This window comes from Paroedura picta, chromosome 4 (assembly GCF_049243985.1).
Source record: "Paroedura picta isolate Pp20150507F chromosome 4, Ppicta_v3.0, whole genome shotgun sequence".
Taxonomy (NCBI): Eukaryota; Metazoa; Chordata; class Lepidosauria; order Squamata; family Gekkonidae; genus Paroedura; species Paroedura picta.
Genome location: NC_135372.1, coordinates 60,603,838 through 60,747,192, shown reverse-complemented (window position 1 = coordinate 60,747,192; position 143,355 = coordinate 60,603,838). Strand labels below are relative to the sequence as shown.

At 43.2% G+C, this 143,355-nt stretch overlaps 1 protein-coding gene across 6 annotated transcripts; it reads left to right on the top strand.

The window, feature by feature from the left end:
• The first annotated feature begins 52,379 nt into the window (after positions 1 to 52,379).
• On the top strand, positions 52,380 to 133,155 carry LRRC8D (leucine rich repeat containing 8 VRAC subunit D). 6 transcript variants are annotated; one of them, XM_077333065.1, is made up of 4 exons: positions 52,380 to 52,548; positions 89,627 to 89,767; positions 90,088 to 90,426; positions 130,242 to 133,155. In XM_077333065.1, the coding sequence occupies exon 4, from the start codon at positions 130,244 to 130,246 to the stop codon at positions 132,827 to 132,829; it is 2,586 nt and encodes an 861-aa protein (XP_077189180.1). In that variant the 5' UTR covers positions 52,380 to 52,548; positions 89,627 to 89,767; positions 90,088 to 90,426; positions 130,242 to 130,243; the 3' UTR covers positions 132,830 to 133,155. The 6 variants fall into 6 exon arrangements, with proteins under 6 accessions (XP_077189180.1, XP_077189184.1, XP_077189185.1 ...); XM_077333067.1 differs by lacking the exon at positions 52,380 to 52,548 and adding an exon at positions 62,675 to 62,804; XM_077333068.1 differs by lacking the exon at positions 52,380 to 52,548 and adding an exon at positions 89,366 to 89,504.
• The last annotated feature ends 10,200 nt before the right edge of the window (positions 133,156 to 143,355 follow it).

The following is a 143,355-nucleotide window of genomic DNA, read 5'->3' as shown; positions in this document are numbered from 1 at the left end:
TGTCTTATATGGCACATCCTTTTCTAAACAGAAATTGCAGATAAACTTTGCTATAGTTTTTAATGTTTTATAATTTTAACTTATAGTTTTTAAACAATTGCTTTGTTATATTATGAAACCATCTCAGGTAAATGATCTTCCTTTTTATTTATATTATACTGTCATTGATATATTTGCAAAATAGTATCACAATGTGTTTGAAAACCTTTTTTCTGAGAAAAGTCAATTTTCTTAATTCTGTCTTAAGGGCAGGAAATCATGTCAGTGATATGCACACAGTCATTTGCTTACTATAACACAAATATGCATATATCATCATTTCAGTAAATCATGGCCATCTAGTCCAAATAAATTTTTATTCATAGTCCAGGAGTCAGAGTAATGAATGTATTGTTTTTTAAAACTGCAGTAGTTTTGAAAACTGGTACCATATGCTGAAAATCAGGATATGCCTAATTTTAATGCCTAATTCCAAAATAGGTTAGAATATGGTGATGATCACACAATTACTGTTCCCAACAGTAATCTTCCATGGAGCGCTGTCTGTAATGAGTAGTTAAGAGAGCACATGACATCACCGCATGCATATCTCCATCCCTAAAGGGCCACCAATAATACTGGAGTGTATGTAGAGAATGCCATCTTGTGATAATATCAAATTCCGTGTTTTCTTATTACAAGGTGAAAAGTAACTTAGCGTGGACTTGTTGTTTTGGCAGCCAACCTATGAACAGGATTAAGGCTTGTATCCCGTCCCCCCTTTCAGACAATGGAAAGACCCTTCTATTGTGTAGAGGGAGGGGTGATTTTGGTTATTATTTCTACCACCGCAGCTCCCCTCCTTCACTGTCTGCATGGAGAGGAAGGGATGCCGCTTCCAGGCCTTGTTAAGGAGGGGGGGGGACTCTAAAAACATTATAAGTCAGACAGTGGGCCTACCTCCACAGAGAAAGTGAACATCCAGTGGTCCCCAGGGAGGGGTCTGGGGGCTGCAGTAGGAAGTGGAAAAGGATCCCCAGGAATTTCAGGTGACTTTCTGGAGTACAGGAGAGGGAAGAGGGGGATTTCTTGTTCACATGTTTGTGTTTTGTTTTTTTTACTGGATCATATTGGATATAAGCCAGTGTATTCCTGCCTCAATGTTCTATTTAGATTTTACATACATTACAGTTTATTTAGATCTGATGTTAAACATATATTTCCTATCTATGTCTATACTCAGGTTCTGTCAAACTCTAGTAATTCTGACAATGTTTTTGAAATGTGATGTAATATGAACAGATGCCTAAATTCTGTACCATGAAACTTTTGTGAATGACTGAAGGCCAGTCTTGTGTTCTGTCACAGAATGGAATACACAATAGGGAATGGAGACTAAATAAAGACTGTTCAGTCAAAGGCAAAGTGTCATAGAAAAATATTGCACTTGCTATTTCCCCCACTTTTCCCGCGCCTTAGCTACTTGCCAAGGGGGAAAGATGGCAATCACACCTTCATGTTTTAAACTGCATCAGCCTCAATTCTGTTAAGGTTAGTTGTGATCAAAGCCAAGATATGTTTATTCACGCATTCACCTTGTTCACTTATGAAGTGATGGTAGGAATCCTGGATCTTGGGAAAGACCTTGATACAGCAAATGGCTGAAGGTAACTGTGAGTCTGGTCAGGGTCTAAATGCATGATGTCATGTGGCTGCTCTGTATGTTATCTTGAGTTACTTGATGGGATAAAGTCAGTATACAAAAAATAACTTTGAAGGGGGTGAATGAGGATGGGGCATTGATCTCTGCTTTACCTGTTTCCATTACAGCACCCTAGGTATTATCCTCTCAGCCCAACTCATGCCATTAAAGGCAGAATGGGGAAAAGAGCCTTAGGCTAACACACTGCAGGGAGGTATGGCAGAGGGGAAAGGAGTTCAGCTCTCCTCATCCATGTGTTCATTTTTAGCTGGATTGAAGTGAATGTGATTTTTAATTTTTTTTAAAGACAAAACAACCCTAAAAGAACACCCACCTGTATCTTTCTTAAATTTTACAAGGAACATTTTTAGACTGGAAGGTGCTGCACATAACACATAAACAGCAGGCGAAAAAAACCCTTTGCTAAAATAAACTACCTGGGAAATAGAGAGGAGAGGAGAAAGGCAGTAGATACAAGGGAATGGGTGGACGGTGGAAACCTTCGACAATATTGAGTCAAGTTTGTCCAGTTCCTTGGTGTTCCTATATTCCAATGTATTTTCACTAAATCTTTTAATATCCATTTGAGATATTTAAGCCTCTTAAATGTATTCTCTTATTTTAAATCTTAGTCCTGCAAAATCTTTCAATTCTATACCAGAGTATGCTTTTTAAAAATATATATTCAAACTAGAGGCAAAGCCTGTTGTATCCAGGAATACATGGGTGCTAGAGCTTGGCAGTGGGAACAGGAAGGGGAGGAGTTGTCCATTCTGTAAGGGCATGGGGTTGAATGTGTGTGTTGTGTGGGAGGTTGTGGTGGCATGGTAACAAGTGAGGGCATGGGTGTGGAGATATGACTGTCAAGAACCTGTGGTTTGGAATATTCGTTGAGTGTGGGAGAGGACTGACCTTTGGGAATTGTGGCATAGTGGTTACAGATGAGCTTTCCAGAGCCATGTCTTTAGATATGTGAAGGGAAAATCAGACTGGACACTCTTCTTAGGGGGAGATTACATGGCAACCAATTCCTCCCAGTTTGGCGTCATTTCCCTTCTTGTGTGAATTAGGCCAAAAACACCGAAATGTCCCCCTGCACTAATACACATGGGGTACTCATAGTACATAGGTGACCACCCTGCTCCTTTTGTCTCCATTTTTTCATTGTTGATAAAATGTCATGTGCGCACATGCTTCTTTCATGGTTGCTCCTTAGAAGAAGAACTGGATTTTTGCACCCTGTTGTTTACTACCCAAAGGAGTCTCAAAGCAATTTGCAAACACCTTTTCCCTTCGTCTCCCCACAATAGATAACCTGTGAGGGATATGGGGCTGTGAGAAGTCTGAGAGAACTGGGAATGGGCCACAGTGACCCAGCAGGCCTCAGGTGTCTCAAAGCATTTTCCAGTCATCTTCCCTTCCTCTCCCCATAGCAGACTCCCTGTGTGGGAGGTGGGGTAGAGAGCCTCACGTGGAAGCTGGCAACCCTAAGAGGAAGTCTCTCTGTGTACAGCAATCTTGACCTTAGTAAGGTTTTTTATACTGGGTTTGAAAAAGTCACTTCAGTTACCATGTCTCACCAGCCATTTACTTGTTCACTATTTATAGTTTCAGGTTGTAAATATTCTTTATTTAGATCTTCCTGCACTTTCCAGACTCACAGAACTGATGCTGGTCTGTCTGCACCCTAGAATACAAACAGTTGCTGATAAGGGCTGGCCGTAGCCCATAGCCCAGGAGGAACACATCTGCCCCACTCCCTCCCAACTATAGCCTGCAAGCCTCTACCATAGTATAGCTGCTCATCTCTAGATTATAATGATCAGCTCTGCAGGCAAAAATGGCTCATTTGAAGGCCAGACTCTGAGGCATTGTATGATTTTGAAGTCCCACCTCCAAACCTCCAGGAATATTTCCAACCCAGGGGTAGCTAACCTCCAGGTGGGGCCTGGAGAGCTCTTAGAATTACAGCTCATCTGCAGAGTATAAAGATCAGCTCCCCAGGCAGAAAGGGCTACTTTGGACAGGGTTGTGGTGGAGAAGAAACATTTAAGGTCTCCTACACAGCTTGTTGTTATATTGAAAGACTTAAGGCCTACTGTACAGGGTTGTTGTGCAGATGAAAGAAGAGACAAAAGAACCTCTGCAACAGCATCCAGTTTCGTCTGCAGAATAATGCTGTGCAGTAGGCCTCAAATCTGCAGAGAGTTGCGAAGAAGAAATACACATGACTTGGCTGTGACTAATAACTAGCAGCTAGGCCAGCCAGAGCAGTATTTTAAGTGAGAAGGGGTTTTTCTGTGGCCTCCCTGTCAGCCAAGTGTTTCGCAGAAGGAGAAAATTCCCCGCCCTGCATTGCTTTCAGAAATGCCTTCCTCCCCTCAGGGGCTGTCAGAGGCTCCTTTGTAGCAGGCCTGAAGGAGGTGGGGGAGAGCACTCACCATCCTCCTGCCAGCTCTTTCTAAGGCAAAGTGAGGGAAGTTACAGTTGGACATGACAGCTAGGACAGCCTTGGGGCGAAAAGGGCTGGGGCAGCCTGTTCAAGCCTCTTACCCCCCTTGGTGGCCCTACCGACCTCCTCTCCCTGCGGTGTTCAGGGATAGACTGGCAGTGATGTCTCCAGATTGCCTCTGGCTGGGCTGGCTGGGCGGGCCCTGTCAGAACTTTGGCCCAATGATTGGGCCAAAGTCATGAGTAGGCGTGACCTGTCTGAGGCAGGGCCCAATCGGGATGCGCCCTGCCTCTGACAGGCAATGCCCACTCTCTGCCCACTTAGCCCTTAGCGAAATATTATATAAAAACTCCCGCTGTTACAGATGGTTCAGTATATTCAATATTTTTGGAAGGTTGGAATGCATTCTAATAATTATTGTAAGATGCAAAGTAATATGATTAAAAGAAACCATCTACAAATTCAGTTGGACGGTTCTCTAGAACTTTATCGATTAACCATAATAGCGAAGATCCCATGTAAGATTTTAGTGTGCACAAGAACCCTAGTGAAGTGCTAAAATTACTCCCCACTATCTACTTATTCCAAAATAAATGGCTTATATCCCCACTTTGTTTTCCAGGTGCGTAAGCCATAGCACAAGCTAGTCGTGCTGTTAGAATTTCAAAAGCAAACAAAATGAATTGAAATGATTTATCCATCATACATTCCATTGCTCCATATTTACATTGTTATTTCATTTTAAATGACATTTGTTGTTGTTATGTGCGAAGTCGTGTCCGACCCATCGCGACCCCATGGACAATGATCCTCCAGGCCTTCCTGTCCTCTACCATTCCCCGGAGTCCATTAAATGACATAGAACCCTACAATTTGGGTCTTGAGATGATGTACCATTGGCACAGCAGCAGCTTCTCTGAGGGAATGGCTCTTCTGTTTCTGGAGGAGAGGACAATTTTGATCAATTCTCATGTAGACTGAGACTCCCAGTCTGCCAAGCACATAACTTCTTCTGATTTGGGATGCCGGTCTCCAGGTGGGAACTGGGATCCCCTGGAATCACAGCTCATCTCCAGGCCACAGAGATCAATTCCCCTGGAGAAAATGTCTGCTTAGAGGGTAGACTGTATGGCACGATACCATACTGAAGCCCTTCCCCTCCCTATCCCTGCCCTCTTCAGGCTCCACCCCCAAAGTCTCCAGGTTTTTCCCAACCCAGAGCTAACAACCCTGCTTCAGAGAGATATGATTTTGGAAGACAAAGCAGGGGGGAGGTGGGGAAGCTGCCTTCTTCCAGTGTGACTCCACTCACACTGCTTAGGATCCATGCCTCTGTGTTGTGCAATCACTGCCCTTGTGCTTGCGAAAGCAGAATTGCACTGCGTACATTTTCCTTTCCTCTTGTGCATCACTGGATCCAGCCCAGTGCTATTTGATACTAAGATTTATCATCTGGTCCTTTGATCTTCTCCTAAGCAAGACTATAGCACTGGTACTTTGTTATTAAACAATGTCCAGACAGGAGTTGTTCCATGGTGACCTTTCCAAGTCCTCATTGCTATTGTTCTGCCAAGAATAGCCATAAGTGCTTGGACAGGCTTCCTGGATGGCTTGCATAGTTTTGTTCATTGTCCTCAGAAACATTTATAATGAAAAACTTCCTTCAGTTTTTCAGACATTCCCTCCTCTTAATTTTCCTGTTAAATAGGCTCCAGAAAGCAGTGTTGCACTTGTCTGTTTGTTTATTATTTGCATTTCTTTGACTGGCCATCCCAGCAAGCCGGCTCAAGGCGGCTAACAGCATGATAAATAGAACATAATCATTAAAACAATGTAAAAATAACAACATTAATTAGATTAGATGAAATACCCCTGTCATCCAGTTTGTGGCTCCCTTTCTTTATACTGATCACCGCGGTGTGCTCCTGAATATCATTTTGGCCCTGGATGGGTCAGGGGCCCTAAAGGCCCCCTACTCCAAATCTGCTCAGCTTGTAGGCCTCTTCTGCTAGTATCTTCTGGACTTAGAAGTCCATGAGTGCTTATTCCTTTTCTGCCCAAGAAAATGGAACAGTCTTCCATATAGGTTTCAGGGTGCTCTTCTTCTTTTGTTGTGAAGAGTATGCAAAACAAGTGCCCCTCCCCCCCGAAGTTGAGACACTGATTTCCTTTTTGGGATTTGAAGACTGGAGATTTAATTTGCTTCTGTTTTCTTCTTTATGCGTCTCTGTTCAAAACAAATAAGACTGCTTATCATAACAGCACGCACAAAACAGACTTACAAACACAGCGGACAGCATTAATTCAAAAGGCCTTCTGGAATAATATTTCAGCTAATTCCACAAGACATCTAGAAAAGGGACCAACTGGAATGTAAGGAAAATGAGTTCTGAAAGAAGAACTGGGCTTTTTGTACTCCACTTTTTTTTACTACCCAAAAGTCTCTCAAGGGGGTTAAAAATTGCCTTCCCTTCCTCTCCCCACAAGAGATGGACTCATTCTGTACACATTTTGCATAGGAAAATCCAACGGCAGAAGTATGTTGAAAGTACATTATCCAACATGAAAGTACAATATCCAATGAGTACCTGTGAGGTAGATGAGGCTGAAAGAGCACCGAGAGAATTGTCACTAGCCCAAGGTCACCCAGCAGGCTGCATGTGGAGGAGTGGGGAATCAAACCAGCTCTCCAGGTAGCCAGGGCAGCTGCTGCAGAACTGGAGTAACACAAGCTGACCATGCTGTGTTGGCAACCTGGCCGATTTGGCAACCTGGCAGCTGGATTCTGGATCAACTGCAGTTTCCAAAGTGTTTACAAAGGGTAGCTCTACAGAGAGGGAATTGCAGTAGTCCTATCTGGAGGTGACCAGAGCATGGATCAATGTGGTGAGGTCTGATCCAGACAAATAAAGAGCCAGCTGGTAGGCTTGACTTAGGTGGGAAAATGCTGAGTGTTCTAGCAGTTGGAATGTGCAAGTTCTGTAGTGTGCCTGATTCAAAGGGATATGAAGAGTATCCTGCAGGGGGCATTGGAGGAGATGTGTATTTATCACAGCTTGAAAAGGAACTTCAAATAATCTCCTCAGTGTCCTGATTGTCTCAGTAGGAGACTTCCTGCCCCTTCAGCACACTTCCTCCCTGCTTGCCTCCTGAACAGACAGAATGAGCAACAGAACAGGGTAATTAGACAGGAATCTCTCTCACTCTCTCTCTCTTATTCTACATAAAGTTTGTTTCCCTTAATAAAATTACTTTATTATTTTAAGCAGTTTGGTACTGCGCACTTTTGTATATTTGAACACTACCAACACTATCCAATGATAGCACAGGCTCCAACCACAACCCAAGGCTCTTTACAGAATCTACAAGATGTCAGCCTTTCCCAACATGATCTTTGATGTAAGTCATGACCAACTGTGCTACTGAACCAGGATATAAACTCTTAAGAAAACAAATTGGGTGCTTTGATGTTCAGAGAAAAGACAGGGCTGGAGCAGAATCTTGAGAATTGACTTCCTGAACTTGCATTGAAGTCCAGGCAGGCATTGGAAAGCGTATTTCAATACGATGCCTTGTTAAAAGGCAAATATATCTATGTACAGTTGCATTTTAAATAAAGTCTCACATTGAAATAAGCTTTCCAGTACTTGTAGAGGCTGCCTGGCCCTCAAACTATCTTCAGATCAACAGTAATACCTATATTTTAATTTTTGTAATGCCAATGTTCGATTCTTGCACATTCTTCATAGTTGGGCTTCTTATATATTCTGCTGAAATCTTCTTAAAGTGTATCTTTCAGTGCTTTTCTTCTGCATATGACTTTCATCAGATGCTGCTTATTCTACAACATCTGCTGGAATAACTCTGGCAATATGTAATGCTTGCCCTGCCCAGTTATTATGCTATTGGGTGTTGTTGAATTGTTAAAAGGACCCATTGGGATGATGCTTTACATTGCATGTTTGGCTTGTTAACTCTTAACATCTGCCAAGTATGTATTTATAGGGAATTTGGCATGCTACATGTTACCATATAAATCAAGTGTTATTAATGGTTGCAGCCCAGATCAGTTGCAGCCCAGATCAGGTTCAAGGATCTGGTTTAGACCTTCAAGGCCCTTTGTGGTCTGAAACCCACATATCTGAAGGACCACCTGTTGTCCTATGTTGCCTCAGGGCTTTACACTCTGCAGGTACCAACATATTGGTCGTTCCCAGCCCCTGGGAAGTTCGCCTGGCCTCGACCAGGGGCAGGGCCTTTTCAGTACTGGCCCCAGAGGAGCCGAGGGCCCTGTGGGAACTTTCCTCCAGGGAGAACTGATCTCTGTAATCCAGAGATCATTTATAATTCCCAAAAATTCTAGACTCCACTTTGATGTTGGTAACTCTGGCTGACGGGTATTGCTTGCTTTGCCTCAGTTGCCGGGTTCCCGCTGGCCACTGGCAGGGGTAGGGCTCCCAGATTCTGGTTGGGACTCTCCTCAAGATTTGGGGATGGAGCCTGGGGAGGATTGGGATCTCAATAGCATACAATTTTCTACAGGGGAACTGTTTACCAATGTTTAAAAGGTAAAGGTATCCCCTGTGCAAGCACCGGGTCATGTCTGACCCTTGGGGTTATGCCCTCTAGCGTTTTCATGGCAGACTCAATACGGGGTAGTTTGCCAGTGCCTTCCCTAGTCATTACCCAGCCTCATGGGCAGAGCTTTCAGACTGCATGTCTGCTGCCTTACCACTCTGAGCCACAAGAGGCTCTCATTGGGCAATACCAATGTTTACAGAGTTCTTTTTCCCAGGGAGAAACCCTTTTAAAATAAAGATGATAACTTATACTCAAGGAGATCTGTTTGTGGAAAATATTGGGGTACATTCAAAACTCACACACAAGAGCAAAACATGCAAAGATCCTAAGAAATAAAAATGGGGGAGTTCAGAGTATGTTTACCTGTCCAGAAGAATTGAGGATCGGAGGGGGGACTAGCAGCATGACAGCAGGGGGTAGCATCTGGAATCAGGGCTGATTACTAAATCCACCCAAATGGGTCTGAAAGCTGATTTTTATAGCTGTCGCAGTTCCACAGGGCCTGCAAAACTGAGTTCTTCCTCCAGGTTTTTGGGCCAGGCTAGAGCCAGAAGGTCCTGGGCTCTTCCCTTTCCATGGCAGATTCCATGGATATACAATAGATATTCCTCAATGCCATTTAGGTTGAGATCTACCAGGTTTTCAGGGAGGGGGAATTTTGGAGATTGTTTTACCTGCCACTGGGTGAAGGATTATAATTGTATGGGAATTGTGTTTTATATTATTGAATTATGGGGTTTTATATGCAGGTCAAGAAGCAACAGTGAGAACTTAACATGGAATCACGGATTGGTTCAAAATTGAGAAAGGAGTTCGGCAAGGCTGTATACTGTCGCCTTGCCTATTTAACTTGTATGCGGAGCACATCATGAGAAAGGCGGGATTAGAGGAGTCACAAATTGGGATCAAGATTGCAGGGAGAAATATCAACAACCTCAGATATGCAGATGATACCACTCTAATGGCAGAAAGTGAAGAGGAACTAAAGAGCCTGTTGATGCGGGTGAAGGAGGAGAGTGCAAAAGTTGGCTTGAAACTCAACATCAAGAAAACAAAGATCATGGCAGCCGGCCCTCTCAATTCCTGGCAAATAGATGGGGAAGAAATGGAGATAGTGACAGATTTTATTTTCCTCGGCTCCAAGATCACTGCAGATGGGGACTGCAGCAAAGAAATTAAAAGACGCTTGCTCCTAGGGAGGAAAGCTATGGCAAATCTAGACAGCATCCTAAAAAGCAGAGACATCACCCTACCAACAAAAGTGCGTTTAGTCAAGGCTATGGTATTCCCAGTTGCAATGTATGGCTGCGAAAGTTGGACCATAAGGAAGGCCGAGCATCAAAGAATTGAGGCTTTTGAACTCTGGTGCTGGAGAAGACTCTTGCGAGTCCCTTGGACTGCAAGGCGAACAAACCGGTCAGTCCTAGAGGAGATCAGCCCTGACTGCTCTTTAGAAGGCCAGATCCTGAAGATGAAACTCAAATACTTTGGCCACCTCATGAGAAGGAAGGACTCCCTGGAGAAGAGCCTAATGCTGGGAGTGATCGAGGGCAAAAGAAGAAGGGGACGACAGAGAATGAGGTGGCTGGATGGAGTCACTGAAGCAGTAGGTGCAAACTTAAAAGGACTCCAGGGAATGGTAGAGGACAGGAAGGCCTGGAGGATCATTGTCCATGGGGTCGCGATGGGTCGGACACGACTTCGCACATAACAATAACAAATATGTAACCTGCTGTGAGCCAGTTTACTGACGGTGGAATATAAGTTCAAAAATAAATAAAGTAATTAATAAATAAATAAAAATGTAGCTTCTAGCGATGTGCTACATGCAGGAGCCTAAACAATAGCTTGATGGTATTGACTGGGTAATACTAAAGAAATGTAAAAAGGTTGGAGATCTGTTCAGGTGTTAAAAAGTGCTAATGATCCAGTGCTCAATTGTAGATGAGTGTTTGACATTCCTGGGGTAGACTTGGAGAGGAATTTGGATTGGAAGGTGTCTGTTTTGGGCATAGCAAGAAGAAAAAGAAAATGGGATTAAAAAGACCTTTGGGGCCAAGCCACAGTCTTGCAGATGATATATTGTTGTTGTTAGTTCCTGAAACAGTCCTTGCAGGACAAGGACTGGCAGGCTGATAAAGAAATAGCATCTGTAGGAAGGTAAACCTTGTACCTTGTTTCTGGTTATCTGTGTTTGCTCCTGAAGCTTGACACCCAGAGCCCTGTATCTGCACCTGTTCTCAAGCATCAGAACTGGACCCTTGACCCACCTACCCTGACTGGGCATTTGGATCTCTAACTCTGGACTGGTTCGTAGACCTCGCTCTTGTGTATTTCTGTGCATGTAATTGTATTTGTGTATCCTGGCAACCCTGGGTAGAGCAATAGTGCCTGAATGTGACAGATGCAGCCATTTGAAATATTACAGTAGGATCTGAGAGACTAGACTTCAGATCCTTACTGAGGACCTATCTGGCTAACTTCCTTTTTCTCTCCCTTAATGATCGTGAAGGCAAGATGTCATCTGCTCAGTCTCCATCCTACTTCAATAGAAAAAGCCTTTATCCTACTTTTCCTATTATGTTTGTAGTTCCTTCACAATGAAGGACTTTATTTTCCATGCTAAAACAACAAGCCTTCTGTGGGCTTTGTTCCGTAAGCAGCATCTTCCTTCTACAGCGTCAGCCAAGCTCTAAGCTGACAATATTTACATGCATGTGAACTAGAGATGTGTGGCATTTGCACCCTGTTCAGGTTTAGCTTCTGGAGCCTGGAGGAGGGACTGAAAACTCAACTTAAAAGGTAGCATTAACAGAATGATAGCACCAGAGAGCCAGATGGGACCCATGTTCAAATCCTCATTCTGCCATGGAAGCTTGCTGGCCCAGACACACATTCTCAGCCTAAGCTACCTTGCATGGTGGTTCTGAGGATAAAATGAGAAAGAGGAGGATGATGTATGTAAGTAGGATTTTTTTTTAATTCAGTTCAATGCATTCCCAAAACTTGTGTGTGGGGTGGGGGGAGTGCTCATTTCCCAGGGTGGAGGGTCCAGAAATTAGAGTCTGCCCCTGCTAAATGTGAACAGTTGAACTGTATTTATTGTGATGTTCTTGGGACTGGCTCTGGGGCCTCTGGTGTGCATTCACTGAATGCCTGGATGAGCCTCCTCAATGACCTTCCTCTTGTCTTGCCTGCCTATCTTTGGAGCAGAGCCTCTGTCCCTGTGGTTCCCCACTGATGCACGGAAGGACTTTGGAGACAAGAATGATATTACTTCTGTGGAAGAGAAGAGATAAACAGGACACAATTTAGATAAACAAATGAGATAGGAGTCTGACTAAGAGTGAAATCACTACAGTAAAGGGAACGGATAGCAAAGGGCAAGATGGGGGCAGGAAAAAGGGAAAAGCAAGATTTGTATCCTGAGGCCAATGAGGAAATGATTTTGTCCTGACAAAGATCTCAGTTCTAAAATGATGTCTTTTTGACGGACTGCCAGAAAATCCTGGAATGGAGGCAAAGAAGGCAGTCTGCGGAAGCTAACCTACATACATACATTGTACATTGATCAATTTGGTGATAATCCACATGACTTCATTTTTATTACTGATCGGTCCAAAATGCCTGACAGATCCTGGTTCTGTTCTTACAATTATTACATTAATCCCTAGTATGGTACAAATTGATTAGTTTCTGGTGCCCTTTTCAGCTTCACTCTTGGGCTTAAAATGGAACAAAAATTTTGAGCAACCCCCTACCAGCTGGTAGATTGCAAATCACGGAGTTCATTACTATATCACAACCATGAGTACTCAGCTTGTCTGCAGATAGCAGGCCTTCATATGTCATCAGACGGGAGAGGCGCGTGGGAGGCGAGGTGAGCCCAGTCGGAGGGAGGGAGGCCGCCGCCACGCCACTGCTGCCACCGCTGCCGCCCTCACGCCACCGCCCCCCATGCTGCCGCCACTGCACCGCTGCTGCCACCACCTTACGGTTTCTAAATTCTGGTCACCTTACTCTAGCAGAGATTTTGTGGTGGTACTCTATCCTTTGCCGTCTTAAGGGCAGAGGAGGAGACAGGGAGGGAAGAAATGGGGCAACAGATACACACAGAAACCCAGTTGGAGTAAAATAGCTGCAGTCTTATTGTTTATAGCCACCAGAATATTGGCATGGCATAGGGCACAGATCCAGGCATCGAAGGACCTGCCTGTTGGCCAATGGAATCCATCCCCAACCCACTTGCTGGTGGTAGACTTGGGACTGCAAGTCCTCAGTTCTGTCACGGACTCGAGCCTCTTCATGGTTCCCTTGCCACCTGTGAGTAGAGCTGGACATGCCGCTGCAGGGCTCTACCCCAAGACCATTTGAGTTTAATTCCTTCCCGAGGGGAGGCAAACACACAGGCACAACCTCACCCCCCAAAACATTAATTTAGCCTGATAACTGCAACCACTCTTAAGCTATGACAAGAAAGAATTACATGTACAATAGTGCCACATATGTACAACCAAGGGCAGGATGGCTGCTGGGCCTGCACCCAGTTGACTTCAGCCATCCTGCCCTATAAGGGAGAGGAATTGGACGGAGGGAAAGAACTTCCCCTCAGGTTCTCCCCTACTCTGAATCCCCAGGCAACCACCAGTTAGTCAACTGGCTAGATACTGCTAAGACTACTCAGGAGGCCAGCAGTCACCACTTCATGATCATAAAGGTAAAGGTATCCCCTGTGCAAGCACCGGGTCATGTCTGACCCTTGGGGTGACGCCCTCTAGCATTTTCATGGCACTCAGTATGGGGTGGTTTGCCAGTGCCTTCCCCAGTCATTACCGTTTACTCCCCAGCAGCAAGCTGGGTACTCATTTTACCAAACTCGGAAGGATAGAAGGCTGAGTCAACCTTGAGCCGGCTGCTGGGATCGAACTCCCAGCCTCATAGACAGACAGCATTTCTGCCGCTTACCACTCTGCACCACAAGAGGCTCTCTGTTCCACATTAGGCAAAAGCAGAATGGACTCTGGTGAGCTAAACTTGATAGGGAGTCGCTCAAGTGCCATTACACCTCCCAGCGTGGCCAAATGGCTGCCTCTATCAGCGTAGGTTGGTGGAGTGTCCTGCCATCCTCCCAGGCCTCCATACTGCCCATAAAGTTACACTCTATGCATTTGAATTTGGAGCAGCACTAGTCAGGGATTTGCTTGTAATCTCAGCGAAATATCCACCAGGAGATGGATTGATACATTCGGTGGGACTCCATATGGGTGCTGGCCATAAGTTCCTCCACATGGCCAGAATTTAGGGTCTCCTCCGCCTCCACCTGCCAGAACTGGTAGTGATGGTGCTAGATGATAACTTAGTGAAATGTATGCTCAGTTCCCATATCGGCACCCTAAAACTAGTTCAAGAAATGGCAACTGACCACCCTATTCTGAAAAAAGAATTCAACGCTGGTGGGTGGCTATGCATATACGGGACGGGACTCTTTACACTATGGAATGTGTTTTGTCACCTTGGTCTCTAAACTTGCAGCCAGAAACATGTGAGATGAAATCTGACAAGTGCTTTGCTGCACAAGTACATTATTGTCCATATTAAACTCCCAGCCTCAAGGGCAGAGCTTTCAGACTGCATGTCTGCTGCACTTACCACTCTGCACTACAAGATGCTCTTGCCTCTTGACCATACTGGGGAGCAAAAATTTTCCTGGCCACAAAACAACCCCAGATAACTCCTGGCCTGAGTTTTCTCAAAATTCCAAAAGTGCTTGCAAACTCACCATGGTTGGAGATTCCTTCTTTAGGCACTTGGTTTGAGATGGGACTCCATTTTCCTAGGAGCAACTATGAATTGCTACTGTTATAGAGCCTCAGAGGAACTACAGCAGTCTTATTGCCTGAACCCTCTGTCACTGGGTGGAAGCCAGTCATACCATTACAATCTCTGTTCAGATACAAGGATGTATTTTCAAAGAGCCTTGCAGACCTGCTGATGAGGGCTTTAAATTAAATCTAATCAGGGAGTGAGACATAAATTCAAAGCCTAGTTTGATGATGATAAGCCTGAAGATTTACAGGGAATGGCACATATGCAGGGAACCATTAACTTACAGGTAAATTCAAAAACTAAAACCCTGGGACACTCGAATGAAGGATTGTGATATCTCTACACTAATGCACACAGTATGAGAAACAAGGAGGAAGAACTAGAAGTCCTAATAGAGGAAGGGGACTATGGTCTAATAGGCATTACAGAAACTTGGTGGGATAACACTCACAATTGGAATACAAGGATTGAGGGATACAACTGATTTAAAAGGGACAGAAAAATAAAGAAGGGAAGAGTAGCAGCATATGTTAAGAATGTGTATACTTAGTAGGAAGTACATGTATCTGAGCATGGAAGTTCAGTTGAGAGTATTTGGGTAAAAATAAAAGGAGTAGGAAATGATAGTGGTATTATTGTGGGGGTCTGCTATAGACTACCAGACCAGGCAGAGGACTGGGATGAGATGCTCCTAGACCAAATTACGAAGTTCTCAATGGTGATTTGAATTATCCAGATATCTATTGGCAGACCAGCTCTGCAAAAAATGAAAGGTCCAATAAATTCTTGACTTGTCTTTTTGGCAACTTCATTTTCCAGAAGATGAAATGGGCAATTGGGGGGTAATAGAGAGAAGTGCATGAATCTCCCTGGGTAGGGAGTTCCAAAGTTTGGTGTCACAACAGAGAAAGCCCTTTCTCAGGGCGCCACTTGTCTGTCTTGCCTAGGATGTTGGAGGCAATGCGAGGTAGGTGGGGCTGAGAGAGCTTTGATGGAAATGCTCAGACTAACAGAACTGTGACTGGCCCAAAGTCGCCCAGCTAGCTTCATGTGAAGGAGTGGGTAATCAAACCCACTTTCCCAGATTAGAGGCTCTTTGTGTGTCCAGTCCACTACTCACCAGCCTGATCTCTGTGTGTTGGACTGATGTTGCAAAGGGATCTGGGATAGCACACTGGCATAGCACTTTGGATCGGCACTGCAGTCCTAAGAAAAGTCTTCTTCAGCAAAAGCACAGTTTAATATTCATTGTATGGCACAGAAGCCTATGCAAAACAAACAAACAAAAATGGCTGGAGAAGGCAGGGGGAGGATTTTGCTGTGTCCAGTCCCAAAATTTTCTTCAGGAAACAATGCCCATTTGCTGCTGTCTCCATGCCTGTTGCCCCACATCATAGAATGGATCTGCTCTCTTTGACCTCCTGCAAAATGCCACATATGACTAGGGAATTAGAGCACGGACATTCACATTTCTTCTGCCCTGTCTTACTCCCTCAACAGAAATAACTTGCTTAAGGAAATGAAGTACAACCTAACAGGAAAGGCTGATATTTTTAGACTTCCTGAATGTTGACAAAGAGGTTTTTAACAGGCATGAATCAATGGGACAGAATATAATCAAACCATGGGTGTGAGGTCAATTGTCCTGTCACTGCAATGGACATCTTGATCTCATACTTCAATTTTACTGAACTGGGAACATTTTTGCACTGTGAGATTTTTTCCCCAGTGTCAAAGCAGATAAAATAGAGGCAAACCCATGTGCCAGGATTAGATGCACTGCCAAATTACTATAAAGCAGGAAGTAGAGGGAGTCCAGTGGAGGAAGCCCATGGGAGCTCAGCAGAAGGGGTCATTGAACTCTTCAAGTAGCCTCAACCTGCGTTTTAAAGCTAATTTTCTTGTTGTAGGAGGTTGCTTATTATAGGGTTGTTTTCAGTCCTGCCAGGGGTGGGGGAGCCTTAAAATGAGATTATGTAAGGACTTGCAGGCAGTGAAATTGTTCCTTCCCTAGGTTTCTGTGTGTGAAGTGTCGAAGTGTGGCAATCCAAAGGCTTTCCAAGGCAACAGACTAACATTGCCCCACTCTGCTTTGCAAATGCTAACCAGGGCCAGCTCTGCTTAACTTGCAACACCTGCTAATTTGGAGCAGTTGCAAACTTTAAGTTTACAGTATGGGTTTTGGCTTAAAAGTGGTGTTTTTAAGAGCAACTGCTTGTAATTGATACAATGTGTTATTGATAACCATTCTAATAGGTATTTTTATGTCTTAAGTAATGTTGTCTTTATTGTTGGTATAAGACAACTACCGCAGTGTTTGCCTGCGAGGGTAGATAGGTTTCTTCTCTGAGCACAGTCTCTGAAAAGATACTTTTGCTTTGTAGCATCCATGCAACATTTCTTCGCCCTTATCCCACAAACTTTTTTTCTGTTGTTCAAAAAAAATTCCCATCATAGTTAATATTTTCTTTCTCGTTCTGGAACTTGGAAAATCTCTGTAAATAAACTGTTTGCTTCCTTTCGTGTCCCAACGGGACCAAGGAATAGCTCAAGGGGAAAGGAGATTATTTTTTTTTACAAAATTCCTTTTTTTCTAAAATAGAAAACAAAGATTTTTTTTGCAGGCCACAGACTGTTGTATTAGTTGAGAATTTTCATTACTGTTGAAAGAAGTACTGGGAGGTAAATGTTTATGTTCACTGTCAAATCTGCAGATTTCATTATATTTTAATTAAATTGATGTTATAGTCTTATTTCAGGACTCCCCAAACCTAGTTAATAGATTTTAAAAACATTTATGTTTCCTTTAGATTTCTGGACACAAGCTAGTGTTATTGGTTCTTCCAATTCTGGAAAGTTAGCACTTGTGCCGGCCTTGGGGCCAGAGTCTTCAGTGGAGGCTGGTGAGCCCTGGGTGACAGGAATGACTCAGGTTTAGTATGGCTTAGCAGAAGCATGTGCTTACAAGTCCCCTGCAGCTAAGTACTGTCTCCCACAAAAGTAACTGTTAGGCCTTCAGTCATCATCTTCACTACACTATTCAGAATATGCTGCATGCAGATACCAAAAACAAATTCCAGTTTGTGACAAGAACAAGCCAGGGTTAGTGAGAGGAAATGTGCTCAAAGGAACATGAAGACTTCAAGACTGATTATGCACGGGCTGGGAAAGGCAGGCCAGTGCCTGCATGCCAGTGGGGGTAATCCCTACTTATGTGTGACGCTGGCGTTCTCCAGGGCCCCTCCCGGCCCTGGCCCGCATTAGGGCCTCTGATGGCTGCCATGGCAAGGGAACGCAGATTCTTCCACTGTTCCCTTCCTTGCCGTGGTGACCATCAGAGACCCAGCTGGGCCAGGCCCAGCTCCTCCACTCCACCTATCGTGTCCCTGCAGGGACACAAAGCACCCCATTCAGCTTTGCAGTGCTGCAGAGCCGAACAGGGTGTTTTCACCCCCACACACACACACGCACACCATAATGGTGGGAGAGTGGCATGCCGCTCTCTCACCATCATGCAGTGGGCCCAGCATGCCCCCTCCCCCCCATTGCCATCGCCGCAAGATGCAGCAGAACCCACCCACCCCAGAGTTGTGCGTGGACACACAGAGCTCCGGGGCAGACTGTGTGCACCTGGGAATTTCTTCCCCTGTGCATACACAGGAAGCAGTGGCACATGCTGCCCCAGCGCTAGGGATCAGCGGTGGCCTGGTACAGCCACCCCCATGCATAATCAATCCAACTGAGTCAATCAGCACATATGAGTTTATTTGAAATATATCATCTAATCTAGCTAACATCATATAATCTAACTATGCTAAATACACGTCAACTCTGATGCCCCCTGTAGAATAGAAGAAGAGTTGGTTCTTATATGCCGCTTTTCCCTACCCGAAGGAGGCTCAAAGCGGCTTACAGTCGCCTTCCCATTCCTCTCCCCACAACAGACACCCTGTGGGGTGGGTGAGGCTGAGAGAGCCCTGATATTACTGCCCGGTCAGAACAGTTTAATCAGTGCCGTGGCGAGCCCAAGGTCACCCAGCTGGTTGCATGTGAGGGAGCGCAGAATCGAACCTGGCATGCCAGATTAGAAGTCCGCACTCCTAACCATGACACCAAACTGGCTCTATGATTGTGAATCCAAACTGGATATATCCAAACTGGATATGATTGTAAATCATGCATACTACAAATCTGGCATATTCCAACATGTTTAAATTGTATTTTTATGTCTATGCATGTATTTTAGCTCTGGTTTTAAACTTCTGTGTCGGAAGAAGGGGTTAATGGTTTTAAAATGTGATTTTTTAAATGTATGTTTGAATGTGGTAGCTTCCTTGGTGGCCCTTGTGAGGGCACAAAGGTGGGATATACATTGTATAAAATGAAGCAATAACTCAGGGTATTCTGATGATGGCGCCAAGTGCCATTAAGTCACAGCTAACTTATGGCAACCCTATAGAGTTTTCAAGGCAAGAGATACTCAGAGGTGGTTTGCCATTGCCTGCCTCTGCATCGTGCTTCTGAAATCCCTTGGTGGTGTCCCAACTACTCGCCAGGGCTGACCCTGCTTAGCTTCTAAGATCTGATAAGATTGGGCTAGCCTGGACTATCCAGGTCACGGCCAGGGTGTTCTAGATGTCTCTAACTCAACTTCCTGTGTTCTCCTTCTTTATAAAGTCTTTAACAATAGGCTATATTTGCCCTTTCCCACTACCAGAAAGAAAAAGTCATCTGCTCTTTGTCAGCTCTCATCTGCCTCTTTCTAAATTCCACACTGCAGTACATGTGCTCTGTAATCCCATTTACATTTGAAAAGAAAAATATGAGAAATTAATTGGCGAGGGGAAAGGAGTCAGCAGGCTGATGGAGTCATTGGCAAGGCGAGAAAGGAGCCGGTCTTTCCATTACCTCAGCTTATCTGCATCCCCAGGGACAAGGATCGTGGCAAGAGGGACCGATCGGAAGGGGTTTCATGGCAGAGACGTGTGTCCCATTCTTTATGGATACATCTAGCAACATCTTTCAAAACATAAAGAAAGCAAGAGAGCATCCAGCATAGTCATTATCCTAAGTATGCTACAGAAATAGAGACACAACAGAAACTGTGTTGAAGTGGAAATTTCTTGGAAGTTGGTCAGTATAAAATGAGTGTTCATCTGGTTCCTTTTGTGAAGCCTGTAAAAATTCCCTGTAACAGAGTGCCTATTCTCTTGTTCCAAAAGAGGAGGACTCCTCAACTGTTGAAATATGTAGATCATTTGTTGCTCAAGAAGATTAAAATATTCTCTGAATAGCTGCAAATCTGCCAAGGAGTGACAAGAGGCATCTAGGAAAGGCTGTCCGTATGGTTGTAATTGTGTATTTGTATTTCACCGTGAATCCTGGCTGGTGGAAAAGTTCAGTTCACGGTCTGAGACATGGGAGACTCCCGAATATTAATTAATATAAGGTTTTTCCTTTAATAGAATCATAAATCTGATATGGGATTGACCATGACACTGAGGTACAAGGAGTCTAAACTTTTGCACAGAAGATAGCAGAGGCTCTCAAGTTGAACAAACTTTAGTTCTACCAGGCATAAAAGAACGTTATTGTCTAAATAAACAGAAAAATTAAGACAGTTGCTACCTAAAGTACTTGCCATCCATGTTACATTTGATCTTTGGCAGTTGCAGGTTACCCTTGTCCCTGGCTCACCTGCAACCCTCATTAGCCTCATTCTCCTCAGTCATCCTTCATGGTAAAACACATGCAACCTGTGAGTCCCCACAGTGGCTCTCTTCTCTCTCTAAACAAAGGAGCAGTTCTTCCTTTCAGACCCCATCCCACGTGTGCTATGGGGCTTCAGCCTACCTGGGTGCCAGGCCTTGGGGCTCCAGCCCACCAACTCTGGACCCTCCTATCAAGCGATGTTAACACATCAAGGGGCTGGTGTCAATTCCTCTCAGCTGAAAATGGATGCTCTTTCTGGCCAAGAGCACCTTTTCCTCAACCACAGCATTGCCTGGACTGCCTTTCATCACCCTGTCAAGATATCTCTTGACCTCATGCCCTCATCTCACTGCATCCTGTCCTAAGAGGTGATCAGGGGCAAGCAAGGATCTATTTGTGCAAAGCCTGCTTCTCCAGCAAGGCTCCCTCCACTCATTTATGAGGACAGCTCTTAAACAGGAAGACAGTGCAGAATACACAGAAATCGTGTCCTCTGAGACTATGCAGTGATGAATGGCCTTTTCTACACAGACAAAAGAGTCAAACTGTACTAAAGATTTCACAAAGTTACTTGGATAAATTGTTAAGGGCTGTGATTTACACTACTGGGAATTGCTTGCTAAAGATCCTACTATGTAATTTTTGCATCGTTTAATGTGTCATGTTAATTATGCTTTGCTTTGGGTCTGTTTTTAGACTTCCGGGTTGGTTCTGCAACCTGAATTCCTATTGCATTGTCCAATGAATGTCCCATCCTAATGATTCCATTGACTCACCGTGTTGTAATCTGCTGATTCCCAGTGAGAAAGACAGACTATAATATAAATAAACAAACTACTTTCCCACTACTGAGCTACAAACATGTGATAGGAAGTTATGAGATATCAGATTCGGGTAACAGGTGGTAGACACAATGTTGTGACTTCACCAGGAATATGATCAGATGACTAAGACAGTTAGGGGTATGAAACACAAATTGTATGATAGTGTAGTGCATGCCAAAAGACAGAATCGTGGAGGAATCTTCATGCTGCCCTGCTGATGCTCTGAGCATACATGCAAAGAGAGGCAGGAGATGGTCACACTTGCTGTCTACACATGTGCTCTATCAGTGCAATACTGCAGAACATGGACAGTGCAGGTAACAAGGGCAGTTTTTTACCACTGCAGGATCAACCGTCTTTCATAGTAGAACTGAAAAACACTTAGATGCGCACTGTTCTCTAGGCATGGAACTACTTCCTTGGTATTTTAATGCCCCCCTCCCCGCGGAAGAGTTATGCTACAATAGGAAGCCCCTCCCGTTTAACCTGACTAAACAGGACTTTGATTTCTCCATGGAAACCAAACCATTACAGAGCCTGCCACACAAAGTAGAATTGTTATTCTAAGTTAGAAGTGTCACCAGGATGTCCTCCACCCCACCCCAGTGACTGTTTAAGCATGGATTTGACATAAAGTGAAACAAATGATATTCTCAAGGTAATTAAGCATAATGCTGCTTCGGGCTGAAAGGAAGGCAAACAAACATGCCCTAATTGTCTCCCAGAGGAGGATAGAATCAAATCTGAAGGGATGTAAAAGATGCACTGAGGATGTTGCTAAGAAACTTCTGAATGCACTGATTTCAAAATGGGGATATCATGAGGACACCATATGTATTGAACTAGCAAAATGGGAGTGAGGGGTAGCAGTAACGGATGGGACAGCTTCAGAATGACAGACAAAAGTAAATAAGAACCCAAGTCTGGGAAAGCCATCATCAGGCTCTCTCCCTTTTCTAAATGCATTCTTCAGGCTTCAAGAAACCCCGGAAGGGATGTCAGCAGGCCACACCTCCCTGCCATATCCCAGGAAGTTATTTTTATGACCACGGCCCCTCTCCCTTCCACCCCCTCCAGGCCCATTATTGGCCATTTTGGGAGGAGTAGGTGGGTTGACATAGCCACATATAGTCAGATTACCTGATTTTTTTTTAAGTGTGTGTGTGTATGGGTGTGGTATGTATGGGTGTGTGTGTGTATTCACACACATAATTAACTCCCACTCAACTGGCAAAACCCTTCTGCGGCCATTAAGAAGCCCCAGGGTTTCACAGAACCCCTGTTGAGAAAGCCTGATCTCGCATTTTGTAATTGGTCCCAACCCTACAGCCGCCAGCTTGTTTGGCGCTAACTACCCATACTCATAATCTAAAAGTGTATACAAACATTACAAAATTGGGCACCTTTGGTCTATACTGTTCCTGAAAGTCTACTGTCTTCCAAGAACAAATTTCAGGAGTCTTGAGTAGGCTGCAGTAGGACGAGGGTGAGGTTGGTGGGAATGGGCAGATGTGACTGTCCTCTCTTTTAAGTGTCCATCGGTCATCAGAACGGAGTGCTTAGATATGAAGCTTGGTGCTGCAGGATTGAACTGCTTCCCCAGAGTTTTCCTGATCTGTATCTGTATGCTTTTTCTCCATGGGCAAAAGAGAAGCTGTGTGAAAGAAGGGAGTTTTATCAGGAAAATAGGTGAGGTGAAATAATTCTCCCCTCTTCTAGAACCATGGCCTCAGGGCCAGTTCACTGCACAAGTGAGTTAAATAGTTGCATAAAGTCCCAAGTTTGGGAAGAACAGGCACGTAAGAGAAGGTTTCTGCCTCTCATTGTCTCCCAGACCTGCTCTACTGCAGTTTGAAGTTGAGCTGCAGTCTTCCATGTCATCTCTACAACAAGCACAACCACTGTCCAAGGGGAACATGGGCTGTGCTGGCAGATGTCTTGCCATCATCTTCGTCTTCCTCCCAGCTGCCATGGGCATGGGTTGGGGAAGTGGCGGGTATAGGCTACATCCATCACCTTTCTCCCCAACCTGGGATGTGTTTGGAGCAGCAGATTCCTTAAGCCAACTCTGCATATTCTGAATCCTTCCTCCTTACTCTTTTGAAACACTGCAAGAAATCCCAAGTACGCAATTGCTGTTGATTTGGTTCCTTAAGCACTATGCCTCTGTTCCTATGGATTCTTACCACCCTTGTCAGTAGGACATATTGCACTCTGCAAATTGAATCAGATGCATGATGTATGAATACATACACAAAAACATAAACATCAGAAAGATACAGATGGCTACAGAAAATACTGTGGACTGTAGAAACAAATGAATAGGCCGTGCTGAAGCATGAGCAAATAAAACAAAACTCTAAATCACTTCTAACCCAGTAGAAAACAAGACTAGACAGAAGAGAGATGCACCATAAACTAATAGGCATTGTAAATACACTTGAATCAGAAGGTTGCAAACACTAGCACAAATTTAACGCATCTAGATATTAAAACGTTAATTGCCATCCTGCCACCTTTCTATACTTCTAGATTTAGTGCAGTTTCTTAATGTTACCGAAATGGAATTGTTTGCCTGGTGTTCTAACAACCAATGAAGGACACAACAGGGAGATTCCAGACATAAGCAGAACTTTATTGCAGTAATGGGAGCTCAGTAACAAATAGCAAAAACAAACTTCAACAGTTCTACTTATTCAACTATATTTTCAGTCATATGTTCCCATCGCTAAACATTTAGCTGTTTTTACCCACATCCTTCTGTAAATCAACAGTAGTCTTTCACACAATAGGTGACATCAGCTAAAATTAGCCTGTAGTCTCAACCCATGAATTTTTTGTCAAACTTACTAGTTTGCATACCACTAGCAAGCAAGCTGATGCAGTTTCATAGCTACCTTCCCCAGGATCCAGGAAGGTTGAAGAGACAGGTTCCTCACAGGTTTGTGTGTCTCTCATCTGTCAGACTCCTGAGAAATAGGAGGAAAGGAGAGCAAAATTCAGCAGTATGGGCCTAGAACTACAAAATAGACTCATCCAGACCCCAAGTTCTTTGGCCCTTGGAAGAAAAACCTTTAAAATGTATATTTCTTTCACAATTCTTACTGGTCATGAGGCTGGTATTCTGTGAGCCAGCATGACGTTGTGATTCAGAGCAGTAGCTTCGAATCTGATGAGCCAGGTTTGATTCCCCACTCCTCCACATGCAGCCAGCTTGATTGGTCACAGCCCTGATAGTGCTGTTCTCACAGAGCAGTAACAGCAGGGCTCTCTCAGCCCCACCTACCTCACAGGGTGTCTGTTGTGGGGAGAAGAAGGGAAGGTGATTGTAAGCTGCTTTGAGACTCCTTCAGGCAGTGAAAAGCAGGGTAGATTGGTGCAGATTGGTGCATTCTGGGGACTTCCGATGAAGAGTCAAGGAAAAATTCAGCATAGCAGAAAAGTTCAGCCCTGTGCAATCTGGTTCTTATGGCATCTAAGCAGCTGTTTAACTCGGTAGACAAAATTAATATCTTAGTTAACACACCAATTCTTGGGCTCCTTCAAATGAATCTACAGATTCTCCCAAAGTGTTGGAATGATCACACAAAGATGAAAACTCCAGTAATCCATGCTTATCTTCACCCCATAATATCATGCCAAACAGGTGAGTTACTCTGGTGGGAGAGGTCTTCGAATAAGTTACCCTCCTGAATGAAAATTTTCTCTCAGCATTATTCTTTGCCAACGTTTACAGTTACTTGCAGTCAGATGTTCCTCATGGAATGCACAACATTCACCGAATGATGTTTTGTTACAGTCTCAGCAATAGTCACAGTTTCTGATTGAAAATGATCCAGAGTTAGGGTCTGAAATCCATTTTCTTCAAAGATGAAGGCTTTAAGTGAGCCAGTTTAGGGGCCAAAAACGTACTGGATTAACAACTACTGGGCCAAGCCTAGTTTGGCAGCTTCATGGAACTGCTAATTTGATCACAGAAACCATGCTGAAATGTTTAATACTTCCCCTAGGTCATTTTGCTAATCGAAACCATCCCCCTGAAACTACTGTTAGCCTTGCAGTGGTAAAGGCAGAACAGGTGGTGCCCCTATCGTTTATCTTCTACAGAATTATCTTCTGATTTTGATTGGGAAAATATTGAGAAATGCAGAGTTAAATCCTGTGATGCTGCTTCTCAGATCAGATTTACAGCTCAGTGCAGTCACTATGAAATAAAAAACCAAAACACAGCAGTAGGAAAATCCAGTCACTGATTTCCCATGTCACATATACTTTAGCCACTGAGCTACCAAATATATACCAAATATCAAATTCCGGCTAATGATGAAGCATGCAAACTTTTTAAGGGGTTCAAAGGCCAGCCCTTTTTCTGAATCAGAAACGATCCTTTGTTTTGGTTCTTTTATTATGGGAAGCAGCCTGAATTGTCCAGTTTTGCTGATCTGAGTTTGGGACCTAAGCAAAGTTGGTTACAGTCATTGTTGCAACTCAACAGCTTTTTCTTTTTCTTTTTTTACGGGAAGACCGTGCTGAGATCATGAATCGTTTGACAAGCTGCTTCTCATTCCTTCATCTCTGATTGAGGCCTTTGTTTACAAAGCTCACACATGTTTCTGAGTAATCTCTTCTTATTTCAGTTTGTTCTCCTGTATTCCCTTTAGAATTTAGCTTCCGTGCCTTCTTTAATGATCAAATTTAATCAGGAATAAAAGGGCAGCCATCATAAGGCTATCTGCTAATGTGCTCATCATCTGTTTACAAACCAGACAGGATTCTAACAACAATTTGATTTCCCCTTAGACTACTGTTTTCTGTTGACAAGAAATGAGTTGAAAGGATCTGTGTCTGTTTCCTATTTTGTGACCTTTGGCTTGACCTGAACTTTTAGAGGCATCTGTCTAACATGTAATAGACAATTGCTTATCATTTTGAGGACATTGACAGGACATAACTTGGAACAGGGTCAGGATCAATGACTAACATGCTACATTTATACAGTTATAAACCTTTCGGATTAACACCTGTTTGTAAAAAGGGCTTGATCCCAGATGTGTTTTTCTGAGGTCATAGGTCAATGCTGAGGAAAGGCAGGGAAAGATTTTCTTCTGCCAGTGGAATGACAGCAGGAAACAACCTAATAAATAAGGATCTTCATAATCAATAATAAAACAATGAATAAATTCAATGCTCACACCACATCCAATTCTGTAGAGAGACTAATATCACATTTCATTGGTCAGTTATACAGCTTAAGAACCATGGTGTGAATTGTAGCCCAATCCATTGATTTTAGTGTCCAATGTTCTTATCAATTTGAACTGAAGTAGATGCAACATTGCCCTTCTTTTGGCAACTGTTTTTAACACAATCAGGATTAGGGATGGACATGAACCAGCTAACAAACTAAAGTTCATCATCAATTTTGGCCAGTTTGCGGTTCACAAAATGATATTCACAAACTGAAGAACTACCAAGAACTTTGACAAATTTTGATGTAGTTTGTGATGTTTGTGCAGTTCACAAAAAACAGATTTCTGCTCTTCATGAAAAACAGGTCCACTGCTCAGCTGTTTGGTTTAAATGATTCCAAGCCATTTAAGCCACTACTTTCTGTTTCCTGAGAAAAGCTGTGGGGATCAAAAAACAGGATTTTCAAAACAGCTTAGCTGTTTGGTTAATTGGCTTAGAGGCATTTAACCAAAGCAACTGAATGGTGTTTCCCACCACTCAGCTGTTTGAAAGTTCTGCTTTCTACTCCCCATGAAAAACCATGGAGAGCAGAAAGCAAGACTTTAAACTTTAAATGGCTTACTAATCAATTCAAACCAGTTCAGTTGGCAAACCCACATAACAATTCATGGTTTAATTTATGATTCAACCTTGAACCAAACTGCAAAAATGCAGTGCCTATCTCTAATCAGAATAGTTGGTAATTTTCAGTTAGCAGCTCTAAACAATTCAATTGCGAATGACAGCATTTGCTATTATATTGAAACAATGTTGATTGGAAATTCTCAAAACATACTACTGGCTGTTGGTTAGTTCATAGTATGCCTTACTGCAACGTTAACCCAATATTTCACCTATTTGTCGGATCTCATTCTTCTATTGTAATGCAACTGTATACCAACAGAGATGCAGGAAAGCCCTCTAGTGTCTGTTAGCCTGATGCACACACAATCTGAAGGATAAGCGCTTAAAAAGAACAGAGCAAGGCTCCCTGACAACAGTGCCCAGCCAATTAATTTGTTGTTGGTTTAAATATATTTGATTGAATTCCAATGTATTATTTAGTGTCTTAAAAAATTCCTTTCCCATACAATGTTCCACTTTTTAACATCTATATGCGCCCTCTAGCCCAGCTGGTCCGGGGCTATGGGCTGGGTTGCCACCAATATGCGGATGACACCCAGCTCTACTTCCTAATGGACGGCCAGCCGGACTCCACCCCGGATACATTTGCCAGCTGTTTGGAAGCGGTAGCTGGATGGCTCAGGCAGAGTCGCCTGAAACTCAACCCCTCCAAGACGGAGGTCCTGTGGCTGGGCAGAAGAGGGCAGGACCAGGAAGCGCGCCTCCCATGCCTGAACGGGGTGCAATTAACACCTGTACCAGTGACATTTGATGCCTCCCTCTCTATGGAGGCTCAGGTCACCAATGTAGCTCGGACGGCATTTTTCCATCTTCGCCAAGCCCGGCTACTAGCGCCCTACCTGTCCTCGGAACACCTGGCCACAGTGATCCATGCAACGGTCACTTCCAGATTAGACTTCTGTAACTCGCTCTACGCGGGCCTTCCCTTTGACTCGGAAGTTACAGCTGGTCCAAAATGCGGCTGCCAGGGTCCTCACTAGAACACCTTTGAGGGCCCACATTCAGCCGGTGCTTCGTCATCTGCACTGGTTACCAGTCTGTTTCCGAATCAGATTCAAGGTATTGGTATTGACCTTTAAGGCTATATGCGGCCTGGGTCCCGTCTACCTGCGGGACCGCTTGGTTGCTTATGCCCCCCGCAGGGCACTCCGCTCTGCGGGTATGAATTTACTGGTTGTCCTGGGCCCACGGGATGTTCGCCTAGCCTCGACCCGGGCCAGGGCCTTTTCAGTCCTGGCCCCAACCTGGTGGAATGAGCTCCCAGAAGAGCTAAGGGCCTTGCAGGATCTACCAGCTTTCCGCAGGGCCTGTAAGACGGAGCTCTTCCGCCAGGCATATGGTTGAGGCCAGGGCAGCTCTCCCACTAATCCATCAGAGGATCCCCTCCAATATTGAGATCTCTAACATTGAGATCATGGTTAGATCTATTGTATTGGTGCCACCCTCTTCTGAACATTATTCTCTCCACCAGGCTGAACTAAGATCAGAATTGTGACCACCGCCGCTATATGTTATATGTAACTTTTAATTGGGGTTTTTATGGGGATTTTATTGTGTTTTAACTATTTATGTTGTAAACCGCCCTGAGACCTATTGGGAGAAGGGCGGTCTAAAAATTAAATAATAATAATAATAATAATAATAATAATAATAATAATAATATAAGCAGCCTTACATTTCATAGAATCATAGAATAATAGAGTTGGAAGGGACCTCATAGGTCATCTAGTCCAACCCCCTGCACTATGCAGGACACTCACAACCCTATCGATCACTGTAACCTGCCACCCCTTGAACCTTCACAGAATCAGCCTCTCCATCAGATGGCTATCCAGCCTCTGTTTTAAAATTCCCAAAGATGGAGAACCTACCACCTCCCGAGGAAGCCTGTTCCACTGGGAAACTGCTCAAGGGGGTGGCAGGTTACAGTGGATGAGTGATGAGTGTCCTGCACAGTGCAGGGGGTTGGACTAGATGACCCAGGAGGTCCTTTCCAACTCTATAATTCTATTATTCTACTCTAATTGTTTTAAGGGTTATTTATGGAATATAGTTACAATAATATGATGTAAACCACACTGAGCCGGCATGCTGGGAAGGGTGGTCATATAAATCCAATTATAAATTTAAAAATAAACAAACTAACTAGGATTGGAGGGATATTTAGTTCCTCTGTTGTTCAAATGGCTTCTCAGAATTTTCAGTTTTCATTCCTTTTTTTGGAAGAATAAGTTAATCTTTATCCCTTTCACTTAGGGAAGAATATGATGGACCAATTTGCAGGCACTATTTGAATCGTTTGACCAGAAGTAAACTTCCAGCTCCTGGTATTTGGCCAATGGATGTAAAAGTCTGTGATGCTTGACAAGCATTTGATCCATAAATGTTTTTTATCAGATTGAAATGTTTAATATATTAGGTTTTTTTGAATGTCTTAGATTAGTGATCGGTACTGTGTTTGATATTTGTGTTTTGTTTGGGTTTTTCCCCCATGCTTTCCTTTCCTGGAACTGAAAGCAGCTTACTTAGGATGGATCTCTTCCAGACCTACTTCTCTCCAGTGAGGCTGTCATGTTGTCATGTGACATCAGTATGGTGTCATGTGACATCATAGTATGGTGTCAGTATGGTGTCATGTGACATCATACCATATCCTGCGACCAGTGACTTCACACAGTTGACTTAAAATGCCCCCATCCCAATGTTTCCTGAACTCCCTTCTCTCCTCGTGACATATCTGGCCACAGATCTTAACCCACACAAGACTCCCAGTGATCTTGTTGGTAGATTCTCCCTCTACTGACATGTTTAGTATCATTACTTTAGTACAACCTTTCTCAACTTTTTAACTATTGAGAACCCCCTGAAACATTCTTCAGGCTTTGAGAAACCCCAGAAGTGGTGCAGTCATGCAGAATATGGTTGGGAAGCATAGCTATGTAAATGCCTACCCAAGGCCCCTCCCCTTATCACCCCTTTCAGGGCTATCATTGGCCATTTTGGGAAGGGGCGGGGTGGTTTGACATGAGCATATATGGTCATATCACCCAGTAAATGTTTAATAATTGTTACAATTTATAAAAATTGTTTAACTCACTCATTTGGGAAAGCCTTCCAGAGCCATCAAGAAACCCCAGGGCTTCGTTAAATCCTGGTTGAGATAGCCTACCCTAGTAACTTCATTTCTGATGAACAGTAATATCCATGAAGAACAACCCATAATTCCGAAAAGGCTTTTAGTAAGCCAAATCTTACATCCAAGACAAACAGGACATTTTTTCTTCTCCTGTTATCATTATTGTATCTTACATTTAAGTTTTAAACAAAGCATTGTATGCATTATCTGATATATATTTTTTGAAATGTAATAACTTCTCGGTGGTGCTTAGGAAGCAGATCTCAGCGCAGGGGAGAGAGGTCATTTATAATCCCGCAACGTAATACTTTCTTTAGGGTACAGGCCAAGCCACAACAGGAGTTAATGTATTAAGGGATGTTCTGTAAAGCCAAAATTAAAATAGGAAAGCCATTATGCATACAGTGGGAAGTGAAAATGGCTTCGGAAGAAGCCAAACTAAGCTTTGTGGCACTACAGGCCAGGGCTGCAGGGACTATTCTGCCAACCATGACAGTATTCCTGTAGCCTAGGTGCATGTTTTGCCTGCTGACTTACATTTCATGGTCCTAAGAAAATGGCCCCAAATAAATTTAGAGGGGAAGGTGAACAAAGTATTTACCAGAAATATAGTGCCCTGATTCAGCAGAATAAAAACAGTAAAGGCAGAAAGGGGAAAGAAAGCTTTTCTCCTGAGCAAAAGAGACTGCAGGATAAAGTAGGCATATCTTTAAACTGCTCGGGAAGCTCTATAAATAATTGGTTAAGGGCTAAGTGGGCGGAGAGTGGGTGAAGCCGGTCTGGGTGAGGGCTCAATCGTGCCTTCTGATTAGGCCCACACCAGGACAGACGACTTCTAGCCAGTCTGGTGAGGGCCCAATCGGAAGGCACGAAGCACCTTCTGACTGGGCCCTCACCAGGACAGGACAGAGTTCCAGCCAGGCGCAACAGCATGAGTACAGAGGGAGGCCTTCCCCCCGGGCCCAGAAGGCTGCGCCGTGGCTGGAGGGGGAGGGGGGAAAGGAGGGGGAAAGCAAGCACCTGTGTGCTTCTAGGCCCGGCGGGAAGGCCACGCCACCTTCCCACCAGGCCCAGCAGCACACCCTGGGCCTCGAAGAGGCTCAGCTAACACTGTACAATTTACCCCCTTCCAACCCTCTTCACCATACGGAAATGCACTACCTTTTCTACACAACAAACAACTTAATCCCCCCTTCACAAACCACTAATTCACATTCCCCCCTACTATCTCTATACTTTCCTAAACCTCTCCCATCCTTTCTGCTAAAAAACCTACAATACCCCTGCCACAAACCCACTACCAGGCAAGACACTCTCCCATCCATCCGTTCTAGTGCCTGTTGTATTTACAAGTACAATGGACTTTAAATCTAATACTCTGATAATTGTGACCACCACATTGGCCTCATCCACATAAAGCCACACAGCAAAACTCCCCTTTACCACCATGGACACAAATGTGACTTATTTGGCATTCTCTCCTTTCTTATATGAATTGTGAAGACCTACTCTGATGGAAACCAAACTCAAGTTGCTTTTGGCATCTGACTACAGGTGCTTGGGACACTTTGTCCACTTCCACCTCAAGCCCCCACCCCAATTAGGGATGAATCCAGTTTTAAAATAGTTGTCTTCAATTTTTGCTCGAATTATACTTCAATTTTGCTATTTTAAAAATTTGACAGCAGAGGGAGCTATATGAGAAGGAGAAAAGATTAATGTCTGCTAAAGTCAGTTAAATATTTTTAAATGTTCATTTCAATCCCAGCAAAAATAATTGAAAGGTACAGTCTTTAAAGATCTAGCACATCGAAATAACAGGATAAATTACAGGCAGCTGCAATTTAATTAGATAAACTTTCCCCTGGTACTTTGACCAGTCACATCACTGCTCCACTTGGCTTCACAGGGGCCACAGTGATTCTATTTCTGTAAGATCTTATCAGCTCCCTAGGTCACTTTGGGATGGTGTGACTCAGATTCCTTGAACATGATCTCCTGAAGCAGTAGAAAAGAACAAATATTCAGAAGCACCTAAAAGACTAATAAAATTTGTTCCAGGTTTTGAACTTTTGTGAGTCACTGATCACTTCTTCAAGCCCTCCTGGGGTTTGAGCCCAACAGTGTGGACAGTCAGGTCCTCCAGTTTCCACTAATGAGTGATGGGGGGGGGGGGTAGCCATGCTGCTGGCTGCTCTAGAGGTCCACAGTGAATGGTCAGTCCAGCCTTGAGCTCTGGAGAGTACACCATTGACCAGGACCACTGCAGAGTGGGCACAGTGGGCCAAGCTAGCTGGCTTGTGGTCCTCCATGAGGGGACAGAGTATCAGGGAGCCAGTTGGTACAGCAACCAGCAAAAGGCTACATCCTCCACAGGGAAGAAGTGTTGGCCTCCCACTGCAATCATTTTACCAATGAGGTGAGTGAGTGCTTCTTGAGCCCTCCCGTGCCCTTTTGGATGGTACTGTTGTTGTCTATGGGAGTCTGACCTCTTGAAGGGTAGCCTGTCTTGAGATCCCAACCATGGTACCCAGAGTGCAGGAAGCCTTTCTTGGAGGGGCCCCCTGCTCCCCCTCCACATCCTTGCTGAGAGGACATGGGTCTCTTCCTCTTCCTGCTGCCTGCTACTTTTTCCTCCAACGGCAACAAAGTAGGGTGCACAGATCACAAGCAGAAAACAAAGCAGTGACTCTGCTCTCATCACTCCATGCCTCCCTCTCAGTTTACTAGTCAATGAAGAAGAGGGTGGGAGCAGCGCTTCTGAGCTTATAAAGCAGAAAGGGAACTCTGTGATTGGCAGCCAGCCATGTTTTTTAACCTTTGGAGGACTCCTGTTGGTGTTTTCAATGATGGAGAATTCTGCCCCCGTTGTTGCTTGGGATTTTAAAACAGTTTAGTTGATCAGCACCAGTCTGTCACTATTCACAGACCACCACAAAAAGCGCTAACACTGCATACAACAAACTTCAGTCTGCAAACCAGAACCAGCTAAAATTCATCATGAACTTTCATTTGTGAGTCAGTTTGTGCTCATTCCTACTTCTAAATATTTTAGCAAAGGCCCCTCACCATTCCCTAGGAACCTCTCTTATAAAGAAAGACCAAATAGGAAGTGTTCATTGAATATACAGTTAATTTTATCCTGGTAGTAGCATGTGCGAAAAGGATCTAGGAGTCTTAGTAGACCATACATTGAACACGAGTCAGCAGCAGTGTGACTCAGTGGCTAAAAAGGCAAATGGGATTTTGGGCTATATCAAACGGAGTATAGTGTCCAGATCACAGGTGATGATACCGCTTTACTCTGCTCTGGTTTGACCTCACTTGGAGTACTGTGTTCAGTTTTGGGCACCCCAGTTGAAGAGGGATGTAGACAAACTGGAACGTGGCAAGAGGAGGGCAACAAAGATGGTGGGGGGTTTGGAGACCAAGACATATGAAGAAAGGCTGGGGGAGCTTGGTCTGTTTAGCCTTGAGAGGAGACGACTAAGAGGGGATCTGATAACCATTTTCAAGTATTTAAAAGGGTGCCATATGGAGGATGGAGCAGAGTTGTTCTCTCTTGCCCCAGAGGGACAGACCAGAATGAATGGGATGAAATTAATTCAAAAGAAATTCCATCTAAACATCCGGAAGAAGTTCCTGCCAGTTAGAGCGGTTTCTCAGTGGAACAGGCTTCCTCGGGACATCGTGGGTTCTCCATCTTTGGAAATTTTTAAACAGACGTTGGATAGCCATCTGACGGAGAGGCTGATTCTGTGAAGGCTCAAGGGCATAGCGGTTACAGTGGATGAGCGATAGGGTGTGGGTGTCCGGCATAGTGCAGGAGGTTGGACTAGATGACCCAGGAGGTACCTTCCAACTCTATGATTCTATGACTCTAGGCCATTGACAGGGGGTTGGGGAATTCCTGAGATTTGTGGGTGAAGCCCAAGAAGGACAAAGACTGGGTGCAATGCCATAGAGTCCAATCTCCAAAGCATCCATTTTCTCCAGGAGAACTGATCTCTGTATTCTGGAGATGATGTGTAATTCTGACAGATCCCCAAGTCCCATCTGGAGGCTGGCATCCCCATATGCAGTTGCTATAACTTCAGCTATCCTTCTGCATAAACAGTGTGCTGGATTCGAGAATGATGAATATAAATCTGGTGTATAATTCTTTTTCTCACACATTTATAGGAGTTAAATTCCAGTGAACAAGTTGCTTGCTGAGGTATCAACAAATCAAAGCGTTTCCCTCATCTAGCAAAGGTCAGTGCAACCTCTCAGCTCAGTGCCGTTGGAAATGTGTTAATAAAACTGCCAGGGCATTCGTTTAGACCAGGGGTAGTCAAACTGCGGCCCTCCAGATGTCCATGGACTACAATTCCCAGAAGCCCCTGCCAGTGAATGCTGGCAGGGGCTTCTGGGAATTGTAGTCCATGGAGGGCCGCAGTTTGACTACCCCTGGTTTAGACCATCAAGTATTCTAGTCTATGCAGTTGTCAGGTCCCCCCTGGCCACTGGCATGGGGTTGGGGAACTCCTGAGAACTCCATTCCTCTTAATAGGTAACAATCACTAGGCAACACCATAAAATAGTTCAGTTTGGGCTGGTTCTCCGAGGCAGCTAAGGTTAAATGGCATGTCATGGACATTCCATTTTTATCAGATATTTTAATTTTAAGTGTCTGTTCTGCTTCTGTTTTGATGCAGTGTTATCTACTGAAGGAAAGGGTAGACTCCAAAGGTCAACAAATCCCATCTGCTACCTTTTTGTACTGCCCTTTTCACAAAGAGTTTGGGTCAATGTACAAAACTCTCCCCTTCCGTTATATTTTTGCAACAACCTTGTGAGGTGGTAGATTAAGCTGTGAGAGAATTACTGTCCCGATGTCCCCTAGTAGCACTGCCAGTGGTAGCTGGAGATTCCCTGGAATTACAGCTGTTCTCCAGGTTACAGAGAACGGTTTCCCTGGAGAAAATGGCTGCTTGGGAAGGTGGATTCTATAGTATTATATCCGACAGAGATCACTATCTACTCCATTTCCTGGCTCCTCCCCACAAATCTGAAATTATCACCTAGTGAGCTTCATGACTGAATGAGCATTTGAGCCTGGCTCTCATCAGTCCGACATTCTAATACCCCCCGTAAAAAGACCAAGCTGATGTAATTGCTGTGTTTGACAAGTATGTGTAGATAACATCCTCTGGCTTCTAATTGAGGACTTTCTCATTCAGGATGCTTATTTCCAGCATGGATAGGATGGATGCAATAAACTGATTTGCAAAGGCATGCATCTGTCATGTATGCTCACCCTGGAGCTGGGATTTACAGCCTCTCGTTGGGCAGGCTTTGGGGTTTTCCTCTGCATAATGTGTGAAACGGCCCCAGTAATGAAAGCACTTGAAAACAAAAATAGATTGCAGTGGGTAGCCGTGTTGGTCTGAAGCAGCACAACAAAACAAAATCAGAGTCCAGGTGCACCTGAAAGACCAGCAAAGATTTATTCAAGGCACAAGCTTTCGAGTGCAAGTGGGCAGCACTGGTTTCCTGTGTCTCTTGTAAGAAGCTTGGAATTGGCTGTCTGTGAGTTTCAGGGCTTTTAACACAGCCACTTTCTGTGTCTGTTGATTAGCGGTTTGAGAAGCAGTTGGCCTGGTTTTGTGTCCCTGCTTTGCTTTTCTCACCGTTCTAGGGTTTAGGCAAGAACTGAGAAATGGCAGGAGGCAACTCTGCAGCATGTGAACACATATCTATTTTGTTCCCTGAACGCTGGCAGGGGCTCATGGGAATTGTAGTCCATGGACCTCTGGAGGGCCGCAGTTTGACTACCCCTGGACTAGCCTATGAGATATCTCTCTGCAGCAGTGGTCCCCAACCCGCGGGCTGCGGCCCGATGCCGGGCCGCTGCTCCCTCTCCCTGCCCCCCCCCGCAGTAAAAAACTTCCCAGGCCGCAAGCTTGCGGCCCGGGAAGCTTATTACTGCGGGAGAGGGGGAGAGGGAATCATGGCCGTGCCCGCGCATTGCGCATGAGTGGCCGGGCCGCGCATACACACATGCGCCAGGCGCGGCCGAAATCGCTCACATGCGGCACTTCTGCCCATGCGCGGGTGGGCAGTTGCCCTGCCGGTCCCCAGCCTCAAAAAGGTTGGGGACCACTGCTCTGCAGTACAAACTTAGAAAGTTTTTAAAAATAATCAAAGCTGTCTGTGGCAAGAGAGGTAATTTTGAATAATTGTAGATCATTGATGTAAAGTGTTTGTGTTAGGTTTCTTGACAGAGAATGTCAAACAGGACTGGATGCCTGAGACAGGATTTCCAGCACCTGGCTGGAAAATTCCTGGAGATTTTTTTTGGGGGAGGGGGTGGAACCTGAGGAGATTGCACTATGGTGAGGTGAAGTACCTCAGCAGGACAACACTACAGAATCTATACTGCAAAGGGGAACAGAGCTCTGTCATCCGTTGTGATCCCAGAAAGTCTTCAGGCCTCAGGTTAACAATCAAGGAAGCTGACAAATGGGCTACACAAGAGAAGTCCTCTTTTATTCCAAAAACAAAGTATGCCAGAATGCAGATTGGTAATTAAGCATTTTCAAACTTATTTTCTTTGGTGGCAGAGCAGCTAGAAATATTACAAAGAATTTTTTTCAGTTTTCATACAGGAACAGTATTAGTAACACTCTTGACACCATATTCTTCAGATATCTATCTATCTGTCTGTCTGTCTGTCTGTCTGTCTGTCTGTCTGTCTGTCTGTCTGTCTGTCTGTCTACACACACACATATACATACATACATTTATATATACATACATACATGCATACACACATAATTTTTTTTTATTCCAAGTAGATCGGAGTAAGATTCTATTATATGTTTTTGAAGCATTTTCTCTTTAATGGGAAGGAATGGGAAGGCAACTGTAAGCCGCTTTGAGCCTCCTTTGGGTAGGGAAAAGCGGCATATAAGAGCCAACTCTTCTTCTTGTTCTTCTTAATTGCGGTGTTAAGATTGTTCTAATTCCTATTTCTTTTTGTTTACTGAAAGGTGTTCAGGGCCACAAAGTATGCTTTAATTTTATGACATTTAGCATCAAAGAACATTCACAATGCACAAAATGCAACTGTAAGGAAAACAAAATGTGCACCTTTTCCTGAGAATGCATGTTCTAGAGATTTTTAAAAAACCCACAGTTATCATATAACCAGAAAAGCAGGGATTCGTACAGCATGCTATCACTTTGCAAAGAAAATATGTGTGACAAACCATTGGTTGCTGAATTAATTGAAAACCAAGTTCCCAAAATAACCTGTGATTTCCTATCAAGAACACCATAGCACATAATGAGGTACCCCACCATGTTGGTAATCCACTGCCTCTAGCTAATCCACTGCCTTTAACTATGTGTTATCAGGCATCATTCATTCATTATACTTTAATGCGGGTCAACATAGTCATGTCCCCTGACAAATGTTTAACAAATTTAAAAAATGTATGAAAAATTAATTAACTCTACCCATTGGGGAAACCCTTCCAGGGTTGTCAAGAAACTCTAGGGTTTCATGAAACCCTGGTTGAGAAAGCCTGGTGTAAAGGATGCTCAGATGTTTGAACCAGGAAACACAGAGAATGTACAACAAGGTAAGTAACACTAAACAGAGCACCAAAGCATGACACAGCACAGAAGACATCCAAGGGTAGATTCAGGGATGGGGTACGTTAACAAGAAAACAGTCACCGTGCAATAATGAGTGATTTTGGTGGAACTAGGAAGCAACTCATGCTTGTCTTCCTGCTTGTAGGAGAGCTTGCTGAAGAGGGCGAGCTATTGCCACTAGTAGAACTGTCTATGGACAGAAGACTGGCCAGTATGTGAAGAAGACAGCACAGGGTCATCATGCTTAACGATATGGCTGAGAATAAAATGTAGCAGCCAAGGATGCATAGCAAGCGATCCAATGCTAAGGGAGACACCTGGATGGAAAGGGAAGAACAGAGACTGAAAGCAATGCTTGAGAATGGAGAAAGATGGAACAATCTTTAAGGAAGTAATGCAGCAAATTACTTCTCTGCTTCCTTTGATGTTCCTGGAAGCAATCATTAGGGGCATGTTATAGTGTTAACTGTTTTACTTTTCCATAATTTGAATAAGGTGCCATTCCTGTCTTTCCCCAAAGCACTATGCTAACCTGGGCTAGGTACAGGAGAGGATGGTGTGGGTTCTATGTCCTCTTGCTCCTGAGGTTCCTCAGTTTCCCCCAGGCCTGAATCTTGGCCTCCTGCTTCGTCTCTTCCCATGGTGGCTACACTGTCCCTGCAGCCTCAAGTTGCCAAGCTTGCTCTAGGCCTTGTTGCTTAGTTTGGAACAAGAGAAACTTGAATAAGCAGTGTAAGGAGGACATTACCTCTCATAAGAAGAACAGTATGCATTGGCATTGCACAGTTCACCCATTGTCTTCTGGGTGTTTTGGTGTTAGGTTGTTTACGGGCTGACATGTTTCCCCAACGTATCAGTTCTCCTCTCTTAGTTACTACCTGAATCAGGAAGTTGATCTGTTCCACATTAAAGGTAAAGATATCCCCTGTGCAAGCACCGGGTCATGTCTGACCCTTGGGCTGACGCCCTCTAGTGTTTTTTTGGCAGACTCAATACGGGGTGGTTTGCCATTCCCTTCCCCAGTCATTACCATTTACCCCCCAGCAAGCAGGGTATTCATTTTACCGACCTCGGAAGGCTGGAAAGCTGCGTCAACCTTGAGCTGGCTGCTGGGATTGAACTCCCAGCCTCATGGACAGACAGCTTCAGACAGCATTTCTGCCGCTTACCACTCTTCACCACAAGAGGCTCTCTGTTCCATATTAGGCAAAAGCAGAATGGACTCTGGTGAGCTAAACTTGATAGGGACTCGCTCAAGTGCCATTACACCTCCCAGCGTGGCCAAATGGCTGCCTCTATCAGCGTAGGTTGGTGGAGTGTCCTGCCATCCTCCCAGGCCTCCATACTGCCCATAAAGTTACACTCTATGCATTTGAATTTGGAGCAGCACTGGTCAGGGATTTGCTTGTAATCTCAGCGAAATATCCACCAGGAGATGGATTGATACATTCGGTGGGACTCCATATGGGTGCTGGCCATAAGTTCCTCCACATGGCCAGAATTTAGGGTCTCCTCCGCCTCCACCTGCCAGAACTGGTAGTGATGGTGCTAGATGATAACTTAGTTAAATGTATGTTCAGTTCCCATATCGGCACCCTAAAACCAGTTCAAGAAATGGCAACTGACCACCCTATTCTGAAAAAAGAATTCAACGCTGGTGGGTGGCTATGCATATACAGGACAGGACTATTTACACTATGGAATGTGTTTTGTCACCTTGGTCTCTGAACCTGCAGCCAGAAACATGTGAGATGAAATCTGACAAGTGCTTTGCTGCATAAGTACATTATTGTCCATATTAAAAGAAAATTCTAAAAAAAGAGTGCAATGGGAGGTGGGACTCTCCCAAAGAAAATGTGAAACGCATGATGCAAATTCAATCCTGATTAGTGCCGTAAAGAGACCACATATGCAGAATGCAAGGCTCAAATTCTAAGTCAACAAAGAGAGTCCAATATGGAGGGAAAAATGGTGACTAATCACAACGACGGAATTAGCCATAGTCTCTGACCCTATCCTACATTGCAGGTTTGTTGTGAGAATAAAATGGAGGAGAGGAGAATGATGCAAGCCACTTTTGGTCCTCATTGGGTAGAAAGGTAAGATACGAAAGAAGTAAATAGAATAGAAGTTGATTTCTAAGAATTGTTATCACTTCAGCCACCTTTGGAGCAGAACAGTAATTAAATTCTCTCATACTTGGGCCACTTTTCTAGCTTTCTGTGCTTATAGCTAAAGTCCCTTCCCCCCCTTGCAGCTCTTAAAAGGGACGCTCTTTAATTGCTTTTATTGCTCATTTGTAAACAAGCAATGTTTTAACTTCCTTCTTTCAAGAAACGTTAATTTGTGGGCTTTTGATTACTATAATTTACAAGGTTAGGTGGGGCAAAGAGAAGGGTAGCGGTGTGCACAATGGCAGGCTAGTCATGCTTGACCACTTTGTCTAACCCAAACTGCAAGTACAATCTATTCCTGTCTGTTGACTTTCATATCCTCTCCCCCTGGGGCCTCTTGGCACTTTGGCTTGAAAAGTCAGTCATAAATTGATCACAGAGCAATGCAAGGTTTCAAGAAGGAAGCAGACCCATGTTTCTCAGGGGAAATTATAGGACAGTTTCAAACAAGGCAGCACAAAAGCTCTTTTCATGTATTTCTTCCTAACTGATGATTCTTATTTTATGTGCAACAGGACATTTTGTGTCCAGCAATCAAAAGCTGTAGATACAGTAAGAATGCGCACAATGGAGTCTAGCTGGGAATTCTGATTTCAGCTCTTTGTATTCATAGGTGGACTTCAAGCAATAGTTCTACCCCTCCACCCCCCATTAATAGTTAGTAGTTAGAAGTTCTGACTAGGATCCAGGAGACCCAGGTTCTTGATGGCAACAGAGGATTTCAAAATCAAGCACCTGGCAAACTATTTTTTGCTGCTTTCGTCGTCTTCATGGATCATAGGTTGTACAGGCCTGTAAAATATTAACAACCAGGCTAGCTGGTCATTCAACAATAAACTGGGAGCTAATTCTATTTCTGGCCAATGAGGAATAAAAGCTATTGAATTAAGAAATTTGCTGACTTTGAGTGTTTTTTTCTGCCAAAGCCTCAGCAGACACATTACGCTTCCTGAACCACTGGAGTAAAATACACATACAACTTCTAGAAATATGAGCACATCTTTGTTCAGTACTGTGCATGATTCACTTCGGTTAATATCTATTCTCATCCATTTCAGAAGGGTGGTTAACTTCTCATATCTGAAAGAAACTCAGATTAAGTTCAAACATTTCTGTAACTCAGAATATTAAGCTAAATCAATAAAGTTATGATTTTTCCTTTTTTCTCTTTTATTTATGAAAAAGAAGAAACATCAAAAGCATTTCTTCAGTTGTATTATCTAAAACTAGCTAAAAAGCTTGTTGTATCCAAAAATATGATTGGCGCTAGACCCCCCCCCCATCCTGGGCAGGCCAGCCGAGACCTGGAGAGGCTTGGCAGGTGTTTACAAGGCGGGGGGGGGGGGGGAGAAGTCCTGGAAGGGACTCCACTCCTCCCCCAGCTGCCCCTGGTAGCTTTGCTCAGTTAGATCTTAAGGAAGATCAGACTTCAAATGCTTAGACAATTTCAATATATATAATTTTCAATATGATCAAATCTGTGACTAATTAAATTTCAATTATGCAGCCATGAACAGACAAGACAGAGCTTTCTTCAAATCTGAAAAAGCACAGGTTTGCAGAAAAATCTGAAACCTACAAAATAAAAATTGGGGGATTACCCCCTCCCCTGTAAATAATACAAACAGTGCCTAATGCTTTGAAAAATGAATGTCCTCACAGTGGCTGCTTTGGAGGTTGCTAGGCAACCACAGTATTGCCAGTCAGTGATGATGATAATGATAATGACAATAATATTTAACCCACCCTTCCAATGTTGCTCAAGAAGGGTAACAACATTTTGTAAAAACAACATTAAAACAATATGAATACACATTCCCCCAACTAATTTTCCAGATATGGGTTTTGGTATCAAGAGCTAATCTTCCATTTTCTCCTAATGGTGGTGAGGCCTGCATTTATTGATGAAATTATTTAGATGGATGTTATTTCGGGCCCCAACCTAAGCCTGATGGAATAACTCCGTTTAGCAGCCCCTGCAGAACTGGTTAAGGCCCCACAGGTCCTAATCTCCTTTGAAAGCACATTCTGCTAGGCTGGGGCCAGGGCACTCATCAAGGCCAAGCTCACCTAAGAATCCATGAGTTCTAGATTCAAATCCTCATTCTGCCATGGAAGGTCACTGGATGACTTTCGGCTAGGCATACATTCTTTGTCTAACGAACATAAATAAAGTGGCTAATAAATATAGCTGAAAATGGGAGGGGGATAACAGGTAGGTTGGCTCACGGGGGGAGGGAGAAGAAAAGGAAGCAGAGAATGGTGAAAATATGGGGGTTTCCATGAAGGGGGAAATCATAAAATAGTGTGGGCAGGAGGAAAGAGGGGAACGTAAGGTGCTCCTCACAAGTCCTAGAGGATTACCAACCACCCAATTTGACTGGGCCTGGCACTAAATAATTGTCATGACCCCCTCTAACCTGCCCAGTGTCTCTGACTCAGGGTCCTCAAAAGAAGCGACTGAGGAAAATGAGAGGGACCAGCACAGCAGAGATGTCCACTGACAATTTTCCAGCTGATCCAGAGACCGACCTGACAGTGCCTGCACAGGAGACCTCGCTCCCCAGCCCCTGAAATAACCACCAGCACTAAGGGTCCAGTATCTTTGTGAGGCAGACTTACTGCAAAGAGCAAGATAATAACTTGGCCATAGTTTCCTCAGTCGGTAAAGCTGCCAGGGGAAGTGAAGGAAGGAAAGCTGAAAACTGATTGCAGATTCAGGTATGTTGGCTGGTGGGTAGGAAGGAATGAAAGAAGCAGGAAAAAGCTGTGGAGGTTTTCAGGGAAGGAATAAAGATAACTGAGATCCCCTCTGCAAGTCCTTGAAGGTCCTCCACTTATATAGATGTAATGAAGTATGGGGGGACCAAACTTTCTACTTCTGCCATCTATTTTCTCTTAAATAACCTTGTTAGACAGCGATCGACTTCTCTGTAGACCTTGCTCTGCACTCTGACAAAACTACAGTATCCCCTTTCTGTCAGTAAAGCCTGAAAAGCAGATTGATTCTTCCTGGAAATTGACCTTTTATTTCCCCAAACTCATCATTAAAATAAGACGTTGCATCTGGTGCTGATATTTCCTTATGCATATACAAAGGAAATCAATTTCACTGCAGTTTATGGCTGGGCTATCTATTAAAGAAATATAAAATTCAAAACAAATATTTAATATTGATTTCAGTGACTCATATTCAGGGGATCAAATCATAATCAAAAGGCCAAGAGAAAAACAGAATCACCTCTAATGATCTTCTTATGACAGTTCTTTTGGTTGGATTCTGAAAAACAACTCTTCTCCTGAAATGGCTGTTACCTAAATAGGATTTGGCCTTGCCTCTTCTGAGCTTGCCTTTAGGTGCTTCGACCATATTGCCAAAAGAAATGCAGGGCTGCGCTACCCAAGGTCCCTTTGGGGGCCGACCCCCTCTACTTTGAGAAGAAAGTGTTAAATGTAGTTAGAATTTTCATATCATTCAATTGTTTATTTTAATATAAAATCAGCTTAAAACCTTGCCACATACAGTATTATGATCAACAAATGAATTTAAGTGTCATTAGAATCCAGCCTTGTTTAAGGATTTAACCATCTGCTTACACATGCTGCATGCCCTCATGCAAAATTTTGCAATGTTGCTAGTTATTTCCAAAGAGAGTTCAGAGAGAAGCAGGCATATGTATACAACTGCTCTGATCTTCCGGAGAGTTTACTAATAGTGGTAAGATATGTGGTGAGTGAAGATCACTATATTAGGAACAGTGCAATAGAACATGCTCTGCTATCTCAGTTTTTCGTATTTGGCAGAGACATACCCATTGTGAATGAGTAATACATAGGTGTCTACTTTCCAGAAAGGCTGAGGGCAGGGTGCTGAAGTGTGCCAAAGTAAATATTCCTCAGTATTTAGGAACCTCTAGGGCAGAGTCTGCACTTACTTTGTTTATTCCATTGTCAGTCCTGTCTTCCTCTTTCCCCCCCCCCATTGAAACAGGAATGTGTTCTGCACGTGATTAGGGAGGCTCAGAAGGGAGGGGCAAGCCTCTTTCTTTCTTTTCTTGGAGGGAGGGGGAGAGAGGCAGAGGAGGGAGAAAAAAATCCAAGACCAACAGAAGTTTAGAGAAATTAGGGGCTTCTCCTGGTCACATGATCAGCTTTGGCCAATCAGGGGTTCTCTACCATGGAGCAAAGCCCAGATTCAAAACAGCCTGCTTTCTCAATCCGAATCTTGAAATATTGCAAAATAAAGGTAGGGTCACTCCGGATCAATCTTTCTTGCTGCAGAAGTTAAATTTAAATTGCCCAAAATCAAAACGGAAATCGCATTCTGTGTAGACAGCAGGGACTGAATCGACCTGGGATTGGAATAAAAGCTCCGTGCAGTTTACACCCAGTACAGTTAAATAATCTGCCAGCAATAGAGTTTTTGGAGAGATATGTTATAGTAGGATGCCACAGCAGCCAGGCCCTATCAGACTGAAGGGCAAGTCCCAAATCTGTTACTTAAGTATTTCTTTGGCTTTCTAAAAGCCTAGCTGTAACAGGTCGCGGCCAGGTCAGGGCCAGGACTGAAAAAGCCCTGGCCCTGGTCGAGGCCAGGCGTGCTTCCCTGGGGCCAGGAACAACCAATAAATTATCACCCACAGAATGTAAAGCCCTGCATGGTGGTCCTGCAGATATGTGGCTCCCAAACCGGGTAAGGCCTTAAAGATTAAAATCAAAACCTTGAACCGGATCTGGACAGCAACTGGCAATCAGTGTGGCTGCCTCGGCACTGGCTGTATATAGGCCCTCCACAGTGTTCCTGTGGGGAGCTTAGCAGCTGCATTTTGTACCAGCTGGAGTCTCCAGATCAAGGACAAGGGTAGGTCTGCGTAGAGCGAGTTACAGGAATCTATTCTGGAGGTGACTGTTGCATGGATCACTGAGGCCAGATGTTCAGGGGACAGGTAGGGCGCTAGTAGCTGAGCTTGGCAAAGATGGAAAAATGCCTGGCTAGCTACCTTCTTGACCTGTATCTCCATGGTTAGTGAGGCATCCATGGTCACACCCAAATTCATGGCCTGGTATGCAGTCATAAGTTTTGTCCTTGCCAAGGTGGGTAATCATGCTTCCTGGCTTATCCCTCCACCTCCTAGCCAAAACACCTCCATCTTGGAGAGGTTATGTTTCAGATGATTCGGCTCAAGCCATTCAATCACTGCTTCCAAACATCTGGCAGATGGTTCCAGGGGAGAGTCCAGGCGGAGACAGAGCTGGGTGTCATCTGCATATTGATGACAGCCCAGCCTAAAGTTGTGCCAGAGGGCGCATGAAGATGTTGAATAGTGTGGGGGAGAGGACCGTGCCCGCGGGACCCCACAAGGCATTCTATAGGTACACAAGTTTGATAGTCTGTTCAGGCCTTTGCTTTTGATCAATAAACTATTTTACTGTATTGCCCTGGAATGGAATATAACATATCCCACTTAAGTTAGAATAAATGTGTATAGGTTTAGGCTGTGTTTATTACCTAGGAACTGTCCACAGTTCTGTAAGCAGTCTGAGTGTTTATTTTCTAACTTTTGGGCCTGCTGTTTAGTATTTTCAGTATTTTCACTAGTAGATATACAGGAAGCACATATGCTAGTGCAGAGAAGAATACTGGTTCAAATCTCCACTCAGACATGAGGCTCACTGGGTTAGGTGTGGGCCTCTCTGTCTGCCTCACCTATCTCATGGGGTCAAAATAAGGAAAGGAAGATTCACATACACTGTCCTGAGCTACTCAAAGCAAGTGGGATAAAAATATATGCACAGAATAGAAAATCTTACCTTAGAAAATATCTGATAATGTCCATGCCAGTAAAAATAGATTAACAAAGTTTGAATCCAGTGACAACTGGTACCTGAAGAAGTGTGCTTGCACACGAATGATTATATACCTTGAATAAAATTTTATTGTGCCACTGGACTCAAACTTTGTTCTGCTGCTTCAGACCAATGTGGCCATGTGTTTGAATGTAAAAACCGATAACTTTGAAGATAATAGCTCAAAGATGGTATTTTTTTTCACTGCTATTTTCTCACAGTTTATGGTTAATCTTTTAAATGTTTAATCAATTGCCACTGGCTACTTTGATCCTGGCTGTGTGGAAACACCTTTCCTATATGTAAAAGTAAAATATCAGTTTGTTTTCTCCTTTGATGCTTTCCTATTAATGTTCTTTTTCATTATTTTTCTTCACTTGGTAGTCCCTCATTTTTCCTCTCTGTTGATCATTCACCAACATGGATTCTAAGTAACAAAAACCAAACGCAGCATGCTGTGGTCAGGAAAACAAAGTACAACAAATATAATTTTCTTTAGATTTCGGAAGCTAATTCTAGGTTTCTTGGAAACTGTAAAGCCTTTAAATAGACAGTCACAAGTTAAGAATTCTCATACAGTAATATTACAGCTAGTTGTATGTTGTTGTTTTTCAAATGAGATGTACATGTGAACACCTGTTGCTGCATTATACTGAATCAGACCACTGGGCTATCAAATTCAGTACTGCTTCCCCTGTCTGGTGGCTGCTTTCCAGGGTCTCTCATTCCTAAAACAGCTACCACGTTGTCATTTTCTACATGGAACTCAGATGCTCTCCCACTAAGTCATGGCTTTTGGCTTAGTGGTACAGAAGTTCCTACTTTCAGTAATCTTACTCCCAGGTAAGTGTGCCCAAAACTGCACCACTAGGCTAGTGAGCATTATCGCCACACTTTGGGGATGGATATATACTGAATCCATCTATTGGTCAATAGTGCAATTAATATCTGTGTCTAGCTTCTCAGTGTCTCAAAGCCAAGGCACATACTAGAAAGGGCTGGAAAAGACTCTGGAAAGGACTCTGACACTGAGTCCAGTAAAGCAACAGCTATTCGAAACCTTTCAGCTTATAGATGAAGAGAAGACACAGGACTGAATAAAGACTGTATTGCACTAATCTGAATACTCAGAAGTGATTCTCACAGAGATCCAAGGGAGTTGTCTCCAAAGTGTGGGGTAGGCAAAACCACACATGCAAAAAATGCAACAAATTCTAAAGCTTTCCAATTTTGACAGAGATCACTGGTGTTTACAACACTGGTAGAGTTCAAAGCCTCCAGCACTCCTTCCTGCCACACCCCCACACACCTTCTTCCACCCAAGCCCTTTCCAAGCAGGTTGTCCAAGGCCAGATTACTCAGGCTGTGAGCAAGTGCTGCTTTAGTTATTATGGTGCTCTAATAATCCTCTTTCCAGTTTTGAGAGGTATCTTGGTGAAGTGGTTAAGAGCAGCGGCCTCTAGCCTGGAGAACCAGGTTTGATTCCCCACTCCTCCTCCATGTGCAGCCATCTGGGTGATCTTGGGCCAGTCACAATTATCTCAGAGCTCTCTCAGCCTCACCTACCTCACAGGGTGTCTGTTGTGGGAAGTGGAAAGGAAGGCGACTGTAGACCACTTTGAGATTCTCTAGGGTAGTAAAAAGTGGAGTACAAAAAACTAGCTCTTCTTATCACAAGAGAGGGGGCCAAATATTTACAGCAGAATCGTTCAGAATCCCTGGCACAATCTAAGCAAGGTATGTACCTTGGCACCAGGTTACCTTAGCAACTCAAAATGGCTCCAGAGATCTTGTTAAATAAATAATAACTAATGTTTTCTTTCAAGATCACTGTCATCAAAGCACTCCAGGTTGGGGCGTTTGAGTGTTTGTGATGTCTACATGAAAATGCTGCTAAAGGTTTCTAAACAACTGTCTATCTCCTTCTTTTAAAGTTTCAGCCATTTCTGCCAATCTGGAAGTTTCCCAGTTTGCCCTTGCCCTGAAGCCTGGTGGGACTGTTGCATAGTGCTGTTAGATACACAGGTATTTTTCTCCTGCTTCTCAGCCAAAGTGGCTTACAGGAATAATAACCCATACTGTCACCTTTGGGTCGGAGAGGAGGGTGGCCATTAACTTTTGTTACCAATATAGTTTGGGCAGCTGAGATATCTAGGTACATAACAGCCTGGCTGCTGATAACCCAATTAAGGGCAGATTTCTATGGTAGTGTTTAGAGTGTTTGAAGTTCCCCTGTTCCATCGAAGCTCACCAAGTGACCTTTGGCCATTCTTACACTCTTAGCCAAATCTACATTGCAAGTTTGTTGTGAGGATAAAACAGAGAAAAGAATGCTGTAAGCCAGTGGTTCCTAACCCCCCGTCCGGGGATCGGTACCGGTTCATGGATCAGTCGGTACTGGGCCGCAGATCCTCCTCGCCCTCCTCCCTGGCTGCTGCCTCGGGGGCTGCCATGCCACTCTGCTGTTGGCTCAACTTTGGTGCTCTCTGGCGGCCGCCATTGCTGGGGCTCCCCCTCAGAGTGGCACTGTGCAGATGCTGCTGGCAGCGCCCCCCAGCAGGCAGCGGGAAGTCAGGGGTGCCGGTGGGAGTACAAGTGGAGCAGGGGTTCAGGCGGCGGCAACATCCCTCGGCAAAAGACTACCCCCCCCCCCCAGGACTCAGTAAAATTGTCAAAAATTGTTCCCGGTGATAAAAAGGTTGGGGACCACAGCTGTAAACCACTTTGGTGAGAAAGGAGGGATATAAGTGAAGTAGATAAATGCATCAAGATTGACCTAGTTGGGGACAATCACCATTTAGTTCACCTTTTCCCAGAACAGAGGGGAGTTATGGCTGGATTAAGATGTGTTGAGGCCCTAAAAAAATGTCAAGTATTACCTCCTAGAATGGGAATTTAATAATGTTCAGGCTTTGTTGTTGTTTGTATTTAGACATTTTTCATAATCCAAGCTACTTATATCACTTATATCACTGTGGCCAGTCTATTCTATGAATTAGCTAAAGGTGGTAATTGACTTTGCTCCCCCCCCCCTTGTGTGTATTATATTGTACTTTATTCATTTGGAATTGCAAGCTGCCTTGAATACCGGGGGATAAACACAGTATGTAAATGTAGTAAAACCAATAACAGTCCTCAGGCCCTTACTTCCCTTATGCAAGCTAGGAACTAAAAGCAGGCAGAAAAGCATCTGTTCATATGCAGACAATGAGCCCAAGGCTGTTCAGTGCAATGCAAAAAAAAAAAACCATTTGTGTTTTAATTAGTTAGGCAGAAAGGGGTAGTTTGATAGGAGTGGTTTTACTAAACATGTTGCTTCAGGATTCCAGTCTGGAAGGAAGAACACAGCATAGATGTTTTCTGGGTATGGGCAGAATGTACTTCCTCATCATTTGGAAAGCTGGCATGGTGGTGTGGTTAGACAGCCCAACTAGAGCCTTGGACAATTGTTTTAAAATCTGCACTCTGCCATAAGGTCATCCTAGGCCCATCATAATCTCTGAGACAAACCTACCTCACTAGGTTGTTGTTGTCATAAGGTGGGGGGGGGAGAACAATATGATAAGGCATTGGGGGTACTGGTCAGGGAGAAAAGCTGTGTGTATGGATATGTATATATGTGTCTGTGTGTGTGTGTGTAAAATACACTAGGTAATTATCTGTATCTAAGCTAAAGGGAAAAGGACATCCAGTTTGTATTCCAAGCCCAGCTGGAACTCTGGCACTTTTTACTTGAGAAACCAAATAATACTAAATTGACATTCTAGATCAGGGGTCACCAACCTTTTTGAGTGTGGGCACCTTTGGAGTTCTGTAGGGGTGGGCACAACCATACAATGGCTACTGCAGGAGGCAGAGCCAACCACAAAATATCTACTGTGGGTTGCAGACACACAAACAAAGCCCAAGAGCAGGAAAGAAGAGAATCAGAAAAATATTAGAAGAGAAAAAGGAGTGTGAGAGAGATGCCACCAAAACAATATTATTTTAGTCTTCACTGCCAATCAGAAGCCCTTCAGCCGCCCCCCCCCCACGCCAATTTATAAAAATGTTGTGAGCCATGGAAAAAGCATGATGGATGCTGACACCCACAGGTACTCTGAAGAGGACGCCTATTCAGGACAGCAGTTGTGGAGGATAGGGTCTATAACCAATTTTGAAAAAAAATCTTCCAACAAGGATTCTCGTACCTTATGTGGAACACATCCACATGGGGGGAGGGGGCTGGCACTGCACACGCATATGCACACAGAGAGAGATTCCTCCCCCCACTCCTCCCTTGCATCTACCCCTTACCTGATGTCCTTTCTGGTCCCTCGCCTCTCCTTCTCTCACACATACAAACACACACCGATTCTTTCCCCCTCCATTCCTCCTGCGCTATTCCCCCTTACCTGTTGCTTCCCTGAACTTGTCCCTGGTCCCTGGTCCCTCTCTCACACACAGACTCACACAGCTTTCCCTCTCCCTTCTCCCTTCTCACCTTTGGGGTTCTCATGCTGCCACTGCCCTGTACTCACGGGGCGGTGGTGGCACAGCTTGGCTGGGCCATGGCACTGGCAGGGCTTAGCAGGATCATGCTCCCTCTGCCGCTGCCTGGGACTCGCAAAGTCAAGACTGGGCTGTGTGTCCACATGTCTACTTGTTTCCCAGGCCTTCTCTGCTCTGCTCTGTGGAGGGCTGGGAAGTGGGGCACCGCCACCAACAGAGTTTCGGGGCCCAGCCCTTGGCCTCAGAGCTTTGCTGGCGGCAGCCGCCATCTACTGCAGCGCTCCCTAAGGCGAAACAATGGATGTCATGTCTGAACCAGCCAGACTGAAAGAACCAGCCCATGAAAGAATCAACCCCCAATGTTACTGTTAATTGTAGTTTATAATGTGGTTTGTTACATACTGTTTATGAAAGTTTATGTTACATACTGCTGGTACTATATATCGTTCCATGTAATTTGTATTATATAATGTCCAGTGTAAATCGCCCAGAGCTGCAAAGAAATGGGCGGTATAGAAATATACATAAATAAATAAATAATCATTTCTGTAATAGGGAACATGTTAGTAGATGTGTTCCACGTGACAAAGATGTAAAGTGGCTGTCAAAATGCTGACAACTGTGAGAGGTGTGTGTGTGTGGGGGAAACAGGGCAGCTGAAGAATAAAGGCTGCTCAGATTGGGGAGACTAGATGAAGAAGGGCTTATGCAGAAGAAGAAAAATAGGATTTACTTGGAGATAGGTACAGAGAGGGAAGGTGATGCAACTTGGCAGAGGGGTGGGTGGGATGGCATGAGATGCAGCAAACTGAGCTCTGGGTGAGGTAAAGGAAGCTGGACTGCCCAGTCTTTTCAATTCCCAGCCTGAATTCACCATCCCTTTGCCTTTTCTCGGAATAAAACTCTGCTGACTGAGAGCCTGTACTGCAACACAAAGACAAACTGTCCTGTCTGCTAAGACTAAAGTCCACATGTACCTTAAAGACTAATAACATTTATTTCAGCATGAACAGAGCTCACTGCCTCAGACTTGTAGCTACCAGTCCAGAGACAGAGCAATTAATGTTTCCACATTCCTACTGAGACTCCCATAACTCTACTTAGTAGTTCCTAGTACTCTTTGCTTTAGCCACTGAGGGCAAGAGCACTAATGTTTCTATGGGACTGCTATGTGTACTGCTAGAGAATCCCTCCCATGTCAACATGTTTTATGAGCATCTTCAAGCTTTTATCAATCTCATTAATGGCCAATCCACTTCTTAAAGCCTGCTGTGGCTTGTTTTAGGGACAAAACCTGTCTGCACATGTGCAGTATGCAAAGTGTTTTGTAGAGACATCAAAATGAGGAAGGGTTGTTTTGAAAAAATAAGCTGTGCTTCCCAATGTGTTACAACAGCATGGAAACAGCTAGCATAGAGTGGTGGTTAGTGATGAATTGCAATGTGGGTGGAACCTGGTTCGAATCCCTCTTCACTTTGAACCTCACTGGAGGACCTTGGGCTGGTCATTCAGTCTAGAAGCAGGGAGGGGGAGGGTCATTTACACCATCCTGAACGCCTTGGAGAAACTTATTAAATAAGCAGGAACAACTAGCACAGTATTAAAACAGTGTTGGAGTCTCTGCTGTCCTTTGCATTGCTTACTCTTCACAGAATTTACTGGCTGTTTCAGTCTTTGTTTGCCCACAGTAAGGAGGTACATTGCCTTATGCACGCGACCTATATGCACGACCATAGCGCGTAAGTACATGCCTGCCTGCATACAGATAAACTGCTTGCTGAAACGTTTTTTAAAATAGCCCAGGAGGGATGCAGTCCCGTTACTAGGCGGACGGCGCACTGCAACGGCGTGTGGCTCAGCAGCGGTGCCGTGCCTGCTCGGGACTGGAGGCCCGTCTGCTCCCAGCAAGACACACAGGCGGAGTTCTTCCAGACTGCCGCGCGCCCCGGGCGAATCTGGTGGGAGAAAGCGGCGCCCGACGCGTCCCAGGAGGCGAAGAAGGCCCAGGCGCCGCAGACAGCTTCCCCGACCGGCCGCCGCCGGCTCCGGCTGCACCTGAGCCTCTGCGCCGGGGGGGGGGGGGGGAGGCCGGCGATCACATGGACTCCGTCGCGGGTGCTATTGGCTGGGGCCTGGCCACTAGCCGCGCTCTGCGCCGGGGCAGCCGACTGCGGGTGGAAGGCGCCGGAGGCTTCTTCTGGCGTTTCTGCCCAGGCCAAAGAAACGAGTTCGGGCCCGCTCGTGGCGCCCCCAGCATGGCTTCGCCGCCAGAGTGAGCCCCTTTCCCGGTGGCCCGGCAAGCGGAGGTGCGTACGAGCGCGGTGAACGGGCTCTGGACACTCGCCCTGCGCTGCCGCGTCACAGGGTGGCCAAGCCTCGAGACAGCCTCTCGGGTCCTCCGGTATTAGCCCAGGAGAGCGGGACGCTGCTAGCCTGAGGGGTCCCAGTCTCCTTGGAGAGCAGCAAGGCGAAAGGGTCGCAGACAACACAGCCCGAGATTCAAAACGGGCTTCAGCCCAGACTGCTTCCCCCCATCCCTTGCGCCTCAAGCAACGAACGGAAATAAAAAAAGTTATTCAGTTACCTTGTAATCAGGTCGATGGATAGATAAATAATTGTGGACCCTTACTTAGGAAAGGGATCCGTTAAGGATATTTCTGAGCATATGTAAACTGCTGAATATGTGCCCTTTTAAAAGATCTGCATTTAAAAGATCTGCCTTATCACAATTTTTGCTTGAGTGAACTGAACACATGTCGCTTATTTTAAAAGGCCTGAAACATTTGGAATTCTTTAACTGTGTTGTCAAATTGATTGTCTCTCTTCTGTACCTCTCCAGTAGCCCAGGTAGATTTAAGGGCAGTTTCTCTGCTATATCTAAGTGAGAAGCTAATCCAAAAATGATCTAATCTGAGTGTTGCCCCCACCAGGTTCTAAGAATACCTTTAAAAATGCAAGTGCTTGCTAATGAGGCACTTAATGTGGCCGGGCAGCTGAAGGCAGATGACTCTGAGAGATGTGAAATGCTCAGATCTTTGTTGTATTAAGTGGAGACAAAATGTTTTGTTCTCAGATCTGATGCTTCCAGCTCACAGTGATAATGGCCAGAGGTGGGGGGGGGGACAGGACTGGAGTACACCCAGCAGTAATTAAGTCCAATATGATAGGAAGGTTAATATCCTCAGCTTAAATTCCTTCGCTGAAGTCCTTTGTTCTCTTTTTATCCTGCTACCAACAGCAAGTTGCCCCAGGGACACCTATAAATGTTTAGAATAGCAGCTGCTGCGATGAATGGAAAGGGTAACTAATTTTCCAGCAGATGGTAAAAAAGGGGGAGGTAGATTGGAAAGATAATTGAACTGGGAAGAAAACACTGTAGTGCAAGTGGATAGGGAAAAAAGCATATAGCTGGGTGGATATGCAGGTGTCAACAAAAGAATCCATTTTGGAAATACAGACCAGGTAAAATACAAAGCCTTTTGCCCCAGGGCCTTTAAGTGTTGCCTTGTTAATTCATGATGCCTCCCTCAATCATTTGTGCCCTGAGCAACAGCAGTGGCTTTCACACTATTCTCAAACTGCACAAAGCAAAGTGTAGGCTTGTTTCCTGACTGGTGTCATGCTTTCAAGAACTGGCTTTTGATGAATAAGTAGACTTTTTCACTGGTTTATAGGTGCTCCGCCCTTGCTATTAAATGACAGCTTGGCAAGGGATTATGAAAGTATTATTGAATGGTCTTAAAGTACAGTTAAGCACTCTTTACTCCCCGCCCCCCCCCCCCCCGGGATAAAGGCGATTTATTACCCCTATACCACTGTGCCAGCTGCAGAAGAGATGGTGACACTTCAGTATGTGTTTCTGGCTGAATGACATCTACCTTCTGGCCTCATCCAAGAGTGGGAGTTGTTTTTTTATTTTTAGATAACCCATCATAGAAAAAAAAACATTGCTGTACTGGAAGTTTAATGTATGTGATCAGTAATCTGTGTTTAATCGAGTGAACAGAGCAGGTGCGAAGGTGTGTTAGTGTCTTAACATTTCTTTGATGCCATTTATTGAGAAATCCTTAAGACTTTACAATATTGACTCATTACTATAAGCACGGCTGAAAAGAGAGTAGAATCACAGCAGGCTTGCACAGCTCACTAGCCCAGTGTTCTGTCTTGACAGTTTTTGGTGTCCCAGACAGGCAACAAGAAGGGGCACTTTGCTGAGCTGTGTCAGATGACGTATGTTCAGATCAGTGGGTCACAGAGAGACTCAGATCAGTGAGTAGAGGGATAATTTTAGAAAAGCCATTTAGGGGTTACTGGGAAGTGTGACAAAATTTCAGTAAGAACTGATTGGCTGATGTGGCGGAAAGAGCAGGATTTGCCGAGTCATGGTTATCAAAAGTGTGAGGATGTATCTGAGAGGACTGTACTAAGCCCTCCCCTAGGAGCGGCCTTGGGCGAGAGCAAGTGAGGAAAGAAAGCAGAATGTGTTGGCTGCAGATGGTAACTTCAAGCTGTTGACACAGGAGACTAAGGGAATTCTTCCACTGACTATAGCATGCCCATCTTCCATTGCTCTCCTTTTGGAGCCTGTGTATTTAAAAGCAACCGGTACAAGGCGTGAGAGCGCAAAGATCTATGGGCTTTGGATCAAATATTGTGCTTATAGGGGAGTTGTAAATTGTAAATGAAAGGAATGAGCCAGCTTGGTGTAGTGGTTAGGAGTGCGGACTTCTAATCTGGTGAGCCGGGTTTGGTTCTGCGCTCCCCCACATGCAGCCAGCTGGGTGACCTTGGGCTCCCCGCAGCACTGATAAAGCAGTTCTGACTGAGCCATAATATCAGGGCTCTCTCAGCCTCACCTACCTCACAGGGTGTCTGTTGCGGGGAGAGGAAAGGGAAGACAACTTTAAGCTGCTCTGAGACTCCTTCGGGTAGAGAAAAGCAGCATATAAGAACCAACTCTTCTTCTGTATTCATAAAATCACAGAGTTGGAAGGGGCCATACAGGCCATCTACTCCAACCCACTGCTTAATGCAGAATCGGCCTAAAGCGTCCATGGTAAATAGCTGTCCAGTTGCTGCTTAAAGAGGGGGAGCTCACCACCTTCTGAGGCAGCCGCTTCCACTGCTAACTGATACTGTTCTAACGGGAGTGTAAAGCTGTTACTGTGAGTCCTATTCTCTGCTGCCAACAGGAACCATTCCCTGCATTCCTCCAAGTTACAACCTTTCAAATAAATACAGCAAACATATCCTCTCTGAATCTCCTCTTCTTCAAGATGAACATTCCCAAATCCCTCAGCCTCATAGGGCTTTGTCCCTGATCACCCCCATCGCTCTCCTCTACGCCTTCTCAATGTTGTCCACATCTTTTTTTATGTGACTTTCATGCTGTGGCCATTGCAACGGCAACCTCTGTAGTCTGATCAGGTGTTTATGGGAATAAGTAACACAGAATGTGATGAGATCACTACTAAATAAACTAAATGCATGGAGGGTAATTTAAGGAGCAGAACTGCCATTGATGGCTGATTATTATTTTTAAACATTTTGACATTATTATAATGGGGAACATAGTGAAAACAGCATATTCTGACAGTTTATTGCAGGGGTCCCCTACATTATGCCCGCCAAGACTTTTCTTGGTGCCCACCAATTGGGCTTTTGCCTACAAGGTTCCTGATTGGCGATTGGAGATTTGAGTTGGCTGCTCAGTTTTATAAAAGTGTTGCTTTGGAAAGCAGCTGCTACCTCAGCACAAGGATTTTCACTCTGTGATAGAAGGTAAACTGCAGCAGCCATTTTGTGACTGGTTCTGCCACTTGTGGCAGCCATTTTGTGGCTGCATCAACTTCACAGTGTCAGAGTTTTGAGCCCACAGGCTCAAAAAGATTGGGGATCCATGGTTTATTGTAACCTGGTAGAAATATTTAATTAAGCATTCAACATCATTCCTTCATCTGGAAAGCTAATCTCATTTGCACAGTTCCTTTCATAAGGAGGCAAAGTTTACACTAAGCACAAGAAAATATGTCGGTGGGAATATTTTGTAAGGGATTTTCATAATCACCAGAACTTTTTATACCATGTTTGGGAAGAAGATCTGTAAACCTGGCAAGAGACAACAATCAAAGCACTTTTGACAAAACAGCAGAGGAAATGTAATAATAATATATTATATATAATATAATAATATAATCTTTAACCACTCCTATTAAATAAAAGGGTAAGGCCACCTGGGGAGGAGTTAGGGTGGGCACTGTCCAGGATAAAAACTCAGAGGGCCCAATCAGGAGCCGCAAAGCGGCTCCTGATTTGGCCCTCCGAGAGTCCATCCAGGGCCAAGCAGCCAATGGGGAGGTGCTCAAAGCGCCTTCCTATTGGCCCCTCACCAGGACAAACCAAAATTCCATTCACCCAGCCCAGTCTGGCTGCCAGTCTGCTCCTGACCACTGCAGGGAGAGGAGGTCAGCAGGGCTGCCAAGGGGGATGAGAACAGAGGCTTGGACAGGCTGTGCCAGCCCTTTTCGCCCCAAGGCTGCCCTAACTCTCATGTCCAACTGCAAATTCCCTCAGAACCCTGACAGAGCTGGCAGGAGGCTGCAGAGTGCTCCCCCCCCCCTTCAGGCCTGCTGCGAAGGATCCTCTGACAGGCCCTGACTGAGGGGAGGGAGGCCTTTCCAAGAGCAACGCAGGGGAGCCTGAGGGCCTTCCTTTTGAGGGGGGGGGACTTTCCCCTTCTGCCAAACAGTTGCCTGACAGGGAGGCCACAGAAAAGCCCCTTCTCACTTAAAATACTGCTCTGCCCGGAGGTTAGACACAGCCAAGCCATGTGTCTTTCTTCTTTGCAACTCTCTGCAGATTTGAGGCCACTGCACAGCATTATTCTGCAGAGGAAACTGGCTCTTTTGTCTCCTGTTTCATCTGCACAACAACCCTGTGCAGTAGGCCTCAAGTCTTTCAATTCAACAACAACCTGTGTGGGAAGCCTTAAATGTTTCTTCTCTACCACAACCCTGTCCAAAGTAGCCCTTTCTGTCTGGGGAGCTGATCTTTATACTCTGCAGGTGAGCTGTAATTCCAGGAGCTCTCCAGGCCACACCTGTAGGTTGGCTACCCCTGGGTTGGAAATATTCCTGGAGGTTTGGAGGTGGGACTTCAAAATCATACAATGCCTCAGAGTCCAGCCTTCAAATGAGCCATTTTTGCCTGCAGTTGGTAGGGAGTGGTGCAGGACTGTCCCTCCTGGCCTATGGGTTATGGCCAGCCCTTACCAGCAACTGTTTGTATTCTGGAGCACAGGCAGGCAGACCAGCATCAGTCCTGTGAGTCTGGAAAGTGCAGGAAGATCTAAATAAATATTTACAGCCTGAAACTGTAAATAGAGAACAAGTAAATGTCTGGAGACAAATAGTAACTGAAATAACTTATTGGCCTGGCAAATAACCTTGGCCTGGCAAATAAAAAAAAACAGTATAAAAACCTTACTAAGGTCAAGACTGCTGTGCACAGAGAGTCTTCCTCTTAGGGTTGCCAGCTTCCCTGTGAGGCTCGCTACCCCACCTCCTTCATGTGGAGTCTGCTATGGGGAGAGAAAGGGAAGACGATTGGAAAATGCTTTGAGACACCTGAGGCCTGCTGGGTCATTGTGGCCCATTCCCAGTTCTCTCAGATCTCTCACAACCCCACATATCTCACAGGTTGACTATTGTGGAGAGACGAATGGAAAAGCTGTTTGTAAACCGCTTTGAGACTCCTTTTGGGTAGTAAGCAATAGGGTACAAAAATCCGTTCTTCTAAGGAGCAACCATGAAAGAAGCATGTGGGCACATAACATTTTACCAACAGTGAAAACATGGGAGATAGAGGAAACAGGGTGGATACCTGTGTACTGTGACTACCCCATGTGTATTAGGGCAGAGGGGCATTTCGGTGAATGTGGCCTAATTCACACAAGAAGGGAAATGACACAGAACTGGGAGGAATTGGTTGCCATGCCCCTAAGAAAAGTCTCCAGTCTGATTTTCCCTTCACATATCTGAGGACATGGCTCTGGAAAGCTCATCTGTAACCACTATGCCACAATTCCCAAAGGTCAGTCTTCTCCCACACTCAACGAACATTCCACACCACAGGTTCTTGACACCCATATCTCCACACCCATGCCCTCATTTGCCACCATGCCACCACAACCTCCCACACAACACACACATTCAACCCCATGCCCTTAAAGACTGGACAACTCTTCCCCTTCCTCTTCCCACTGCCAAGCTCTAGCGCCCGTTGTATTCTTGGAGACAACGGGCTTTGCCCCTAGTAGTACATAAAACAACAGCTTCTTTTTTCTCAGCAGCAGTGTTGCACCTATCTTGTGGTAGCTTTGAGAGGACTCTAAACAGTGACATGAATGAAGTTGTAGAAATGTTTCATTCTAGAAGTACTGAACTCAGGCTGCCCTTTAAGTGAAAGGAAGGACCAAGCTACTACAGTGAGTTCTTTGGCTAATGCTTAATTTTTAATACTTAGAATGATTAGCTATTGGGTAGGAGTTTCATTCTATGATACTACCCAAAAATTGTTTTTACAACACACAAAATGTAAAATCATGCTTTTAGGATTTGTGAAGCTGTTTCCAGTTTATAGCATGAGCCCATCAGCTCCCCAGGGACGATTTGCCTGTAGGCTTAATAATCCTTTGTCAATTTAAATTGTGTCCATGAGTCGGAGATACTTTGTTGGTTAGGGTTCAGAACTGAGTTGGGAACAGAGGGGCAGTGGGGAAGGGGAACATGGGTGCTCATCTCCGTTGCATGCAGGTAAAGTGTCAGTTATTTCCATCCAGTTATGGAAAGACGCTTTACCCTTGCCCAACTGTAGTGAACATTGGCACTGAAAAAACAACATACCTGGCTCAAATGTATTTAGATGCTTCCCCCAAAGACCTTTTCTGTAGACATAATTGCATGTAGAGTGCAATACATGTATTTGTTTTTTTTTGTACTAATTGGTTCTGGGTTTTAAGTGTCTGAGCTCTATACCTTCTTCAGTCCTTTAGGACTAATTTTAGATGTGGGGAAGGTAGGTAAGGGTTTAACAGAGGCTGTGCTTGGTAAGAAATAGGACTCCTTTATATACCAATAGGCACGTATTCCTTCTTATTGGGAAGTTTGCAACAAGAAGCCTGGACCAAAATGGTTAAATTACAGGCTGAGTAAAACTGTGTGTATATAAAAAGCTGTTAAGTTGCAGTTGACTTACTGCAACCCCCTGTAGGGTTTTCAAGGCAAGAGATGTTCCTATATGAAGTTACTCTGAACTTTCATGGTAGTCTTCCATCCATCCAAAGACTAATCAGGGCTGACCTGGGTTAGCTTTAGAGATCTGATGAAATCAGGCTAGCCTGGGCCATAGAGGTCACAGTAAAACTAGGAACTCTGTTTTCTGGTCCTGTTTGGGAGTTCGATCCCAGCAGCCGGCTCAAGGTTGACTCAGCCTTCCATCCTTCCGAGGTCAGCTTGCTTGTTGGGGGGTAAACGGTAATGACTGGGGAAGGCACTGGCAAACCACCCCATATTGAGTCTGCCAAGAAAACACTAGAGGGCGTCACCCCAAGGGTTAGACATGACTTGGTGCTTGCACAGGGGATACCTTTACCTTTACCTTCCCTGTGTTCTGACAACCCTCCCACAGTTTCCTCATTGCAATCCAAGGAGGCCACTACAAAGTATCATAGCTATTACTTTCTAGTGTTTTCGCTGCTGCTGAAATTGCTAATTTTATGGAAGAGAAACAAGGAAGAAAGGAGAAAAACGCTTATGCAAGACAAAAGACTAAACAAAGATAGGTCCAGCCATGGACAAAGTGATTCAGCCCTTTACAAAGCATATCTGCCTTCATAAAGTAATGAAAGTAAAGGGCTACAGACAGGCTTGGATTCTAAATAGCGCTGGAAGAAAACAACTGATTTGCCCTTCTTTCTCCAAAACTGTGCTCCTGCATGTCAGTGGGACCCAGAGGACTGGTGTGGGGAGATATTAACAGAAACATTGTTATGTTGGAATAATAATGGAAAGGCAGTTCTATGGGAAGAAAAGTGGAAAAGCCATTCTATTGCTGTGCGAACAGAATGGCACTTTAGAATCTAAGCCTCAGCTTTTCTTTACAAACCATGAAAGCTGAAAAATGTGGATCTGGAAAAGGTTGCTCTGTACAGTCAAATTCGCCATGCTGTGATCAATTTGCTGTGCTAGAAATGCTTGTTCATTGGTCATGTTTGTGCTGCTACTGTTGTGAAAATGCATAGTTGCATTTTCCCATTACTGAAATGTCAATATTTCGTATTTGGGAAAAGTGGGACTCTTCCTAAAGGTAAAATATTTTGTGGCGTGTGATTGCTTGAGCATCACAAATCCTTATTGTTTATGAGATGCTTATTGTTTCTTTCCTCTTACATCCCATCCAAGCTGCGTGAACTTTTTTTGTACTCAACAATTATTTACTTTTGGGGTATTATGTGCATTAGACTCCAGGTCTAGCTTTAATTTTTTTTCTTTAGAAAAGCTCTTTGACTGCCTTTTCTCACACACATATCATGCTGTTTTCTTCGGCTAGGCCAGCCTTTCTCAACCAGGATTTTGTAAAACCATGGGGTTTCTTGATGGCCCTGGAAGTCTTTCCTGTATGGGTGGGAGTTAATTTATTTTTAATTTTTAAAATTTGCTAAACATTTATCAGGTGACATGACCATATATGGTCTGCCCCCCTCCCCAAATGGGCAATGATGGGCTTGGATGGGGTAGGAAGGGCTGGGGCCCTGGCGGTGTGTGTGTATAGCTATGCTTCCAAACTATAATCTGCATGATTAAGCCACTTCTGGGGTTTCTTGAAGCCTGAAGAATGTTTCTCAATGGTAGAAAAGCTTTTTCCATTCTCCCTTCTGGAGGCTCAACCCTAACATGTCTGAAAGTTCTGTCCCTGTAAGAGCCCTGCTGGATCAGACCAGTGGTCCATCTAGTCCAGTATTTTGTCTCACACAGTGGCTAGCTGGTCATTCAGGAGGGCAAACAACAGGGCATAGAGGCTGAGGCCTTTTCCTATGCTGCCTCCTGCCTGGTGTTCATATGTCTATTGCCTCTGAATGTGGAGGTTCCCTTTAATCACCATGTTTAGTTGCCATGGATAGACCTATCTTCCATTAATCTGTCTATTCTCTCTTTATAAAGGCATGTGTGGTGGTGGCTTTCACTGGCAGTGAATTTCATATTTTAATCACTTGTTGTATAAAGAAGTATTTCCTTTTGTCCCTCCTGAATCTACTGTCTATCAGCTTCATTGGAGACTCTTGAGGTCTAATATTTTTAGAGAGGAAGTTCTCTCTGTTTCCCCTCGCTCTACACTATGCATAGTTTTATAACCCACTATAATTTCCCTCAGTGGTAATCTCTTTTCTAAACTGAAAAGTGTGAGGAATTTCAGCCTTTCTTCATATGCAAAGTACTCCAACCGCCAAATCTGTACTTTTTTCAGCTCTGTGATATCCTGTTGAGGTAGGGTGACCAGAACTGCATGAAGTGTTCTGAAAGTGGCAACCCCATACAGAGCTATTATATCAACCATAATCCCCAACAGAGAGTTTGCCTTTTTCACTGCCATGGCACACTGGGATAAACATTTCGCTATTATTAGAAAGGCAGTATTGCAGAAACACCACTGGCCAACACTTTGAGGAAAGACTACACTTCACTCTAACTATAATTATGCCAGTTTACATGATTTCATGATCAGTCTGTCCATCCCCCCCTCATGTTAGCACAGAATAATTCAGAGATCTGTGACACTCTCAATCTAACTTTCCAGAATAGTACAACCAGATTAGTCTACCTTGGTCTGAAGCTATCATATTATCATATATGATCTTTAGCTGTATTCTTACATGGTATCCTCTGCTTGTAGCACACTTCAGCCTGGAGTTCATGAAATGACTTGTGGTGAGTTCTTAAGTGTACAGTTGCCAACCATTTTCTCATTGTTATGGATCGTTCAAATACACTGTTCATGCGAGTACAACACTTCAAATATGTTGTTAAGGCAAAATCTTATGTCAGATAGTTACTTGCTCTGCTTTTTAGTTTTCACCCTGCCTCTTGAGTCCAGAACAGCCTGCAGGAATAATAAGAACAATGGCAAGCATGTTTTTAAAAAGATATTGTACATTATTCAATAGCAATCTAGTGCATAGTATTTGTGTTTTATGAGACCCATTCTGGAAGTGAGAAGTCTTCTAATGGGCCACACTTGCCATTAGGCATCTTCTAGATCTGCTTTTAATGGTGATTAGTTGTACTGAAAGCATAGTGGTTGCAAAGAGTGGGTTTTCCTGCTTGTTTCCTCTCTTCAACAGAATCGGCTGCCTATAATTTTGCGAGGCAACTCTAGGCCCTGCCCTGAAGAAGGAAGCTGAATTGGAGGCCAGTATTTTTTGTCTAAGTGTGCCATCAGTTCAGAGGATGAAATCACTGAATTCTAGTATGCGCCGTGTTATACTAGAGCCGCAAGGGAGTGGCAGGTAATAAATCCAATAATAATAATAATAATAATAATAATAATAATAATAATAATAATAATAATAATAATAATACAAGGAGCTCCATTCTGTATTAGAGATGTGAAGGCAAAAGTAAATTTAGAAGAAAACCTGGCTGAGTTTAACGGACTATTTCCTCTGATGATGAGAGGAGGTAGATTAGTATGTATTCCCTCTCGTGCTCTGACTCTCCCCATGCAGTTTGGGGGAGAGGAATCCCTTCTCTGTCAAGAGAAGTTTTCAGGGGCCGTTTTGTGGGTAGATGAGGCAAGGCAGTCCTTCTCCAATGGCAGAAATCCCTTCAATTGGTGCAGTTTTTGGGGGGACACGAGCTACTGTTTGCTTTTCTCTCAGGATCATTTTTCATCTTTCCAAAATTGTCAGTTTCTTGTAATCATTTAATAAGATGGGGAATTTGTGAGAACTTTGATTTCATCTAAACCAAGCTTCAGTGAAACTCTTCATTCCAAATGCCATTAACTTGACATTTCCCCCCTTTTTTGGAACACTATTAATATTGCCTTTGTACTTTTTCATGAAAAATTCATGTCAAGCTGAATATCCTTTTTTAGTTAAATGGGGTCTTTTTGAAAAGACTGAGTTCTGTTTGAGATATTTTGCAAATGTCATTTTCAGTTGTGCAGTTTACATACACACTTACTTTGTAGACTTCTTTGGCTAAATGATCATGCGTGAATTTCTGCAAGTTTTTCCCCTCCAAATGATGGCTACACTGATGGGTGTCTCCAGACCTTGTTCCTGGATCCTTTGACGTATGAAATGAATAAGTTTTGTATCAAGTACAGTATTTCTTTCTTTTTCATAGTCACATGTATTTTGGTTATTTCACCATCTAGCTGTGCGTTAAGCTGATGTAGGAATTTCTTATGGTGTTGTATCCTTAGTCATAGCTCAATTTACCAGCTGCAAAACAGTCCTCTTCTTGTTACCAAGCTTACCAATTTGTTCTTGTCTACTAGCAACTAAAGAATATGCTGAGTTGCTAACCTCAAACCTCCAGGCAGCAACTGGAGATCTACCACCATTACAATTGATCTCCAGATGATCCAGATCAGTTCCCATGGGGAAAAAATGGTTGCTTTGGAGAGTGGCCTCTATGACATTATAACCTGTATAGTTCCCTCTTCTCCCCAGGCGCCATCCCTGAAATCTCTAGGTATTCTCAGCCCAGAGTTGGCAACCCTAATCCAAGAGGATGTAGTTTAGTCCCTAAACAGTCTGGACAGGGTCCTGAGGAGTTGGATTGTGCATGCTATGAATGTTGCAGTTGGGTTTTGTAGTTTTAATTTGACTGTGTAGATCCCCCACCCCCCAATTCCTGTACTAACAGAATATGCTTTGTGAAATCATGTACCAAATAGCAGGATATGCCTGCTGGTATTTCCCCCCTGCCTCCCTGCATTGAGTATAATTTCTGAAACTGTAGGAATTATTTGCAGATTTGTGTGGTCTTTCTAAAGTTACATGGAACTCAAAGGTGACAGGACCAGCAAGATATGACACCACTCCCTGCTGTAAGCATTCACTGTACATTCATTTTTCTACTGTACTTTTGGCTTCAACAAGTGGAATAGCTAGTAACATGTAAAAATGTACATATGCTTTCCTGAGTTCCATGCAGGTTCAGATTTCCTAGAAATCAAACTGACAAACATCCCATAGAGTAAAGAGTCCTGTCCTGCATATGCATAGTTACCCAATAGCATTGAATTCCTCTTTCAGAACAGTATGGTCAATCTCCATTTCTTGAACTGATTTTAGGGTGCTGATGTAGGAACTGAACATGCATTTCACTAAGTTGTCATTTGCTACCATCTTGCACTTGGTTCTGTGATTGCAATATTTATTTATTTTTAAGAGAAGCCAAAAAGTTATCAATGAGTGCAAGACTTCACTTTCCCCGACTCTGCTAATATTTTTCTGCTGGCTGTATCACCTGTGATTTTCTGAGTTCATGGCTATGTTTCTTGTGTACCTATGAGGCCAGATTTGGGTTTTCGTATGGCTCCTGTAAGGGCGAGTCTTCAATTTACACCATCTCAGAGAATCTCAAGTACAAAAAAGGGGCCATCTCTTGAATGAACCACTCCAGCATACATGCAGTCTTGGACTGGTGGCCACTTGATCATTGAAGCAGAAATCTCTTCAGGTGAAAAGGGCACAGAACCACATCTTCTCATGTGCATAAGAATTCTACCAGTACATGGCACAAGTGTATTGTGGAAAGTACTGCTGAGGCCAGGCTTGCTTGAAAGTGATTGGCCAATGGATTTCCCACCATTTTTAGGGCAATCTCAAGGTTCCTCAAAATTTGGTTTTTAAACATCTTTGCACATGAACTCTCAGTTTTCAGAGCGCTGTGTTTGCCATTTTGCTTTGCCATGGGTAATCGAAATTTCAAAGTTAGTTATGGAACAGCCAGGGTTAATTCTTGTGTTTTAACTGCTTGCACTATTACTTTCAATGTTCAGTCTCCTGCTGTTCTGTATTAAGAATTCCATGGACTTCTGTGAAGTTTAAGAAAGAGAAAGTAGCAACAACAGGAATTGGAGAACTTATCAGCAACAAAATGTTTGTGTGTGGCCAACAAATAGTTAAGAGTCAGAAATGGCTTGCAGCTTGGTTGGTATGCCATGGCTGGTATACAGTTTCCATGATGGTGGTGGGTCAGACCTAGAAGCCAAGACTGGTGGGATAATTTTGTCTTCCTCACATGGAGTGATGAGACATGGCTCAGCAACTTCAGAATGACATGGACAACTTTTATGGAGTTTGCTGAGGTTCTTAGGCTGCAGCTAGAACACCAACCCTTGAGGATGTGCTCACCAGTGCAAGTCGAGAAGTGAGTGGCAGTAGCCATTTGGTACCTCACAAATAGTCCTGGGTACCATCTTGTGGGACATCAGTTTGGACTTTGCATCTCCACAGTTGACAAGATAGTCTGGAGTTCTGTTTTGTGATGGAGGCTCAATTATAGTGCAAGGTCGACTGCCTGGGCAACAAGATGGGAATAGTAAATTAAAAAAAATTAAACCAAGGTTAGCATTATAATGCAACAAGTTCCTGGTCTGTATGAAACTTTTTGTAATTAATTAAATGTTATGTTTTGCCTTAAACGTCATGGATGGATTAGCAAAACTGGGTATTACCTATTATTGTGGCTCTGGGTAGATCTTATATAGGGATTTGAGCACTAGGGAGAAAGATCAATGAGTACAGGAACAGGAAATTTTTCTTCTTCGTGCTTCTTCAGGGCACCGTAGCGTAGGCCACATGGGTTGCATCACCGATACAGAGGTTGGATGGAGTGGAAAGACTAATGGTTCCTTCGTTTCCACCAACTCCTCTGTTTCCTCTGTGATGCAATGGATTCTGGTGTGTGTGTACCTGGAAATCCTACAGTGATTTCAAATGAGGTGACTATTCCTGCACTCAAATAGTCAAATGAGGCGACTATTCCCGCTAACGGAGAAGACCTTCTTCACCAGTGGCTCATGATGCTCTACCACATCCCATGGAGTGTGGTAACAGGGAAATTTTAATTATAAGTTAAGCCAGGCATGCAGTATGGTGGAGTGGAGTGCTTGGTAAGATTACAGCATCCTTCAATTCTCTCCTTTAAACCTCAACCATCGCCCACCTCCGATACTATAAAAAACCATAGTACCCAAAAGAACCTTTTGGTTATTTTGGCTTGTATAAGGTGCACTTTTTGATTGTATGCATCTTTCCTGGTAGCACCCATCTCTTAGTTGGTGGTTTTTGCCACATTCTCAGCATCGTCCATTGTTGTTAGTAATCCAGCAGCCAAGTCTCTGCAGTTGCTTATGCATCCATAGTAGCTGTGTGTGCTGATTTATGCTGTGGTTCCAAGTGGCTGGGCTGGTGTGCAGTTGCATGAGAGTTCTTGAATTAACGAGGAATACTGAATGTCACAGAAAATATCACAAACACTAAACATAGTATTCATTGCAGATATCATCCTTCCCCATTGTTGTTCCTCTATAAATTTATGAAACAGCCTAAGGGGTGGGACGTGTCCAGCTGTCCAAGTTGGAATAGGGCGAATCAGGGTGCAGCTAGCTTTGCTCTGATTGGCCCTGCCCTCTGTCCATCGACTCTAGCCTCTTTGCTCTCAGATGCCTCAGTGCCTGCAGCCAGCAGCAGGTAAGGGGAGAGGCCCTGGGCAAAGGGTCTTGGTGGAGGCCTTGCTAACGAGGGCCTCTTGGCCAGTTAGGCTGGGCCTGTTGACAAGGGCCTCCCGGCCTGCTGACGGCTCGTTAAGGACTGATAAGGAGCTGACTAGCTGACTGCTAAGGAGCTCTGTCCCTGCTAACGAGCTGCCCAGCCCCCACCTGCCCCACTTGATCTGGCTGTGAGCTGCCGCCCAAAGCCACTTTAAGCTGCCAAGCCAGGGGATGGGAACCTTTCAAGGCCCGTACTTAGGAACGAGCTTTGAAGCTAGTTACAGTAATATTTTCTGCATTACTTCCTTAAAAACTCTTCCATCTTTCTCCATTCTCAAACACTGTTTTCAGTCTGTGTTCTTCCCTTTCCATCTGGGTGTCTCCCTTAGCATTGGATCACTTGCTATGCATCCTTGGCTGCTACATTTTATTCTCAGCCATATCTTTAAGCGTGGTGACCCTGTGCTGTCTTCTTCTCGTATTGGCCAGTCTTCTTTCCATGGACAGTTCTACTAGTGGCAATAGCTTGCCCTCTTCAGCAAGCTCTCCTACAAGCAGGAAGACAAGCATGAGTCACTTCCTACTTTCACTGAAATCACTCATTATTGCATAGTTCCGCAGGGCCTGCATTCCGCAGGGCCTGCAAGACGGAGCTCTTCCGCCAGGTTTATGGTTGAGGCCGGGGCTGATAATAGATCTATGCCTCCCCCGGGGACTCGGGTTCTGGACCCGAAGCAAAACATCATCAGGACCTCCTCTCCACCCGCTAGTAGTGGGAGGGAGGGGGGGGGAGTTGAGCTGCCATTCTTGCCATGCCGGCAATATTGGCAATGTTATTCTTGTTTTATGGGGTTTTAATGGGGAATTGCAATATTGTTACCCGCCACGAGCCGCAAGGGAGTGGCGGGCTATAAATCTAATAATAATAATAATAATAATAATAATAATAATAATAATAATAATAATAGTGACTATTTTGTTGTTAAGGTACCCCCTCCCTGATTCTAGCCTTGGATGTCTACTGTGCCTTGTCATGCTTTGTTGCTCTGTTTAGTATTACTTATCTTGTTATGCATTCTCTGTGTTTCTTGGTTCAAACATCTGAGCATCCTGTAGAACAGGCTTTCTCAACCAGGGTTTCCCAAATGGGTGTTAATTAATTTTTCTTTTTAAAAAAAATTGTTAAACATTTGTCAGGGGATATGACCATGTTGACCTGCACCCCCTCTGAAAATGGCCAATGATGGGCCTGGAGGGGGTTGGAAGGGGCCCTGGGTGAGCATGTATACAACTCTGCTTCCCAATCATGTGACTGTGCCACTTCTAGGATTTCTTGAAGCCTCAAGAATGATTCAGGAGTTCCTCAATGGGAAAAAAATTGAGAAAGGGTGCTGTAGGCCTCCATTGAGGCTGTAGGCCTGTCCAGAGCCCTCGCTGTAGGAATTGTAAACACAGAGCCATGCATTAAAGAATAATGAATGAATGATGCCTTATAACACATAGTTAGAGGCAATGGATTAGCTAGAGGCAGTGGATTACCAACATGGTGGGGCACCTCATTATGTGCTATGGTGTTCTTGATTGGAAATCACAGGTTATTTTGAGAACTTTGTTTTCAATGAATTCAGTAATCAATGGTTTGTCACATATGCTCTGCTGGTTGCTGCCTGACTAACTGACATCTTCCAAGTGCTGAATTTTAGTTATTCTTTCCTAGATTTGCATCTATACAGACCTTGGCATAACCATTGAGAATCCTAAAGTTAACTCACAAGGAAAATATGGTCTGGAATGCCATACTGTAATGTATGTGGTTCGTTTCACTCTCTAGACAAAAGGTGGTGTTATGGCCCAATGTACATGTGGCCCTGCCTTACCATCCATATCCTGTATTGATACTCATATTTCATCACTGAAATTTCCTTGGGTGTCAGGTCCATCTCCAAATTCAACACCATTTAGAGATCTGAAAAAGAAGATAAACTTTTCTGCTTTTCATTTTGGACAGTATAGTTGGAGAACACTAGCTGCTACTTAAGATGGCCCATGGGAATTTAGGGCTTTCCTGATGTGCATAAAATTTTATCAGTGAGCATAGTTCTCTCTGTTGCGATCAAAGTTTTCCTTCCCAACCAAAATTGCTTCATTTGAACCTACAAAAGCCACAGTTGAAAATCTCTTTTTGTCTCATCATTCATGCATCTATAGATTTCAGATTTCAATGTCTCACGTTATGTAGTTTGGTCATCAGTGAAGTGCAATCCTTGCCATGTACAAGGTGCTGTGAAATTCATTTCTAAGACACAAGAGGGAGGTAGTAAATTACAGCTCCACACTGAGACTTATTAAGGTCATTACATGTAGAAGTACTAGCACAAGGGTGTCTCACGTTATCCTATTCCCATGCCAGTTTCAGAAAGGGAAAGCAGTGAATGGATCTAATTCCCACTGAGATTTGGAACTCTTTTCCTTGTAAAGTGATAGAATGCTGTGTGAATCCCTGCTGTCCTGGTTTAATTATACATGTTTGGTTTTTTTTTAATCTTTAGAAGGTGAATTCTCAGGAAAAGGTGCAAATGTTGCACCTTACGCTTGTATTTTGGTCTTTCTGTATGCTCTTTCATACTAAATATCATAAAGTCATACATTGGTCCTGCACCCCTTTCAGTAAACAAAAAGGAATTGGAGTTAGAGGACTGGTGTAATTGGAATACCAATGGTATACCAATAGTATTCTCCCATATTGTGGCTCTTTGGTGATATCAGGCTAGAAAGCAGGTATTCCCACTGTCCAAAGCTGACAGTTTTAGTGAAAAAGCTGTCATTGCTTGGGAAGATTCTTTGGGAGTAACACTAGATCTGTCTAGGTGAAGATGTTCTGTCTGTGACCATTGTTGCCTGTTGAACACCACAAAAGCAAGCTACCTTTGGATATCTCTCCCCTGACCATGGCTAGGCTGCTTTTTTCTAAAACATCTCAGCCTCCCTGTTCTTTTTCTACTTTCAGTTTTCCCTTTAAGTAGCCTTGACTGTATACCAGCCCACATAAACAAACCTCCTTCGCCTCTATTACTCACCTGCAACAACAAGGAGGGTGGAACATCGGATGGCTGTGGATCGATGGTGAGGAGGCCAGGAACTGAGCTCTTCTGATGCAAGTGCTAGTTATGGGATGCAGCTGGTGGCTGTAGAAGCAGGGCTGAAGGGCCTGGCAGGATTGGCATTGGTGGCTGAGGCTATTTACTGGAGGCTCTGGAAGCATAGATGAGGGCAGCAAAGCACTAAAATCTGCTGTAGGAGCGTGCAGAACTTATAGCACCTTAAGGCTCTTAGCTAACCGCTCCACTTGCAGGGCCCCAGATAAGAGGCCCGGCCGCGGGGGGGGAGAGGGAGCGCTTCCCAAAGGCCTGGAAAGCGCACCTGGGGCCTCACGGTGGATGACTTTCCGGGAGCCTGGCAAGCCGCCAGGAAGCTGACAGGGAGGACCCTTTCTAAGCCCGTTCTTATGGACGGGCTTTGACGCTAGTATAAGAAATAATTTTGAAAAATGTATGCATTCTGAGCCATTGCATTCTGAGCTACAGGGATTTGTGAAGCAATTCTGTGTAAAGACAGGATTATGTGTTTTTATGATGTTTCTGTAGATGTGTGCATACTCATAAATGAAGCATGTAAATACAGACATGTGTCTAGCTGCTGCTGGGTGCTGCTGGTCCCCTAACAGTGCAATCTTGTGCAGAATTACTCCAGTCTAAGCCCATTGAAATGAATAGGCTTAGACTGGAGTAACTCTTTTTAGGAATGGACTGTTAGTATGGGCCATTTCCACACTGGGAACGTTGCTGCTCTGGCTCCTGCGTGGGATCACAAATACCCAGTGCTGGAGCAGGAAGAGGCGGGGCAACCTGCCCCAGCTCAAACTCCAGCCTGCAGCCCAGCACAAGGCCTCCAGTGCGGAAACAGTCAGGTATGTACAGTCTATCTCAACCCAACTTGTTAGAAGGCAGTCAGCCTTATTCACCGTTACTGTTGGAAAATCTGCTGTTGTGGCAAAATTGCCAAATGGGGAGTACAGCACAGTTGCAAATCATCCTTTCCACATCCCTGATTTTAATAAGACATGGCCTCTCCCACTCTTTTTCTTTCTTCTGCCAAAAGTTGTTTCATGCAGGGGAATCAAAGCTGTTTTTGAAGTGCAGCAGTATTTTTGAGTTTTCTCCCAGCAGCATTCTTAATGCCTTGCAAACTGGTTTCCCAGCCTCTTCGACAAACAGCTGGAGAAATCTGTCTGAGAGGACCTTCATTTGGCAGCAACACTAAGAAAAGCTTTAGGTCCGAAAAGTTCTTTGGGGGAGTAGATTGCATCTCTTAAGTTTTTTGTATGGTAGCAGACAAGTTACCTTAAAGGCAAGTGGCATAAACAGTATGAAACCAGCAGTACTGCAATGGCAGTACTCAGTACAGACACACTTGCCCTTGTTTGTTCCATGTATTAATTACTTGGGAGAGTCCTTGTTTCTTATTGTTATCTAAAACATCTCAGCCTCCCTGTTCTTTATTGCCCTGCAAGCCACCCAAGAAGGATTAGTTTTGAGAGGATACAATGAAGAATCTGGGATACTTTAGCTTTGAGGGGAAAATAACACAGAACTGAAAGAATTTTTAAATTGAATATCTGCAAACCTATACCATATAAACCAGTTAATTGTGAAGGAATATAGGAATTAGGTATGGAATACCAGTTTTAAGACTGAAAAAAATCCTCTCAAGATACTAGAAGCCAGAAGGCCATCGTTTTCATAACACTGTCATATGTTTATCCAGTCACAGTGGGACAATTTATGCTTATTAAATTTATACCCTGCCTTTCTCCACAGTGGGACTCGAAGCAGCTTGTATCATTCTCTTCTCTTCCATTTACTTATCCTACAGAACATATTTAATCAATGTTTCCAGAGGTTTAATATTTGCTTATATTATTCCAATGACTGGATTGTTATTCAGCTCTTCCTGTAAGAATCTCTCCCCCACTGTTATTTTGCTGAGCGTGTGACTGCTGCAAAGTCACATGAATACTTGATGGCGGAGTGGGGATTGGAACCTCATGCTTCACTGTTGACTGTCCCACACTGGAGCTTTCCCCAGCCCGTGAGCATTTGAAGTGAGGGAAGAGCACTGTGATCAGCTCGCCCTTTTTCCAGATGGCTGCCATGGTGATGATTTTACTCTCTTCTCTGTGGCCAGCTGTTTTGTGGTGGGACCTCTTTTCAACTACAAACCCCAATGGGCAAGGGCTTTGCCTAATTTCCTGAAACATGGGGCAGGTTCCACATTGGAGAAGAATGTTCAGAAGAACCATGGGTAGGGATGCCAGTCCCGAGGTGGGATGTAGGGATCCCCTGGTTTTACAGCTCATCTCATGTTTTTTGTAGTTCATCCCTGTGTCAATATGCTTTGGATTTGTGCAATAGTGCGTGACTAAAGTTTATGTTGTAAATATTTATATGTGCACATGAATTAAAATAAATATTTGTGTTTTAATATCTGTTCCACCTAATATTTCTGGTAAGGCCTAGGAGGAAGAGCTGGTCTCATGGCTTAAGTGCCACTCCCCTTCTCCTTCCACTTCCCTCCAAGGCTCAGAGGCCGTAGGTCCCTGCCAGTAAGTTCCCTGCCCGGGAGCCTCCAGCCCTCAACCTTTCCAGGTCCTGGGAGAAGGGAAAGTTCTCCCCCCCGCCCAATCTAGTGCCCATTGTATTCCCGAATGTAACGGGCTTTGTCCCTAGTTTAATATATTCTCTTGCTGCTCAACGTTTTAAGTTTCTGGTTTATTTCATGTAGTATGGTCATGGTTAAGCCATAACAAAAGAAAAGTGTGGAACTCTCACAAACCCAGTTAGAAAAAGGAGTGTGGTGGTACATTCAAGACAAGCTTTCTGTAGCTCACAAAGTGTTTAAAGGATACAGTAAGATTTAGTGCAGAATTTGGAATCCAGTCATTTTTAGAGTACCTGTTTTTGTTTTCCATTGACAATGATTTCCAGCTTATTTGCTTTTTCCTCAACTTTTGAATTTGAATTTTATTTGCTTTTTTTAAAAGGAGAAAATCTTTGTGATGTGCTTTGTTTTGCTAGCTTTTATTGAAATCCACATGATGCCTGTTTATATAAACAAATATCATGTCATTATACTCTGTTTTTACTTTAGTCCATCAGTGATGACAACCTGGATTTCTCTTATGTAAACAGACAGGAGTAAATGGTCATATGCTGATATAAAACCTTCTTGCGTGGTTTGCTTTAGTATAATTTCTTAAACATTCTTACACATCATTAGCATGTGAGCATAAGTGTTCTCATAAATGGAGATTTACATAAATGGAGGTTTATATGTGTTTGTCTAACTCATAGGGTTGGATTCATGGGTCATTTTCTGTTAGTGGAAAGGGGGTGATTTTCACAGATTACACTCACTGATTACATAACCATTATTTGCTGGTCATATTATTCCTGAGTGTGCCCTGTACGGATGCCGGGCCATAGGAGGACCTGGATATCTCCTGGAATTACGGTTCCTCTCTAAACTACAGAGATCTGTTCCCGTGGAGAAAATGGATGCTTTGGAGGGTGGACTCTGTCATTGTACACCACTGAAGTCCACATCCTCCTCAGTTTCCATTCCCAAATTTCCAGGTGTTTCCTAGCCTGGCTGTTTCCCAACACTACGCCCCATCCCCTGCTGGTGTCCATAGGAGACTTGGCAATACTATTTATTTCTTCACTGACATTATTAGGCTTGTAGACCGCCCCTCTCTGACAACAGTCTCAGTTTGGTTCACAACTGTAAAGCCCATACATGCATGGGGTTAAAATTCAATAGACATTATAAACAGTTTAAAGTTTAGATTCATAGATAAATATAAAATGCTTTGATAATAGCACTAAGTTATTTCAACTTCGAGCTTTGAGTCTGGGCTCCAGACTCTGGTGCCCTGCCCATCAAGGACAGAATTTCAGGGAGATTAGTGTGAGAGGAGGAGGAGGAGGAGGAGAAAAGTTCTGTTCCACTGGGAAAAGGGCTTTCTTTCAGTAGAAACAGCCTTTGAACTTAACTCATAATGTCTAAAATCCAAAATGTGTGCCCGTCAGACTTTGAAAATGGACTGTATGTTCATGCTTCTGAAAATTAGTTTCATGTAGTAAATGAACAAAAAACATTTAAAGTGTTTCATCTGCTAAACAATTGAACAGATAAGTTGTTAAAACAAGGATGCAAAAAATACCAGTTGTATTTGTGGGAATCTGCTTTGCTGCAAATTTAACTGTTTTCCCCTTTATCAGGTTATTTCATAGAAATATCCAAAGCAATGCTGACTGTGGTGAATTTTCTTAATATTTTCCCTTAAAGCCATTTAAAATAAAATGTTTTGTTATGCTTCTTGCAGAAAAGATAGGATAGAGATTATTTTTCTGGACAGAAATATGTTCTAAAACAAATTACTCTCCTTTTAAAATATAGAACATATTTTGATGCTTGTTTACTGCTAAGTGAATCCATGTGAGTAGGATCATTTTCTGCATATTTTACCAATTGCTTTCATAAAATATTCAGTAGGGATCTACATGTTTAATCCAATTAATTAGAAATCTTCCTGACTATAATCCAAGAACTGGAAAAAAATAATTTCGTGCTTTCCATTTTTTAAATAAAATTTCTGAACTATATTTTCTCTACATAAAGAAAATAAGCTTTTTGCTAGTGTATAATCACCTTCTGAATAAATTTAAATTGAAAAGATTCAGCTTGTGGATACTAAGTCCATTGTTATTAGAAATGGTGATCCAGCCATAGCTAAATGCTTTTGAGTCCTATGAATTTCATAGTATTGGATCCAACATGATTCTCCAGCACAAGTCAGCTACCACTGCCAGACAATGCTGGAGAAAAATGTGGGTGTGAATGGAATTAAATGTAAATTCTACACCAAGTAAATCATGTCATTCTCCTGTTTACATGGAGAAGGGTTATATAAATAGCTTTACATTTGCTGAATTATAGGATTAACTGTTTCATAGGATTTGATGAAGCATAATTTGATTCCCTTGTTAATTTTTTTGTACTAATAATATCTGAGTCACAAATTGGGATCAAGATTGCAGGGAGAAATGTCAACAACCTCAGATATGTAGATGATATCACTCTAATGGCAGAAAGCGAAGAGGAACTAAAGAGCCTGTTGATTCAGGTGAAGGAGGAGAGTGCAAAAGTTGGCTTGAAACTCAACATCAAGAAAACTAAGATCATGGCATCTGGCCCTCTCAATTCCTGGCAAATAGATGGGGAAGAATGGAGGTAGTGACAGATTTTATTTTCCTGGGCTCCAAGATCACTGCAGATGAGGACTGCAGCAAAGAAATTAAAAGACACTTGCTCCTGGGGAGGAAAGTTATGGCAAATCTAGACAGCATCCTAAAAAGCAGAGACATCACCCTGCCAACAAAAGTGCATCTAGTCAAGGCTATGGTATTCCCAGTTGCAATGTATGGCTGTGAAAGTTGGACCATAAGGAAGGCCGAGCGTCAAAGAATTGAGGCTTTTGAACTCTGGTGCTGGAGAAGACTCTTGCGAGTCCCTTGGCATGCAAGGCGAATAAACCAGTCAGTCCTAGAGGAGATCAGCCCTGACTGCTCCTTAGAAGGCCAGATCCTGAAGATGAAACTCAAATACTTTGGCCACCTCATGAGAAGGAAGAACTCCCTGGAGAAGAGCCTAATGCTGGGAGCGATCGAGGGCAAAAGAAGAAGGGGACGACAGAGAATGAGGTGGCTGGATGGAGTCACTGAAGCAGTTGGTGCAAACTTAAATGGACTCCAGGGAATGGTTGAGGACAGGAAGGCCTGGAGGATCATTGTCCACGGGGTCGTGGTGGGTCGGACATGACTTCGCACCTAACAACAACAACAACAATAATAACTGTGCCCTGCCCCCAAGACAGCCATTTTATGATGTTACCCAGGAACTGTTCTCAAAATCTCCAAAACATTCACATGTTTAGCACAGCTGAAGACCTCTGTACTACACATTAGCACAGTTATTCTCAACCAGGATTACTAATTGGGGGCAGGGAGGATTTGATATTTTAAATATGTAGAAAAATTTAACTACCCACAGAGGAGTCAGGAGGACTTTCTGCTCATCTGTCTAATCTATGGTGGCCTTGTTGAGTTCACAATCAATGGAAAAGGATTGGGAGGGAAGAGCTAAATCTGCTGCACACCTGTCATTTCCCCCAGCTATTACAGCTGGATTCAGTGCAAGGTCTGTGCACAGCCTGCACAAGGATTCCTTTCTTCCCAAGTTTCTTCTTGCCAAGGTGGCCATTTCTAATCCTGGGAAAATATATTATCAGGTTTTGCTAGTATTGCCAACCTCCTGGTGGTGCCTGGAGATCTCCCAAAGTTACAACTGATCTCCAAATCACACAGATCATTTCACTTGAGGAGAATTGCTCGTTTGCATACTGGGCTTTATGGTAGCTGAGATTAATGTTTTATTCAGGCAAGGTGCTTCATATACAAAAATGAAACTAACTTCTTATTTAACAAGCATTTTATTTTATGAGTGATGTTGTGCCCACTGTAAACATGTGATTTCCAGCGGCTTGGCAGGGAGGCGTGGCCAGTTGGTATCACTTTCGGAGTTGCCTGAAGCCTGAAGAATATTTCAGGGTTTATTCCATGGTCAAAAGGTTGATAAAGGTCGCGTCGTATGCAAAGGAGAAATAATTGAATCTGCTGTATTAATAACCAATGATTGGTGAAAATGATGTAGATTTTCATAGTATGGAATCAGTGCAACATTAAATATTAGCTGTATCACTTTTGTCATGTTGTCATAGCTTTATTGCTACTTCAAAAACAACATTTCTGATTCTGAATGCGTTCTGGCACTAGTAGTGGAGGTAGTAAGCAAAAGACTAAGAAATTGGATGTCTTTGCAGTTATAAAGGTTGATTTGCAGTGTACTTGTGATATGGAAATGTATTACCCACAATATCTCTCTATGCAAGTGGCTAGCTTAAAAAAAAACAGACAAATTTGCAGAGGCTATCAAAATTCAAAGCCTTTTGTCTAACTAGGAAAGCTGAATAGAACCTTTCTGTTCATAAGGCAGTATGCCTCTGAGGAGATGTTGGAAATATACCTGAAGGAATTGCAAAACTTTCTCATGCTCTGATTCTGAGCTTCCCAGGACTTTTAGTCTAATTGAGACAATCATCTGTATAGAAGATATTGCAACAGTATGTGCTGTATTTCAGAGAATATGTTGTATCATGCTGGAGATGCATGCAACACTAAGACTTGTAATTTAAGAAGTCAAGTGGATCATGTATACACTGAAGTTAAAGATACAGTGACAGTACCATGCCTTTACCTAGTCAATTCAGTTTGCTTCAAGATAGTTATACTATGTGCCTGTCTGAATAGGGTGAAGTGATCAAGTGGACAATTGACCAGTGGGGAAAAAATTGGGGGAGGGGAGAGAGTTGCAGACACTGTGCTATCACTTCCCCAGAACTGACATTACATCAGTGACACTCTATGAATTTCCATTAATTTCTGTGTTCATCATCATCATCATTAGTAGTAGGAGTAGAAGTAGTGTTTGACTTATTTCCCTCCAATTCTGAAGCCAACTCATGGTGGGCTACAGTGTCCAATAAAAACCCATTAACACCCCCCCCCCATTAAAACACATAAAATCACAGAACATGTCAGAAAACCCCCACCACCCATCTCCACTACCGGATGGGTAAGGAAGGAGGTCAAGATGACTCAATTTACTACTCATACCCGGGGGGGGGGGCAGCATTGATCTTCACCGACCCCAGCCTCAACCATAGACCTGCAGAACACCATAAGTTCCCACAGGGCCCACAGCTCACCCGGGAGCTCATTCCACCAGGTTGGGGCCAGGACCAAAAAGGCCCTGGCCCTGGTTGAGGCTAGGCACACTTCCCTAGAGCTGGGAACAACCAATAAGTTTTCACCTGCAGAGCGTAAGGCCCTGTGGGGGACATAGGGCAATAGGCGGTCTCTCAGTTATGTGTGTCCCAACCTGCGTAAGGCCTTAAAGGTTAAAACCAGAACCTTGAACTGGATCCGGACAGCAACTGGCAACCAGTGCAGCTGCCTTAGCACAGGCTGGATGTGGGCTCTCCAAGATGTACCAGTGAGGACTATAGCAGCTGTGTTTTGTACCAGTTGGAGACTCCGGATCAAGGACAAGGGTAGGCCCACATAGAGCAAGTTACAGAAATCTATTCTGGAGGTGACCGTCGTATGGATCACCATGGCCAAGTGTTTGGGGGACAGGTAGGGCGCTAGTAGCCGAGCTTGGTGAAGATGGAAAATGCCTGGTTGGCTACTTTCTTGACCTCTTCCTCTATGGTCATTGAGGCATCAATGGTCACACCCAGGTTCCTGGCCTGGGGCGTGATTGTAAGTTGCATCCCTGCTAAGTTGGGTAAATGCGCTTCCAGGCTCAGCCCCTACCGTCCCAGCCACAGGACATCTGTCTCGGAGGGGTTGAGTTTCAGGCAACTCTGCTGAAACCATTCAGTCACTGCTTCCAAACATCTGGCAAATGTTTCTGGGGGGGGATTCGGGTGGCTGTCCATGAGGAGATAGAACTGGGTGTCATTGGCGTATTGATGACAGCCCAGGCTGAAGCTCTGCACCAACTGGGCCAGAGGGCGCATAAAGATGTTAAAAAGTGTAGGGGAGAGAACCATGCCCCAAGGGACCCCACAAGGGATTCTGTAGGAGCACGAGAACTCTTCCCTCACCGCAACCCTCTGTGTCCGGTTATGGAGAAAAGAGCGTATCCAGCAAAAAGCTGTGCCCCATATCCCCGTCCTGGCGAGGCAATGGGATAGCAGTTCATGGTCAACCACATCAAAGGTGACCAACAGATCTAGCAGAACCAACATGGCTGACCCTTCCTGATCCCACTGGCGACAGAGGTCATCCAGCAGGACAACCAGCACTGTCTCCAACCCATGGCCAGGACAAAATCCAGACTGATATGGATCGAGAGCCAATGTCTCCTCCAAGAATGCTAGGAGCTGGTCTGTCATGGCCCTTTCAGCCCAGGAATATCAAATGCGAAACCGGGTGATAGTTGGCCAGGTCCTGCGGGTCCAGCGATGGTTTCTTAAGGCGAGGTCGAACAATTGCCCCTTTCAGCCACCTTATCATAGACACTGGGGAATTCCTAGAGTGTTGTAAGATCTGTGACCATTTCTGGTCAATCAAATAATATTAAAGTACCTGTGACACTTCCGTTGCCTGGGTCTGCTCCCCAAAACTTCCAGGATTTGCAGACACAGGCCTGGCAGCTTTACTTTAGAATCAGTGAATTGCTTGTGAGAGTGAGAATCTTTCACCTAATTTTCACTGTTAATGTGTTTAACTTGCCATTTATTTAATGGAATATTCCAACACTTCTCTCAGTTTAAGAAACCATAACTATCTCTAGTGAAGCTTTCTGTGGCTTCAAACCAAGATGGATATCACCCAAAGGCTGCTTTAAATGTAGCATGTGGTGAATGTCTCCAAAATGATAATGTGCAGTGGCTGATTTTTTGGCACATGATGATGATGATGGAGATGGAGATGGAGGAGGGGGAGGAGGAGGAGTCTCAAAGTGGCTTACAGTCGCCTTCCCATTCCTCTCCCCACAACAGACACCCTGGGAGGTGGGTGAGGCAGGAAGAGCCCTGATATCACTGCTCAGTCAGAACAGTTTTATCAGTGCCGTGGCCCAGCTGGCTGCATTTGGGGGAGTCCAGAATCGAATCCGGCTCACCAGATTAGAAGTCTGCACTCCTAACCACTACACCAAACTGGCAGATGTCTGCAGCGGTGTTCAGAAAGCACTTAATCCACCTGCTGAGCTGCTCTGCGGGTTCCTGCCACATGGAAGGCTTTGAAAAGGGAATTCTGTGGTACGTTCTCTTCCCCATAAAGGTCTTTTGTTTGAAAATCAGTTGACTGGAGAATGCCAGTTTTACTGTCTACCTATTGAAAGGGCTTTGACAATCAATAGCCTGAATTGCTGTATACACAAACTCAGAGGCGTTTATTTACATGACACACTGAAGCAAACACTTTCCTGGTAGCCTCACATATTGTGCTTGGAGCTTGCCTTCTGTATTATATAGTTCAAGTCTTGAATACAGTTCCATGATCCCACCCCCTTTTTAAAAATACCACTGATATTAATTCCTGCCAATGGAGAACACGACCAGTTATATCAGTACTGTGGTGCCGAGGAGTGTGTTCTTGACCACGAACTTAGCACTGTTCTTTTAAAGAAGGGAAAAGGGGGGACTGCCTACATCATTGGGAACAATGAATGTTATTACAATCTATTGGGCTGTAGGCAAAACTAGTTTTTATTTGGGAGTAATCTTGCTGTTGTCAGGTAAAGTTCCAACTGTGGAAGTGTATGTATAACCTATAAATGTAGATACTTTCTTTTTACTGGACATATAATCAATGTATCTGTATACCCTAATTGGACTGTAAGGGTTGTTTACAGTACATTTATTTAATAGTGTAAAATATAGGCTTGCCCTCTTTATAAGGCACCTATTTTTCACACCATTGCAATGTGGGCTTTTTTCCTGTATACGTACAAGAAATTAAGAGGCTTAACGACTTTGGGGAACTTTATAGCTTACAGAGTACTCCAGTTCTTTAGAAGCATCTTTGAGATGGTTGAAATCTGTTCCATTTTGTGTGGAAGCATGCATTTGTCTACAAAATTTAAAATATGTAGTGCAGTTTTAGCAGCTCTTACTCCCAAGTAGACAATTGAAATTGTATTCCTCCAGGCTAACAGTTGCTAGGATTCAGGGATTCTTATGGCACCCACTGCTGCCCTTGCCCACCCATGCACACTTCTTCTCTCGTGAGCCTTCCTGCCACCCATTTCCCTGCCACATGCATTAGCCAGTGCATGTGTCTGTAAACACAAGTTTTGAGAGGACTTGTGATCAAGCTAGTGGGAGAAGAACCCAGATGGGGAGGGTGGCCATAATTCTGTTTGCCTCCCCACCATGGAACTGACTCTGCCTACTTCAACATATTCTGTTTAAATAATAAGGATAGAAGACCATTTAGCTCATAAGGTAGGGTTGAAATTGGTCTCATGTTTAGCTGTCCACATTCTGGCTACTCTCAGAACATAAAGCTAACTTTTCATTTTAACTGGGTATTTAATTTGTAAATCAGTCTAAATGTGCAAGAACAAGTAGTGTTTTCTGCAAACTTTTTGGAAACTTTTATATAGGCCTTTTGAAAATGGAATAAATTTTTATTGATCCTTGTTTATACTGGAACAAACAGGGAATGCTGATGCTACAAGCAGGTTGGAAGGTTCATAGTAGGCATGTGCACTAACATAAAATCCGGACCACTTCGGGTGGTGAAGAATCTGCTTTGGACTGTTAAAACCAAACAAACAGTGCTGCCCTCCAGGCCACAACAGCACTCAGTTAGAGAAAAAAGAAGAAATAAACACAAGGAGAGAAAAAAAATGTGAACCCCAAGCATCCCAAAGCCCCCTCAGACTCCCATGAAACCCAAAGAATAGTTTAGTTTGAAAATAAGTGACGTCAAGCTAAGTGTGATTAGGAAGTGGAAGAAGAAAAGTGAGATAGCAGGAGGAAAAAAATACCAGTAGTCCCTCAGACAAATCGTTCAGTGTCTTCTCCAGCAATGAAGATACTCCAAGGTTCAGTGCAGCACTAGCAAGGTAGCCATGCCCACACACTCTCTGGGAGTCAGACTCAAAGAATCTCCTCTACCAGAGCAGCACAGGTCAGCAAGCCAGCAGCCAGCAAGACAAGCAGGTAAGAAGACCCTCTAGCTTTATATACTCTCTTGGCCAAGCATAGAAGATTTTCAAAAAGGAAAAACCTTCTATCATTGGCCAAAAAATGTTTCCTGTTTTGGAGATTATTCAGAGCACACTTGCCTAGTTCATAGATTTCATTGGCTCTAGAGGAACAAAACCAAATGGGCCCAGAGTAATTATGGAAAAGTCATTCTATCCTTCACATTTTTTTTGACTACTGTAGGGATTTTAGAAAAAGATCCTCTTGTGGTGCAGAGTGGTAAGGCAGCAGACATGCAGTCTGAAAGCTCTGCCCATGAGGCTGGGAGTTCGATCCCAGCAGCCGGCTCAAGGTTGACTCAGCCTTCCATCCTTCCGAGGTCGGTAAAATGAGTATCCAGCTTGCTGGGGGGTAAACGGTAATGACTGGGGAAGGCACTGGCAAACCACCCCATATTGAGTCTCCAAGAAACAGCTAGAGAGCGTCACCCCAAGGGTCAGACATGACCTGGTGCTTGCACAGGGGATACCTTTACCGTTAGGGATTTTAGCAACAAAAATATAGCTTGAAATCACAAAGAACTGAAGGTATTGTTAGGATAGTATTTTCCATTCACTGTGAACAGAGAGCACCACCTCAGTGTAAGTTCTTGAAAACTACATTATATGGAACTAAATATTTCTTGTAGAATTCCACAGAAATTGATCAATGTCAACTGCTTCCTAATTACATTAATGCCCAAGGTAATAATTGTGTGTGAACTGTACACTCCAGGCTTCATTTGGAGACTCGTGATTGAATGCACCTGTATACATAATCCTTTGCACCTAAAATGACTTGACTAGAAATCTTCTTACTGATAAAGGTGTATGGGTACAGATGAGTTCTTTGGAAGGTAAACAAGCATGTAGATACTAGTGATCATAAACATTATATGCTTTTACTTCTAGAAAGCTTTTGACAAAATCTCTCATAAAAAGCTTTTGAGTTTACATAGCAGGTACAGGGTAATAGGGCAGGATCCCTTATGGATTAAGCACTGGTTAATAACAGGAAAAAGTAGGAATATATGAACAGTTCTTGCCATGGAGAGAAGTAAGCAGTGGGGTCTCATGAATCTGTGTTAGGATGGGTGCTATTTGATTGATTAGAAACAGAATAGAGCTGTATTCATTCCCCACAATAGTGGAAGTTGGGGACACCCAAGGAAGTTGGACAAGTATTAAATGGCAGAATTCGTTGCCTGTAGATATTCTGATGGCCATAAGTGTAGATGACTTTAAAAGGGAGTTCAGAAGATTCATCGAGGTTAACCTTTGCATTCAAAGGCAATAAATCTATGAATACCAGAAAGCAACTTTGGAAGGAGGCCATGGCTGCTGTTTTCCATTTGTTTACTCCCATGAAAGCTGGTTGGCCACTATAGGATGGAGCACTGGACTAGATGGAGCAGTGGTCTGATGCAGCAAGGCACCTAATTGTATCCTTGATGTTTATGAGCATTCATTCATGTTGCATCCTCATATGTGTGTGGGCAGATACACATTCTTGTGGGCTGAAATAAAAAAAGAAACATTGATAGAAAAGTCCCATGCACCCTAAGTCCCATGCCTTCCCTATGAAAGAAAACTGGGCATAACTCAGCATTTGTGCTCTTTGCTCTCTCATATTACTTGCTTTGTGACATTGATGAGCCAATATAATTTTTTAAATTCATTCAAAACAACTAGAAAGGAATGTGAATCATTATTGAAGAGTGTTTGATTGTTGATGGAATATTTTTCCCCACCCCAATCTCCTTGAAGGAGTGCCAGTCATCTTTGGCCAGCATGCTAACTGAACAAATTCAACAGAACAGTTTCATTGTCTCACAGATATTTAAAATGAGAGATAAATGTCACTTGTACCCCACAGGGTTTCTTGTGCAGGTTTGCAAGACCTGGTGACTTTTGAGGCAACGTAAGAACTATAATTTAAAAACAGTAACTTTATGTCATATTTAGTTGACAGCAAGTAGTATGGCAGCATTTCTACCAGCCTTAGAACTGAGGTTTCTGCTATATGTGCAATTAATTCCGAAGCATAAAATGAAAGTCACTCTCAAGGAATATCAATCACTTGACACAAGCAGTCATGGACTCTGTGTGGTTTTCGCTTGGATCAGATTTGTACTCCATTCTCTGTCATAGTTAGAATAGCAGGCAAAAATGTTATAGTCATTCTTCGAATTGTGGGGATAATCTACAAAATGCATTCTCATATAGAGAAAAAAACAGATGGGTTCCTAACTGCATGGTTTCCAGCTTTTTTGTTATGGTGTTCTGCATCTCCAAATTTACTTGGCATGGTGACTAGGATTGCCATCTCTGGATTGGGAAATATTTTGAGGGGCTTTCAGCACAAGGACCAATGTTGCCAAATGTTTTCAGAATACAGAAACGCTATATTAAATAGTGGAATTTTGTCATTCCGCATACCTTTAATTTAAGTGGAATATTGAAGTCCCAGTAGCGTTGTATGCATTCCCCATAGATTTCTGGTCTCGCTGGAATCGCAGCAAAGGAAGCGAGATTTTTCTGCGCTTCTTCCCGCCCCTGGCCGTTAATCAAATGGAACAGCCAATGGGCTGTTGTGTTCATGCTCCCGAAAAAACCCTTTCCCTTTAAGAACTGTTTTTTAAAAACACAAACACACGTTGCAATGAATCTGTGTTCAATCATTTCAGAAAGACCTTTTTTGCTGGTGTAGGAGCTGGCACTTAATCGTTTACACACTCCTCAAGTAACCCCCCCCCCCATGGGCGCGATTTGTAGTCGAAATTACGGGCAGTGTAGAACAAGGGGCTGTATTGTGCTTGGGAACTTGCAGACACTTGCAGTAGGGAGCTTTATTTCACTGTTAAGCACTTCTGTGGAGGGACTTTAACTGGAGAAGCCTCGCCCGTTCGTTGCTTTCCCCGGTCTAAGGGGAAAAAATGGCAATCGCTTCTCTGGAAGTTCGGGGGCGAGAGTGGGGGAGGGATATTATTTCTACCACTACCTTGAGAATGCACATGTCTTTTGCTGATGTGTTGCAGCTTGTGCTCAGAAGTGTAGTGGTTTTTTCAGTGGGAATCCACTTTTCCCGATTCCCCGAAAAGTGCTACAACAAAGCGATTTTTGCGGGAGTGTTGTAGGAGTGTTGCAGATTCTGTGTGACATCATGCGGAACATTGAATTAGTAGCGTTTACCAAGGGTAAGACATCTGCTACATTTAAGTCGTGCGGAATGGCTCTGAGATTTTGGGGTTAGAGCCTGAGGGAGTAGGGTTTGGAGAGGGAAAGGGCTGCCACAGGGTATATTGCGATACAGTCCACCTTCAAAGCAGCCATTTTTCTTCAGGGAAACTGATCTCTAACCTGGAGACCAGTTGTAATTCCAGCAAATTTGCAGCCACCAGCTGGTGGTTGGCAACTCTAGTGGTGATCCTTAAAAAAAAAAAAAGTATGTACAAATCTGAAACACTACAAAAGCCTGGGACCCATTTTTACAGTCTATCATTGGGAAATTCTCCTCCCCTGTATGTATGTACAAAAGCCTAACTATTGCAATAGCTAGTAAAATATATACCAGGAGCAGGGAAAATGCATTGCATTGTTTTTGGAGTACAAAGTGTACAACTAGACCACAGCAAAGAACAACCTAAGAGGCTGGTTAAATACAGTTTTTATTGGTCAATTTGTAGTCATTAGCTTTATCAACGAGACCATATAAAACTACTTTATTGATGGATTTTCCTGCATACTGTTCTCCTTTGTCAGTGATGTTTTCCTTCTCCTTCTAAGGTGGAAGATATCTTGGCTGGGAGATTCCCCCTTTGTTGTTAGGGAGTCAGGGTCAACACTTTCTGTCTTCCACAGGACAGGTTCATTTCTTCCCTTCAGGAAACAGAAAAATGGACACAAACATTGAAAACCATCTAACATCCGCTACACTTCCAGAACATAGAATGGGGCCCAACCTTAGAGGTAGGCCTGGGCTGGGAGTGTATTCAGTCTTTTTAACAGTAGCCAAAGGCAATAGGGACTATTGAGCCATACTGGATTTGAAATTTGTGAATAGGTTCACCTGTCACCACAAATTCAGGATGGAAACACTCAGATCTATATCAGAAATCTTGCAGCGAGACGAATTCCTCATGTCCTTAGACCTGACAGAGGCCTATCTCCATGTGCCCATCTTTCCAACTTATTGAAGTGGAATAAGTGGAAAATTGTCATTTTCAGTACATAGCTTTACCTTTCATTCTCTCAACATCCCCAAGGGGATTCTCAAAGCTCCTAGTAAACTTAGTCATTCTACTACATCATTAGTGGATATATATACATTCCTATTTAGATAACTTGCTTATCAGTTCCAGTTCCAAGCAACAAGCAGTTAAGAATGCCCAGAAGACCCTACTGGAAAAATTGAGTTCCTGATAAACAGGGACAGAGGTTGCCTCACTCCATCGTAACTGCTGAAATTTCTTGGAGTGATAGTGGACACCACCAAAAATCAATTCTTAATTTGGACAAGAAGGCACAGAAGGCCTGAGACCTGACAAGAAACATCATCCAAAGTCACCCATTGTCATGGATGACACTGGCAAACCTGATGGGAACCTTTGTGGCCAATATGGAGGGCATGAAATGGGCTAGACTGCATTCCAGGAAGCAGAAACAGTTGTTGCAACCATATCACCTACAGATCATCAGCAGACACAACATAATACTCATAGCAGTCAGGATTCTGGAGTACAACTTAGACTCTCTCTTGCTGTGTACAAGTTGCAGCACAGGTTGTTTGTGAAGAGCTATGTTCTATTATAGTTAATGAATAGTTATAGTTGATTTATAGCTCTGGGAGTCCCGAAACTCAGCCGAGGATGACTCCCACTCAAGGAAGCTGGAAGATGAAGAAGACATTTGTTCCTACCGCCCTGACAATAAAGTGGGAATCATCCAGCCAAGATGTTCTTCTGACCTCAGAGAAGTACCCTTCTTGGTATGTAACCAATGGTCATTTTCTATTCCATTGGATAACTGCTTCTCCCCATCACTATCTTGTTTGTTTGTATACAACAGTGGGGGATGGTCAAATAAATAATATTTGAGCAGTTGAAGATCTGACAGAGGATCAAGACATTTTCGCATTGCATTTTGAAGAATTGTATTTCACACAGGGGCACATAAAAAGCTTTGCATCCTGAAAAGATGGTCTAGGATGCTTCCCTTGAGTCATGAAGATGCATTGCACTTTAATGGAGGAAATGATGCATGGATGTATTCCAGCAGAAAGTGCTGTGTGTGCTACAGAATTGTTTCTGGACTTTCAGTTGGTTGCTTCATATGTTATACAGGGCTTGTGTTAAAGATTTAGTGAGCTGGTTTGGGGACACCATAGCACAAAAGCACACCTCTTTACTTTGCCATATGGACCTCAGGAAAACATGCTGTTGAGGCCAATAGTTAATCGCAGCTCTCCAGTCCTTGCTTTTCTAATGTATCCACAATGAAATTGGTACATTAATCTACTGTGAACGTTATGTGTATTGGCTAAAGCCGTAACGTGTATCTTTGAACAATGTGATCTTGTTCTGCTTATGTGAAAGGAAAGGTTTGGAGATACCCACTCTGTTGGTTGCACTTTAATGGATGGCAAAACAAATCCTTCTGCTCCTCCCCTGGGAGTTTCACTGTCAAAACATACCGTAGCCTGTTGCCAGGAACAAGAATCGGCTCCTTGCGCAGTGGGATTTGAGTCATTTGATGTCATATGGGATGGACAGGAGGCAGAGAAACAGCAAGAGAAATAGGGGGAAGGGAATTGGAGACAGGTGAAACTAGGTAGTGTCCACTGTTTTGTTGCCTTTTCATTTTGCTGTTCAGCGACAGCTGCTGCGGGTGGCTGAAAACACATAGGTATTTTAGAGGTCTCAATCAGTTCAAGAAGGACGTAGATAAAATTGAAAGGATACAGAGGAGAGCGACGAAGATGATCTGGGGCCAAGGGACCAAGCCCTATGAAGATAGGCTGGGGGACTTGGGAATGTTCAGTCTGGAGAAAAGGAGGTTGAGAGGGGACATGATAGCCCTCTTTAAGTATTTGAAAGGTTGTCACTTGGAGGAGGGCAGGATGCTGTTTCCGTTGGCTGCAGAGGAGAGGACACGCAGTAATGGGTTTAAACTACAAGTACAACGGTATAGGCTAGATATCAGGAAAAAAATTTTCACAGTCAGAGTAGTTCAGCAGTGGAATAGGCTGCCTAAGGAGGTGGTGAGCTCCCCCTCGCTGGCAGTCTTCAAGCAAAGGTTGGATGCACACTTTTCTTGGATGCTTTAGTATGCTTAGGGCTGATCCTGCATTGAACAGGGGGTTGGACTAGATGGCCTGTATGGCCCCTTCCAACTCTATGATGCTATGATTCTATGAATCACTGCTTTGCGTGCTATTAAACAGGGAATGAAAGAATAGGTTGCCGCCGCCTTTTGTTGCTTCCCACTCCTTGGCTCTTTTTTGTTTGTTCAGCCTCATGCCTTTCCATAGGCACTTCATTCTCTGTATATGTTGTGCTCAAAACTTTTAATGATGTAGCCACAGTTCACAAGAGCGCCCCTGTGTCTATACTTGTCAATGAGGGCCACTTTTCATATTGGGAATTTTCAGACCATACCGCTAGACCGCTTGACCAATATGACACCTTGACCAGTGGTACATAAACTTGGAAGTAAGATACGATCTGTGGTGTACTCGTCATTGGTATTTGCTTCCAAAAACCCTGCTCTTTGTGTAACATTTAGACCTACACATGCAGTGTAGGAATATAATCACTCAAAGCATTTGTACATCATGTTGCATAGCTCTGTGGGCAACTTAGCTTATAAATACATCTAAAAAACAACAGAAATACTTACTGTTATTTTATTTTTTTAAGTAGCCTGCCATTGCAGATTTGTACAAGAGGGATACAGCCCCATGCCCCAAGAGCGCTTTTTGTGGTCTTTTAAAAAATATATTAAAAAAAAATATATAGATATATAATGAGACTGAAAACATCAAGGATTCTTCCTGAGTGACAACTCTGGTCAGAGCAACAGGAATATGCAGTAAGAAAGATCTGTTCTTCTGCTCTAGAGTTTGCTGCCTGAATCGAGGATGCAGCCCCGTGCAAGCCTTTAGTAAGAATATTTTTTGTTATGCAAGCACATAGACGCTCAGACTCGCAGTGCACCAACTTACTGCCTGGCAAAACGAGCAGCGCTGTCCACCGTTGGCCGCAATGGTCCAAGCCGCCTAGCTCCATCCTCCCTCCCTTCCCTCCCAGCTTGCAAAAGGTGTAACCGCCGATGGTCTCCCATGCTGACCGCGGGAAGTGGTGTGGGTTGGCGATTCAGCGAGAGAAGGCGAACTTTGCCGGTTGTGCAACTGCCGCCTCGACGCAAGTTGTGTTGGGGAAGAGGGGGCATGGGAGAGCGCCGGCACGGGCGCCTTTTAAAGGCTGGAGAGAAGGCAGGCAGATAGCGAGCCCGGACAGCGTCGCAGACCGCAGTGAGCAGGAAGGGGCGCCGAAGCGCCTTGCTCGGGGGTAGGAAATGGAGCGAAAGGCTGCCTGGCACTAAGCAGCCGACTGCGAACTGCATCTGTTCCCTTTCCGTTTTATTTCTGAACAGGAAGCGCCTGAAGATTTGGCTGAAATGACCGACTGACTTCGCCTGTCTCCCCCCCACCCCCCTTTTGGTCCGCGGCCCCCTCTGTGTCCCCGGGAACTGCAGCCTCGGTGCAGCGCAGGAAGAGGAGTGCGGCTTGATCAGGTACAGAAGGGCTGGGTGGTGGACATGGGTGCAAGATTGATAAGCAGCCCCCTTCGCCCCCAGGTAAACAGTACGCCTTTATCCTCCCATCTCCCCCCGGTTTTTGCTGCCTGCATCCATGCTGGCGGCGCCGGCTGCTTGCGTCCTCGCTTGCTGTGCGCCTGGCGCAAATGCGCACTTGGCAAGGGGGGGGGGAGGAGGAGGAGGAGGAGGAGGAGGAGATGAGCGCGAGCGAGCGAGCGGCGATGGGAAAGGGCACGTTGTTTTCCGTGAGCAGGGCTTTGCAGTGAGCATGCTTCCCCGCGACCGGCTTATTCCAGCCTGCGAGCGCCGGCTGTTGCTTGTGGCCCTTTGTTCCTCCGTGCCGCCACCCGAGGGATTGGAGCACGACCCAGGGAGCCGCGCGCACAATGGTGGCGGCGGCGGCGGGCAGGAAGCAGAAAGCGAGCGGCGAGCATCAGGGCACGCCGGCCTTGGCCAGAAGCTGCTGCTGCTGCTGCTGCGGGTGGAAGAGGAGGAGGGGAAGCGACGCCGCCGAACTGCAGACGCGACTTTGAACGGCAGCAGCCCCAACGCCGCCGGCTCTCCTGTGGACTGAGAAAGGGAAGAGAGACAGGAGGGAGGGGGAGAGGCTCGGGGGCCTCTTCCCTGTCAAAGCAGTAAGTTCACCCTTCGGTGCGCGGAAAGGGGAATAAAAAAAGGGGGGGGGGGTAGCTTGCTAACGGGAACCGGGAATTTCACTAAGGGAAATTTTCGGTGCAAAGTTCTTTTGGTTCAGCCATGGGGGGAGGAGTGCCTTTTTGTGTGCTCCCCCCCCCCCCCGTGCCTAGTTAAATGTGCATCCTGTCCTCTCAGAGCCGTGGTGACACGACTGGAAACTGTGTATAAGGCTGTAGTCTAAGCGATCCCTGCTGCCATGGTGAGTGGCATGCCTGGGGAAAATCCTCCTCTTTACAGATAGTCGAGCCGTTGCCACTGACTGCAGCAGGGTCAATCAATGTGTTTTTTGCCCTGACGTCCCTGCCCTGATCAATGCTGCCACATTTCAGTGTTCCCTCCATTTGCTGCCTCTTGCAGGCGGTCTAGATGCAGGCAGAGTTGCTATAAGTAGGCAAAGCCTGGGAAAACAGGGGAGGGGTGTTGGTGGAGAAGAGCAAGGCCACTCTTGCCCTGAAATACCTTTGTGGGGTGGAAAGCAACATTTGGGGGTGTCAGTGTGGGGCGGATGGCTGCTTCTGCCCAGGTGTAATCTGCTCTGCTGGTTCTGTGAACACTGTGGCTCGGTGGGTTCTATTAATAATTTGCTTGTTTTTGTAAAGAGCATCTTTTATCGTCAGAAGTGTAGGAGTGTGTGAGCCAATCAGTTGTGTTCATCAAACAAAGGTTAGAGATGTGACAAAGCAGCCTGATTGCATTTAGGAGCTGCCAGTGAAGTGCTCTCTTTGTGTCGTCTGCTGTAGAAAGGCTTCCTGGTCAGCACTGCTATTTCGGGGACTAGGAGCCGATCAAGGACCAAAGGCCCTATCCGTGCATAGGTCTTGACCCAAGTGAAATTGTAACCACACTTGCCTTGTCCCTTCTCTGCTGAGTAACGACATCAGAGTCCACTCCTCCAATAATGTTCCTCATTTACAATTTTGCTTACGTTACATTGACATGCCGTTGTTGTTCTGTCTGAATCCCCCCCCCTTTAAAGGTGCTACTGGACTGTGATTTTATTGTGCTACTTCAGACCAACACGGCTACTCATTTGAGTCAATCCCCCCTTCCCTGATACTCCTGCTGGGTATTTGTTTTCCCCTTGCAGCAAACAAAGATGTTATACCCCCCTTTTGGACTCCTTTGCAGATTTATTCCAGTGGACGTTGAGTGAGGAGACTCTGCACATGATTGATAATGGGAAAACTTATTCTTCAGTGATTTCCCCCAGGGTCGCCTAGATTACTGTTGAATCATGCAGCAGAAACTAAAGTTCATTTTGCCATTTGAACATGTGGAATGTAATGGTGGTTGGGTGCTGATGTTTTCTTTTTTCTTTTTAAACAAGATTAGGAATTGCTCATCCAAATGTCAGGCAGTGGAAGGGATAAAGCTTAAAGCAATTTTTGCAATCCAGTCTGATGGGCTATAGCTGAAATCAACAGGTCTCCTGGCATTTTTGGCAGTTTGACTTTGCATTGTTGCCAGATTAAAAAAGAAATAGCAAGGCTCCTAGGCCTTTTAAGCAAGTGGCAGACACACAGGAAGGTAGCAGGTAAGCCATTTTTCCCTTGCTTCATTTTCATGGCATTTACGAACATTTAGCCTGCTTGTTGAAGGCACAAAGGCCTCTGGAACCCTCCTTGCTAAAGGAGTCTATGAAAATACTGTCCATTCCTTCTCCCCTGCCAGAACATCTTGGTTCTTGGTTGTGGACAGAGTTGTGAGGTGCTCAGTTTTGCTGAAAATATATCAATAGTTCTTTTGTTCGATACATGTTTGTCAGAATCCTTTAAATATCCAAGACGGTGGGGGCTCATGTATGTATGACAGTACGCATACCCTGTAATTTAAGAATATAGTTAAGGGGTGAGGGGAATTTTCGGCAGACGTAAAGAAAATATTTGCCTCTTTTTCAGTGTGCAGTGAGCCTGATGAGAACCTGACTTCTTGGTTTCAGTGTTTTGGTTGCTTATTTGCCAGTGCTGAAAGTATAAAGGCCTACTCTGCGGTTTTCTTAGTAATAAATTTTTAACTACGGATCTCAAAAAGTACTTACTTTGCTCTTTGAAGATTTTTGAAGAATCACGAGGCCCTTAGGTACCTGGCCTGCCAAGCCTTTTTCTGAGTGCCAAATTAAACTTAATGGGAGGCAGATCTATGTATTTAAGGAAGTAAGGGGCCCAATCAGGAAAGAGTTAACTTCTTTTTCAACGTGAAGGCATGGTCAGAAGGGGACACACTCTGAACTGCTGAAATGACTTAGGAGGCAAGTTCCGAACAAAGGACAGAAGCATAGAAGTTCCAAAGTTGGCAGAGCCCTCCCCTCCAAATCTTTATCTTCTCTTCCAGCTCCTCAAGTTTTTTGAATCCTTGATGCCAAGAGTGCAAGCACACACACACACATGCACTCTCTCTGTAGTCCCAAGAGCAGCTTCTGCTCTCCCCTTCCACCCTAATGCATTATAAAGTTTCAGCTCTGCATAGTACTTAGCATGGAAGTTGTCGGTTTCCTGGGATCAGCATGTTAAATGCTCTAGAGAAGGCACCAATGGTGGAAAGGGCCAGCGAGTTGTAGCCAACTTATGGTGACTCAGTAGAGTTTTCAAAGCAAGAGGTTTTCAGAGGTAGTTTGTCCTTGTTTGTCTTTGAGACACGACCCTGTGTTTCTATGGTGGTCTCCCATCCAAATCCTAATTAGTGCTGACCCTGCTTAGCTTCTGAGATCTGATGACATTGGGCTAGCCTGGGCTTATATCCAAGTTAGGGCAGGAAAGGCACTGATGGTGGAAGTGCTGCCAAGTCACATCTGACATGTCGATTCTGTGGGGTTTTCAAGGCAAGATTCCTTCAGAGGGGGTTTGCCACTACTTGCCTCTATACCATGACCCTAGTTTTCCTGGAAATCCTTTATCCATCCAAGTGCTAGCCAGGGCGGATCTTGCTTAGGCGACTATCCGGGTCAGGGCTGGAAAGGCACTGCATGACCCTATTTCGCTCATAGGTTTCCTGCTCTGGGATTTTGCCCTGCTTTTTCAAGACAAATGAGCTCTGCCTTTGAACATGTTTATTCCATCCTTCTGAGGAAGTTCATATAAAAGCTGCTACTTTTAGTAGCGAAAGTGTCTTTCAAGACAGCAGAAGCCATGCTGTGCTGCACTCAGATTCCTCGCTTATTCTCAAAATTATGAGTTCTCTTGAATTTCTTCCCGGACTTTATCCCCTTGACATGTGCAGGGTTCCTAACATTTATGTGGATCCTGCCAAGGAGATTAGATTGTCAGATGATGGTTTGTGTTTCATAAGCTAAGATCTCAGGGGTACTGGATGCATCAGCAGCAGCTGGATCAGGTTGCACGTCAGTCTCTAGTGTATCAAATTCAAAGGAGGAGATCTATATTATGGACTGATGGGGGAGTTAAAATGGCCCAGGAGCAAGCCCAGCTAGTGGCCCCTCACTGTGCTGGAGGAAGCAGTTAATGAGCTGAAAGTGACTACACTTTCTGCCGAACGGTCTAAACCAAATGGCCCCTGAGAGCCAGTGTGGTGTAGCAGTTAGAGTGGTGGATTCTAATCCAGAGAACTGCACTCCACGTTGTAACCAGCTGGGTGACCTTGGATGAGTCACAGTTCTCTCAAAAATGCTCCTCCTCCTTCATCTTTGTCTTCTTACCATTCTTTGGATTTTGACTCTGTCAGTCAGGGGGTGCTTGGCCTTTATGATCCTGCAGGCGCCTTTGGAATTCTGACTCAGGCTTGTGGGCCCAAGCATATTATGCCTGTCAAAAGCCACACATACACACAGAAGCCACACATACACACACCCGCGCGCAGAGTAGTCGTCCAAGTGAATGGGAGAAGAGGGGTAACTTTATTGCGGAAAAGAGTAATGAGAGGAAATAAAACCAACAGTGTGGTGGCAGCGGCCACTGAGGCAATGTTATTTAAATGTGCATGGGCCAGTGTGCATGCAGGGAGACATTTCCAAACCCAGAAGCATATGTCTGTTGCCAAGCCACGGGCAAACTCCCAAAGCTCCCTGATCTGTTTCCCTATTCCATTTGAATCATTCTGATTTTATCCCTAGTACTCAAGAAGCAAGAGGGTGCTAGGAAGTGTATCAGAGGGTATGTGGCACTCATGGCACCATCACGGAGTTAATTCATTCCTGTCTGATCCATTAGATCTAGTACCATTAAATTTTTCTTTCATCACATCAAAAGGGAAATGTTAAATCTTATTTGAAGAACTAGGTTCTGGATGATGAATACCTAGCCTCCCCATCTCTCTATCCCTAAGCTGAAGGCCTGGTAACATTTGGGGAGAAAGTCATTCCTCTCCTCCAATGGCATTTTTTTCCTCCAGCAAAAGAAAATTAAAACTTTTTAGAGCACTGGGAAGCAAAATGTACCTCCAGGATATATTTTCTTTTTTAGACTAAGTTTTATTTCTTAAGGCAAAATATTTCACACTCAAAGTGTGTGTCATAAAAAAGTCTAATGACTTCCCATGTTTCAGGGAGGGATCAGGATATTTTGGGGAGTACTGAGGGGGGGGGAACTCCTAAAATATTTATTTTGTCTCTTAAAACATTTCACTTATTCTAAATGTATAGCATGAAGAAGTCTGAATTTTTCCCAGTGGAAAGTTTCAGAAATTTTGGAGAGCATCTGGGTGTGTGTGTGTTATACAGTTGGCATATACAACATTTTCAATAATATTTTTAGTTAAATATAAACTTTTTTTCAGTAATTAATATTCCATAATGTATTTCAGGATAATACATTGTTTAACAGATCAATATTCTCAATGGGCTAAAATTCAGCTTAGTATTCAAAGAAGCTGGCAATCCTACCTTGTCTGTCTTTATGGCTCAGTTGTCTGAAGCTCAACCCTTCAAAGATGGAGGTCCTATGGCTGGGCAAGAAGGGTCCAAGCAAGGAAGTGTGTCTGCCCAACCAGGATGGGGTGTGGCTATCACTCCACCAAGAACCTAGGTGTGATCTTTGATTCCTCCCTCATGGAGGCACAGGTCACAAGAGTAGCGTGGCTTGCTTTCTACTATCTTTGCCAGGCCAAACTACTAGCACCTACTTGGCCCTGGACCTCTTTATTACAGAGATCCATGTGACGGTCACCTCTAGACTAGACTTCTGCAACTTGTTCTACGCAGGCCTACCCTCAACCTTGATCCAGAAACTGCAGCTGGTCCAGAATGCCATGACCAGAATTCTTACAGGAACACTGTGGAGGTCCCACATCTGGCCCGCTCTCCAACAACTGCACTGGCTCCCAATTGAATTCCAGGTCACACTTAAGGGTTTCGTTATCACTTTCAAGGCCATACACAGTCTGGAGGTGGATTACAAAAAACCTCACATACACTAACCCCTAAATATAATGGAATGGTTGTTGCTGTTTACTACAGCGGTGCTCCCCAACCACCTGGCCACACTGCGGACAGATTCTTATGACCTAATTCTGAATCTGAATTTAATGCAGTGTATCTCAGGGGATGAATTGTTTTTAAGTACTGCTGCCTCTCCCAAGCCCTGGGAACATGCCAGGTTAGACATAAATTAGGTAATGAGAAGGTTCCAGATTAATGGCTTGATGATCGCAATCTTTATTAGTTGGTTTGGCCTGTTAATGAGATTCTTTGGGACTAGGGAGAACTATGATAGTCCTAAATGAAAGCTACCAATAATGCTAGATGTAAGGCTTTAGGTGTTTTCATCTTTATAATCGTCCATTTTTAAAGGCAGCTGGAAGAAAAAATGAACAATGTTTTTTTCTTTTTTTTCTTAATGGCTGGAAGTCATATGAGTCAGTGGAGGTAAGCTGCAAAAAAGTAGATCTTCTGAGAAGATCTTCAGTCTCTGCTCACCTCAGCGAGGTGTTTCATTTCCCACAGACTTCCAAGAATTTCAAAAATACTGCCTTTTGTTCACAGAACTTGCAGTGACCCACTGTTTCATTTGGAGCCTTCAGAGATAAATTTCGCAGCATTTATTTATCTAAAGTTCTCTGCTATTGTATGTTTTGCATGATAAGCCCTGTCCCTTCAGGAATGTTTTGTCTTTGTAGATAACACGGTACTGCTCTTGATTGTAACCAGGAGCCTTGTGCCTTTGCTGTTTCATGTCTCTTATTTGAAACCATGTAGATTGGGGGAAGTTTGCCTGACAGGAAGTGGAGTATTTTTTGCAAGTTGCACTCCATCTAGCAAAGAACTTGTAGTATCTAAGGGGCTTCAGCAGCTTGTGAAGAAGCACCATTGATTCAAATGTGATGTCCATCCACTTTTGCATTCAGTTGGAGCTACGTTTTGAAGGGGAGCCCTCATGGAAATGATATGCAGCCTATAAAAATTCTTCGTTGAACATTATGAGAAGAACCTATGAATATCCCTGGGTCAGGGCCCTGTTCCCCTGTGTGAGACCCCATGGTCCTCTAGCCACAGCAGTACTAGGTTAAATGAGTCTCTTTCTTAATACGATACTTTCTCTTTCTCACACTTACCAAAAGGGGTCTTGGGGGTTGAAGAAGGGTTTGGTGAGGCCTGTGGTGCCCTGGGAGGGGGACACCTTTCATGGGTTGGGCAACCCAACAGGTCAAGAACTGGCTGAAAAATCACTTACTTCAGAGGAACACCTGGAGAGGAGCTGGCTGTCAGGGTGCTCTGGGAAACAAGATGAGCAGCTGGAAGAGGGAGGTGGGACTTGAAAAGGGTTGAGAAGAGGAAGGGGGGTGGCTAAAAGGGAAGGCTGGGGTTTAAAAGGAGGCATATGCAAAGGTCAAGGGGGAGAAGGATCAGAGCAGCTTATGAATGCAATACAGACTCCTGGTCAGAGATTTGGGAGTCCTGGGCAAAATTACCCTCTCCCTTCCTATTCTGTAGCCCAAGAATGTACCAGTGACAGGTGACCAAGATGACAGAAGGTGGCATTAACCTCAGGGTAAACAAGTGTCCTGACACTCTCATATTAAGGTTTCATATGAGCAAATTAACAAGTTACTTGTTTTGATATTTAGTTTTCTTTCTTTCTGCATTTCTTTCCCCTCTACACTTTCAGCATGTTGCATGACAGGAAATTTCATAATATGTGAGGTAAAGCTAGGAGACAAACATATTACTGGGTCATTTATGCAAGTTTATTGATGTAACATCAGTATCTTTGCTGTGTTTTCTGAGTCTGGCTGTCCTTTGAACGGTGCTGCTTATGTAACACCTGCCCTAGTCTTTAATATTGATGGTACATTTCATTCCATGCGCCTAAAATGACATAGGGGGATGATTGCTAAGATGTAACGAGCAAAAGCGACTCCCATGGTCTTTTGTGTCTCTTTTAAGAATGAACATAAAGGGAAAGAGGTGAGAATGAGTTCAACAACAAGGTCCCTCTTTGAATCTGGCAGTAAATCTTCAAGACCTTGTTCATCTGTTCCATTTCTTCTGACTCCAAGTCTAGTAACGACCTTGGCAGCGTCCTTTGTTTGGAATAGAGGCTTTCTGGAGGCAGCTGTGCATTTGCCTACCTTCAAGTGAAATTAATGTCTTTGGACATGGTAACACATGTCTGTTTTCCTCTTTAATAGAACATAGAATAAAATTTTATGGAGAGTCCACTTTTGGGTTAGCTTCTGCATTTAGATAGCTATAATGTTCCCAATCATCTAACCATGGGTGGCAAATTATGGTCGTACAATTGCCCCTGCTTTTTCCTCTTCAGATTAATTGGTTAGCCTGAAATGTAAGTTTGCAAATCTGCTTCTAACTCTGGTTGCAGATTCTGGTTTGAACATCTTTCACTTGATGCAGACACAGTAGTACTCTATGGATGGGTTCTGAAAAGAGGGGAAGATTGGTATCTAAAGGCAAGTCTACAGTCTGTTCCCTGCCTCCATTGTTAAAAGATTAGGAACATTGCGCCTTCACTAAAGCATTGCAAGCAAAGTTCTTTTGTATGCAGATTTGTACTAGCTAGGTTGCAGTTTCTCTGTTAAGATCCATGGACTGTGAAGAAAAAGTTACCTCAATGAGGTGAGAGTGAACTGCATCATCAAAGATAATATCACAGTTTTAAACTTTTTAAACACCCGAGGACTTTTCTTGCAAATTCGAAAGCTAGCATTGTGAGGAGTTTTAGAAAATCAGGCAAGCCTGATCCCGACAGATCTCAGAAGCTAAGCAGGACTGACCACGACTAGTATATGGACCAGAGACCTCCAAGAAACACTCGTGGTCCTGATATGGAGGCAGGCAATGGCAAACCATTTCTGAACATCCCTTGCCTGGCTGCCAGCCAATCATCGGATCTCCTGGCTACATTACACATGCCATACAATAAATAATAATAAATAATAGTTTGTGTGTGTGTGTGGGTTTTTAATACATGGGAAGAGGTGGTAGTGGTAATTGTGAAATTCTCAATTACCTAATCTTGCTTTAAACAAACTAGCTCAAAATTGGATACACAGAGTGTTACCAGCATAGCACCAAAGAAGTATCTCAATCTAACCAAATAGTGGTACAAGCCTATGTGCTGTAGTTTCTTGAAAACAAAGAGCAGGTTCAGTTGTGTGGAAGAACCTGATCCTTTTTGTTATTTGATCCAGTTTGATTGGGTAGGAATGACTCAGTTACTTATAATGGTTAAACAGCAGGCTGGGTGGCATCAATAATGTAGCAAACCATCTCACCTGTTTCTTGGCTTTCATGAGCTAAGATGCTGTGGACAGTGGCGATGGGAAAAAGGGAAATTAATGTGCTGTTTATTAAGCCACTGTGAAGCTGTGCCTTGGAGCAGACAGTTTAGGGCTTGGATAACTTGTTGATTAATTTATTGGGTGACACGTGTGTAGTATAGCCAGCAGATCCTCAGTTGGCTGGTAGCCAGGCAAGAGACGCTTGGAGGTAGTTTGCCATTGCCTTGCCTCCCCATCATGACCCTCATGTTCCTTGGAGGACTCCCATCCAGTTACTTGCCAGGGTTGACACTGCTGCTTGGCTTCCAAGATCTGATGAGATCAGGCTTGCCTGGCTATCCAGGTCAGAACACCTTGATAATGCTTATGATGGATTTAAATCCCAATTTAAATAAGCAGCATCTTCGTGGGGTGGGAGGGGAGCTCTCTCTTCTTCCTGAGTTCTAGGATAGAATTTCTCAAAGGGCTTAGTCACATGGTTCTTCCTAGAAGGGATTGCCACTGCTTACCCCCCCTCCCTGTTCCTGGCTGCTAGTGCTGCATGCAGATTAAATAGTGTTGTTAAGAGGGACCCCCTTGCCACATACAGGATGACTGCTCTGACTTCATCTTGGCTTAGTTCATTTTGGCAGCCATTTTGAGTGATAATGATGCCTTACTTTGGAGTTATTTATTTATTGTATAGCAGAGGTACACACAGGAAGCATATAATATATGTAACCAAGTAGATAAAACAGGTATGCTGACAAATTGAGCCATCCCAATAAATACTAATATCTATATTTTCAGTCCATTTGATTACAGCTGAGGAGAGCACAAAGAACTGTGTTACATCTCCCCTGTAAAGCATGACGCACACGTTCCTCTGATATATGGAAAACAGTTCAGTGGGCTGCACTATAATCATATTGGGGGATCTGGTATTTTGCCCCATTTTAAAAACAGGTCTGCACAGCTAAAGCCTGTTCAGCCATCTTCCATCCTTTACATGGCGAGTCAAATCCTGTGGGCCCCTTCTTGATGTTTACCAGGTTATGGATAATGGGTAGTACTATTTGCATTCATGTTTTCAACCATTCATTCCTTCATCAATATTTTGTGATTGCTGGATTTGTGCAGATCTTATTGCTGAGTGTCAGAACTTTAGTCTGGATGGGCCCATGTCAGCCATGTCTGTGGATGGACAACTCTCTGTTTTCAGTGATCTTTCTATAGTCATGAAGAAGAGTATCTTGCCTTCAGAGATGTGCAGGAGCAATGTGGCAAAATGTACAAAGCCAATCTGTTGGAGTGGTTTTAATTCATCTCATGAAGATTCTCATTGTTGTTTTTAGTTAGACATCAAGTTTGTGGGCATGGGAGGTGTTGAGGCAAACTATGTTCTGCAATACTATACAAAACCCAAAAGCTGAGCATCTAAGTGCTGTAGCAGATGCACCCTAGGTTGTACCACATCAATATTTGAGAATGTTGTTTTGCATGTGTATTTTTGCTGCTACGTTGGTGAGATCCTCTGACAGCATTGAGCTCATGGTAGTTCATCTGCTGCTACTGGGTCTTTGCTGTTGAGGAAACTGGTTCTGGTTCTGGGAGAGTTTCCCAAACCCAAGTTAGAGTCTCTGTGTTAAAAAAAACATGAAAGGAGCACATATAGTAACAGTGTATGGGTCATTCCTGTGCTCATAACTTCTATGCACTTTCCAAAACGTCAGTACATGCAGATTTTTGCACATCACTGGTTTATAGACAGCTACTTCTTGCACATTCAAAAGTAGGTGCAACCAGGGACAGTACACCAGAAGCAGTTGTGAAAAGGGTGTCTGTAGCTTCTTCACTAAAGGGCGATCCTGTCCAGGTATCCAAAAGCTTTTCTGAACTGGTTGAGCAATCATGTTTGGTCAGTAGAAGAATGAATTTTACTCAGTGGCTAAACAGCTAAATAAGACTTACAGTGTGCTAGTCTATTGAAATCATTGTTGACCTGTGAAATCATTGTGTATAACATTCCTGCCTGTCTCCCCTACTTTGGCAGCTTTCCCTTCTGCTTTATGTAAAATTATTTCAGTTGCGTCACTCTTGCAGTATACTGACATAACTAGGCAGCTTGATATATATCTGGGTCAATTTTCTCTTGTTCTGCCAGATTTAAGCGATGGAATAAGCTAGAGATTAAGTAACCTTTTTTGGCACAAAGCACTAGGGGAGAAAGGTCACATTTACCTGTGAAGATGTTTATGTGGTGGTGGTAAAAACTTACTTTGTTCCATATAAATTATTATTAATTTATTTTTGCTTGATGTTAAGGGACTGTCTGTCTGTCTGTCTATCTAATCCCGCCACTCCCATGAGGCTCGTGGCGGATCACAATCAGTAAAATCCCAGCAAAACCCCTAGATACAATAAAACCTATCTAAAAACTGGCGATTCCCAACCTAGCCCACTCCAACAGCGGCAACTACAACCAACCAAACTCAAGGGGGAGTAACAACCACTATAAGATCACCTTGGAGAGGGGTCCGATCTACTGTCGAGGCACCGGCCTCAACCATAAACCAGGCGGAAGAACTCCGTTTTGCAGGCCCTGCGGAAAGCTGGTAAATCCCGCAGGGCTTACAGGGCTTCCGGGAGCTCATTCCACCAGATAGGGGCCAGGACCGAAAAGGCCCTGGCCCTAGCCGAGGCCCGTTGCACCTCACAGGGGGCCGGGTACGACCATCAGCTTTGAACCCGCAGACTAGTATGAAATATCACTAGTTTTGCTTTTGGAACAATTGCAATAGGTGAACAACAACAACAACAGGTGAACAACTTAGTGAAGTGTGGTCCTAAAAATGCCAGTGGGAAAACTTACACACAGAATTTCACCACATTCTGTTTTTTAAAAATTGCTGTTCTATAAGAGACGCCCCACCCCAGCTGGACCAGGTTTCTCAATTAAACATTTTTACTATGATGTAAATTTAGTATGTAGTGCTGTTGTTTTATGCTGCCTTATGCTGATTTCCCTCCACCATTTTGCTCTTAGATGGTTTGTTTTATTGTGTGGCATGATTTTTATAGAATGTGTTACCTGGCTGCCATCTTAGATCATTCACTGAGGCCCTACTTTTTGTGTCTCCATGTTCTGACATAAGATGGGTGCAGCCAGAGAACAAGGGCTTTTGCATGGTGGTTCCACATCTATAGAATGTTCTCTCCTCAGGACATTGCTTGCTGCCTGCTCTATTCCTTTCAAGTACCAGGTGAAAGCATATTTATTTAACAAGTAATTTAAAGTGATGTAGAGCTGTGGTGGTGGTGTGACTTTTTCCTCCCCCTTGAACCCAATGTATAGATATATTGTAATTAAATTTGAAAAGAAGGCAAGCCCCCAAAAGGTACATATCAAAGGAAAAACTATTTTTAAAAAATTGTACATAATTGCAGCATGTATGCGACTATTAAGACATACCACATTTTTTGATGGCACACATGGAATGGTACACCCAGTTCTTGATATGCAATGAATACTGTATTTTTTTTATTTTCCTTCATTGTTTTTTTTATGACCGCTCTTTTATCAGTTGTTGGGGTTTAATTGTATTTAAACTTTATCTTTATTGATGGAATAAATGTTATATTGTTTGTAGTATGAATTTTATTGTTGACTTTATAGTGTTGTTTGCTGCTCCAGGAAGCTGTGATTGAGGGGCTGCAGATAAGTGTTTTGGGCACTGCTTCAAGAAACCTTGGATATGGGGTGTATTCATTTCCTTAAATAAATAAAATGGATCAGAACTAAATTAGAGTCTCCCCTATTTTTCTATGTGATAGTTTCCATAGGATTTTTGTGTGTTTATTTGCTGTTCCAGTTTCTTCTGTTCAAATGATGCAGAGCTTTCTGTTGACTGTTTGAGGGCTCATTTGTCTTGTAGTGGCTAGACATGACTCTGGTCTCTTAATTCCAGTAGTTACCTGCAAGTGAAGAATAAAGGCACCATTTTAGTGGTTACCCATCATCTGACATTCATAGCTTCTTGAGATCTATATCATGTAAGCTTTACAAGTACATCTTTGTCATTATTAATTCACTACCTCTTTTGCTAGTTGCAGTGTTAAGCACATTTTCTGCGTCACACATGATTAGTGAATCAGGTGGCCATTCTGAACCACCAAGGAACTTTTGCAATGAGAATGTGGGCTATGATTCCTGTCCAATAAGATCTTACTGCAACCCCTTGTATCCCATTTTTGCTCCTCTTGGGTCTGTAACATCGCTCTCTAAGCCGTAAAACTAACGGAAGATATTCTGTGTATTCCTTTGCATGGGAGTCATTTATCATGTTCAGTTTTGTCTTTCAACTTGTAAGAGAAAGGAAGGGTTTGTACGTGTATGAGAGTGAGTGTGAGAGAGTAAAAAGCAGTCTTTGAAGTGTGTACATTATATTTATTTGTATGTATGTGTGTGTATGTATAATATGTGTGCATATATATAATATATATTATATATATATAAAGATGGAGAAAGGCAGGGTCTGGTAATGATGGGAGATCAGTTAATGAGTCTCTGTAGGAATTACAGAAGCTAAATGATATGCTTTTGACTGCTTGCTTCCATCTGAATATACATGCTTGTGAATACTAGGAGCAAACTTGAAAGTAGGGGTTGTATCTGCGCCCTAGCCATAGTAGAGCTGAGTGGTAGGATACAAGCCAAGAACTTATCCAGTCTGATGAATCTGAAAGGGCGCGTCAGAAATAAAAACAAAGGCAGTAGCTGGTGTTGGGTGACAGAACTGAAATAGAGAAGTGGCACAGGTCATAGTGTTTTCTGGTAAAATACAGAGTTTCGGCTATTGTAGAGTGTTTGCTGTGTAGTATTGTCTTTTACAAGTTTAGTTAATTAGTGTATCCACTACAGACATGTGTGTCTGAACCTAAATCTGCTCCTTTTTATTATAACAAGGTAATAAACCCTGAATCAGAGTGTACTCTCTCTAGGAATCTACCCCACCCAGTCATCCTTTAAGGATGACATGGCAGTTAGCTTAGAGTAGTTGCATCCTGAAAGATCCTATTTAAAAAGGAGTGCTCAAACCCCACCTGAGGCAAATAGGTTTGTGGAAACTTCTAATTGGCATCAGCCAACACTCAGAATCCCATTAGGTTTGGTTTGAATTAAGCATGTCCCTAAACTTCACAAAATGACATAAAATTGGAGTCCAACTCATCTTTAATAGTCTCAGTTTTTACTTAAACATTTGTTTAGGCATCTTGTTTGATCTTTTATGTACAAGCCTTCAGGAGGGAGGCTTTCTTTACTTTCTGGCATTGTCAGAGAACGCAAGGTCCGCACTTCATGTTTCCAGAGCCACCTATAGCTGCTGGTGAGCTGTTTTGAAAGCAGGCTTTGCTTCCTTTTGTGAGAATCTTTTTCACTTAACATTTCAGCTTCCAAAACATTTCAGGTTCCAAAGCTTTTCATCTCACAGCCCCATAACTGTGGACAGTTGGAAGGCAGCTGTCTCTCCTCCACAAAATGGCCCTGGAAGTCCTCTGTGCTGTGCTGTAATAATGTTTAGGTCCCAAAATATTGCTATATCTTTTCTGGAATACTCAGTTATTTAGAATGTATTGGTGGTATAATTGCAGGACGTTTTTTATAAGGCATTCCATACTGGGAGCAAAGTGGCTGGCTGTGTATATATATGTGTACAAGTGAGTATATAAAGGGTACATATATAAAGGAGGCCTCAATTGCAGGTTAAAGGACATTCCTAAAGAGGTCTACTGAGAATCCGGCTTGGATATATTCAGTGGGGTTTATTCCCAGGAAAGTTGTCTTAGGACTTTACTGTACGAACGTGCAACGTATGTTTACCATGGAAGCATATTTGCTAAGATTTGCTCATGTATTCTGGCCAACATCATTTTAGAAGAGGAATTTTCTGCGTGTCGGAATAGAGGGATGTCTCTTGCATGATGGTGCTTGCCTCCTTATATTAAAAACATTTTAATATTTAAAGGATAAGCTACCTGGTTCATCTGGACAACCTTTCAGTTGAAAAGTTGTAAATAAAAGCTTGAATTAATTGCCTTGTTGAATAAACATTTCAGCCTTTTAAAATTAAAGCAAAAAGCTCAGTTTTACTTTAAATTATGCTTTTTAATGTGTTCAGCTATCGAACTGAGGTTTGTTGGTTGAGTTTTTCAGTGAATAGCAAATCTGTCCTTTTTTAAAAATGCATGGTCCACAACAGCTTTCTTTTTGGAGACTAATGGAAAATGAACAGTTTCATAAATTGGAACTGATTTTAGTGTTGTTGGTTTGATAACATTGAAAGTGTTTGTCAGCTAGTAAATTAGTGCACTATGATGCTTGTCATACTCTGCTGACAACCTTAATATCTTGGCTAAATAAGGAACAATTCCAAGCTAATTAAACAGTTTGCATATCTGATAGGTGTTAACAAAACCAGATTTGTCGGGGTCATTAATCCAGGTATTTGTTCTTGCTATGGTAAGGTTTTTTTAATAAACATAGGAAACATGCAATGTAATCCTAATCAGCATTACATCCCTCCAGATCCATGGGTTAAAAAGGTGCATCTCTGCTTAAGGTTGCAATGTCCAATTACCTCAAGAATGTACACATTTGGTCTTTAATAGGAATCAGATCAGAGCAGATGGCATTTTGTGATATTGTGTAGCATGGTGTATGCTTCCTGCCATAGATTTATGATGATGGATTTTTTTGTGTGTGTATGTGAATGAACCTCCAAGTTTGTTTTCAAACAGTACTATCTTCAGCAGTTAATAGGTTATGAAAAAATCACTTCCATGCTTTAGGAGACCGTATTCTTTTGCACCAGTATAATGACATCAGAAATTTTTTGCCTGTGGGCTAATTTTACATAGGCCTCATCTACACAAACTGTTCCTGGACACTGTCACCTTAGACTGCAGTTGATAGTGGTGGAGGTTAAATATTTGGTTGTTTGACTGACTAAACTCTCTTGATTTGGCTTTGCCAAATTTGTGATGTTCTGTGGAGTGAGGAGATGGGAATGGAAAAGAACTGGCTGCTAAGCTGCCTCATCTGTAGAGGGAAACGATTTGTGGCATGTGAATTCCAGTTTACAAATACCAAGATACTAAGCATGACAGTTTATATTCACTTGATGAAAGTTGCACTTTCATTCTGATCATTTGTCCTAAGTGAGAAGCTTTGTTTTCTCAGCTATTAAAATAAAACCTGTAGGCACATATTTTTGGTGGGGTTATGGATGTTCCTAAATTTGGCTCTAATGCTTCCATATGTAATATGCTGGGTTGAGTCATTGGCCTGTTTGTGTGCCATCAGGCACTTTTTTGAAATTAAAATTTGAAAATATTGCCTGTCTCTGGTGTGTATCTGTGTACTAGTATTTTGCATTATGAGGTTTTTTAGATAGGTTCTTGGGGAAGAATAGTTGTTACATCTCTGTTGTTGTGGTGCTGGTGGGCTGGTAAATGGGTGAATGAGGCACCAATGGGACACAACAGCCTTTCTATTCTAGTTGATTATGGAGCAGAAACTCCCCTTCCTTTTTTTGGATATAATTTACATTCTTCCCTTTTTTTCATGGTTGTCTGTGAATTGTGCCATCTTTCTATATGATCCAGCTACCTGTTGTTCTTGTTATTCACCAGGAAAAGTTAGGTGCACTAGTTTCATCTGCCCAGCTTTTTGCAAGGTGTGGGGTGCATAAGCCCACAGAACCACCACTAGCAAATCCCTTGTAGAGGGCCAAGCCTCTAGTTCAGAATGATTTTACTACTTGGATAGTTTTCATTTTGTAGTGTTTGACAAGTCATGATCAGCATTTAATGTTTCTCCTAGCCCTTTAACTCGGTTATAAAAGGAATTCCTCTGTGGTACCATGCTTTGCGTGGCTGTCTTGTTTGTGTCTCCTCTGCTCCTGAGAGGAGTCCACGGTTTCATCTGAACCTCATTCTTCCAGAAGGCCATGTATGTGTAATTGTGTCATGGCCTTGCCACTAGAAGGAAAACAACTCGCTGTTTTGAGCATTTCTCTGACCACGGACTCCTAACATCATTATAGCATATATCTGCTACATTGTATGTATTTGTGAACAAGCTCTTTCTTTCCTCCTGCTCTGGTACTGCTGTGAATTAGAGGATTTGAGAATGCCAGAAAGTCATTTCATTCCATCTCTTTCCAGTCCCTGTAACAAATATTCTTTGCAGACCTCCCATCTGTTACGAGCAGATAGGGACCAGCTTGTCAGTGGAGCAGATGCTCTGGGAACAGTCAAAGGAATCAAACTATATACTGCCACGATACACTTAGAGCGGCCGTCTCAGGGACTGAGGTAGCCTTCTGGTAATTTTCCAAGAGTCAGGCTGACTAATTCACTATGCCTGACATCTGTGAGCTGCACAGAACTAATCTTCATGCTCATTGCAGCCGGGTCAAACTGCAGGTTGAAGGCTAACAGTTACAGCATGGCTGGTGTGGTCCAGAACAGTGACTATATTTGCCTCTGCATTAGCAAGTGAGAACACTGGTCTTCTTGAGGCAAAATAAAAATGCATGACATACATAATGGTGCCCCTTAGAAATGCTGTCCAAGGTGCTGAGGGTCCAAAGCCCCAGTAATATGCCTCCTTCAGAGAAATGTATGTGCTTGCACAGCAAAAAAGCTGTAAGACTATTATTTGTGAGGGCTTTTAAACGGAATTAAGCTATAGGGATTTTCTTGAGGAAGACAGTAAATGGGCTTTTATCATATTGTGTATGATTTTACTTTAGGGAGGGGGGAGTTATAAGCCACTTTGAACCTGTAGGGAAAAGGAGAGATTTAAATATTTTAATAACTGCACTGCCTACAAAAGATGTTATAGAAAGAAGCAATGAATGAATTTCCAATGCAGTGATAGAAGCATTTTACAGATTGTTTGTTACACCCTTTTTTCCAGAAAGTAAATCTATTGGGTTGTTGGTTATTTATTATCTATACCACTCTTCCAGCAGACTGGCTCACGGCAAACTGCAACATCTCATTCACATAAAATCTCATAAAATGGCTAAAACAGTTCATTAATTCTGTTAATAGCAATTAAAATTAGTTTGTATCAGCAAATGATTTGGGTATTGAATCCGAGTACCAGCTGGTGACTTCAATAATCTCGGTTTTTAAATGGTTCTTCCGGAACTAGAGTGTAATCAGGGGCATCTTCTTAGTAGGGAGGGCCCAGTCAATGTTACAATCCAGAGATAAGGAGGTACCAAAGATTGTACCAAAATTTCTGGCTGAGCTTGCAAGCCCATCCAGACTGGGCAGGTGTGCTTTCTTGCTTGGTCCCTTTCTACCCAGCCATAGGGTTGAATCTCAGGTTACTCTGTTTGAGCCACTTCATCACTGCTTCCAAATATCTGACAAAGTTATCTGGGGGTAAATCTGGGTGGCCATATATCAGGAGGTAGAGCTCGGTGTCATCTGCATATTGGTGACACCGAAGCCCAAATTTCTGGACCAGCTGTGCAAGAAGGTGCATAAAAATGTTAAAGCTGTGGAGAGAATTGCACCTTGTGGTACCCCACACTGGAGGTGATATTGATGTTATTGCATCTCTCCAACAGCTCTCCGTCCATGACCCCAGAGAAAGGAGATAAGCCATTGAAGGGCCATCCCTTGTATCCCAGTGTTGGCAAGGTGATGAGCGAAAAGCTCATGAACAACTATGTCAAATGCCACTGTGAGATTGATTAACACAAGCAGTGCTACCTGCCATGGTTCCAGCTGTCTCCGGAGGTCATCCATTAGTGTAACCAGTACCTTTTCCACCCTATGACCAGACTGGAAGCCAAACTGGAATGGGTCTAGGACTGAAGCCTCATCGAGGTATCCTAGAAGTTGGTCTGTGGCAGCCCTTTCAACCACCTTCCTCAGAAACATCAAATGTGAGATAGGGTGGTAGCTGACAAGATCCTGCAGATGCAGTGATGGTTTCTTCAGTGATGGGACGGACCACTGCCTCTGTCAGTCCCTCTGAGAATCCACCCATTCTGAGGGGGAGGTTAATGATCTCCTGGAGAGGACCTCCAATCCTCTCGCTCTTTTTGAGCAGCCATGAGGGGCAGGGATCTAATGAGCAAGTGGTCAGCCTTACTGAAGCTAGCAACCTAGCCACTTCAGTCAGTGTAATTTTAATGTGAACTGACTCCTATGGGAAGAAAAAAAATATGTAATGGCAATTGGTATGTGTCTTAATTTAAGTGCCAAAGTAGATAAATTCAGATGCATAACTTTTTTATCCTTAGTGCTTAGAGAAGAGAAAATGTTACTTTTATGTAATTGTCTGTCCAGAATTGCTTCTCGAATCAGACTGCACTTACAATTCCAGACAAACTTCCCTCCTTGTAGAAAAAGGATTGTCTATTGGCAATCTTAATTAAGGCTATATATTTTTCCCTGTTGTACTATAAATTGGAAGCAAATGTGCAGTAGGCCATTATTTACATGCTAAAATGATGCTAGCGGCAATGAAAAACAAAGAAGCATCTTGGGATTTTTGTTGCTGTTGTGTTGTCTTTTGAATGCAGTTTGGGTGCTTCAGGGTAGGAAGTTTCAGTCTCTTTCCACTGCATGTCCTGTATCATAATTGTCGATCTCAAGAAATATTCCTCTGGAACCAAAACAGTTGCTTCTGTGGGATAATTCTAAGTGATTTGCAGCTCTGCTAATGCCAGATGTATGGAATCCTGTGCACAAAATACTGATCAGTCTTCAGCAAGGACCTTAAGCAAAAGTTTTTAAAGACCAGTATAGCAATTGTGCATACGTCTGATGTTTGCCTGTTAAGTTTTTGTTGTTATATTTGCATCATTAGGATATACTGTTTGGAAACTTTGTTCTTCATAAGGAGGGCTAGAAACAAACTGTGAAAAGAAGGGCGGACAGGATTTTCAGCATTCTAATCAGAACTTGCAGGAACGTTTTGTTGCTATAAACAGTTTCTAATCTATATATTGCTCTTCTCTACCTTCAGAGTTTAACCCATTTTTAGCTTATACCTTCTGCTGTCTCCATTTTTACATTTCATTACTTGAATTTTTTTTGCTTTGTCTGTATTCTCCAGAATTGGGTTTACATCTATCAGTGACTGGTTAAGTATTTATTTCTTCACACATTCATTGTTAAAAATAGATCTAAGGTGACTAGCAAAATGCATAAAACCCCAAAGCATACAGGCCCTAACCCAGACTTTCTCAACCTTTTTACCATTGAGAAACTCCGGAAACAGTCTTCAGACTTTGAGGAATCACGAAGGAGATGTTAGCAGGCCCCTCCTTCCTACCCTGCCCCTAGAAGTCACATGTCATCAGAAGTGACATCACTCAGCCACTCCTACTGGATGTGATACCATGAGGCCACGCCAACAGCACAGAAATATTTGCAGATCATTAGTGAATAGAACCATGCCTGCACTCTGGGTTGGCTACTGGTTTGTTCTTCATTAAAAGGAGCCTACAGAAACAGGGCTGGGGCAGGGCTATGCCGCTCCAGTCTCTCCCCCCCCCCCCCGTTAAGTTAAAATGAGAATTCTTACCTCTCTGGACTCCACTATCATGTGCAACAAGTCTCGACCAGCAAGGGTTTATATGGCTGGGGCCACTCTCCTTCCCACCTCCTCCACGCTCATCATAGGCTATTTGTGGGGCCATATATGGTCATATAATGATAATTAATATTTTAATGTATTTAAAAAAATTAACCCTGGGATTTCACGATGGCCGTGGAAGTGTTTCACTGATTGGGTGGGAGTTAATTTTCTAAATATATATATTTTAAAAATCAAAAAATATTGTGATATTATCATATATGGTCATGTCCCCCCGGGGGTTTTATGAAACCCTGATTGAGAAAGCCTGCCCTGTCATTATCAAGGGGGTCAGAAAAGTATCAAAGGCTCCAATGAGATATTATGCCTAGGCCTCTGATTTTCCCCTTCAAGGGTAAAAAAGGCTACATTGGCAGGCGTTGGAAGGCCTATGGATTGACCAGTGCAGGGACTTTCATTGCTTGCCTGAAGAGCCTAGCAGTACTTTTTGCCTAAATCCTTGGCTGAAGCTTTGATTAGTCCTGAACTTTTTCTTCTGTGTCTACCGAACTTGCTAAGTCTCTTCACATCAAGATTTCTCACTCAGCTTTGCCATTTCAAATACATGTCTCTAACCCATCAAGTTATTATTGCCTTTGTATAATCTGTCCCTAATTTTTTAAAATGTAATAACTGATGGCATAATGATCCTGGGAAGTCCTACTACTGGCAGTCTCATAAAACCGTGATTATATTATTTATTGCATGCTGAAAAATGCTTAGCTGCATACCTCCTGTTCTTTTCTGTTTTGTAGTATGGAAGAAATACAGGGACTATGCTAATGAAGATTTTCCAAATAAAATTAGCTTGCAGTTATGCTATTAATGAAATTTCTTCTGTTATGTTAGCAGAGGGTTGTGGCAGGAACAGAAATATGGGATGGGGGTTTCTGAAGATAAGGGCTTTTCTTTAAGTCATAAATTTGCTTTTTCAAGGACAGAAAAACAAATTAAAATCAGAGTTTGGCAGATAGATATACCATCTGTAAAAGTCCAGATCCAAGGCAGATTTACTGATTTGAATTTGAGAGGAATATGAATCTATGGTATCCTTCTGTCCTGAGATTTTTTGTTCACTTACCATAGCTTATATAAGTATTCTTCATATCTATATAACATATATTCCAGATAGTTACCATATTTGCCGGTATATAAGACGACTGGGCGTATAAGACGACCCCCCAACATTTCCACTCAAAATATAGAGTTCGTTTCATTACATTACAGTACTATGGGCCACTATGGGAAGCTATGTCTATCCCAACTGAAGTGCACCCGGCGTATAGGACGACCCCCCCCCCCCCCCGCTTGGAGGCATGTTTTTCAGGGGGGGAAAGTAGTCTTATACGCCAGCAAATACTGTAAGTATGCAAAGCCTCAAAAATCTGTATTCTGACCTAGAGTTTGAACTACCAGTGCATACTTCTGTCTTAATATCCTTCTGTGTTTTTTAAATCATATACATGTTTTCTCTACTGAGAAAATGATGTCATGATACCAAATAAGGAATGATACAGAAATGGTTTGTATTTTAGAATAAATATTCAAAACAGAAACTCTTGTACAGTCAGATTAAGGAGAGGATTCATAGCCAAAGAAATCACAACTATTTTTCTAAGTTGAAGAAAAGATCTTGCTATAAATTAACTGCAGGATTCAGTGAAGAATATAGTATGGCTGCTGTTTCAGCAATATGCTTAAGATAAAATCTGTTTTGAAGATGTTGCACAATAGTGTTAAAAGCAGAGACCAGACCTGTGCATTACTTTAACTATTTCCCCCATAAGATAAGACCTGTTATTTCTATCTAGTGTGCTTCTGCATGTGGTTTCTTTCTCTTGTGATAAAGTTGGTATAGGGCATGATGTAGCCAAAGATAAGTCCTTCTGAATATCTTGCTATCGGTGAGGCACAGCTGAATTTATCCTAATGAAATCAATGGGGCTTGAGCTGGGAATAGAATATAAAATATATAACAACTTGGCTGGCTCCCAGTTGAATTTCGGATTAAGTTTAAGGGTTTGGTAATCACCTTCAAGGCCATATGCGGTTTAGGCCCAGTGTATCTGCCTCCCTGCCTATACCCCCAAAGGAGCCTTACACTCCACCACCTCCAACTGGCCCCAAAGAAGCACATCAGACCTCAACAAGGGCCAGAGCCTTCTCGGTCCTGGCACCCACCTGGTGGAAAAAACTCCCTGAGGAGATCAGAGCCCTACTTGAACTTCCACAATTCTGCAAGGCCTGCAAACGAGAACTCCTCCATCAGGCATCTGTTTGAGGCTGACTGATTCAAAACATCTGCTGGTTCCCCTCCCCCACAAGTCCCCCCCCCCAGGATTTGTCAATGTTATTGTTCTGTTAAAATACTATTCTGGTTGACATGTTATTACTAACTTCAAAGCCCGTTCGTGAAAGGGCTCCCTCCCCTGACCCCTGGCCAGGCAGCTTAAGGTGGCTTTGGGCCACAACTCGCAGCCAGATCGAGTGGGGCAAGCGGGGGCTGGGCAGCTCGTTATCAGGGCCGGGACAGAGCTTCTTAGCAGGCAGTCAGCAGGCTGGGAGGCCCCGTCAGCAGGCCCTCCTCCATGACCCTTTGCCCAGGGCCCTCTCCCCTTACCTGTTGCTGTCTCCAGGCACTGAGGAAGCTGAGAGCAAAGAGGCTAGAGCCCAGGGGCGGAGGGTGGGAGCTGCAGGGGCAGGGTCAATCAGGGCAAAGCTGGCTGCACCCTGATTGGTCCTATTCTAACTTGGACAGCTGGACACGTCCCACCCCCCAGGCTGTTTCATAAATATATAGAGGGGCAACGATTGATAAAGATTGTTATTTGACATATTGTTATAATGTCCTATGTCACTATTCTATGATGTTCTATGTAAACCACCCAGAGCCATATGGAAGGGCTGTATAAAAATCCAAATAAATCTCTCCCCAATTTGGCCATGATTTTTGACACCTCCTTGGCAATGGAGGCTCAAGTCACAAGATTAGGAAAACTGGCATTTTTCCACCTTTGCCAAGATAAGATACTAGTGCCCTACCTGGCCCTTGAGCATCAGCCACAGTGATCCATGTTACAGTCAATGGATTACGGTAACTCGCTCTACACGGGCCTACCCTTGACTGTAATTTGGAAATTACAACTGGTCCAAAACATGGCTGTGCGGGTCCTCAGAAGAATGCCATGGAGGACGTGTAGTTGTGAGTTCCTGCATTGTGCAGGGGGTTGGACTAGATGATCCTGGAGGTACATTCCAACTCTTATGATGCTGTGACTCATATAAGACCAATACTGCTGCAACTTCAGTGGCTTTTGGTTGAATTCTGGGTTTAATTCAAGGTTTTGGTGCTAACCTTCAAGGCCATTCGTGGCCTGAGGCCTGTGTATCTGAGGGACTGCCTATCTGAATATGTTCCCTGGATAATACTTTGGTAGTGTGGTTGGCATCGACCAGGGCCAGGGCCCTTTTTGTCCTGGCCCCAGCCTGGTTGAATGAGTTTCTGGAGAAATCAGGGCCCTGATGGAACTAGCACAGTTCCACAAGGGCTTCAAGACAAGTGTTCTTCTGCCAGGCTTACAGTTGAGGCCAGCACACATGGAAAATCTAAACATCAAGTGGGCTTCCCCTGCCAACATGGCATCTCCTCTTTTTTCCCGTCTGTGGGAAGGACTCGTCAGACAGACAGCTCTGAACGACAATGAGCTGCTAGTTCAACTATACTTGACTATATTTATAGAATGTTTTAAATAGAATTTTCAATGTATACTTATTGTATGGTTTATTGGCTATTGTTATTATTACATGATGTAACCCATCCTGAGATGACGGGATAATTAAGTAAATAAGGGTGTGAGAGGTGTTGGTTCTGCATCTACAGAGTTATTCTAAAATAGAGCTGGAGAGTAACGGGTTAACGGATATCCCCCACGGGGCTTTACGCCTGGCGGGGGAGAATCTCCTGATCGTTCCTGGCTCTAGAGAAGCGCACCTGGCCTCAACCAGGGCCAGGGCCTTTTCGGTCCTGGCCCCTACCTGGTGGAATGAGCTCCCGGGTGAGCTGCGGGCCCTGCGGGATTTACCAGCTTTCCACAGGGCCTGCAAGACGGAGCTCTTCCGCCAGGTTTTTGGTTGAGGCCGGGGTCAGCAAATGAGTGCCAGCATTCCCTCCTCCCCCCGGACCTAGTAAGTTAGATCTCCTCCCCACCCTCCCTGCCGCTCTGATAGCAGGGGACAGGAATAATGAGAGCTTTCGCCATGTTGGGATTGTTTTTAAAGTCTTTTAATGGCTATTTTAATTTTTAAAGTCTTTTAATGGGTATTTTAATGGGGATAATGGGGATAAGACTATTGCGAGCCTACAGGGAGTGGCGGGAAATAAATCTAATAATAATAATAAAAAAAGGCTCTTAGTCTTATTTCTGTGATCAGAGTTTAGAGATTTTGGGTCTTACTGTCAGGATAAACAAGTGCCCCCCGCCTGGGTAAAAGACAATTTGAAACAGCATTTCTGGTGGAGTGTGCTCCAGTCTTATCTGCACTTATAGCTGTCTTATAATCATACTTTTTTGTGCAGCTGAGGAAAAGAAGGAAGAGATCAATAAAAGGAGAACCCCAAATATGAATTAACTCAGATCTGGATTTCAAGGAAGCAGCAAAGGACTGGATTCGCTCCTGTTTTTAATTAATTAATTAATTAACCTACCTTCTGCCCTCCCTTTCGGCTCAGGGCAGTTGACATTATAACTCATATGTGGTAAAATACAATGAACGTTCAATATGAAACGTTAAACAGTGTTGTATCAAACAGTGTAATATAATAACAGTACTCAACAACAAACAATGTGGTATAACAGTATTCATTAACAACAACAGTTTGGTCGGTCTGCACCATGGTCTGGTTTTCAGTTAGTGCAGATTATGGGGCTTCTGGTTGGTGGTAGTGGCTTGTTCACTCATCTTGGCCAAACGCCTGGTGGAAGAGCTCCTTTTTGCAGGCGCTGCGGAATTGTTTTAGCTCTGATATCTGATAATCCAGAGCAATTTATTAAAACCTTTTAATAAACTATTCAGAAACACTTCCCAGAATTATTATTTAAGCAGCCTATCTCTTGTCCTACATTATCTCCTACAGCTGACACAAATGTCCATAAGGATCCAGTCTTTTTCCAAATGCCTTCAAGAATGGCTGACTTGTAATCTGGCTTTTCTTCCTGTTTTGTTAAGTTTTTTCTTGCCTTGTTATTTTAGGTGATTTCAGCATCCATAGCATTCAGTCTTCTTTTGCTCTTGATTTAGCTCTCTTTTTCCCACTTACTCTGCTTCTTATATTTTGGGACAGACAGTGGCTCTTCTCTCCTTTGCTTCCTGGACTTATTATCCTACTCCCTAGTTGGCTCACCACGGATTTCTTTTACAGTGTTGTTAGATTCTGATTTTAGCAAGCCTTATAGGGAATCTCATGTTATTTGGCTTGATTCTTCTCATTTATTGCTTCTTTTTCCTTCTGTTATTTTTCCTCCACAACTTTCCGTAATGAGGCCGTTTTGCTACTTAATATCACTTTCTTTCTCTGGCCTTACATTTTCCTCTCCAGCTTAGCCTTGGCTTTCCAACTCATTACATTTTCTTAATTCATCCTGGGATGTTGAATGTTTATGACCTGTCATATGCTACATTCTTTAGCTTTTGTTCTTATTTTCTATAATTGACATTTTTCTTCTCTAGGTTTTCTTCCTTCTCACAATTTTCTTTGGAATTCTATCCTTATCTTCATCTAAAATTACTCCTTGCTTATTGATGATTTTCCTTGGTTAAAAAAAGAAAACCTCTAGATTTTTGCAGTTTTTCTGTTCAGTCTGTTGGTATCATAACTTATATGAGGACAATATACAGTATTCCTTGCTCTCTCTATTCTGTCCTTTCCTCCATTGATCTTTTAGCAAGTTGTCTTGCTATTTTATGATAGCTGTCTACTCACTCTTTTGAAGTTAAAACTTTAAAGAACAAATTTCTTGTTTTGTTCCAGATTCCTTTCTTCCCATTTTTAAAGATGTCCTTTAAAGGTGCCAAACTTTAAAGATGACTGTTACTGTCTCTTCATCTCTCTCGATTTAGAGGTTCTGGTATTATTTTGATGCCATTCTTTCTTTTTCTTCTCGGATTTTAGCTGTGTTGTCATTTTTATTTATCAGATGTTGGTACATTTCCCTTTCCCTATTGATTCTGCTCATACTTTGTCCTTTTCTCTCTTACACGGGGTCAATTAGATGGCTGTAATGTTCTTGTAGCTGGTTTTCGTTTCTTAATTTTATGATTAGTGGAACCAAAATGTTAAGATGATGATGAGACAGAACTTGAATAGGAATTCTTTAACAATTAATTTGAATGCTGTACTACAGGTGAACTTGGTGCGCCCATGCATATGTGGAATTCTGAAATCTTATGGTCAAATATGGGCATTTTTTAATTTCGAGGGGGGGGAATCTCTGCAGCCCTTGTCATAAAGCACAGCAGACTCCAACTGTTATGTTTTGACATGGGCAGAAAATCTCTTCCTGAATTTGAAATGTCACTCTGAAATAGTTATGTCATTACTGAAGCCTTCAGGAAAAAAAAATGTCACAAAAAAGCAAGACAATTTTCAGCTTGGATAGTGATTGTACTGTTCTCCAGACAGAAAATAACTGTTAACGCGTAGAACTTAAATAACAGTCATAATTGTGCTTGTTCTCTGTGATTATAATAGAGTAAAACAGGTTTCACAGGGTGGTTTCTTTTTTCCTCTGATGTAGGCAGCCATGGAGTCAGACAGAATTACACCTGAGGCATGTAAGGTGGGCTTTATGAGCAAGGTTATGCAATTAATGCCTGCACATCATCTGGGTTTCAGATTTTTTAATAACGATGATTAAATTGCTGTAGAGGAACAGGCACCTAAAAGGTTACCCAACACCACTGAAGACATGATGATGTAGCTGTCAGTAACTGTTGAAATCGTGGAAAAGCTGTTAGGTGGATGAATGCTAATGATTTGCCAGCCAAACTTTGAGGACCAGATTGAACTTTTACATATTTGCAGCCCCAGTACTGTCAACTCACTCAAATTAAACAGTAAGAGATACTCCCCCCCCCAGTTGCCATTACGCATCAATCAAGGGTTTAAAGGGGCCTGCTCACCCAATGGTAGGTGGCCAGTTACAGGGCATTCCCATGGTGCACTTTCCTGGCCGCAGGTCCTGCTCACCACTGCTCATCTTGGCATTGAGCTGGTTTCTGGGGAGTCGAGCCATTGCTGGTGATGCCTGCCCTCCCCAGATCTGCCCATGTCTGGGCCAGGTGTTGATTAGTTCCTTAAAGGGATCACCCTTCCTGTTAGGCATTTCATTGGGTGTCAGACCTTCCTTTCCATGGAGCAGCTGCAAGTCAGGTAGGATAGCATGAGCACCCAAACACCCAAGTCAACCTTTTTCAACCTTTTGGCCATAAAGGAGCCTCTGACATAATTTTTCATGGTTCAAGGAGTCCAGGAAGTGACATCAGCTAGCCATGCCTTCCTGCCATGCCCTTGAAGTGGTATCACTACTCATGTTAACAGGTAGAACTGGGGGGGGGCGGGGACAGACAGACGGGAATTCAAGTCAGGAGTAGACGTGCAGCCCCCCTCCCCCCCGGGTGCAGAAATCATGAGAGAATTCACAGTCGGAGCGGGGAGAGGAGCAATGAAAGCAGCCAATTCCCCAGCTTGTGGCCAAGTCCATTAAGGCAGATGGGGAAAGGCCACAGGCCCCTTCCAGATCTCAGGTTGGGAATCCCTGACCTGATTAATCTTGGAAGCAGGAATAATCCCTTGAATATATTGAAACATTTCATAACCTTTTAATTGCTTTTTTAAAAATGAAGCTGCTATGACACATCCCTGACATCAAAGACAGAATGGAATTTCACTGATACAGTGTTTTCTCTAGTCTTGCATTGCTCCCTTGTAAGACTAGGATTTACATTTATGTGAAAATTCCTTGGATATATTCTTGTGTCGGAAGGAGTTAATGTATGTGTTTGTTTTCTCCAGAGAAAAATACATGGAAAAAACCCCACCGAATTAGGTTACCAATGGCTGTTGCTCTGCTAGCCTTAGGTTGCATGGCAAAGATTTGCCAAAACAAGTTTCAGTGAGAAGTTATGAGCTAGGGAGAAGTGTTACCATGGGAAACAAACATGCTGTGTCTGAGCTGATTGCTTGCTTGATAATGTACCTAGCCTCCACGGTGGCCATGAGAGTAGGACACTTAAAATGAAATTTAAATGGGTACCTTTGATCATCATTCCGGGTGGAAAGACCACCTTTGTGTCTTTGGTGTATTACTGAATCACAACAACAGGGATGATTGGAATCTGGATCCTGTGTAATGAAACCATTGGAGGGCTTCTAAAGACATGCATTTTAAGCTCACCAGATGTTTGAAACACTAGATTGTGTGCTAAAGGGGAATGAAATTTAGTGCAATTAAAGAAGGCATTTCAGGAAAAAAAGCTGACTATTTTTGCTAAGTATCTTAGCATGTCGTGTTGAGTGGGAGAAGCTTGAAGGAGTTTAATGTGGTATCTGGTGGAAACTCTCAACAATTTGTGAGAATGTGAAATTAGGTGACGATGTAAAGATTGCTGGTGGCTGCTTCTTATGTGTTAGTGGTCTGCAAAAACCTTCAGTTATGCTGTAGTTGGAAGCACAGGTGGTTTATGAGAAAACTTTAGGCATTCAACCTTCAGTTTAGTTGTTGTTAGTGGAAATGCCATCAAGTTACAACAGACTTAAGGTGACCCCAGAGGCAAGAGACATTCAGAGATTTTTCGCCATCACTTGCTTCTCTGTAATGACCCTTAGTGGTCTCCCATCCAGATACTAACCAAGGCTGATCCTGATTAGGTTCTGAGATTTGACAAAATTGGGCTTGCCTGGTGTGATTGGGGAGTGGGGGAGGAAGTTGTAGATGTAGTGTCACTTCTCAGAAGCTTGGAGTGCCCTTTGTGGTCACTCTTGATGCACCATCTGCCTCATCTTGCAAACTTAACTTGCAGAATTGCCTGTAGCATTAATTGTCATTTGCTGTACTTCTGGGCTTTCTCTTTTTCCTGCTATAGTGAGGAGTCTTCGTGTGTTCCATGGTGACATTCCATGGTGAGAAGTGACCCAGGGGATACAGTGTCTTATGAAATGTGCTTTTATTTCTCTATCATCTCTTAACTAGGGAATTTTAAAAAAAATCAACAACTAATTCCTCATGAATTCTTTAAAACAACAGTAAAATTTTATAATATCATTCCCTACAAAATGGTTCTATATCTATCACTTGACCTAGTGCATAGCTAATCATTAAAAATCATTCACAAGTAGTTCATTTTTGAGCAGAAACCTGGAGACTTGTTAACCAGTGTGAATTTAATCCTGAATGTTTTTACTATCTATTTCTGTGCTGTTGACAGTCTGACTTTACAGTAAGCCTTGCAGTGGTTGACCTGTTCACCTTTGTTTTGATCTATGCTAGTTGAGTACAAAAAATGGTCAAAATTTGCTTACTGGCAGACAGATTCTTTCTATTGTTGATGTGTACTGAAGAAGTTTATACCTTGAATAAAACTTAATTAAAAATAATTCCTGCTTATTAATTGCTTATTAACTCCCCTCCCTCTCTTCGGCATGCTCTGCAACACTAGATTTCTTTCAGCAATATAATTGGAGAAGGGTGTCATGCCACATCAAATGGTCCGGGTGTAGACAGTGACTAAGTAAAATTGTGAGGTGCAAATCCACAAGTGGTAGTCATCTGTTGCTGAAGTCCCCAATCTTTCTCAACCTGTGGGCACCTTTGTAATTCTGGTACAGTAGCGTGGGTACAGCCGCAGAATGACTGCTGAAGGTGGTGCAGTCAAACACAAAATGGCAGCTGCAAGAAGTGGAGTCAGCCACAAAATGTCAGGGAGTGAGGTCATGCATAACTTTAATGGTAACTCTTCAACATTTCAGACAGAAACGCTGGATGTCTTTTAAGATTAACATAGTGCTTAAAATCATTTTTATTACATAGGACCAAGCTTTATGAGGAAAGGCTTGAGGGACTTAGGAATGTTCAGTATGGAGAAGAGGAGGTTGAGAGGGGACATGATTGCTGTTCTTTAAGTATTTGAAAGGTTGTTACTTAGATCATTTATGCACTGGAGGTTTCATGCCAGGCTGCAGGCTGGAGTTTTAGTCGTGGCAGGTTGTCCCACCTCTTCCTGCACCCACATGGGGGAGCATTTGGCCTGGTGCACGTCGTCCGCCCCTGATTTGTGCTCTTGCACAGGAGCTGGGGCAGTGAAGTTCCCAGTGCATAAATGGTCTTAGAGGTGGGCAGGGGAAGGTTCATGTTGGCACTGGAGGACAGGACCCGCAGTAATGGCTTTAAACTATGTGTAGAACAGTACCAGCTAGGTATCAGGAAAAGAATTTTCACAGTCAGAATAGTTTAACAGAGGAATTGGCTGCCTAAGGAGGTTCTCAAAAACTTATACGTTGGAAATTTTGTTGGTCTCTAAAGTTTTACAGGACTCAAATTTAATTGTTTTTGCAGACCAACACAACTACCCTCTGAAACTATAATCAAGAAGTACCTATCCAAATAAGCCTGACTTTGTGTAGCTTAAAAGATGGAATTTCATTACATAACTAGAGTCCCGTTTTTCTAGACCCCCGTGTACTTGGGTGTTATATGTATCCTTTTTTATATAGAACAGCTGTTGCTTTGCACATGAGGCAAGTTGCAATGACACTTAAAATGTAATATTTTTAATTGAAAAATGTCCAGCTTTCTGTCCAGATTCACATTTAAATATTCAAGCATGATTTCATTTGACAGCCATGGGTCATTAAGCTCTTTATAGTTTTCTATTATTTCAGTTTACCCTAAAATCAGAATTCCAGTGGCACCTATAAGCCCAACAAAGATTTATTCAAGGTGTAAGCTTTTGAGTGCAAGCACCCTTTGTCAGACTGATTCTGATTTTATTGTGCTACTTCAGACCAACATGGCTACTCATTTAAATCTATGTTCCGTTTACCCTGTTCCTCTGCCAAGGAAAAAACAGTTTTATCTAACCTAAGAAGAGTCATAGAGCAGGTTGGCACCTTTTTCTTTGGATAAACTGTTACAATGGCAAACAGTAGTAGAAGAAGAGCTGGCTTTTTAATACTTTGTGTTTTACTACCCAAAGGAGTCCCACAGGGGCTTACAAACACCTTTCTCTTCTTCTCCCCACAGCAGAGGTAGATGGGCCTGAGAGAGCTCTAACAGAACTGCACTGTGAGAACAGTACTAAGAGAGTGGGGAATCAAGCCTGGTTCTCCAAATTGGACTCCGCCACTATACCATGCTAGATCTGTAGTCTTAGAAGGAGTGGAGGAGAGAGTTTAGTTCTGTGTTTGACCTTTGCTTCAGTATTTTGTTGCCATGTTTGAGAGGCAGGAGTGCAAGATCAGCATGAGAGGGCATATGCATCTCTACAAAATCCTGAGATAAAGTACAATCCACATAAACACATATACTTTGGTTACAGTACAATATTTACAATGAACCATTGTTTATAATGGATAATGTACACACCAGAAGAGCATTAGCCTAACTATATTTTCAAATGATTAAGTAGAACGGACTCATTTTGCGACTGATGAAAGCACGGAAAAACGGAAAACAATCTAGAGACCGTTCTGGCAGAATCCAAGTGTAAACAAAAGAGCTAACAGAGACTCTTAACCTTTTGATATTTAATTAAGCCACTGGATAGATTCTTTCTCCCCTTTGTTGTATTTCTGGAATCGTCCACCTTCTTCCTGCAGCACAAGCTATTCTCAGCATTGGCATGAAAACAGAGAACCAGACGCTTCCATTGACTTGAGGGGAGACATTCTTGCATGGTTACCATGCAGGAAAAAGGAGGCAGAGTCTGGATGCTTACTCCTACTTCAAACTGCCTCCTTTTCTCTCCCCGCCTCCAGTCTCCTCCTCAGCCCTCCTTGGGTATGGCAGGGAGGTGTGGCCAACTGACCACTTCTTGCTTGGTTCTGGGTGCCTTGAAGTCTGAAAAATATTTCAGGGTCTCTTAGAATCATAGAATAATAGAGTTGGAAGGGACCTCCTGGGTCTTCTAGTCTAACCCCCTGCACTATGCAGGGCACTCACAACCCTATCGCTCATCCACTGTAGCCTGCCACCCCCTTGAACCGTCACAGAATCCGCTTCCCTCCACGGTCAAAAGATTGAAAAGTTTTGCTCTTTGTGATAATGAAACACACAGTTGGGTATTAGGTATGCTTAATCCATTGCGTTGCCACATCACGGTCACACAAAGTACCCTGAAAAGTATTTTCTTAAGGGCGGGATTTTGATAGTAAACAGACTTTTCAGAAAAGCTGGCATAGTGATGGAATACTTCAGAAGCATTATATGGCTTAGGAGCTTGACAGCTAATCATTAGCTTAGGTTTGGTCATTCCAGGTTAAGTCAACATCTCTGACTTTCAGTGGTGTGTTTAGTTAGTTAAACAATAGCTGGCATTGCCTATTTCCCCACCTCCTCTTCCCACGTATGAAAACCATTCTCCATTCTTCAAGGGACTTTGGTGTATAGTGTAGAGTTGTTCAGTCCTTACAATAAACCTATTAGGGTGGGCTAAGTTTACATTGAGACATGGTCAAGTTGAGGAGGGGGTGCGTGCTGAACCTGAGTTTCCAATATCTAAACCAAAATTCCATTCACTATAGTGCTTGCCTACAGTCTCACTGCTCATTGGTGTTAATGTAAGGCAAAACCCTTTTGGGAAAATGCCTTTGTTTTGAGCCTTTCCCCCCATGTAGCTGATTACACACATTCAGTGTTTTTCTGGATGGCCTGGGGTTGTTTGGTTCAAAGTAACACTGCTACTGCCTCACTCTTATGTCTCATTCCAAATAGTGCATCTTCCCTTTTGTGGCTAATAACCTGCACTTTGGAGCCTGTAGAAGTTACTAATCAGTGATAAATTGGTAGTAAGATATGGAGGCTGATACGTTTTGAATCTGTCAGTCATCTTACTCCTTCCCCTGTAGTCTAAGAGGAGAGTTTGGCCTTCATGTCTATGATTGCTGATTATGATATTCCCCCTCCCCCTCCCTCCCCACAACCTTTCCAGTTCCTATTCTTTCTCTTACACAGACATCCTTCTGCCTCAGACCTGCAAACTGACAGCTTTTGTACCTATAATTTTTTTATTATAGTTTGGCCTGTAATCGATGCCCTGTATATTCCTGTAGTCTTTGACTAGAAACTGATCTCCCATTTCTTGGGAAAAGGTCTTTCTCAGCTCTGTTACCTGAAATTCTTTAACTGGAAATGCTGGGAGTTGACCCAGGGACCTTAAAGTGTGACAAAAGTATGTTCTCTCACTGTATATGAGAAGAATTACAGAATATTTTTGGAATGAACCTAGCCTCTTGTGGCGCAGAGTGGTAAGCAGCAGACATGCCGTCTGAAGCTCTGCCCATGAGGCTGGGAGTTCAATCCCAGCAGCCGACTCAAGGTTGACTCAGCCTTCCATCCTTCCGAGGTCAGTAAAATGAGTACCCAGCTTGCTGGGGGGTAAACGGGTAATGACTGGGGAAGGCACTGGCAAACCACCCTGAATTGAGTCTGCCATGAAAACGCCGGAGGGCGTCACCCCAAGGGTCAGACATGACTCGGTGTTTGCACAGGGGATACCTTTACCTGGTAGCTTGGTGATCTCCCCACTACTAATTTAAAATAATGATTTTTTAAAATGTTGCTAAAAGTCAGAATTACTGGCTTGGATATATATGCCAAGTTTTATTTCTGGCCTATTCTCCTTGAACCTGGAGGCATTCATTCATTCATTCATTCATTCATTCATTCATTCATTCATTCATTCATTCATTCATTCATTCATTCATTCATTCATTCATTCATTCATTCATTCATTCATTCAATATACCGCCCGCCCCCCGAAGGCTCAGGGCAGTTCACATAAAACAGAAATGATGCAGATAACTTTGTTTAACAACATTGGCTTGAAATTCCTGAGCTTGATAATAGTTTTCAACTGAGACTTGTCATCTTTTCTGAAGGGATTCTTTGAATCCCTGATGGGCGTTTAATACCTGTTTTTTCTTTTAAAAAATTAAGATCTTTGCTGTTTGCTATAGTTCTGAACTGAAGAGAGGAGATTAAAGGTTTTTTTGGAGTTCAATAATCTCCCTCTGATCTTTATAAAGAACATTTTTACATTGACACTAAGTGGATCTTATCTAACACCTGAAGGAAATCTTTTTTTTAAACATGTAATTAACTAATAGGAATCGTCATCTCAAAAGATTTATTCTGTGTAAGTGCTCATTATATAAGCCTTTTTTTGTTCTTTTGCAAATGGAACATGCAAACTATAAAAATTGGATGTGGTGGTTTAGTTTTCCACAAAACACTTCTGGTGCATAAATTTGAAAGCCCTAGTTGGCAAATGGTTCCCCCTGCCAGTATCTTAACTCTCCCACCTTTAAAGTGCTCATTCTTCAAATTTCAGCAACAAAATATTGTGAGAAATGCTTTGTTAGGTGATGGTGGAAATAATCTACTGGTGTTACTTGCTTATTTATGTCTAATAAAATAATACCTGGAACGGACGTCGATGAACATTTACATGCAAACAACTCTGTTTTTCTTCAGTTGTATAGCAAAATAATTCAAATGGCTGTGGAATTTGATCTGTCACAGAAAGTCTGGGTTGGGAGCGTACCACTAAAAGGAAATTGAATTGGGTAGGCAAAATATATACTAATACTAATAATTGTACTTACTGATTTAACCTAGACCTGCAATTTAGTTTCTTAGTATTATCTTTATTGTCTGTAGATGTGTTAATTGCTGCTGGTTCTTGTTCTGACCTGATTGCTTTCACTGCATGTAATTCCTTTGGCTTTTCAAAGCCTCCATCACAAGGAGGGGGAAGTGCCTTTTCTTTTTATTTCAGAAATGCAGGTGCTTGCTGATTAATTGCGTAGGTGCTTTTCCTAATGTTTTTAAATAGCTTTGTACTGCATGTTCATGGGCGGCTGGTTTCCTCTTAGAGCTACAGACAGATGTGCTCCTACTGATATGGTGAAAGGTTCATGTGGCCGGCTGTGGTGTTCAGCCTGACCTCCTTGAAAGGGATTATGGTCAAGATCCAAGTTTCTGCTTAAATTTACAAAGAGACTTGCGCAAGCACCGATTTCAGTCTTTCTAAAGCTGACTCCCACAGTCTATCACCGTTTTTGAAACCCTCCTCAGTTTGTAAATCAGTTGGGTACAGTCATGAAGGGATTGTTCTGTGCAGAAAAACCCATCTGAGTCTCACTTCATGTTGTTTTTTTCCAGCGTTAAAAAAAAAACTAGGAGTTTTTTCCTCTGGACAAATTATGTTTATACAATGATTTAAGAAGCACTTCGGACAGCCTAGCCGGGTTGACCAGTGGTTTTGTAATGAAGACATTGTGTGTATGTGTGTGTGTGGGGGGAAGCACTGAAGTTGATTGAGAGGGCCTTAAACAGAACTAAAGAGTTCATAACTGTGATGCACTTAGAACCAAGGGCTCTTTGGATCACAGCATGCCTGTTATTCCAACATGATACCAGCTTCTGTATATTCTCCACTCTTTAAATTTCTCCACGTGTATGTTCATGTGAGCCCTGACATAGATCGTCCAGGCTAGCCCAGTCTAATCAGAAGCTAAGAAGGGTTGGCTCATGCTAGTATTTGAGTAGGAGACCCCTGAAAATATACCAGGGTCATGATATGGAGGCAAACCACCTCTGAACATCTCTTGCCTTCAAAACCCTACAGGGTTTCTATAAATCAAATGTGACTTGATTTGGGTGGTAGTCTGTCCAAGGGACACTGGGGCCTATTTCGCACACAATAGATAATGCACTTTCAGTGCACTTTAGAAGTAGATTTTGCTGTTCTGCAAAGGAAAACCCAGCTGCCAAAGCACATTGAAAGTGCATTATCCAGTGTGTGTGGAATGGGCTTAGGAGTCATGATACGGAAGCAGGAAATGGCAGACCACCTCCAAACATCCTTTGTCTAGCTGCAGACAATCATTAGATCACCTGGCTACACAACAGATACCATAAAATAAATAAATAAACCACCTCCCTGTCCCAGTAAGGGCATGTGGATCAAGGCCTATAATAGAGATCTTCACAAACAGGAAGTTGCACATGGGAAAAGGGAAATAAAAGTCCCAGGCTGGTCAGTCTTCTGATTACACTTGTTGACATTACTGTAGTTAGAAAGGTTTTATACTGCTATAGCTCACGGCTTTCCCAAAGAGTAAGAGGACATGGATTCTTTATTAGTTACCTAACTCCTCTCTCCATCCCCCATCCCTGTCCCCATCCCCCCATTACCATGACAGGCCATATTCTCCCCTGGATCTTTTAATTAAGAGATTTTCTTTAAGCAGAGTGTTTTGTCCAGAAGCCTACCTTCATAAACACTAGGACCTATATCCAAGCTTTAATCTCATTTTGGCTCATTCCCAAAATATGTCTTATTCCACTTTCATTGTTATAGTTTAATGTGTGACCCCTGCCAAGAACCAGAAAAGCAATAATTAAAATTTTAAGAATATATTCCAGCTTCCACTGGGTATTAAAAAACCTACAGAATTAATATATCTGTGTAAACTGGCTTGGTATGCACTATACCAACATGACTAGAAGATTGTGCTTGTCCTTTGCAACTGGACTCAATCTTTGTTCTGCTTCTTCAGTTCAATACGATTACCCACCTGAATCTAGTACTGGTAGTATATAGTTTAATAAATGGACTGGAGACTGGGGTGGGTAGGGAAAAGTTTAGCAGCAAGTGTCAACAACTGCAAGTTAGCCAAAAAGCTGAAATTTAGGGTAGGACTCCAGACTAGGTGACTAGGCAGCAGAATAGCAGGTGATGTTTTGGATGTTAGGGCATCAACCCTTTCCTATTTAGTTCCCATTGAGGGAAACTGAATTGGCTGTAACAATCCTAGAAATGAAATTCTGGGCTGTTGCATAAAAGGTGTATATGTTCCAGCTTGCCACTGTCATACCCTGTTAGTGAACTTTCTCTGAATAACTGGATGCCCACTGGTGAACTACGTTTGCTGTGATCCAGCAAGGCAATTCTTGGGATGTTAATTTTTCTGTGAACATCAGCATTAAAAAAACAACAGCAGCTTGCATTTGATGTCTAAAACTCTTAGCATAACTGGTTGAATCATAGATCAGAGGATTACAGAGAGCTGTGAAGTATTCTTAGCTGTTGGAAAATGTTTTGAATGCAGGACAAAGCAATTTGTCATGGATTCCCCATTCCAAAATTGTTTTGTTTCAGGTTGCCAATATCTCTCAGTTGCATAGGAAACCAGTTGCAGGGACAAGTGACAAGCCAACTGTGCTTGAACCTGGCCATTGTGTCAATCTGTTTATTTTATATTTCAGAGATATTCAAGTAAGCAGCAAGGCAACCTTTTAGTCTTATATTGTCACAGAGCAAAAGCCTTGTTTATGCCAGGAATCCAGAGGTTTGCAATATGAAATGATCATCCTGAGAATCTTGGTTTTAAATTAAAACTAATAGTCTTAATTGCAGAGGCAAAGCTGGACATGTGGACAGTGCTAAAGATTCAAGTGATGGAGATAATCTGAACAGGACTTGCTATGATCAAACAGTTGAGATTTTAGTATTTTTCACTGATCTTCTCTAATCACGACTATGAATTGCCGCATGCCCAGGTCTCAACACAAAAATTTGGTATCTGGGTAAAGTCAGTGGAGGGCAGAGCCCCAAAATAAAGAGACAGCGCCAGCAGGATGATGTATCACTGTTGCATGTGAGATGGGATAGGCACGAACCAAACCACGGGGTTTGTTTCATGGTTTGCTGACTAAAGTTCGTGGCAGGTCTACTGTCACAAATTTCCACAAACATTTAAATCAGTTTGTGTCAGTTTGTGGATAAAGCAGAAAGCAGGGGTGACTGAGTTCCTTTAAACCCTTGCTTTCTGTTCTCCACTAAAGCTGAGCAGCTGTGCTGTTTTAGGGCTTTCTGGGGAACCCTGTTTAGAAGGACTGTGGTCCCTTTCATTATGGGGCCACAGTCTGTTTTGATTCAGAAATGAACCTTCCAATTTGACTCGGTTTATGGTTGGCTATGAACCAACGCAAACCACATTTTTCTGGGTCATTCCCATCCTTACTTAGAAGTGCCCCATCACTGTGTAGTGGATCTGTAAGTGATGCCAGTAAGTCTACCAAGTCTACCCGGAAGCTACCAAGATCATTTTAAATTTTAATCACAAGCACAGAGACTGGGCATGCATGCAGGAAAGATAATTTATGCAAGACATCCTAGCCAAAGAGGATCCATTGCCATATATATAAAACACATGCATATGTAACGTATTGTTTGCATTCAGAAGGCATTAGTCAGTTTACAGATGGGAAGCGGCTCTGGATGGTTGGCTTCTTCAAGCCCTTACCATCTACACACTGTCACCATACAAGCTCAGCACTGTTTGCCAAAAGCCAGCCAGCGGTCCACCTGCTTGCAGTGGAACCAGTTCATCTCAGGATTAGCTTAAATATCAGCGACAGTGAGTGGATCAAGAAATGCAGAAAGCAGCTGACAACATCAAGGACAAAGAAGATTTAAGCAGCAGCAGCCAGGCGGAGGGGGGGGGGGAGGCTTGTTTACAACCTATTTCTGATTGTAGCTTTAAGTGCCCTGCCTGAGTGCTGAGATCTCTACCACAAATGAACTGATTTTCCTTAAAATTTGCTTTAGCACTTCTCTTTGCACCTATCCTCACCTGCTTCATGATGTCACTCCAAGTGGGTCAGCCAAGCAGCCTTTCAGCAATCCTGTTTGCAGTCATTAGTAGCCTGTTCAGTTGTAGGGAGGAAAGATGTGATTACTGTATTAAATTTTGTATATGAGGGCTGGTGCTATGTACCTGATGCTTCTAGGAATATCCCAGAAACATGTCTTTAAAAAAAATGGGCATGATCTGTACAGAGGGAATAACCTATTTTCAGGAAATAGGAGATAAAAGGATCCCCCCAGCTAGTCAGGGCAATAGCTGTCCATGTATTTGGCAACTGTATTCCTTAACTGAGAGTGTCTTGGCTACTGCCATTGACTATTCCAGTCTATTCTAGGGATGAAAACCTGTATCTTGTCATTTATGCTAATTAAACTAAGTGTGATTAAAATGTATATAGCTGTTTCTGTGACAGGCATAATGAATGTAGACTTTGTTATGATTGTGCTGGCCAGCAGTAAATTATTGTTTTTTGTTTTGTTCTGTTACAGGAATGTTTACCCTTGCAGAAGTTGCATCTCTTAATGACATTCAGCCAACATACCGTATCCTGAAACCATGGTGGGATGTATTTATGGACTATCTAGCGGTTGTTATGCTAATGGTCGCCATCTTTGCTGGAACCATGCAGCTGACCAAAGACCAGGTGGTCTGTTTGCCCGTTTTGCAGTCTGCTGTAAATGCGAAAGTGCAGCCTAGTTCCTCGGGAAGTGCCAAAACAGCCAATGTTGTACCAGAATCTGAAGCAGCTGCTGTTGAAGAGAAAGAAACATGGGCTACAGGGACAGTTTCCTTTGAATGGGCATCTGCTGTTACACCTGACATACCTCTGAGCAGAACTACCTATTCACCATTGCACTCCACTGTCGCAAACCAGGAAGCAAAGAAGGAGCCAAGAGACCCTCTGGGCCGAAAAACTAATTTGGATTATCAACAATATGTTTTCATCAACCAGATGTGTTATCACTTGGCTCTTCCGTGGTATTCAAAGTATTTCCCCTACTTAGCTCTTATACATACTATTATTTTAATGGTCAGCAGCAATTTTTGGTTTAAATATCCAAAAACTTGCTCGAAGATTGAACACTTTGTTTCTATCTTAGGGAAATGCTTTGAGTCGCCGTGGACTACAAAAGCGTTATCTGAAACGGCATGTGAGGATTCTGAGGAGAATAAACAGAGGCTCACAGGGGCCCAGTCTCTGCCAAAGCATGTCTCCACCAGTAGCGATGAAGGAAGCCCAAGTGCCAGTACTCCCATGATAAGCAAGTCTGGGTTCAAGTTCTCAGCGGAAAAGCCAGTTGTTGAGGTCCCCAGCATGACCATTTTGGATAAAAAAGATGGCGAGCAAGCCAAAGCCCTTTTTGAGAAAGTACGTAAATTTCGGGCCCACGTTGAGGACAGTGATTTGATTTATAAACTCTATGTTGTGCAGACTGTCATAAAAACTGTGAAGTTCATATTTATTCTCTGCTACACAGCAAACTTTGTCAATGAAATCAGTTTTGAGCACAGCTGTAGGCCCAAAGTGGAGCATCTAACGGGCTATCAAGAGTTTGAATGCACACACAATATGGCTTATATGTTAAAGAAATTGCTCATTAGTTACATTTCCCTCATTTGTGTCTATGGTTTTGTATGTCTGTACACCCTCTTTTGGTTGTTCCGGTTACCCCTGAAAGAATATTCTTTTGAGAAAGTTAGGGAAGAAAGTAGTTTCAGTGATATTCCAGATGTTAAGAATGATTTTGCATTTCTCTTGCACATGGTTGACCAGTACGACCAATTGTACTCCAAGCGGTTTGGCGTCTTCTTGTCTGAGGTGAGCGAAAACAAACTGAGGGAAATAAGCTTGAACCATGAGTGGACTTTCGAAAAGCTGCGGCAACATGTTTCCCGTAATGCCCAGGATAAGCAAGAATTGCATCTTTTCATGCTGTCAGGGGTCCCAGATGCAGTGTTTGATCTGACAGATCTGGATGTGTTGAAGCTTGAACTGATTCCTGAAGCAAAAATCCCGGCTAAAATTTCCCAGATGACTAACCTTCAAGAGCTGCATCTGTATCACTGCCCTGCAAAGGTGGAACAAACAGCCTTCAGTTTTCTCCGTGATCACCTGAGGTGCCTACATGTGAAGTTCACAGATGTGGCAGAAATCCCAGCTTGGGTATACTTGCTTAAAAATCTTCGGGAGTTGTACCTGATAGGCAACTTGAACTCTGAAAACAATAAAATGATAGGACTTGAGTCTCTCAGAGAATTAAGGCATCTTAAAATTCTTTATGTGAAAAGCAATTTGACCAAAATTCCTTCTAACATCACGGATGTAGCACCGCATCTAACCAAGCTCGTAATTCATAATGATGGCACCAAGCTCTTTGTACTGAACAGCCTTAAGAAAATGATGAATGTAGCTGAGCTAGAACTGCAGAACTGTGAACTGGAGAGAATTCCACATGCCATTTTCAGTCTCACTAATTTACAGGAATTAGATTTAAAGTCAAATAGTATACGCACAATTGAAGAAGTCATCAGCTTCCAACATTTAAAAAGACTGACTTGTCTGAAGTTGTGGCACAATAAAATAGTCAACATTCCTTCTTCCATTACTCATGTAAAAAACTTGGAGTCACTTTATCTCTCCAATAATAAACTCGAGTCTTTACCAGCGGCAGTGTTCAGTTTACAGAAACTCAGATGCTTGGATGTAAGCTACAATTCCATTGCAGTGATTCCTGTGGAAATAGGTTTGCTTCAGAACCTTCAGCATTTGCATATCACAGGAAACAAAGTTGATATTTTGCCAAAACAGTTGTTTAAATGCTCTAAGTTGAGGACTTTGAGTCTGGGGCAGAACTGCATCACCTCAATCCCAGAAAAAATTGGTCAGTTGCTGCAGCTTACTCACCTGGAGCTGAAGGGGAACTGTTTAGACCGACTCCCGGCCACACTGGGGCAGTGTCGGCTTCTCAGGAAAGGCGGACTTATTGTGGAAGATCACCTTTTTGACACGTTGCCTTCGGAAGTCAAAGAAGCATTGAACCAAGACACAAACATTCCCTTTGCTAATGGGATTTAAACAGTGATAACACACTTTAAAAGAATAGCATAGACAATGCTAAAGTACGAGTTATCAAATCCCGGTATTAAGAAATCTGAAACTCTCTTTTGTAAAGAAGGACTGTTAGAAGCTAGAAGCAGTTTGGTGTCTGTAGTATTTTAAGACGTCATTTCCAAATTTTTTGGAAGGGAAAGAGGGTGGTGGTGGGGAACCTTAAAACAATTTTGATTCTTTTTATTTTAAGTTGTTTGTAACTTGGATGCTGCCGCTTTTGAATGTTTACAAATTTGCTCGCCTGCTTAATGTATATGATTAAACTGGTGACCTTTTCTTACTATAAATAACTTAAAGGTTTTGGTTCATTTCCTATTCATTCAGTTTCTCAAAGCGGGATGTTAATTGGCAACAGCAAGAGGCAGTTGTGGGCAAAGCCATTAGTTAGTTAACTTTTATGGACCTCATCTGTACTGTTGTGTGAATAGAGATATAGCAGCTTGGAGTACCTCTCTAGCTAGTGGTTCTATACCTCTAGTCCAGTGGTCCCCAACCTTTTTCAGGCTGGGGACCAGGGGGGGGGGAGAGAGAGGCCCGGGGACTGGGAGGGAGAGAGGGAGGTGTGGGTGCTGGTGTCCGCAAACCAGCAGGTGCGCCTTCCTCCCCCCCCCGTGGCGCAGCACTTGCTGCGCCAGAAGGCAGCAATTGCTCCTGGTGCAGCACACGTGTGTGCCACGGGGGGGTGTGTGCCTGCTGGCACGTCGGTGCCCGTGCTTCCCCCCCCCACACCGCGGCCCAGTACCATGGCCTCCACGGCCCGGTACCGGGCCACGGCTTGGTGATTGGGGAACACTGCTGTAGTCAACTACCTATTGCATGTAGTGTTGTCTTCTGGATCATGGTCAATGACTTGGTTTAAGTGTGTAGCAAAAGGATATTTGGCTGGTTCTCTTAGTACTATTTGTTATAGAAGCGTTCACTTTCAAATAAGTGGAAGCGTTCTGACTTTTGCAAGCCACTTCCTGCTCTTGAGATACATATTTCCTGCTACTGTGGGCCATACATTATGACTTGCTGTGTTAAGATTTTTTTTACATTCAAGTGGATAGCTGTGTTAGTTTGAAGTAGCACAACAACATTTGAGTTGGCCAACAAAGATTTATTCAAGGCGTGAGCTTTCATGTGCATCCACACTTCCTCGGACAATGGAACAGGGAGCATAGGAGTACAGATATAAGGAGAAAGTAAATTGGTAGCAACTTAGAAAACAGCATCATGAATGCAAATATACAGTATGATAATTCTTTGCTAGAAAAGCAAATCAGTCTTTTGGGTTTGATTGTCGTTCACAAAAACATTGGGACAATAAAAATGTAAAGTAGGTGATTAATGGCAGATACTTATCCAGTTGTGAAAATAAGTCACTTGCAGCCACAAGGACACAGGGAAATCTGAGCACAATAAAAAGCACTCTGACTATGGGCTAGGCTCCCCTTCTGCAAAACTGAAGCAAACTTGCCTAACAAGTCATGCTAAACTCATCAATCAATCAATCATTGGAACAAGACGAGAAGCAGACTAATGGCTGCTACAGCCTGTAACCCGCTAACAAAGTTGTTTTCTCCAATATAGACACTCTTTTTTTGCCTCAGCCAGATCTTGCAAACTGGTAGTTAATGTATTGCAGCAAAATAAAACAACCTTACCTCCCTTTTCTTTCATTTCTTTCCTACTTTCTCAACCTTTCTCAATATTATTAAGAGAAGGCGCGGAGAGATAATATTTCCCATGATCTAACAAAGTAGTAAAAAGATTCTTCCCAACCTCCTCCACTCTTTACATGTGTGATAATGGAGCATTAATTTGTTTTAGTGGCTGTCCACATGGAACAGAACTTCCACTTCAGGCACTGGTTTGTTACCAGTTTTATTGTGTTGGTGGAGGATGTAGTAGCCCTTTGTAATAGCAAATTTGCTGTATGGGAGATGTCATACTCTTTTTCATATCATTAAAAATGAGATATATAATAAATGACATACCCAGTGTTTATCCCCAGTGAGGGCCATAGCGGCATTGTTCTCCTGTCCTCCATTTTATTATCACAACAACCTTGTGAGTAGGCCTGGCTGAGAAAGTGTCATCCAGCAACCTTCTATGGCAGACTGGGGATCTGAGTATTAGAGAGACATGACCAATAGCTCAAGAGCTCTTCTATTGAATGTTGCTTATCATGAACCATAATCTTGTTCAGGGTGTTCAAATTACCTCAGTTTTTGGCACTGCCGCTTTAGTCATTCTGGAGTTAGTGGCCAGTTTTCAAATGTGTAGCATAATTTTCTGATTAGTTATGCCTTCCACAAACAGACCCCCAGCTCCCTTTGCAATTATTATTATTATTATTATTTAATTGTTTAAATAATAAAAAATAACATGGGGGGGGGTGTCTCACCTGGCCAGGATATTTACATGCCTTTCGATTTTGTCCCTGAAATTCCCACAATCGTCCTGTAGCTGGTGGCCAAATTTGAATCTCCTAGCTTTATTCTCTGATGAGTTACATTTGCCACAGAAAAAAACATTAGTCATAAAACAGCAATAAACAGGGCATTATTTTTTTTTACTGTAGATTCATGGTAACAGCAAGCAGAATGATTTGTCTTATGATATTTAGTTTGGATCAAGGTCGGGGGGGGCTGTATGTGGGATAGGCTTGGATTGACCTTCATAGGAAGGAATTTATATAGCAAAGGTACCCACTGGCATCATTGGTCCAGACCCATTATGCACACATTGGATAATGCACTTACAATGCACTTTAGAAGTAGATTTTCCTGTTCTGCACAGGAAAATCCAGTTGCAAAAGTGGAATTGTATTATCCAATGTGTGTATAATGAGCCCTACTGTCTCCCCTAACCAAACATATAAGTGGTATCTGGAATAGAGTTTTCTACTGAGACTTATGAAGGAGAAAGAAGCACTCCTGATGTAATGCGTTGCCTAGGTGTTTTTTATGTCTTTGGTGCATGGATATAACCATCTCCTTGAATCATGACTGGAGACTCATAGGCAGTAAATACAATTGCGGTGAAACTCAAGGGTCTTTTTGTAACCATCAGCAAAATTAAAAGTACTCCCTGGGGATTTGATTTACTCCACTGATTTATTTAGAAAATTTATAGGCCACCCAATAAAACCATAAAAAGCAGCTATAAAATTGTTGATAAAAACTCACTGAAGGAGCATAAAAACAACAACATGTTGCGGTAGAAGTCAAAAGCAGTAGTCATAAAACAGCAGTAATACATGTGGCAATATAAAGGCTCAAAAGCATTAGCTAAAACTTGGATTGGGCCAAGAGTCCCTGTTGATAGCCTGACCATCCTATTTAGAACCAGTTAAAGAATCCAGGCATTTACCAAAGGCAGCCTGTGTTAGGTACATTACAGCAATCAAAGGTAGGTGTGATCAGAACATCAAACTTCACATTTGAAGGCTGTACAGAATTTAGTATGGACGCTGGACATCCTCCAGGTTCATACCCTATTCATGATACTATTATTTTTATCAGGCCATTATAATGGTGCATGAAAAGAACTAAGCAAAGAAACAACTATAAAATGGAGGATTCCAAAATCTGACGACTGTCTGAATATTGTCTTTTTCTGAATCCTTATGGCTGATTTTCTTCCATTTCAGACCAATTCCTTAAGTCAGGGGTAGTGAACCTGTGGTCTTCCAGATGTTCATGGACTACAATTCCCATGAGCCCCTGCCAGCATTTGCTCGCAGGGGTTCATGGGAATTGTAGTCCATGGACATCTGGAGGACCACAGGTTCACTACCCCTGACTTAAATGACTCGGCCCACTTTTTGTAAAGAAGGTAAATAAGCTATCCTGAATTTATTTCTTCCCTATTAGTGTGGTTCTTTGACAATGACCAATCCTGCTCCTTGAGCCATTTCATGCAGTGTGCGTATAGGTGTAAATCAAGTTTGTATTTAGTTTGCTGAGTAGAATACAGGCTTTGTGCCAGCTTATTTATATGAAGTACATCAGTGTAAGTAAGCCAGACACACTATCCATCATTCCAGATAAATCCACCTAAATCCTTTTTTGTTTACATAATAATCTCATTGCCTTGTTGATGAGAAAGGAAACTAAACAAATTGGCTTGGATCCTGCCTAAAATTTCCAGATGGAAGGGGGATTTTTGTTGATTTCCCTTTCCCATGGTAGACCTCTGATTCCCTAGCTTCTGTTAGTGATTCCTCATTGCCCTGGAGCTGCATTTCTGGGGTCATTAGGGGCTCTTTTTGGACAGAGTATGCAAAGTTGAACACGTGAGGACAGAAATTCTGTCCCATCACCTACAGTTTTAGGCAGGATCTAAGCCAATGTGCTTCAAATGTTGAACTAAATGACATCAAAGAAGGGCAAAAGGACTGGAGATAGTCTGCTGCTGGGGTACATTTAACATGGAAATTGTATGTTTTTATGTGGGGGTTTTATTTTGTAACCTGCCACAAGATGGCTTGCTTGCAGCCGCGGGAAATAAATAGAATAATAATAAGAAGAACAAATAAATGCTCTATCTGTGAAATAAAACATCTAGAAATAAGCTACCGCTAGAAACTCTTCAAATTATAATTACAGAGTTCTCACTAAAGAAGCTTACAGTCTTAAAAATGATAATAATAGAAATGGGGGTCAGAATACTCAAAGGCATAACTAAATAATTTTTTTTGTATTTTTTCAAACCATATGATCCAAAGCTAGCAGCAGCAATACAAAATCACAGCTGGGCTCATAATTCATTTGTGCGACCCATTTGCCCCATGCATCCTGAGTGAAAGAAAAACACCAATATGTCAAAAACAGAACGGTTGTGCTGAATTACTTTCATTTTCTCTCCAATATGATGATTGGTTTTGCACAGTGCATTGGGGGGGGGGGTGTTGCTGGCCCACTTGGTGTTCGAACATTTCATAGCAACATATGCTGAAGAACTGGAATCAAGGCAAGTGTTTGAAAAGCCCAACTTCATTGTTTTGTTTGTTTGTTGGTGATTCTAATGGTTATATTTTTTCAAGATTTTTCCAGGCCTACCACTTTTTGAAAGCAACATAACCCTATCAACATAGTTGCATTGAACATGCATGGCAAGATTGGATATAAACATTAATAAAGGAAATACTGTCTGAACGTAACAAAGAAGCCTGCTGGAGCAGACCAAAGGTCTATTAGTCCATCATTTTCTACAGTGGCCATCCGAACATGACTAAAATTTTATTCAGGAAAAAGAGAAAGAAGCAGTGCGGTAGAGACCTTGCCTCCATGGACAATACGTATGCTGTGCATGATCTAGTTTGGGATGTTGGAAGGAAGTGGCAATGTGTTCCTATGCCTGAATAGCATTGTTATTACCACGCAACTCTGATAATCAGTACTGAATTGGTTGCCTATCCTTGCCCTAAAACCAATATATATTTTGAGGCTTCAGCCTAGTTCTCACTGAGGGTGATAAGCCTGGCTCTGGGTTGTATCTCTTCAGACAACAGTTGGAAATGTATACAACAAATGCCTCAGTCTACCATAAAGCTTACTGAATGAAACAGTCAATGTCTGCCTAACCTGCCTCTCGTTGTGAAGGTAAAATGTGCAGGGAGACCATTTATGCTACCTTGAGGTTCTTGGAGGAAAGGTTTAGACTCCTAGGCTTGGATTCTGTCAGAAACAAGCAGAGCGGAACTTAGTTATTCCACTTAACTTTGAAAAAGTACTGGTAAAAGTCACCCATTTCTACCGAGAGATGTGACTCACAAAAGCTCATAACCGCCACAAATTTTGTTAGTTTTTAAAGTGCTACTGGACTCTTGCTTTTTTCTCCTGCTACAGACAGATTGATACCGCTACCCATCTTGATCTGTCCATTCTTCCAGTTTATCTGCACAATTCTTGTAAGGTCGGCCAGGCAGAGAGGGACAGTTATTGGCCGAAGCTCCCCCAGTGTCATGGTACATGGAGATCTGAACCTAGGTCTCTCCAATCTAGTACTTTTAACTACTATGCTACACTATTGCTATATGTATATATTATTTATTTAAAACTAGATTCAAATCCCGTTCGTGATAATGGGCTTTGAAAAGCCCCCCCATCCTCCATGGCTGCCCAGCAGACACATAGAGACGGCATTGGCCCCGGGTGCGGCATTTCTGGGCGTGGTGGGGGAAGGCCTGCTTCCCCCCCCCCCCCGGCGGTGGCATGGCCTACCTCTCGGGCCTAGAAGCACACCTGGGTGTGCTTCTAGGCCCAAGGGGAAGGCCTCCTTATTTACTCATGGTGTCCTGCCGCTTTCCCATCGCTTTCTGGCCTGTCCTGGTGAGGGCCTAGAAGCCTTTCTGGCCTGTCCTGGTGAGAGCCTAGATTGTGCCCTCACCTGATTGGCTAGAACTGCTGTCTGTCCGGGTGAGGGGCCAATCGGAAGGGGTTGTCCCGCCCACTCTCCGCCCCCTTAGCCCTTAACGAATTATGAAGAAGGGAAAGATATTGAATACAAGTGTGTGATAAACTTACAGCAGAGGGGTATAAAGTACCTGCTCTAAGTTAACCTCTCACTCTGGGCTAATGGTTAAGGCAGGAAAAAGCAGAACATCCTTCTCCAAAGAGAGAACACAGAAGATTTTAGTATGCTGTCACTCTTGGTGGGCTTCAGCTGTTTAATCTGCTTAACCTTAATTGAAAGTTTTAGAACCATTTACTCTGAAGGGCAGCTAATTGCTACAGAGCACAATTAGCATCAGCTGTGAGAAAACACAGACCAACAATAAATAGATTCTTCATGCCTGGCTTGCAGAATCGAGAACATGAAATTTAACAATTCGAATAATGCTATCCTGGGGAAACACTAGGTGATCCTCTCCTCCCAAATTGGGCAAATCAAGCATGCATAAAAACATATATATGTCATCATGCCTCCATGATCAGGTTTAATTTGAATTTTATGATTGAGTGTTATAGATTATTCTTCCCTCCAAGTTCATGGTCCTTCCATGATATCCTCCTAACAACCCTGAGAGGTTGGTCAGGATGATGAAGAAGAAAAAGAGTTGGTTCTTATATGCCGCTTTTCCCTACCCGAAGGATGCTCAAAGCGGCTTACAGTCACCTTCCTATTCCTCTCCCCACAACAGACACCCTGTGGGGTGGGTGAGGCTGAGAGAGCCCTGCTTTCACTGCCCAGTCGGAACAGTTTTATCAGTGCCGTGGCGAGCCCAAGGTCACCCAGCTGGTTGCATGTGGGGGAGCACAGAATTGAACCTGGCATGCCAAATTAGAAGTCTGCACTCCTAACCACTACACCAAACTGGCTCTCACCAAACAGGATGAACAAGACTGGTCCAGAATCACCCAATAAAGGTTGATGGCAGAGGGGGCTTAGACACTCCCAGACTTGATTCTATCCCTTAACCACGATACCACAACATATGGAAGGATGTGATTAGATTGAAGAAGCGGCATTTTGTTATTTCCTGATGGTGCGGTACTTTGAAGGAAAACATTCCTCAACTCTACTGCTTGGTTTTGGCTAGAAAGAATGTTACTCTAAGGAATCCAGGGCCTCCACATGGCAAAAATTTCACTGCCTTGTCTGTAAAAATAATCATGTCACCCCCCCTTATGCCTTATTTAACCATTAAATCTATGTGAATCCCCCCAAAAAACTAAAAAAAGAAATCCATGTTTAGTAGAAAACCTCTTGGAGGGAGGGGGACTTGATCCCTTGAATGTACAATGAGAGGGAAAATCTTGTTGTTACTTTGTGTTCTACAGAAATGCACTTTGCACTTGCATAGAATCTCTCTTTGGAAACTTGTAGATTGAGTTTTTAGGCAATAAAGTCATCTCCTCAGCAACACACTCTCAAACGCATACACCCTGAGTGAGAGAAGTTGTATTTTCCTACTGGGTTCTACTTCATCCCCTGCTGAATCATCAGCACTTGGGAAATTCTTTCTCTGATGGTTAGTTAATACAGACACACATGTGCATGTTCACACACACTCACAAATACACCCAAAAAGAGAATTATTTTTCCTGTTCTCTCTTCTACAGAGTTCCTGCTTTTTCTGTCTGCTCTCCATATTTTTCTGTGGCACCCTGGTGCCAATAGCACAGAGCACAGCATTTTAAAAGCATCATTTTGGGGGGGGGGAGGGGGAGCTGCATTTCAGCCTCATAATCACCCTTGGTGTCTTCTGTGCCTTGGAGAACAAACATATAAACAGAGAACAACATATAATCAAAAGTGCCTTGGAGAACAACATATAATCAGTAGCCATTGCCTCATATACATTATGCTGACAAGGCACAACCAGTTCAGGTGACTGATTTATCAGGCTGTATCAGCCATGGAAATAATAGCTGAACGATCTCTGCACTGACCAAACAAGCTTTTCCTATCAGTTTTGGCTCCCTATCTTCAGCTGACTCTAGAACTACCAGTATTGACTGCCAAGCCAGCAGCAGCTAGGAGGGACAAAGATTAAATGCCCAACTCACCCTGAATTGTAGGTGAAAAAAGATAATAAAGCTGATGAATGGAGTTTCACTCAACCCTCAATCTTGATTCCTGTGATGCTTCTCCTTGAGTTCTGGAAGCTCTCAGGACAGAACTACTCAAGCCAATCTATGGATCATCAAAGTTATCCCAGTACAAAGAACTCCGTCACTGAACAAATCATTTCCCCCCATGTATAACTTGTGGGAGCCCAGTGGGAAGACTGCAACAATGATGCATCCATTCCATCTTCATTCACTTTTGTCATCGTCTCTATTTTTTAAGCCTGTAATGGAAACTGGGTGCTTAGATCTTTGCATTTCTTGTAGCGTTAAGCTTCTTCCAAGGTGTACACATGACTGGGGAGATTTTAAGGGTTGCTTTACTTGTCTCAGATAAAACAAATCCTCACTAAATACGTCTAACAAAATATGTTCTTGCCCATCAAAATTTATGTTAGAAGAAAGCTTGTTACTCTTTAAAACACCACAACAGGAGTATTGTGCCGTTTTAAAGAGTAGTAACTTTTTCCTTCTGCAACAGCATAACCTCTGATCTACAGCTGGCTGAAATTTCTGGGTGCATGCTTCAGATGCTACAGATAAAACATACTTGGCCTATGGTGAGAAAGTGGGAGTACGGAATGAGTCACCTTTTGCCCTTCTATATTCCCTTATGTATTCTGGACAGAACATAGCCAATTTAGATATTAGGAAGTCTTCATTTCCATCTGATCTCTTTCTCAAAATGTCCTTCGTCTTGCATAAGGGGAAATCTGACAAATACTGCCCCCCCAGCACATTTTAGCTTCTTGTTTGGACACAAATATAGTTCTTTGCATTTTTTCCATAATCAAAATTAAATGTGTTATGTCAATGGAACTTGGATAAAAATTTTATTTTTGCTCATTTTGGATCTTTGCTCTGTATATTTTGGAGTTGTTAAGTAATGTTATGCAAGGGCAGAGGAAGAGAATTCCTGCCCAAAAATAAGAGAATGGGATGAATCTTTCCAAAACTAGCAAACAAGACATACTATTTTTCTTAATTCTGAAGAAGGTTACCACCAGGTATGCAAGTTAAAGATGTTTTTAGTTAGGCACTACTGGAATGCTGAAATCGTAGTGAACACATCCCTGGAAACCCCTGAACCTTGACTTTCCTTAGCAGAGGGCTCACATCCAATACCCCATATATACTTGTGTTCCAAATAGCAGCCCTCATCATTCCAGTGGGCAGAGTTAGGAATCTTGCTTGACAAATGTCATCTGATTAAATGCAGATTACAGAGGAAATAATTGAGCAATCTTTTCTTTGGAAATCTGAATGTTAATATGAAACCTAGGAAAAATTCAGTCTTCTGGCTTATGGTTCAGTACCCAGCGATTCCGGATTGACATAACAAGTGACTTAAATTTTTAAGCAACCAAAGAACTTATTTCATATCTTAACATGTTTTTACAACAAAAATCTGTATTGGCTTTCCAGTTACAACAAAGCAGGCTGCTTTTCAATAACATAACATATTTCATGTGTCATGGATGAAGAAGCCCCACTTGCTAGGTTACAAGCCTCCCTCTACTGCTGACTTTTTTTGGACTGCTTTTTTAAAAAGACCTTGCTGCTAGTAGAGAGGAAGGGTGCAACACCCTCTGAAAGAATCAGTAGGAGGGTGAGAGATGAAGAATGATGAATCCACTGAGAGATGAAGAATGCTGGCAAGCTCAGAGACTGCCCCACCCATAAAAGTGCTCCCTCACTTCTTTCTATTTCCCACCCAGCCTTTCCAACCTTACCTGGCAATCTCTATGCTCCACATCCAGGTGGAGTATCCAGCCCCCTCCTCTTTCTGTCACAACTGATGCAACAAGACTTTCTCTCACAGCTTGCAGCTCAGTTTTCTTCTATGCCGCCACCTGGGGGTTTCATGGTGGCTCCTGGATGTGAGAAAATTGAAGACCGTGAGTGTAGCTTTGGTAAAGATCCTAAATG

Coding starts and splice junctions, on each gene's coding strand:
- LRRC8D (XM_077333070.1), top strand. CDS start 130,244: ATGTTTACCCTTGCAGAAGTTGCATCTCTTAATGACATTCAGCCAACA.